This window comes from Neovison vison, chromosome 6 (assembly GCF_020171115.1).
Source record: "Neovison vison isolate M4711 chromosome 6, ASM_NN_V1, whole genome shotgun sequence".
Classification (NCBI taxonomy): Eukaryota; Metazoa; Chordata; class Mammalia; order Carnivora; family Mustelidae; genus Neogale; species Neogale vison.
The window spans coordinates 197,780,294-197,889,994 of NC_058096.1; the positions used below are offsets into that span (position 1 = coordinate 197,780,294).

The following is a 109,701-nucleotide window of genomic DNA, read 5'->3' on the forward strand; positions in this document are numbered from 1 at the left end:
GAGGGAAGAATTTAGATAGGCAGAGAAGGTGGGAGGATGGTTCTAGCAAAAGCTGAAGCAGAGCAGAGGCTGAGAAACAGCTGGAAAACCTACATCCTTACTACCACCAGTCACTGAACCAACCCTCACACCTTTGGATACATTTTCGTATTATTTGTGCCAGTTTGGGTCAGCATTTTCCTTGCAACTGAAAATATCCTACTGATACATTGTCATTAAGCTGCATTGTAAACATGAATTCTTAAATCCAGCTAAAGGGTTGGGGCACCCTACTGGCTCAGTCAGTAGAGCATGCTAACTCTGGATCTTCAGGTCATGAGTTCAAGCCCCCTGTTGGGTATAGAGCTGACTTTGAAAATAACAATAAGTAAATCAAATAAAGGGATGACATCCTTAAAGAGTTTTCAGAAGGATCTTAAGTTTACGTTTAAATGAATTAGAATGTTCTGCTGTGGCTGATTTAATTAACAAAGATAGGAACTAGAAGTTTTTTGTTTGTTTTTTTTTAAAGATTTTATTTATTTGACAGTCAGAGATGACAAGCAGGCAGAGAGAGAGGAGGAAGCAGGCTCCCTGCTGAGCAGAGAGCGGATGATGATGGTGGGGGGGCTAGATCCCAGGACCCTGGGACCATGACTTGAACTGAAGGCAGGGGCTTTAACCCACTGAACCACCCCGGCGCCCCAGAAACTAGAAGTTGAGTGCCTATAAGTATTATGTACACTTTCAATATCCCAGAGGTAGTTTTATTATTACTCTTTTTTAATGGGCATTTTGTGGAGACCCAGAGAGGTATGCAAACCAGCTAAGGTCACACAAATAGCAAGTGTCTGAGCCAGGATTTAAAAGACAGGTCTGATTTAAAAGCCAGGTCTGACTTGCCAAAACCCTACAGGGCATCTCATGCTGAGTGAGTTTGGATGGGAGCTAGGAAGTCAAAACAAAGGAAGAGTTGAAGGAGTCTCAGTAAGCAAACAAACAAATTTAAGCAGAACTAGATGGGGTTTCTTTCTCTCTCTCTCTCTCTCTCTCTCTCTCGCTCTCTTTTTCTCTTTCTTTCTTTCTCTTTTTTTATTTTTAAAATATTTTATTTATTTATTTGACAGAGATCACAAGTAGGCAGAGAGGCAGGCAGAGAGAGAAGAGGAAGCAGGCTCCCCACGGAGCAGAGAGCCCGAGGCGTGGCTCTATCCCAGGACCCTGGAACCACTACCAGAGCCGAAGGCAGAGGCTTTAACCCACTGAGCCACCCAGCGCCCCTTTTTTTCTTTTTTTAAAGTAAAGTCCTCCCCCAGCATGGGGCTCGAACTCACAACCCCAAGATCAGGAGTAACATGTTCTACCAACTGAGCCAGCCAGGTGCCTCTGAAAGCTTTTTCATATCTTTTAGATAAGACAGGGCTGCCAGCAACCTCTCACTTTTTCTGCCACATCTGAACCAGACACAAAAGTATTTGAAAATGCAAAACTGTTTATGAGATGTATAATTCAAACAAGTGTTACTGAGCTGGAGTAACTGCTAGGTGCTGTTTTATAGTCCTACTGAGAGAAGAGCTGGAATATGGTATAAACTCTATGAAAAGAGTTTTCAAATACCACACTGGACTTACAGGTCTGACATTTTTTCGAAGGCATCTAAGATGCACTGCTTATAAATAAGGATTTGGACTCCAGTGTCAGAAGACCCAGATTCAAATCCCAGGGTTTTTGTTGTTGTTGTTGTTTAAAGATTTTATTTATTTATTTGACAGAGAGAGACAGAGAGTGAAGGAGGGAACACAAGCAGGGTGAGTTGGAGAGGGAGAAGCAGGCTTTCTGCTGAACAAGGAGTCTGACGTGGAGCTCCATCCCAGGGACCCTGGGATTATGACCTGAGTGGAAGGCAGACACCTAACGACTGAACCACCCAGGCACCCCTCAAATACCAGTTTTCCTACTACTTGCCATGTAACCTTGAGCAAATTTCTTTTGCTTCTCGCTGAGCTTCAGTTCTCTCATCTTTAAAATGGAAATAATAATAGTACTTAGTTCAGGGATGCCTGGTGGCTCAGTGGGTTAAGTGTCTGCCTTTGGTTTAGGTAATGATCTCAAGGTCCTGGGATGGAGCGCACGGTCACCCCCTCCCTCAGCTTCTCTCTCTCTGCCCCTCTCCCTCCCCACTCATGTGCACTCTCCTCTTCTAAATAAATAAATTTTTAAAATAGTACATAGTTCAAAAGGCAAGTATGCTGATTATATCAGATAATGCTGGGTTCAGAACTTACTCTACAGAGGTTAGAGAATATTACTTTTTGTCATTTTACTACTCCTCTTGAAAAAATAAATGCCCTAATCTCTCCTGTACAAACACAGAGCTGGAGCAAAGGGAGAGCTGGCTACCCGCCTGGATTATGCAGGAGGGTGTTAATCCACACTGTTGGTTCTTCCTGTATCTTCCTTTCTCCCTTCCTCTTATACAAGAAGGGAGCTGATTCCAGGAATACTGACTGAAGTCTGGAAGCCTGTGGAAGGCAGTGCAGCCAGCCACAGCCTCAGAAGGATTCCTGGGGCCCAATAATGTCAAGAAGGGAGCAGAGGACCCTGGAGCCACAGGGGCCAGGTGGACGGGGCAACAGATCCCTCCACCCACCATGGGACTGAAGACCCAGAGCCAGAGTCATCCCAGCCCCTCACCTTAGCCTCCCTCAAACCCTCGGCACAGTGTGACACTTAGTATGTGTTGCAGAGGAATGGGGAGGACATGCCCAGGGAAGACTGTAATCAGAGGTTTTATACCAGCTAAAAAAGGGGGAGGCCTGCACTGAAGGGAGTTCTAGGAAAGAAAGCCTTATTGCTTGTCCGCCTGAGCGGTAGACTGAGAGTCACATGAGCTACAGCAAGAAGACTTCGGAGTTGCTTGTTCCCAGGACTTTGGGGTAGACACAAGGTCCTCAGACTCCAGCAAAGAATAGAAAAGAACGCAAACCTGTAATCGCCACTACCAACCTAGCATCTGTCGGGTGGCCTGGTGGTGGCAGCTGTCCAGAGGCCTGTGGTCTGGGTTTGAGCACAAACAAGGAAGCAAATGAGGGAGGGGAGGAACAAATAAACACACCTGGCAGAAAACTACCATTATTCATGGCCTTTCCCACCCAGTTCTTATCAAATCCCAAGATTTGGGTTTGCAGCTTGGGTTTAGCAATTAAAGCTGTTATGTTGCAACACCTTTCTGGTTTAAAGTGGTGAAGGCATAAGGCCTGTGAATTTGTGGATTTGATACCACGTCTTCTGTGCAAACAGGTGACTCACTCTGCCCCTCCAAGGCAGGAGGGGTGGGGTGGGGTGGGGAGCCAGCTCTGGTTTCACTATTAGCCCCCCAAGCCTGCTGCGAATGTCAGTTCTTCCCCAGAAGCAAACTGAGCCACCAAATCTCTTTAAATCAGTGCTGACAGCCTAACCTGAGTTTATGAAGCTGCAGGCCACAGAAGAGGCCCTCAGCTCCAGAGCTGCACTGTGTGGGGTGAGCGCCTCTGACTCAAATGAACCAGAGCCTAGCTTCCCCTGTTTTCATCACCTTAACATTTACATTCAGAGAGCCTAGGGAAATGGATCTTTGAGACAGAATATTAACCTTTGCTATAGCAAAGTCTTGGTTGTCTTTAAGCCTCTAACAAAAAATGGTACTCCTTATATCCATTCTAGCCTCGAGTCTACTGGAAAGGTCAGAACATGGGAGGAGCTCTGAGAGCAGGGAAATCTCAGGAAAGCTTAGAGCTTACAGGGACTGTAGTGACCATCTAAAGTCCACTCCGGTACCTTATGCATGAGCAATCTCAAGCTGGGGAGAGGGGCATGGTTTACAGAACTTTTTGCAAAGTCACATTACTGGATGGTCAATGAACCATGACTGGAAATCATGTTACCTGACTATTCATTCACTATAATGAACATCTGTTGGTTACTACACTTGACCCTTGAGCAGTGCATGGGTTAGGGGCACTGCTTCCCATACAGTGGACAATCTGAGTGTGACTTTTGACTCCCCCCAAACTTAACTACTAATAGCCTACTGTTGACAGAAGCCTTACTGGTAACAGAAAGCCAATCAACACATTATGTTATATAAATACATATATATATATATATATATATATATATATATATATAAAACATAAATATACTGTATTCTTATAATAAAGTAGGCTACAGAAAAGAAAATGTTAAGAAAATCATAAGAGAAGATACATTTATAGTCTTGTACTCTTTTTTTTTTTCTTTAAAGATTTTATTTATTTATTTGACAGACAGAGATCACAAGTAGGCAAAGAGGCAGGCAGAGGGACAGGGAAGCATGCTCCCTGTTGAGCAGAGAGCCCGATGCGGGGCTCGATCCCAGGACCGTGGGATCATGACCTGAACCGAAGGCAGAGGCTTTAACCCACTGAGCCACCCAGGCGCCCCTCCTGTACTCTTTATAGAAAAAAAAAACAATCCATGTATATGTGAAATTGAACCTGTACATGCGGTTCATGTTGTTCAAGGGTCAACTGTATTTGTTGTGTGAGTCACAGATGGAATAGGCCTCGACTTCCCCTATGGAAGTCAGAGAGGCCACAAATCCCTCTCCCACTTCCTGGAAGCAGGAAGATAACCCAAGCTCACTCTCACCCAGTCCTATGATAATGTCCAACTTGCCTATGGCCACCATTTTGGTTCTGCCCTAAGAACAGACTACTCTGAGCAGAGCCATATACCCTAATGATAAATTTACCTGGTGATCAGTTCACTCATTGACCAATTTGCATTATGAACAGTTTATCTAAAATTCAAGCCTCTTTTGAGTATTTTTGCATTTATCTGGCTGCCATGTTTTGGGTTGTTGGGGGGGGCACTTTTTTGGCATTTTTACGGATTTAAAAACTTAATTTCCTCTAAGGGTTTTTTCCCCCTGCTAAATTTTGCATTTTTGTGTGTGTGTGTGAGAGAGAGATGAGAGCTCTACACCCAATGTGGGGCTTGAACTCATGACCCCAAGATCAAGAGTGCATACTCTTACCAACTGAGCCAGCCAGGCACTTTGTAAATCTTGTATTTCTGATTAAGTATTTAAGAAATGTGTCACCTTTTATAAACAATAAAGCCATTCACTGTTGTGGGAGTCTTTTAATAGTATATGAACCTTTCAACAACTGTAAGGGACTTATTTACAAGTGGGTATAGACTCTTCGAAGTTGTGTGCTCACAGTAAGAGAGCCTTACTGAATCTGATATTCAAGGTATTAAATTCAGAATAATCCTGTTTGTTTGTTTTTTTAAAAGATTTTATTTATTTGACACACAGAGAGATAAATAACAAGTAGGCAGAGAGGCAGGCAGAGAGAGGGGGGAAGCAGGCTTCCTGCTGAGCAGAGAGCCTGATGTGGGGCTCCATCCCAGGACCCTGGGATCATGACCTGAGCCGAAGGCAGAGGCTTTAACCTACTGAGCCACCCAGGCGCCCCTCAATAACATTTTGTATAACAAAACTGTGGAATGTAAAATGGTACAGCACTCTGGAAAATGATTTGGCAGTTTCTAGAAAACTAAGCACACACTTATCCTACAACCCAGCAGTTGCAGTCCTGGGCATTTATCCCAGAGGAATGAAAACTTATGTTCACACAAAAACCTGTACATGATTGTACATAGTAGCTTTATTTGTCATAGCCCCAAACTGGAAACAGCTAAAATGTCCTACAGTAGGTGAATGATTAAACCAACTATGGTACACCCATACTGCGTGCAATAATATTTAACTGCAAAAAGAACAAACTACTGATACAGGCAATAACTTGAATGGATCTCAGGGGCATTGTGCTTAAGTAAAACAAAACAAAACAAAAAAAAAAAACTTCCAATCTACTGCTGTGACTCCATTTATATAAAATTCTCAAAATGACAAAACTTTAGAAAAGGAGACCTGATTAGTAGTTACCAGGGGCAGGGAAGGGTGGGCATGTGACTATAACGGGGTAGTACCAGGGAGATCTCTGCAGTGACACAAGAGTTCTGGTGGTTACTCAACTCTGCACACTTGATAAAACAAGCATATGCACACATCTTACCAATGTCAGGTCCTGGGTTTGATACTGTGTTATAGTTCCCAGAGCCGTAACCATTGAGCGAAACTTGATGAAGGGTTCAAGGATCTCTCTGTACTATCTTTGCAACTTCCTGTGAATATATAATTATTTCAAAATAGAAAGTTTTTAAAAAAGAAAAGAAAATTATGGTTGAAAGCATCACCTGATTTCTCAAATTTCCCTTCTACACTGGTCTGAAAAAGATTCTAGTCCAGTGGAAGGATGCTTATGCCTCTCATATGGAGAAGTCTTCTTTATGCCTTTTACAGCTTCATAATATTCCATTTCATGTCTGTACCATATATATTTTCTCATCTAAGCCCTGAATGTTTATTTCCATCTTTTGCCATTGTAAATTGTCATTATTCTAAATATCCATGTATCACCTTATACATAAATTTCATCCATTTCTTTTATGACTATGTTTGTAATACAAAGTCTTTGAAGTGGCAAAACTGGTTTTCTTTTCTTTTTTCTTTTTTCTTTTTTTTTTAAGATTTTGTTTATTTACTTAGAGACTAAGAGAGACAGAATGAGAGGGGAAAGGGTCAGAGGGAGAAGCAGACTCCCTGTTGAGCAGGGAGCCCGATGTGGGACTCGATGCTGTGACTCTGGGATCATGACCTGAGCAGAAGGCAGTCGCTTAACCAACTGAGCCACTCAGGTGCCCCCAAAACTGGTTTTCTTAACAATTATACTGTATTGCTATATTATTCTGTTTTTTAAGCAACACATAAATTGTTTTCAAGAAGCTTCATTTCTGAAAAGAGATCTTTATGCACGTGCATTCTTAATGGCAAAAGTTTTTAGTCTACTTCAAGTTGTACATATTCAACATTAAAAAAAGATAAAAGCAGGGGTGCCTGGGTGGCTCAATGGGTTAAGCCTCTGCCTTCAGCTCAGGTCATGATCTCAGGGTCCTGGGATCGAGCCCCACATCGGGCTCTCTGCTCAGCGGGGAGCCTGTTTCACCCTCTCTCTCTGCCTGTTGCTCTGCCTGCTTGTGATCTCTCTCTGTCAAATAAATAAATAAAATCTTTTTTTTTTTTAAGATAAAAGCAGTAACAGCTAAAAATTAAAAACAAAATAACAAACAAACAAAAAAAGGAAAGACTGTTACATTCATTCCTTTACCATGAGGGGAGTACTATAGCACTTTTTAAATCAAAGCAACAATTAGAACAGAGCCAGGATAATTCTACGGTAAATACCTAGAAAGATACTGCAACTAATAATTGTTCTTTCATTACCTGGAACTGAGCTGTTACATTCAGTCAGCAGTAAACTTTCTGAGCAGTAACCTTTCTGAGCAGTAAACTTTCTGAGCAGTAACCTTTCTGAGCAGTAAATAAATAAATAAATAAATAAAACATTTCTATTTTATTAACTTAAGCTCGTTATTTATCTATTGGTATTGATTTAAATACATTCTTAAATTTTTAAAAAATAGTCTTTTATTAGGGGTAGAGAGAGTGAGCACAAGTGGGAGGAAGGGCAGAGGGGGGAGGCAAAGTGGGCTCTCTCTGAGCAAGGAGCCCTCTGGAAGGACCCGATCGCAGGACCCAGGGATCACAACCTAAGCTGAAGGCAGACGCTTAACTGACAGAGCCACCCAGCCGCCCCTTAAATAGATTTTTTTTTTTAATTTTTTTTTTTTTTTTAAGATTTTATTTTATTTATTTGAGAGAGAGAGACAGTGAGAGAGAGCATGAGCGAGGAGAAGGTCAGAGGGAGAAGCAGACTCCCCATGGAGCCGGGAGCCTGATGTGGGACTCGATCCCGGGACTCCAGGATCACGCCCTGAGCCGGAGGCAGTCGTTTAACCAACTGCGCCACCCAGGCGTCCCCTTAAATAGATTTTTTAAAAGAATTTAAGTAATCTCTACACCGATGGGTGGCTTGACCCAACAACCTCCAGATCAAGAGTCTCATGCTCTAGGGACTGAACCAGTCAAGCACCCCGACTTAAATGCAGTTTTAAAGTTATACACTCACTATTATAATACAGTTCATTTTTACAGAGATCCAGAGAAAATGTGAAATTCTGTCTACCTAAAAATAACAACTACACATAGAATAAAACTGGGGTTATTAATTCAGAGACATCTTCCAACACAGTATTATAAATAGGTGCTAACGTATTGAACAAAATGGCTTTCCTTCAGCCAAAAAAACATCTTTTTAATCTAGTCAAGTAATCAGCCTCAAAATGTTTAGGATACTACACAGCTCCTGGAAATGGGGCGCCGTATCCATCCTTTAAAAGTTCACGGTACAGCGTGTGGGTGAAGCTTTCTGGGCAACCTTTCTCTCTTTCAGCCTTTGCTGCGGCGAAGCCAAAATGTGGGCTCATAGTCTGAGTTTTGCAACCCACAGAAAATGTGGCTAAGGCCGGAAAACAGACGTATTTACACTTTTGGAGGCCCCACGTTTCACGAGTCACATGGCTGGCCTGACACAGTGGCTTCCGCGCCTTCTGCGGCTTGCTACGGCCACTCAAGGGGAGCGGGCGCCCTCTAGGGCTGAGCCTGGGTACTGAAATAGTCACCGCCACCTGGGGAAGGGACTGGGGGAATTCACCTGGATGGCTTTTCCTCAACAGCTCTGCTTCTAGAACTTACAGAAACTAAATTCTATCAGCAGTACCAGAAATAATCCTATGGACCGATGCGTGTGCGTACGAGCGCGTGCATGTGTACACACCCACCCATAATATCCCCTTTAGAACCCCTAAAAAGAAGCAGGAAACCACTAAGGGTGCTTGCCCCTGGGTTGGGGGTGGGGGGCGACATCGCAAGAGAGACAGGGACAGGTGGGACACTCACTTTCCCTTCCCCCCCAAATTTATCATGAAAAACTTTCAAACATACAGAACAGGTGAAAGAATACTGCAATGAATTTCCACATACTCACCACTTAGATGCCACAGCTCTTGTCACCTGTCACATTTGCTTTAGCTCTATATTTATTTGCCTGAAATATAGGATTAAAGACCCACATGAAAAATCATCTCTTTCACAGACAACATAATTGCCTATGTGGGCAATCCTATGGAACCTACAAAAAAGCTTCCAGAAATAATAAATGAATTTAGCAAGGTTGCAGATTTTTTTTTTTAAGATTTTATTTATTTATTTGACAGAGCGATCATAAGTAGGCAGAGAGGCAGGCAGAGAGAGAGGGGAAGCAGGCTCCCTGCTAAGCAGAGAGCCCGATTTGGGGCTCGATCCCAGGACCCTGGGATCATGACCTGAGCCGAAGGCAGAGGCTTTAACCCACTGAGCCACCCAGGCACCTCAGCAAGGTTGCAGATTAAATGTCCAACCCCTGGAAACCACTATATTTTGATATATTAGCAGTAAAAAACTGGAAACTGAAAAAGGTTTACACATCATTTACAATGCTAAAAAGGACAGAAATACTTAGACATAAATCTAATAAAATATGAAAGTTGAAAACTACAATAGTCCAATGAAAGAAATCAAAGAAAACAAAGGAAAGGGAGAGACATGCTGTGAAAGTGGTTGGAAGACAGTATAGTTAGGATATAGTTCATCCCAAAATGTTCTAGTTTCCTATTTCAATCGAAATTCTATTTTTTTTGTAGATAGAGATAAGCTGATTATAAAAACAATTTTGAAAAGAGTAATGTTGGAAGACTTATACTACTTGACACAGCTAAAGTAATTAAGGCAGTACAATATTGAAGGGATAAACATAGAGATCAATGGAACAGAACAGGCAGTCCAACTATAGACCCACACAAAACAGTCAATTAAGGTGCAAAGGTAACTCAATGGAGAAAAGACGGTCTTTTTACCACATAATGTTGAAACAAATGGACACCATCTAAAAAAAAAGAAAATTCAGAAAAAAAAAAAAGAAAAAAAAAGAAAATTCAGGACCTAAACCTCACACATTAAATACAAATTAACTCCAGGCACCTGGGTGGCTCAGTGGGTTAAGTCTCTGCCTTCAGCTTAGGTCATGATCCCAGGGTCCTAGGATCGAGCCCCCCATCGGGCTCTCTGCTCGGCTTCCCCACTCTCTCTGTGTGCCTCTCTCTACTTATGACCTCTGTCTGTCAAGTAAATAAAACCTTAAAAAAATACAAATTAACTCAAAATGGATTATAGATCTAAATGTAAAACTATAAAACTTTAGAAGGAAACATCAAAGAAAACCTTTGCAATCTGGTGTTAGGCAAAGAGTTCTGAGATAAGATACCAAAATGTGACCCATAAAAGACAAATTTGGGGAACTGAATTTCATTAAATTTTAAGCCTTTTTCTCTACAAAAGACACTGTTAAGAAAATGAAAAGATAGGGACGCCTGGGTGGCTCAGTTGGTTAAGCAGCTGCCTTCGGCTCAGGTCATGATCCCAGCGTCCTGGGATCGAGTCCCACATCGGGCTCCTTGCTCGGCAGGGAGCCTGCTTCTCCCTCTGCCTGCCTTTCTGCCTGCCTGTGCTCACTCTCTCTCCCTCTCTCTCTGACAAATAAATAAATAAAATCTTTAAAAAAAAAAAAAAGAAAATGAAAAGATACATATATCTCAACTGTGAGAAACTTTCAAATGACCTAATAAAAAATGGGCAAGGGATTTAAACAGGTATTTCACCAAAGATGACATAGAAGTGGCCAATGAGTTGTTGAAGAGATGTTCAACATCATTAGCCATTAGGAAATGCAAATTAAAACCACGGTGATAATGGGGCGCTAGGTGGCTCAGTTGGTTAAGCAACTGCCTTTGGCTCAGGTCATGATCCTGGAGTCCCGGGATTGAATCCCGCATCAGGCTCCTAGCTCCATTGGGAGTCAGCTTCTCCCTCTGACCTTCTCCTCTCTCATGCTCTCTCTCACTGTCTCTCTCTCTCAAATAAGTAAATAAAATCTTGGGGCACCTGGATGGCTCAGTGGGTTAAGCCTCTGCCTTCGGCTCCGGTCATGATCCCAGCGTCCTGGAATGGAGCCCTGCATCAGGCTCTCTGCTTGGCAGGGAGCCTGCTTCCCTTCCTCTCTCTCTCTCTGCCTACCTGTGATCTCTGTCAAATAAATAAATAAAATCTTAAAATAAATAAATAAAATCTTTTTTTAAAAGCACCATGATGATATTACTAAACACCTAACAGAATGGCAAAAAAGCAAAAAGAACAAACAAATGATACTACCAAATGTTGGAGAGGATATGGAGCAGCTGGAACTCTCATACACTGGTGGTGAGAATAAAAAATGGTACAGCCACTCTAGAAAGCAGTTTGACACTTTCTTAGAAGTTAAATACATGCGGGGTGCCTGGGTGGCTCAGTGGGTTAAAGTCTCTGCCTTCGGCTCAGGTCATGATCTCAGGGTCCTGGGATCGAGCCCCACATTGGGCTCTTTGCCACCCCCCCACCCCCGCCTGCCTCTCTGCCTACCTGTGATCTCTTCTGTCAAAAAAAAAAAAAAAAAGTTACATACATGCACCATATGACACAGCAATCCCAATCCCACACCATAGAGAAATACAAACATACATTTACATAAAACTCTGTAAAATCTTTTTTTGCATTTGCTCTATTCAGCATTGCCAGAAACTGGGAACAATTCAAATGTCCCTCAACAAGCAAATGGATAAACCAATTGTGGTACATGCATACAGTTGAGTACTACTCAGCAAGAACAAACAATGAACTACTGATACACATGACAACTTGGATGAATCTCAAAGGTATTATGTGAGTGAAAGAAGTCAGACTCCAAAGTTATATACTGTATGATTTCATTTATATAACATTCTGGAAAAGGCAGTAGTATGGCAATAAACACAGATTAGTGGGGATGGGAGCAAGGAGTGGGCTTTGTGAGAACAGAAGGAGGGAGTTTTGGGGATCATAGGACTGTTCTGTATCCTCACTGTGGTTGTCAGCTTCAAAACTCTTCAAGCTGGACACACACACACTCAGAACTTTACTGTATGCTCACTTAAAAATATATTTTCAAAAAGCTAATCTTCGTGTAAACAAAGAGAGATCCAGACATACATGCTTATACACAAATGGTCCTTCTTGTAAATACACAGAAGAAATGAGTCATAGTGGCTTGCGAAGTGGGGAGAGGAAGCAAGGTAACGAAGGTTGGGGGAGGGGAGGGCAATTACTTTTTAACTTTTTTTTTTATATATTTTTTTAAGATTTTATTCATTCATCCGACAGACAGAGAACACAAGTAGGCAGAGAGTCAGGCAGAGATAGAGAGGGAAGTAGGCTCCCTGCTGAGCAGGGAGCCCAATGTGGGGCTCAATCCCAGGACCCTGAGATCATGACCCAAGCCTAAGGCAGAGGCTTAACCCACTGAGTCACCCAGGTGCCCCACTTTTTAACCTTCTGTACTTGAATTTTTTTTTCCTATAATGAAAAAAATCTCCTACTCAAAAATATTTTTGGAATTAAAAATAAAATATAAAACATAAAGGCAAATTAATATATGAAAAAGAAATATGTAAAAATAATAAATCATATTTTGATTATAATTAAAAATCTTCCTTTCATTTTTAGATCTGTTAAGCTATTACATATTATCCCTTCCAAGCATTTTTCTATGCATACATACTTCTAGATAAAATTCGGATTATATTTCAAACTATTTTTATTCTGCTTTTTTTCCTTTAATATTATTTCATAAATACTTTTGCATATTAATTAATTCTTTAAAAATAGAATTTCAAGTATTATGTAATATTTCAACATCTGGATATATCCTAATTTATCTAAGTATTTTCCCGGATATTTAAATAGTTGAAAAATTGTCCTACTATATGAATATTTTCACATAAATTAATCAGAAGCAACGAAGATTTAAGAGGATAAATCCTTACAAGTAGAAGAGCTAGGCCAAAGGAATATGTATATATTATAAAATATAAACACATTTATTTATATGGATGAACATATTTATTTGAAGGTTGTTTTTTTTTTTTAAACGTCCAACACTTTTTTTTTTTTAAGATTTTATTTATTTATTTGACAGAGAGAGATCACAAGCAGGCAGAGAGGCAGGCAGAGAGAGAGAGGAGGAAGCAGGCTCCCTGCTGAGCAGAGAGCCCGATGCGGGCCTCGATCCCAGGACCCCGAGATCATGACCTGAGCCGAAGGCAGCGGCTTAACCCACTGAGCCACCCAGGCGCCCTATTTGAAGGTTCTTAAGGATCGATTAACAAAATGCTTTCCAGAAACACTGGAACAATTAATACTGTGTATGAGTGTCCATTTCCCTGAACCCTTATAAATATGGATAAACTTTGTCAAATCTTTAATAATTTGAAGGACCAAAAAATGGGGTCTCATTGATGTTTTAAATTCTATCCCTTTGGGTATGAGTGAAGTCAGACATAATTCATGTGGGTTTTTTTTTTTACATAATTCATGTTTTTTTTTTTTAAAGATTTTATTTTATTTATTTGAGAGAGAGAGAGAGACAGTGAGAGAGAGCATGAGCGAGGAGAAGGTCAGAGAGCGAAGCAGACTCCCCATGGAGCTGGGAGCCTGATGTGGGACTCGATCCCGGTACTCCAGGATCACGCCCTGAGCCGGAGGCAGTCGTCCAACCAACTGCGCCACCCAGGCGTCCCACATAATTCATGTTTGCTCTCGTTTCTACTACTTTGTGAAAGTGTCCTCTTCATGCTCTTTGCCCATTTTCTATTGGGATTTTAGTGTTTTCTCCTTACTCCTTAGGAATTCTTTATGTATTAAGTATTTATATAAAGTTATTGCCATGTCTGTGACAAAGATTTCCCAGTATATTATTTGGCCTGTAATTTTATGAATTGTGTATATTAATTAACAATAAATTGAAGAAAAATATTCTCAGTATTTAAAAAAATACTATATAAAAGGTATAAAAAGAAAAGTAAGTGGTGCCTGGGTGGCTCAGTGGATTAAGCCTCTGCCTTCAGCTCAGGTCATGATCTCAGGGCCCTGGGATCAAGTCCCCGCATCAGGCTCTCTTCTCATCAGGGAGCCTGCTTCCCCCCTCTCTCTGTCTGCCTCTCTGCCTACTTGTGATCTCTCTCTCTGTCAAATAAATAAATAAAATATTTTTTTAAAAAAGGGGCGCCTGGGTGGCTCAGTGGGTTAAAGCTTCTGCCTTTGGCTCAGGTCATGATCCCAGGGTCCTGGGATCAAGCCCCAAGTTGGGCTCTCTGCTCGGTGGGGAGCCTGCTTCCTTCTCTCTCTCTGCCTGCCTCTCTGCCTACTTATGATCTCTGTAAAATAAATAAAATATTTTTTAAAATAAATAAATAAAAAATAAAAAATTTTAAAAATTAAAAAAAAAAGAAAAGTAAAACATTCCTTGATCTCTATTAGTCAAATTCTACCCCTCAACTGTTTAGTCTCTCTTCACAATTTCTTATGAATTCTTTCAAAACTTTTTTTATGAGTAAATATTTTTATTCCTGTATTTTATTACACAAATGGGATTCCATTTTTCTATTTATTTGACACAGAGAGAGAGCCTAAGCAGGAGGACAGGCAGAAACAGGCTCCCAGCAGAGCAGGGGAAGCCCAATGAGGGACTCCATCCCAGGACCCTGGGATCATGACCTGAGCCTAAGGCAGTCACTTAACCAACTGAGACATTCAAGTGCCCAGGATTCCATTTTTTTTCAGTTCATATCTCACCTTGTTTGGAGATTGTTTCCAATAAGTACATATGGTATATATGTATAGATCTGTACATGTAGGTCTGCTTCATTCTCCCACTTTTATTAACAGAAGAGTGATATTCCATGGAAGAGATGTAACATGCTTCATTAAACCAGTTCCCAACTGATGGATATGCGAATGCTTCTAGTTTTTCCCTATTCCTACTTTTTAAAAATTTCCTTATCCAATATTCATTTGTATGAATTTGGTACAGGGTTTCTCACTTTTTTAACCTGTGAGGAAAGATAAGATCACTTTCATAAAAATGTATTTATAATGTATCATAGAAACCAGAGGCATTGGGTGCCTGGGTGGCTCAGTTGGTTGGGCAGCTGCCTTCGGCTCAGGTCATGATTCTGGAGTCCCAGGATTGAGTCCCACATCGGGCTCCCTGCTGAGCGGGGAGTCTGCTTCTCCCGATGACCTCTCCCCTCTCATGCTCTCTCTCTCTCATTCTCTCTCTCTCAAATAAATAAATAAAATCTTAAAAAAAAAAAAAAGAAAGAAACCAGAGGCATTGTTGTTGATAAAATAAGAATAATCACTAATAAGCCACCTGTCCCTGAATACAAAGCATGTCTTCTCTGCTTCGTCCTGAGGGAACAAAAGGAGACATTCATTCACTGAGGCTTTTCGTGTGAAGTTTAAATTCTGCTGTGGTCACTTTCTTAAAAGAGGTTGACAGACATTAAGCACATGGAAAGGTGCCCAACATTGTTGATAATCAAGGAAACAAAAATTAAAACATGAGATATAAACCCATACCCAACAGGATAGCAAAATCTTAAAAACTGATATCATCATATGTTGGTAAAGATTTGGAGCACCTTAGTTAAGAGGCTGCCTTAGGCTCTAGTCATGATCCTGGACTCCGGAGATCAAGCCCTGAATCCAGCTCACTGCTCAGCAGGGAGTCTCCTCCCTCTACCCCTCACCCCACTCTCCTGCTTTCTCTCAAATAAATAAACACAAATCTTAAAAAATATATATTTGGAGTAACTGAAATGTGCTCATCTTGGTGGAAGGAATATAAAATAGTACCACCACTTTGGAGAATTATTTGGCATTTCTTTCTTTTTTCCTTTTTTTAAAAGATTTTATTTATTTATTTGCAGGGAGAGATCACAAGTAGGCAGAGAGGCAGGCAGAGGGGGAGGGGGAAGAAGGCTCCCTGCAGAGCGGAGAGCCCGATGTGGGGCTCTATCCCAGGACCCTGAGATCATGTATGACCTGAGCCGAAGGCAGAGGCCTAACCCACTGAGCCACCCAGGACCCCCATTATTTGGCATTTCTTGTAAAACTGAACATATACCTGCTCTATCTATGACCCAGAATTTCACTCCAAGAGAAACAGAAATATAGGCCTCATAATGACTTTAATATGTATATTCATAGCAGCTTTATCCATAATAGCCTCAAACTGGGAACAGCCTAGGTGTCCATCAATGAAATAGGTAAGCAAAAACACAAAGGAGTGAACTGCAGTCAAGCTGATTCTAAAATTTATATTATAGGGTAAAAAATTAAAATAACCAAAATGATTTTGAAAAAGAAAAATGTAATAGGAATCACACTACCTGATTTTAGGCATTACAATATAGCTATAGCTATCAAGACAGTATGGTACTAGAGGAGGGACAGAGATACAGAACAATGGCACAGGATAGACTCCAGAAATACACCTACACAAGTTTGGCCAAATGATTTTTGACAAATATGCAAAAACGATTCAATCGAAAAAGTAGTTCTCTCAACAAATGGTATTGGAATAATTGGACATACTTGAGAAAAAAAAACAAAGATGTCAACCTAAACCTAAATATTATACAAAAATTAAAATAGATCATAGATCTAAATGGAAAACATAAAACCATAGTAATTTTATAAAAAAAGAAAAAAAATCTTTGTATGCTGGTGTTAGATAAAAATTTCTCATATATGATACCAATAAAAGCATAATCCATAAAAGAAAAAAGTTGAAAAATTGGACTTCATCAAAATTAAAAACTCTTGCCTGTGAAGTATCTTTACAGGATGAAAAGACAACCCATAAACTGAAGAACATGTTTGCCTATCACGTATCTGACAAAAGACTTGTATACAGAATCCATAAACAGTGCTCTGAAGACAACGGTAAGAAAATAATCTCATTATGCAAAAATCAATCAATGAAATAGATCACATAAACAGAATGAAGGGGGGAAAACTTCCTGGATACAGAAAAAGTATATGCCAAAATTCAACACCCTTTCATGTTAAAAACATTTGTCGGGCTAGAAATAGAAAGAAACCACCTCAACATAATAAAGCCCATATATGAAAAACCTATAGTTAACATCAGCTAGCTCAATGGTGAAAAACTGAAAATTTTTCCTCTAAGATCAGGAAGCAGACGAAGATGCCTGCATTTTTTTTTTTTAAAGATTTTATTTATTTATTTGACAGAGAGAAATCACAAGTAGACAGAGAGGCAGGCGGAGAGAGAGAGGGAAGCAGGCTCCCCGCTGAGCAGAGAGCCCGATGTGGGACTCCATCCCAGGACTCTGAGATCATGACCTGAGCCCAAGGCAGCAGCTTAACCCACTGAGCCACCCAGGTGCCCAAGATGCCTGCTTTTGATACTTCTACTCAATATAGTATTGGAAGCTCTAGTCAGAGCAATTAGGCAAGAAAAATAAAATAAAATCCAAACTGGAAAGGAATACACAAAATTATTTCTTTTTACAGATGGCATGAACTTATACATGGAAAATCCCAAAGGGGCACCTGGGTGACTCAGTGGGTTAAGCCTCTGCCTTCGGCTCAGGTCATGATCTCAGGGTCCTGGGGTTCAGTCCCACATTGGGCTCCCTGCTCAGTGGGGAGCCTGATCCCAAAGATTACACACACACACACACACACACACACACACACACACCTGTTAGAATAAACAAATTCAGCAAGGATATGAAATCAGCACTCAAAAATCAGGTCCATTTCTATACACTGACAATGGATAAGATGAAAAGGAGATTAAGAAAAGCATTCCACTCATAATAGCATCCAAAAGAACAGAATAATTAGGAATTAACTTAACCAAGGAGGCTAAAGACTTAAACACTGAAAACTATAAGACACTGCTAAAGGAAACTGAAGAAGACACAAATACATAAAAGATACCCTGTGTTCATAGACTGGAAGGCTTTATATTGTTAAGATGTCAACACCACCCAAAGCAGTCTACAGATCTAGTGCAATCTCTATCAAAATCCTAATGATAGTGCTTACAGAAAGAGTAAAACCCATCCTAAAGTTCACATGGAATCTCAAAGAACCTCAAGTAGACAAAATAATCTTGAAAAAGAATAACAAAGCTGGAGGACTCAACTTCTGATTTCAAAACTTACTACCAAGCTATAGTAATCAAAACAGTGTGGTACTGGGGCGCCTGGGTGGGTCAGTCAGTGGGGCGTCTAACCCTTGGTTTTGGCTCCAGTTATGATCTCAGGGTCCTGGGATTGAGCCCTGCATCGGGCTCCCCACTTAGCAGGGAATCTGCTTATTCTTTTCCCTTTGCTGCTCCTCCTCCTCTCTCTCTGTCAAATAAATATATAAAATCTTAAAAAACAAAACAAAACAACAAACCTGTGTGGTACTGACATAAATATAGGCATGGAAACCAAAAAATAAACTAGAAAGGTCAAAAGAAAACTCTCCCGTATATGGTCAAATAATTTTCAACAAGGGTACCATGACAGTCAACATGGAAAGGACAGCGTTTTCAACAAATGGTATTGGGAAAACTGGATATCTACATGCAAAAGAATGAAACTGGGCTCAACTTTATATGGAATACAAAAATTAACTCAAAATGGGTCAAAGACCTAAACATAAGAGCTAATAATATAAAACTCCTAGAAGAAAATATAGGAGAAACGCTTCACGATATTGAATTTAGGAATGATTTCTTAGATATGTTAAATCAGAAACAAATGGAGGAGGGGCAAGTGGCTGGCTCAGTCAGAAGAGCTTGCAGTTCTTGATCTCAGGGGGTTCATGAGTTCCAACGCCATGCTGAGTGTAAAGATTATTTAAAAAAAAAATTAGTAAACTACTGATACACTCAACATGGATGAATCTCAAAAACACTTTGCTGAGCCAGATACAAGAGTACACGTCTTATAATTGCCTTTATTTCAGGGGTGCCTGGGTGGCTCAGTGGGTTAAGCTGCTGCCTTCGGCTCAGGTCATGATCTCAGGGTCCTGGGATCGGGTCCTGGGATCGGGTCCTGGGATCGGGTCCTGGGATCGGTCCCGCATCAGGCTCTCTGCTCAGCAGGGAGCCTGCTTCCTCCTCTCTCTCTCTGCCTGCCTCTCTGCCTACTTGTAATCTCTGTCTGTTAAATAAATAAGATATATTTTTTTAAAATTGCCTTTATTTCAAGTTCGAGAACAGGCAAATTAAGTTACAATGATGGAAATTAGATCTGTGGTTCCCTGTGCAGTGATGGGTGGGGAATGACTGGGAGGAAACATGGAGGGAACTTTCTGAGGTGGTAGGAATGTGCATTTCACTGTGTTTAAATTACGTCTGAAAAGGGAGGGTGAGTGAAAAATCCCTCTTAATAAATCTCTTTTGAAATGCCCAAGCCATCAATAAACAAACAAACAAATAAATAAATAATTTGGTCAAGCCCATAGAAGGTTGAAAATTTTGGATGAAGGACTTTCTGAGGACTGACAACCCAAAGTAACTTGAGGACAACTGGAGGTAACAGAAATCACCTGAGAGGGTTCCTGTGAGAATTAAAGGAGCTGTAAAGCACTTACCACAATGCTTGGCACACAGTAGGCGCTTAATGCATCAGTGAAAGCTCTGGTTCGCATTCCAGGGAACAGACTGAGCGCGGTCCCGTGAAGACCGGACTCGCTCATAAGGTGATTAAGTTCCCTGTCACTAGAGAGTGCGCAAGCGACACCTGGTGCCCTGAGGGTTTCAGTGCCCTCAAAAGGCTGACCTAACAGCCTCAAGTTATGTTCCTTAGAGTCTGACTTTCCGTCTCCGTGCTTCAAGCACCACCACTTATGAAAGTGTCCCCAACACGCAACCCGCATTGCAGCAACCTCCCGCTCCCAAGGAAGTTAGCTGGAGTCCACCCCAGAAACAGCCTTGGAAACACCCAACGCGCCACCTCAGCCCCGCCCCTCGGCCCCTCGCCCCTGAGGGGATGGGCAGAGCACGCAGGCGCCGCGCCCTGCCATTGGCTCGAGCTGGCGGGGGAGGCGGGGCCTGACTAGACTGCGGTCCTGCTGTGTTGTCATTCGGCGACGGCTAGAGGACACAGTCAAGATGGCGGCAGTGTCTGGCCTGATGCGGAGACCCCTTGAACAGGTACACAGCGGCACGCGTGCCTGCGCGCGATTCCTGCCCACCTTGCGTCTCCTCTCAGCGTCTTCTCTCTCCCCGCCAGGTCTCCGGGCTGCTGAGGAGGCGCTTCCACCGGACGACGCCGGCGGCGCTGCAGGTAAGTGGCGTGGACGCCCGCCGGGGCAGGGAGGGGGCCGTCCATCTCCGGGCGGAGGCCGGGGACGCGCCTGCGCCATGGGGAGAGGGACAGCAGCCGGCCCTGGAGTCTACGGATTCCGACGTCCAGCCTGGGATTCCTCGTGCTCCTTCTGGGACCCAGCACCGGACACACCAGCATATCATCCTCGCCAGGCTCATTGGGAATCTGTGGGGCGGTCTGACTACACTAGACATGACGCTTCTTCCCTCACCCTCCTTTTAAATCTTTACTGTACTAAAATACATAAAACCAATGTTACCATTTTGAAGTGTATATTCAGCGGCACTAAGTCCAATTACTACGTTGTGAGACCGTCACCACCATCCGTCTTCAGAACTTTGTCACCATCACAATCAGAAACTCTACCCCTTAAACAGGGAACTTCCCATATCCCCCAGCTCCTGGTAACCTCTATTGCACTTTCTGTGCCTGTGAATTTCTCTATTCTAGGTACGTCCTGTAAGTGCAATCCTACATTGTTCTCTTAGGTCTGCTTTATTTCACTTTGCATGGTTGTTTTCAAGGGTCACGTATGTTATAGCATGTGTCAGAATTTCATTTTTTTAAAAGATTTTATTTATTTGACAGATCACAAGTAGGCAGGGAGGCAGTCAGAGAGAGAGAGGCAGGCTCCCCGCTGAGCAGAGAGCCCCATTCCGGGCTCCATCCCAGGACCCTGAGATCATGACCCCAGCCAAAGGCAGAGGCTTAACCCACTGAACCACCCAGGCGCCCTTCATTTCTTTTTTTAAGGCTAATATTCTATCTTATGCATATACCACATCTTGTTCATCCATTCATCTGTTGATGGACATTTGGGTGTTTTCACCTTTTGGATTTGTTTTCACCTTTTGGATTTGCTGAGAACATTGGTGTACAAGTATCTGAGTCCCTGCTTTTATTTCTTTTGAGCATCCATCTAGAATTGGAATTGTTGGATCATAGTAATTCTGTGTTCAACTCTTTGAGGAATTTCCCACCCTCCCCCTTTTTTTTTTATTAGAGGATTCTACCAATCTGTTTAGTAAAATAACTTATAGATTCTGAAGGTAGTGTTTGGAAGTGCCTGGTACCTAGTGAGTGCTCAAAACATAGTTTTATATGGGCCTCCTTAACAGTTCTCCGTCCCACGCTATACCAAGTGTGGAAATAAACAACCCAGTATAATTTCTACTTAGGAAACTACTTAGGAGCTGGTCTGGCCAGTAGACAAATTTTGTTAAGCTTAGATACACATCAAGAAAAGCGTTCGGGGGGTGCCTGGGTGGCTCAGTGGGTTAAGCCGCTGCCTTCAGCTCAGGTCATGATCTCAGGGTCCTGGGATCGAGTCCCGCATCAGGCTCTCTGCTCAGCAGGGGGCCTGCTTCCCTCTCTCTCTCTCTGCCTGCCTCTCCATCTACTTGTGATTTCTCTCTGTCAAATAAGTAAATAAAATCTTAAAAAAAAAAAAAAAAAAGTGTTCGGGGGGTGCCTGGGTGGCTCAGTGGGTTAAAGCCTCTGCCTTTGGCTCAGGTCATGATCCCCAGGGTCCTGGGATTGAGCCCCACATCAGGCTCTCTGCTCAGCAGGAAGCCTGCTTCCCCCCCCCCACCCCGCCCTCTCTGCCTCTCTGCATACTTGTGGTCTCTGTCTGTCAAATAAATAAATAAATAAAATCTTAAAAAAAAAAAAAAGTTCAGTAAACTCACTAGTGAGGCTGTATGATAAAAATGTTACTTTCCGAATTCTTTGAACTTTTTTTTTTTTTTAAGATTTTTTTTATTTATTTGACAGGGAGAGATCACAAGTAGACAGAGAGGCAGGCAGAGAGCCCGATGTGGGACTCGATCCCAGGACCCCGAGATCATGACCTGAGCCGAAGGCAGCGGCTTAACCCACTGAGCCACCCAGGCGCCCTTTTTTTTTTTTTTTTTAAAGATTTTGAATTCTTTGAACTTTTAAAGAGAAGCCTGTTCTAGCAATAGTTTTTATATTATGTGCTGTAGGCAACCTAGGTAATTATAAAAGGAAAGAACCTCAATAGTATCTGAGATAATTCTGCAGTAATCCTTGTTGATTGTTTTCCCCATACCTGTGACAGGTGACAGTTCGTGATGCTATAAACCAAGGTATGGATGAGGAGCTGGAAAGAGATGAGAAGGTATTTCTGCTTGGGGAAGAAGTTGCCCAGTATGATGGGGCATATAAGGTAACCCAAAATACAATAAAGCAATATAAACTGAGGTGGCTTTTGGCCCTCATAGACACTTAAAAGTAATGAGATCATCATGTAATTTTAGGTTAGTCGAGGCCTGTGGAAGAAATATGGAGATAAGAGGATCATAGACACTCCCATATCTGAAGTAAGTCTTCCATCAGGAAGCAGACCTTTCAGGGGCATGTTAAAGTGTACACTGTTCTGATTTTTATGCATTTTCACTTGTGTTTATATTTTACTTATAGATGGGCTTTGCTGGAATTGCCGTGGGTGCAGCTATGGTATGTAATCCTCTTTATGAATCTCATCCAAAGATACTTCTTTTAACACGACCTTTTAAAAATATTGTTTGAATTTTGAAGTGGTTGCCACTTTTTATCACTTTCGTTTTTCAAAGATCTTTGTTTCTGATTTGACAGGCTGGGTTGAGGCCCATTTGTGAATTTATGACCTTCAATTTCTCTATGCAAGCCATTGACCAGGTTATAAACTCAGCTGCCAAGACCTACTACATGTCGGGGGGCCTTCAGCCTGTGCCCATAGTTTTCAGGGGGCCCAATGGCGCCTCAGCAGGAGTGGCTGCCCAGCACTCACAGTGCTTTGCTGCCTGGTATGGGCACTGCCCAGGCCTAAAGGTGGTCAGCCCCTGGAATTCAGAGGATGCAAAAGGACTTATTAAATCAGCCATTCGGGATAATAATCCAGGTCAGTAGAATGACCCTTGGGTCTCTTTTGAACTTTAAAGAACTAAGTCGCAATCTTTGCCTGGAGGGAAGCCGTTAAAGCTTCTAGTTAGGCTTAGATACATCATATAAAATGTCAATGATTTAGAGATATGGTAAAGACCGATTTCAAAAAGGTCGTTTTGTTTTTGCTTTTTTGACTGTAAAGGGGCCTGCTAGGTACCTACAACGCTGATTTAACTACAATAGATAAAATTAGGATTGACCAGAATATAAATGCCGGTACCTAAACCATCCTCTCAAGGCTACTAGACACAATAGTTGTGAGGCTTCCTACTGTCACAGTGAAACTTTTTTGCAAAATGAGTCATAGTGTTGTATATACATTTGGTCATGTAGTTACTTCTGTTAAATATTTATATTTTTCAGTGGTGGTGCTAGAAAATGAACTGATGTATGGAGTTCCTTTTGAATTACCCTCAGAAGCTCAGTCAAAAGATTTTCTGATTCCCATTGGAAAAGCCAAAATAGAAAGGCAAGGTAAGAGCACTTAGTACATCTTAAATATTATTTGTAATCTAGCCCCTATATTTATGTTGGTCAAATTCTTTTTTTGTTTTTTTAGAGGTGGGGGAAGGTCAGCAGTGGCAGGTGAGAGATAGGGGGAGAATCTTAAGCAGGCTCTATGCCCATCCCAGAGCTTGACTAGCGCTTAATCTCATTACCCTAAGATCATGACTTAAGCTTAAATCAACAGTTGGACGCTTAACTGACTGAGCCTGCCAGGCGCACCTGGTCAAATTCATTCTTGAAGTTACTTGCCTTTTACTTTGATTAGGAAATTATAGGATGAGATCAAGTTAAGAAATGTGTCATGTTTTGCTTATACATTTATGCTTACTAATTCTCAGTCCAGTAGATTTGTATTTCATCTCTAGGAAGGCTGCCACGTTCCTCACCTCCCTGGAATGGAGTTGAGTTGAAGATTTTACAAATGAGCAAGAGCCACAGTGGCTGTGGGGCAGTACAGCATCTTTGGTTTCAACCTGGCCTCTGATCTGTGACCACTTTGTTTCAGGGACACACATAACCGTAGTTGCCCATTCAAGACCTGTGGGCCACTGCTTAGAAGCTGCAACAGTGCTATCCAAAGAGGGAATTGAATGTGAGGTATGTGGACATTCACTTCTGGAAAAATCAGAAAGTTTCCTTTTAAAATTAAGACCCAGAAATAGGAGTTTGAATTCTTTAACAGGTTAACTGAGTGTAAAATCTTGCTTTGCAAATACCTAGCTTTTTACTGTGTAGGTTCTAGATCTGTTACAGTAGTACCTGCTTTCTCAAGTTGGGATCCAGCCTTGGAGCTGGAGTTCAGGAGAGGGGCAGACTTGGAAATCAGGGTCTAACTCCTTCACGTCCAGGACCTGCCACTTGCTGGTTACACTTGGGCAAGATCTGTACTCTTATTCTCAGCCACATCAGCTGTAAACTGAGGAGAATACACTTACTGTCCCCTCGGGGGGTTGTGGGAATCACACATAGTATAGCACCTGGTGTACAGTGAGCAGTCAGTTGGTAGTTATTGGTTGTTTTGACAAGAAGTAAGTTAGCAAAGGAGGATAAGTGAATTCTTAACAGAACCACTTGTGGTAGAGATAAAGATTTTCATTTTAATTACAATTTCCCATTTTACATTTTGTTCTTGGATAGGCAGATTCGATCTTCCTAGACCCGGAGATTAACAGGAAGTAAGAGAGGGAGTGGTATTATAGGGATGAGACTACATTTGTGGTGCAGTGGCTCAACAAATCATACCTATGTTGTCTGTTTAGGTGATAAATATGCGAACCATCAGACCAATGGACATTGAAACAATAGAAGCCAGTGTCATGAAGACCAATCATCTTGTAACTGTGGAAGGAGGCTGGCCACAGTTTGGAGTAGGAGCTGAAGTTTGTGCCAGGATCATGGAAGGTATTTCAGAGAAACTGGTTCTAGAATACTCAAACTGTAATAAATAGTGTGTACCTTGATACTGGACAGAGATTAGAAGCTAGGCCAACAGTCTTAACTTGTCACCTTGGCATTTTTCATTTGGGTCAATGGGTGTTTTTGGTGGGGGAGGGGTAAATGTTTTTTAAAAAGCCAGAAACAGTCCTGATAATGAGTATTCCTTTAGATTTTCTCTCTTTCGGAGAGCCATACCTCCTATGGGAAGGTGGTGGTGCTCAGTGGCTTTTCTTGCCTCTCAGTGAGCCTCCTTCTCTCCTAGGCCCTGCATTCAATTTCCTGGATGCTCCTGCAGTTCGTGTCACTGGTGCTGACGTCCCCATGCCTTATGCAAAGATTCTAGAAGACAACTCTATACCTCAGGTTAAAGACATCATATTTGCAATAAAGAAAACATTAAATATTTAGTTTGGACTTGAATTTCAAGTCGTTGGGATTTACTTAAAATACTTGCTGTCTACTTCACCTGGATTGTACTGTAAGACCTTATGATTCATAAAGTTATCTCTAAAGCAACAACACGTGTGTTTTTGTACTTGGAAGAATTTAAATGTGCTTGTATGTGGAAAAAACTCCTCTCCTGCCCTAGACTCTATGAGGTTTTTTTCTGGTCTGTTACAATCACCACATTCTTTGAATAAGGCTAATGTAAAATTTTAACCTCTCTTAAGGACAAGGTATGAATGTGGCAGAGTTTTGCAGAAAGATGTATCCAAAAAGGACAACTTGTATGTAAAGGTAAAAGCTATCATCTACATTTGCTGTTAAAATTGTTTTGATAAGGAATAAAAGAATTCCTAATATGACTAATTGTAATTTTATATTCTTGAAGTAATAAACATGGGGTGGGTGGAGGTCTTAAAATTCTGCTAAGAATTTCTGTTAAGAAATGAGTGACACTAATCACCTAAACTGCCATCACATTTGTAACAGGAACTTGTCCACAGACTCTTCAAATGCCCAATTGTAATAGGGTTCCCCTCCAAATAAACCAAAATTCATGTCAAGTATTTCTCCCGTTGCCAAAAAAGACAATCTACCATATGCTGTCCTCTGTCCTCTTTAGAAGTTGAGACAGAAAACACAATTAGTTATAGAAGCATACAAAGGGTGCCTAATTTAAATAGCAAGACAGGATTGTTAGCTTTTAGTAATTAAGAGGGAAAATGTGACAAAAAGAGACATCAGGTAGGTAAGAAGGAAACCAGAAATACTGTATGGATCTATATTTTTTTTATAAAAGTTCCCATAAAAAATCCCCACTTCAAATGCCTAGCCAAGCTATAGACACGTTTTCTTGACATGGTTTATTTTAATAAAAAATACAGCTGAACATTTATCACAGATTAAATGAAACTATACTATACACAATGACATTCTCTCTGCATAGTAACCAACACTGATGTGTGTACTTGAATTTTTAAATGGATTACTGATAATCCTTTAAAGTGCAATTTATTTAAGGGTTTAAACAAATCATAGGATAAAGGATCTAATAAATGAGTAACATTAGAAAGATGATGTATTTGGATAAATCTTTCAAAAATCAGAACTGATTTCTGTGGATGCCAAATTTACTTGTGTTGTAATAATAGCCCCCTCCCCCTACAAACCACAAATTGACTTTATTGCTGAGGATTAAGGAGATCCTCTAATCTGGAAAGCGCTTTTCCTGATCTTAACATTTTCTGCCTGTCCAATATACTCTAACTAAAAGGAACTATGAGTCGAGTGGTTGCTTTCACAGCCCTGAGTTCTATAACCACAATGGTATTCCTGTTAGAACCTAGAGAGGGTTCCGGACTTGACTTGCCTGTCTATCCGCATGGAAAAGGAAGAACTCAGTTGCTTCTCTCACTCCACGACATAACTAGGCTTCAGACTACAGTGTTAATAATGTCTAAGATGAAATAAGGTAGCAAAAATGGGAGTTGTCTAAGAAATAACCAGAAAATGCTTTATAGAGAAAAGAGAGGAACGTTTCTGGGAGCTGTGTGATGGGAGAGGAGGGATTGCAACACAAAGGTCATTCACTGCTGTGACTGGACGTGGTCATTGCTTTTGTGTCCCTTTCCTTCAGTGGGTGAAAAGGCTGACTCCAATATGCTGCTGCCCCCGAAAGATGCCCATTAGAGGATGAACCAGACTCCTTTAAAATGGCAATAAAGGAGCAAAATAAATATTTCTTAAGGCAGAAATGCCAGCCTGACTTTATTCTACTTGAATATTCCCCTCTTGAGAAGCTTCTTGTATGAGCATCTGCAAGACAGCAAGTGGCTGTCCTGGCTCATTCATCCAGAAAGAGAGTACTTCAGGGGCTGGAGGTGGGAGGAAAAAACAAAGAACTTTTCCCTCCAAATGTAAACACGAAGCTTTAGCCGATCTTAGGAGCACTATGATCACAGGTTTCGGCTTTCCTCAAAGTTCCCTTTTGGAAATTCTGGATGGAGCTGAGTAAGGCCCCGCGGCTCACACCATTCACAGCCTGGGGCAGGAGCTGTGTAGGCACCTCTGTGCTCGCAGGAAGCAAGGGAGCTGCTGCTGGTGGAGGCGGAGGCGGAGGTGGAGGAGGTGGAGGTAATGCAGACATCCCTGGGTGGAGGGCAGAGAAAGGGGAGAGTCAGTATCATCTCTCCCAACGCCCCCCACACACATGCTACTGCTCAGTCCTAGGTAGAAGGGACTTCGATGAGCCTGCCAATGTTTTCCCGCAGAGGGACCAAGATACCCAATACTGTGTGTGTTTTTTTTTTTTTAATGCTGAACAAGAAAACTAGAAGCATCAAAGGGGAATTAATTAAAGGTTGCCATTTCCCCCAGGTAATAAGTCATCTAAGACTGAATATCACAGATGATATGAAACTCTACACAGTGACATTCTCCCTGCATAGGTGAGGCTCTAACTCCATTTCCAAATTGTAGCAGTGGTCCCCAAAGAAGAGTTCCATCGGCTGCTTCAGGCAGGTCCAGGGCACCTACTGAGCCAGTAAGACAGACATTTGTATGCACAGAGTTGGGCTACCTGAGTATCAATCACTGACAAAGGATGAACATTTCTTTAGCTGCCCCAACACACACAATATTTGAAGGATGTGATTTAACAGAAAATGACAAGCCACTCAGGATGCTAGGCAAAGAACAATGCCTGCTGGGTTTGAGGGTTCCCCAGGGGAGTGTGTCTTGAATAAACATTTTCTATTAGGCTGCATTAAAGAAATATAAAATGCTAGTAACTGTTAGCAGCGCAAAGCAGGGGGCAGAAGGCTCTCTCCCTGAAAACAGTCTTCTCAAGGAGGAGTCTTCCTCGGAATCTTCCTTCCACGGGGCTTCACCCCAGAACAGAACGGAGCTGCAATAACCCTATACCTTCGCTGAGCATCAGGAGAGACTCCGCCCGAGTGGACAAGGAGAAGGGAACTGGACACATATCTAAAGCTTCCCTTAGCTTCCAGGCATGCCAACATGTGGCAGTTACAGTTTTGAATCAATGAATGAGTTACTCTCCTAGGACAAAATAAAAGCTGAATACAGCCAAAGACCTGCTTTAAAGAACTTGCTGGTGCGGCAGAGTTACGTGTCCTGTCACCTGGGAATCCTGCAGCTCTCGGTGACTCCCCTGTCTGTTTCTGGCCTTAGTCTCAGCCCCTCCTACACAGCAACACATCCTGTTAGGTGTCCCTCCCCTCTAACCTGCTGCCAAGCTGTGCTGGTAACAAGTAAACATACCCTTCACCACCTGAGTTTCTATGGATAAGAGGTTCAGGATCACCAAGTACTTAGCTAAGAGCATCCTTTTCACCGAGCGTGACACATAACAGTCCAAAGTCTTGTATTTCATGGAAGACCACTTACCTTCATCTCTTACTCAAACCTAAGCCAGCTGCAATTAAAGAATCACACAGACACATACATTCATGCTCTGCAATCTTAGAATTCTCAAACGGTGAAAATACAGCAATATGAATAAACACTAAATACAGACAAATGAACAAAATGTAATTCTCACTGGTACTACATAGGAACAACCAATGAATGAAGTCCTAGTATGTTCTCTGCCAGGATGACTTGGGGAAAAATGTTCGCAGCTGTGTGTTACAGGGTTACAAAGATAAAAAGGACTTTAAACCCACAATGTTTGCTGAGGTGAGAAGAGCAGGGAGAATAAGCATGCGAGGAAAGGGTTTTGGAGAGTGGCCAGTGAAATCCCAGGAGGAAGGGGGTGTCTCTGAAGGCTCTTGGGACTCAACAGCAGCACCAACAGTGCCCCAAGGAGCCAGCAGGTGCAGAAGCCCCACAGTGCCACCCACTGGCCAGCATCTGGGTTTGACATTCAGCGCCTGCCTTGTATCAGAAGGGGCTCCAGAATTTTCGGAGAGAAGAGGCACTGCAGGTTCCAAGAGGGAAGACAGGCTCTGGGCTGCAATAGCACTGGTTTTGTGCTAAAGGCACAGAAGAGCCATCCAGAGACCTGCTACCCCTCCAGCCTGGGACTCTGGGAGGCTAGCTAGAGTGGGTCTCAGCTGCTGGACCTGGATCTAGGTTGCCTCTTGGCACAGAATAAATCTGCTTGGCCCTCATGAGGAGCCCAACGTCAACTCTGGCTGCATTACCAGTCACTCAAAATTAAAAGTGCAAATTGACTATCTCAGAGTATGGGAGTTGGGGGTGATATTTAGTACCTGGATCTGTATTTTTCCACATAAGGTTTGAAATTGTTATGGCTTTAAATGAATCTCCTTGAATAAGTAGGTAGCATAAATAAATAGACGGTCACAAGTGTCAAAGAGTAACCTGTGCTTATAAAGCAAATGAGACGTTGGAGGTCTGTGCCAAAAGAGAGGCTGTTCATCCAAGGGTAAGGAACAAAGTAACCCTGGCATCTGTCCCCAGGAGGCTGGACCGGACCCAAAGGGCCTAACTGTCCCACGAGGCCCACTTTCCTTACTGGGCCCGAGACAATGAGGGCCGATATTCAGGTGTACAACCAGGGCAAGGCCAGACCTCATCTTGCCATCTCAGAACACTCTGGAAGTGGGGAGGAAGTCCCACGGTCAGAAGACCAGGAGTAGAAGAAGCAAGAACAGACCCAGGGACTCAGCCACTGACTGCAGGCCCAACACCAAGATTTTTTTGCCTTTTCTTTTTATCTTCTCTATAGTCCACAAGCTTCCTTTAAAGTTTGTCGGGGCTTAAGGAGCTTAAGCTACGGGGTGCCTGGGTGGCTCAGTGGGTTGAGCCGCTGCCTTCGGCTCAGGTCATGATCTCTGCTTCCTCCTCTCTCTCTGCCTGCCTCTCTGCCTACTTGTGACCTCTCTCTGTCAAATAAATAAAATCTTAAAAAAAAAAAAAAAAAAAGGAGCTTAAGCTACAACTCGTTCTAACAGTTGGCAATACTGATAGGGGTCAAATTCAGAACTGGCTATGTGGCCTGAGGCAGGCCTGACGGCCACTGACCCCTCCCTGACTCCTCCCCACCAACAGGTACCCAACAGCCCTTAGCCCCAGGCCACAGACAAGACCAGACAGATTCTGTGTTACATTCGTTGTTAATTAGAATTTAAATTAAAAATTTAAAGGGGAGGAAGGATGGTTGCTAACTGAATTCACCCAGCTTTGAAAAATACTGGCTTCCAAACCCAGGATGAGGGATGCTCCGAAACAGTTCTCTTCCATCCTACCTACTCCTAGTCAAAAATCCCAAAGCCAGCTACTCTATCCTCCCCAGAATCTCATTCACCAAACTACTGAGAACCTGGCAATCCAGAGCCTCAGTTAGATCTAGGGTGGAAAGCCTTGCCAGAAAGACCCTCACCAGCCTTGGGGAAAGACTGTCTGGGGACTGCCCTTTCTTTGGGGCCAGTTTTAGCAGTGGGCCATCTACAAGTCTCTGCAGGTCTGTCTTTGTGGTCCGCGAATAGAAGCGGGGAGACCACAGGGTCACCAGACCAACGCCAGACCTGCTAGCCACCCTCGAGAGGGAGCAGAGAGCAGTGACCCCGGAAGCAGACCACGCTCCCAGCTCTTGGCAACTGCCTTTGTATTTTTCCTCAGGTAGATGAGAAGGCTGCACTCATGTCCCAACGCAAGAATTAGTAGGGATGCTCTAGAGAACTGTTTTTCCCTACTGTCCGTTATAAAAGCCGGTGAACTGTCTTCCTAAAATCAAGAACTCAGCCGGCTAACACTCTTTCCCTGCATCAGAGTAACAGGGAACCAATATTTTTGCTGCACCAACACTGTGGGATCCCGCTTTCCAAAATGAAAATATAACAAAATGCCATGCGGTTGATTTGCAGGTTTTGAGCTGTGTTTTAAAACTACAATCAGAGTGGAAATGAAGATTTTGAAGGTCATGGTGAAAATGAAATGAATGTAGATGAAGTAATTTGGGTGCTTTTTAAAGATGCTGTATTTCGTTTAGATGTTCAGATAAAGAAATCGTCCCAAATCTGCTTTCCCATTTGTTCATCACTTCTGTGATCTCCACACACTGGGCCCCATTTCACATCCAGAAACAGAGCATCTTTAAAGTTAGAGAAATCAGTATAGCTTACTTTACCGAAAATTCACGTTCAAAATGGTGCATGCTCTACTGAAAACAGCAAAGAGAGAGAAAGAGAGAGAGAGAGGGGACACACGTCATTATTCAGATTTCAGTGTCTGTTAAGCAAATAGTAAGAGACAGCAAAATATTAGTCTGCACCACATGTTGATTCTTCTCGCTGCCAAGCTAAGACCCACTTCACCGCAAAATGCACTGGTTTGTAAACAAGACGGTGACTATTTTAGAACATGGAAAATAGGCTCAGACAGTAATCCGCGAGTCAACATGCTAACAGAGTTGCCAGAGAATCGCTTTCCTCTTCATACTTTTTTTCTGTGTCCCCGCCCCCAGAGCCATTTAGATGGGATTTTTTTGAAAGATTTTATTTATTTATTTGACAGAGAGAGATCACAAGTAGGCAGAGAGGCAGGCAGAGAGAAAGGGGGAAGCAGACTCCCTGCCAAGCAGAGAGCCCGATGTGGGGCTCGATCCCAGGACCCTGAGACCATGACCCGAGCCGAAGGCAGAAGCTTAACCCACTGAGCCACCCAGGTGCCCCTAGATGGGATTTTTATGTTTATAAGCACAACACTCACTTCAGAAGACCTGTGAAGATTTTAATCCCCGCCCCCCACCAAAGTGGAGTGAGTACAGGAAGTGCAATTAGTTCTACTGCTAAATAAGGACAGCTAATCAAGAAGGGAGAAAAACTAGAACTCATCACTTTTCCTCAGATCTTCTATAATCTAAAATGGAGACCTGCCTTTTTAAAGCTGGGAAGAGCCTGAGCACAGGGTAGGTGGAAGGCAGAGTTCCTGGGCAGGGGCAAGTCACACCTCCCCCAAGGACACCTTCTACAGGCTGAATTTGGGCAGGGAGTGACATTTGCTTACTTGTGGCTATAAAACTATTAAAGAGAAAACAATCCAGGCAAACATGGCTCTTGTCTTCCTTTTAACTGACTAGATTCCAGGGTAAATGTGAAGGATAATGCTCTTCCTGACAGAATCCCAGAGTTCCTGATGAACGGGGAGAATCGCTTTGTCTGCAGAGGGGCTGGGCAGGATGAACACTCCCCAGAGACAGCTCTGGGAGGATGCTGGGGACACATTGCCCTGTGCCACCTCTACCCACACCAGCCTTACCCCCTTGGGCGTGGAGGTGGGGAAGGAGGGCTAAAAGAGGGCAGAAGAGCAGAGCCAACACACTCTTCAGAGAAACACTGAAGGCCGACCTGCTCATCCCAAAGATGGCAACTGCTTTGTGTGTGTGTGGAGGTTTCGAGAAAAAGAAGCAATTCTTATGGCCGGAGACACGGATTCTGAGCCAAGAATGGGTTTCAGACTTTCACCTGGCCAGACAGAGTCTGGAAATTCCCAACATTCTAAATAAATATATCTCTTTTTTGTGTCTTATTTATTCTCAACCATCCTTCCTATTATTCAAGCTTTCAGTCACTCTGTGCCCATAAGGCTCTGTTTTCCCTCGTCAGCTCTCTAGATTTGAAACTTCCCTCTCTCCCACTCATTCTGACACACTGAGTTTTCTATGAATTGCCAGCTTTCTCTCCAAAATGACTTCCTTTAAATTATTAGCTGCAAGCAAAAGGGCTAGAGTTCTCTTGCGGGTCATTCATGGCTTCCACTTTATAGCACATCGCCGCTTATAAAGCTTTGTGGTGTACCTAATCAAAACCAGGAATTCGGGATGCCTGGGTGGCTCAGTTGGTTAAGCAGCTGCCTTCGGCTCAGGTCATGATCCCAGCGTCCTGGGATCGAGTCCCACATCGGGCTTCTTGCTCGGCAGGGAGCCTGCTTCTCCCTCTGCCTCTGCCTGCCATTCTGTCTGCCTGTGCTCACTCTCTCCCCCTCTCTCTCTCTGATAAATAAATAAAATCTTTAAAAAAAAAACAACCAGGAATTCTTTTAGAAGTCAGCTTCAGAGAATGGAAATTACTTGTCCAAGGTCTCAGCTGTAAAGTGGCAGAGCTAGGACTCTGGCCCAGAGTGCTCCAACTCTACCTTCAGGGCTCTTTTCAGGCCACAGAGCAGTGTTCAACAGCACACACCCCTACCGTGCACCTGAGAGAACAGGCACTCGATCAAAACCAACCAGGTAGGGGCGCCTGGGTGGCTCAGGTCATGATCCCAGGGTGCTGGGATCGAGCCCCACATCGGGCTCTCTGCTCAGCAGGGAGCTTGCTTCCTCCTCTCTCTCTGCCTACTAGTGATCTCTGTCTGTCATATAAATAAATAAAATCTTAAAAAAAAAAAAAAAAACCAACCCAGAAAATGTTCAAGGTCGGAACCAAGTTTGGATCCTGGCTCTAGCATCCCCCACTTGACCTTGGTCAAAATCCCTTAACCTCGCTAGGGCCTCCGTTTTCTTTGCCTTTAAAATGGAGCTTTAGTAGGAACTACTCTCACTGGAAAGGAAGGTATTCATGGGGATTATATCAAACCATGACTTTAAATTACATAGAACAGTGCCTTGCACAAAGTAAATGCCTAAAATATGTTAGATATGCTTATTAAAAACAACAATAGTTGAGGGTCTCTTCTCTGTTAGCTTTCCCAAAACACACACACACAATAGCAAGACAACAGGCCTATCTACTCCCAAAGAGAGTGCCAGGGTGTATCTGTGTATGTGCGTGTGTGTGTGTGTGTGTGTGTGTGTATAAACTGGGACCTTCTAAACTACTCAGTTCTAGGAATACAAAGTGTAAACACAAGTTGGTGATATTTACCATGAAATAAGTCAGGACAAAGAGTTTTAAAGCTCTTGAAAGAGTGACTTTCCAGAGGCAGGAACTATAACCTTCAGCAGAAAAGAAAGGAATGGTCTCACTGAAAATATAAGAATCGAAGCAGAAGTTTTAGAGAATCTCACTCCTCCCAAAGGAATGAACAGCAGACCTAGGGAAATGGCATTTCTTCCATCAATCTGGTAAGGACCTCAGGAAGAGGAGCCATGGCAGGAAGGGCGGTAAGGAATGGGGGAGGCCCCAGCCCTTACCTGCTTGCTGGAGAGAGCTCATGAGAGGCAGACCGCTTAGCTTATAATCATATGTCCTTCTGCCCCATACTAAAAGTCACGGAGCCTAAGACCACCGTCAGCTACCACGAACGTGCTTAAGGCTGACATTTTTCGGGAGGAAGACAATGTGGCCAACGGAACTTGCCTAAGTTGATCTCTTGCTGAGCAAACAGGATCCCCAGTGGATTTACAGTATGCTTGATTAGAAGGGACAATGAGACAGTCTCCCCTTAATTCTGACCTTTTTGCCTTTGACAGAGGAGGGAGCCAACACCCAGACATGTAAAGTGATTCATCAAGGTCTCCTGATAAGGAACAGTGTAGTGAGGGCTTGTGTATGCCAGGTGCTGTTCTAACCCCACACACATGGAATGTGCTGGATCCTCATAAAAACTCCTGTAGGCAGGCACTGTTACTATCCTCACTGACAAATGAGAAAGCAGAAGCAAAAGGGAGGCCAACTGTCTTGCCCAAGGTCCCAGAACTAGCAAGTGTTCACCCTCAAGTTTAGGTTCCCTGGCCCAAAACATAGTTCCCAAGGGCTCCCAGATTGAGTTGAGAAGCTACCTTGAGCAGGAATTGTGAGTTGAATACTATCCTTGAAAGTGAAGATTTTTCCTTCCTTTATTGAGAAAACTACCTTTTATCATAAAGGTAGAAGACACTATTCTTCACTTAGTTCCCAGATAAACATGCCTTTTTTTTTTAATGATAAACTTGACCTAGAAATAAAGACATAAATTGGAGTAAATGTGATTCCAGCAACAAGATGGGCAGCGTGCAGAGAAGCAGTGAGAAAGATGAGCCCACTGAGAAGCTTGGCCTCCTGTCCTAGAAGGAGGATCAGTCTAGGCAGGGACTGACCAGCCAGAAGATGCCACCCGTAGGCTGGGTGTCTGCTCTCACCCAGCAGAGGCCTTGAAGGCAGGGCAAGCCCAGGCAAACCAGCAACAAGGATTTACCGAGCAGCAAATGGGCACAGCAGCACCAAGCCACTATCTGTGGCTCCCTTCTGCCTTGCACAGAACAGAAGCTGGTGCACTAGTTTTTCAGGTAGAGATTCTCTACTGAAAGAGGGGAAATACTGGGAGTAGAAAAATTACCAGAGTTGGACCCCAAGGAAAGCACTTGTTTAATAATGTCTATTTCTTGGAGTTCTTGAGAGGCACTGGAAAAAGGACTCCACACGAACTAGGGCCCTATTCATCCCTGTAACGCAGGACCAACCATGGTGTCCAGCACGTTGCAAGCTCTCATTCAACGCATCCTGAGTAACTGAATGAATAAACTCACCGTTGCTGGGTTGACAAGCGAATGCTTATCATTTTTAAGAGATGCATTACAGTAAGTGCCCAGCAGAGGTCAGAGTAGAGTCTTCAGGGCCGAGACCGTTCAGCAACAAATCATGAGAGGAGATAAAGGAAAGAAGCCAATAATTGCTGGGAACCTACCACCTCTGCCAGGCTTTGTGCTTGGGTCTTCACATGTTTTCCCGCTCAATCCTTACAACTCCCTTTCAGAACAGGTCCGATCAAATTCACAGTAAAGCCCCCTGCCGCTCCCACCCACCTCAACGTTTTTCCAACATTGCCTCCAATTACAAAAGATCCCTTCTTCTCTCATTCTAAAAATGTCCTCATCTCACGTAAACCTGCTACAGTATGAGACAGCTCGAATTCAAAACACAGGTAAAATCAGAGGGTTCACGAAAAAATCCAAATAGATTGATAATTCCCCAAGGCATTTAAAAATGAGAACTGGAAGTTAACTTCCCACAACCACTCTAATGCATACAGTAGGTGCTCTGTATAACTAAAGAGACATCTTGTGCATTAAAGAAGCATTTATGGATTCTCACTCTTCAATCAATTTCCTTCAAATGTCTAAGTGGTGTGAAATTAATATCCTTTCTTCCATTAAATGGCTGAACATGATCTGGGCAGTGGAGTTCCAGAAATTTCTGACTAGTCTATACAAGTCACCCCTACATAAGAGAGAGAAGACTGTATTCTTTCTTGAACAGTATTTGGGGGCTTTCTTGTAAAAGCTGCTCATAAAGTCGGCCAGGGAAAAAAATATCATTCCCATAAACCAGGAACTTGGATTCTCAAAACGGGTCCTGGCCCAGAACGCTCGGCAGCAAGCCACCAGGAACCATCCTCAGTCAGCAAGAGGAGATACCACCAGCCAGAAGTAAGCTGTGCAAACTATTCCCTTTACACTTGCTTGTCATTTTCTCAGGAAGGTCAGTTAGAAGATTTGAGAGCAGATGGGTAAAGTTCTTGATAGCTCCTGGGTGCTGCCTTAGGCCTTGATGAATATGGAACTGTCAACTCATAAATCAACCCCAGGCAGTGACCCTCCCTCCAGAGAGCTGCAGCAACTCTTCCAAGCAGAGCTGACAAGCTCTGAAAGGCAGAACCAGCTCCTCTGATGTTGAGAGCATCTGGTTCCCTTAAGAAGTGAAAAGAAATACTGGTCCACCAGTGTGTTTTTCTGAGGCATGCAAAATGGTCAGAAAAGAGATACTAATTCAAAAAAGAAAGAGGGAAAGAATTAGAGACTATTCTTATAAATATTCCTCAAGACCAATTCTTCCCATGTTTTTTTTCTTTTTTCATTTAAAAAAATTAATGTTTTATTTTTGAGAGCAGTTTTGGGTTTATAGAAAGTTGACCTGATAGTTACAGAAGTTCCCTACGGTTCCCCTCTTTTAAAAACCACTGATTTTTTTTGCTGTTTCTACAGTTCTGCCTCTTATAGAATATTATATAGCTGAAATCATAGAATATACAGTCTTTTCAGATTGGCTTCTTTCACTTAGCAATATGCCAGTTTTAACTCATTTCTTTTTAATGTTAATAATATTCCACCGTATGGATGTACCACAGTTTACTTACTGGAGGACATCTTGGTGGCTTCCAGCTTTTAGTGATTAGGAGCAAAGCTTCTATAAGCATTTGTGTGTAAGTTTCTGTGTGAACGTGAGTTTCAAGCTCATTAGGATAAAGACCTAGGAGCAGGCATGCTGGATCCTATGATAGTTCTGTGTTTAGTTTTAGAAATGAACCGCCGATTCTTCCAGAGTGGCCATGCTGTTTCGTGTTCTCAGCCGCGCCGAGTGACAGCCCCTGTTGCTCCACAACCTCACTGGTTTGGGGAATTGGGGCCATCCCATCAATGTTTTTTTTTTTTTCAAACCAAACTCATGGTAATCTGATTGAATTCGCAAGGGCAAAACAAAGGCCAGTTATAGCACGAATAGTCATCAGGAAAGCAGAAGCTGGGTGGTTCTATCGCTCCCACACCTGGGCATTTCACCAGTGCTGCTTGGTGACAAAACGACCTTGTGCCTGGGCTCCCCAAGGGGAGAGCTCTGGCAGGACAAGGTACCCCAGCAGCAGCACAACTGTTTCGATTGGCTCAGATCGGCTCAGCACGTACCAGGGCAAGATCTGATCTGAGGAGCCCAGCATGAGGCCTTTTAGCACGAGAGCAGGCTGGAGGTAGAGGGTGCCTGCTGCCTCTGAAACCAAATACTCCACTCCTCATGAAGTGGGACTTGGGACAGAGAGACTCTCAGCTCTCCCAGTGTGCACTCCCCAGGGGTTCCCTGGAGAAGGCTGACCCCTGCAATGCTTGTGCCTGGGCCAGAAGGCAAAGGGCCCCACTCCTCCTCCTGTTGGGTGAGAGGAGGGTGGCAGGGACTGTGGCTTCATCACTCACCTGCTGTAGAGGGTGGAGTCGGTGACGACGGGGATGTGAGAGGTGAGCTGGCCCCAGATCCTGCTAAGAGAAAACACAGACAAACCCTCCTGGGGACCAAAGACAGACATCTAGAATCTGGCCTGAGCGGGGTATCCACTGTTGTCTGAGGATCTGCACTTGGCTGAGTGGGTGGGTCTTATGGTAAAAGGTGGGGAGGGACAGAGAATTCAGAGCCTGGACCCAGTGACCACAGGGTTTCCCCCAGGGTGCAGGGTATGCTTCGTCCCCAGGCCACTAAGGGCTCCCTGCCACCCGCTGCCTTCTATGCCCTGCCTGGGTTGAAACAAACTCTGAGCTGTCGACAGCTTGTGCAACTGGCTCCTGACACAGCCTCTGCCCCTGCATAATGAATGACAAACGACAGTGGCCACAAGTGGTACAGGGGACAAAGTCATCCAGGGGAGGCCACTCTAGAGGAAGCAAGAATTCTCCACAGCATCCAACTGGCAGTGCTCTCTGCAGAAGTTCCATTTAATCAGCAGCTACGTTCAACTAGATAGGGTCAGCCTGTTTGGTTTGTGGATCTCCCAGGCCTCTTCTTAGATGAAATCCAGTAAGAACCCTTTTTTTCCATTAAAACAGCCTGCATATTCCCATATTCTCAGCATCCCCCCTTTGCTCAGGAGTCCCCAGAGAACATCCTGCTAGCCTGACACGAAAGCAGCCCAACGAGCAGAGAGGTTCCTACATAAGCCTTTCTGTGGCCACGGGAAGCCCCCTCCCCACCACAGAGGTCCTCTGGAGTGAGTGACCGAAGCTCCAGGGAGGGCCTCAATCAGGCCTCTGAGAAGCCTCCAACCATCACCTCACCCACCACCCACAGGACAGGCTGGGCACAGCACCGACACTGGGCGTGAGGAGAAACGTCCCAGTTAAACCACATCTCCCTCAAGTGGAGTGAGTAGCTTTTCCCTGTTCGCAATATTCTCTCACCTCCCTATAAACAGGAGAGGTGTTTTACTGAAAAATGAGGTAAAACCCAACACATCCTGTGTTTCCACTGCTTTCCAGTGCTGACGGAGATATGTAAAGGGGAGAAGATGGCATTTGTGATTCCAGTGGGGTCTGGAGATGATCTGTCCATTTCCACCAATGGCTACATGGCTTTCCTGAATTTCTTGAGGGCGTGGCGGGGTCCTGGGAGTCTGTGGAGTCTCATCCGGGTGCATGGGGCCCGGAGCCTTGCAGGCAGGCAGGGTCTCAGGAAGGTGGAAAACACTGAGCCAGGCTTTCTCTGCCTTCTAAGGAATGAGCCACTGGACAGAATCTGTCCAACATGCTGGGTGGAGACATGAGTCTCAGCCTAACGCTGATGATGACTGGCCCATATCCATTTCATCAACTGTGGAGAAAGGAGACCTCCAACTCTGGAACTGCCCACTGGCCAGAGCAGCGACTATCCCTGAGGAGCCGGCCTTGGTCTTCACTGGGGGCCTCCCCCACTTCTCTCCCTTCTGCAGCTCAAGTCTGCAGGCAGTGGTGTCAGCACATTCCCGCCTCTTCCTGAAGTCCACGACCCTCCCCCACAGCCCCGCTCCCGACTTCCAGCCCCTCCGGCACCGCCTGCTACCTCTGGCTGCAGCCGGTCCAGGACTTGCATCCTGTGTGCCCTGGCAGGCATCTCTTCACTGACTGTGCGGGGAAGACCCGAGCAGGCACGAGCTATGAACACCCTCCATGTCCTCCCTTCCTTCCACTTTTAAATGCTTCTGCCTCTTCATCCAGTTCTCCTGGCTCCTGCCTCCCAGGAAGAGATGGATGGGCTTCCTCTTCGGTGAGGCTGACAGCTGGGCTCCTGATCCTAACCTCTTGGCCTTCTGGCCTCCGGGTCGCTCTCTCTTGCACATCTCAGCTTCTCCCTCTCTGCTCAGCCCTTCTCCCATCTCAAAGTATACGCAGATATCCCTCAACCTAAAAAAACTTCCCCTCTCCTTGGCCCTCCAGGCTAAGCTGAAGCTGTGCAGGTTCGAATGAAGCCATGCCCTCTCTATGTGGAACTCTACCTCACAGATTCATAAGGTGGAAGAAAAAAAAAGATTCGTAGGATGCATAAGGTGGAAAAACTGAAGTCCCCAAAGGATCTTTCAATCTGGCCCTCATTTCCGAAGATGGAGATACTAAGGTCCACAGCCACCGGGGCTGGGCGAGGGGCAGCCAGGAGCGGGTGAGAGGACCATGCTCTGTGCCACCCCAGCCCTTCTGGAATGATACTCTTTGCCACCCCCGCCACCACACCCACACACTGTTCAGTGCTTTCCTCAACCCACGTATAAGGGCACTTCCTCCTACCCTGTAGGGACCAGAGTAGGGGGCAAGACTCAGGGTCGTTTCTATTCGAGAAGGTTCTACTAACAAACAGGAGGCCTCGTGTTGTTAGTTGGGTTGGTTTTTCATCCATGCCTCAAGCCCATCTTTGATCAAGTCTCACCATTAGTGCAGAGGCCGGGTTACCCCATAACCTCTGAGGATTCTTCAGCACATGAGTCCTGTGAGCCCGTGAATGCTGTCACAATTCTTTACTAGGGGCAGGGTTCTCTTGTTCCCTACACTGCTCAGTGTCTGGCCACTAGAAGCCAAAAACTCTTGACTCCTCATCCTGACCCTTGGGCCCGGAGGCCCCACCACAATCTATAACCAGTTACCTGAATTATTGGAGTTGCTGTATTTTGCTGAATGCTCTTCACTGTTCTCAACAGCAGATCGTTTTGACTTCTTTAAAAATAAGAGAGAGAGATGGAGGGCAGCAAAGGATAAACACACTGAAGCCGAGAGTTAAAACACAAATATTTTCCAGGCACACAGTGAAACTAGCTACATACGAGGTCATATTTGGCCTCATAACTTAATACGTTAAGAAGCCACGAGCCACAACCAAAAAGGGGAATAAAACCAAGAACGCTGAGTTTCCTATCTCAGGCCAGTCATTCTCCTCCATTACGTTAGGCTGTAATCATCCCAGCAAGCCAGGAAACTATACAGTCCATTTCTCCACTGATATTATGTGGTTCTTTTTTAAAAGCTGCATCAGTCATCTGGAAATAGTTTTAGCTTTCAAGGAGATATAGCACAGAATCTTGTCATTAACTAAATGTGCACTATTAACCTACAGCTTTCTTCACATGTAGCCAAGAATTCGCAAAGAGGGGGTGCCTGGGTGGCTCAGTTGGTTAAGCATCTGCCTTCGGCTCAGGTCATGATCTCAGCGTCCTGGGATCAAGCCTGGGCCAAGGGAGCCTGCTTCTCCCTCTCCCCGGCTCATGCTTTCTCTCTTTCTCTCATAAATAAAAAAAAATCTTAAAAAAAAAAAAAAAAGAATTCACAGAGAATCCAGAGACACCACGCTTACCTTTCGAGCTAAAATCTTTCTCTTCTTCCTTTCTTCTTCAGATCCATGGTGAGACTGAGCTCTTGTCAGTCTTCGATGCTGGTGAATCTTTGACAGACCACAATTCATCCCAAATGTAAGTGTATCCTACATCAGTGAAAATCTCTAACATGTTTTGCCAAATCAAGTTATTTTGGATGAAAATTTTGTCCTTTCTCAGCCTGTTGCCTCCAAGCCTGGATCTGGATGTCTGAGAGAAGAGTCTGCCAGAAGCTGAAGACCTTTCTCCCTTCCCCCTGTTCCTTACTGCCCTTTGCTCCTCTATGGAAGACAAGTGTGGCTCCTAGCACCTTCAGAGCAAGGACCACGTCTGCCCCCCACCTCTACCCTGCCTGCCCCAATCATAAAGGAAGACCATGTGTTATGGATGTGCTTGTCTCCCCCCACAGGCTCAGCACCTTGAGGGTAGGACTATGAAGTAATTGGCTACCTCACAGCATTGAGCATGCAGCCTGGTTCAGAGCAAGGATGCAGGAAATGTTTATGGAATGAACAACCAGTCAAAGGTAAGTCACTGTGAATACGGCGGCAAAGGATGGGGACACTAAAAGATCAAAAGCCATTAAGGAGCTAGTAACATGTACCTGTTTCTGTTCTTCAATTAGTCTTTTCTCTATACATTCTTTGGCGATTCTCAATGCCTCTTTTAACTTTGTGGGGATCTGAAAGAAGAGAAAGTACATAATCCACTGAATAAAATGGTCAGAGATTTTCTTAAGCCCTGGTTTTAATACAGGACTTAATTGGTTGGTTATCACGAAGGAGGGAGTCTGCAATAGAGCCAGGGGATGCCTGAGTGGCTCAGTGGGTTAAAGCCTCTGCCTTTGACTCAGGTCATCAACTCAGGGTCCTGGAATCGAGCCCCGCATTGGGCTTTCTGCTCAGCCGGGAGCCTGCTTCCCTTCCTCTCACTCTGCCTGCCTCTCTGCCTATTTGTGATCTCTGTCTGTCAAATAAATAAATAAAATCTTAAAAAAAAAAACAAAACCAGTCACAGGTACCCACTTGAATATTATCCATCCCCATCATGCTCACCGCAGTACCATTTTTTAGTAATGAATATATGAAACATGTAAATAAACATGACATGTTCCAAGTAACTCAAATAACTCAAGGGGCCCCAAATGGCAAAACAATCTTGAAACAGAAGATCAAAATCGGAGGCATCACACTTCTCGATTTCAAAATATATTACAAAATTACAATAATCAAAATAATGTCCTATTGGCATACAGACAGATACATGGACCAAGAGGACAGAATAGAGAGCCTAGAAATAAAACTCTCATGTGGTAGAAGGTGAAATGATATTTGAGCAGGGTGCCAAAAATACATGGTGAGAATGGACAGTGTCTTCAATAAACAGTGCTAGGAAAATGGAATGTGAAAGAATGAAGCTGGACCCTCACCTTATGCCATGTGCAAAAATTAACTCAAAACTGGATAGAAAAAAAAAAAAACTGGACAGAAGTCCTGAAACTATAAAACTCCTAGAACACAACAGAAGCTTTAAGATACTGGATCTAACAATGATTTTGGATAAAACCCCAAAAGCACAGGCAAAAAAAGCAAAAACAGACAAAGAGAACTTTTTGGAAACTTCTGCATATCAAAGGAAATGATCAATAGAGTAAAAAGGAACCTATGGTACGGGAGGAAATAATTGGGAATCATATATTTAACAAGGGGTAAGAGCCAAAATATACAAAGAACTCTTATAACCTGACAAAAGGAAATAGATAACCTGATGGGGAAAAAAATAGATGATACCAGAATAAAGCTTGAAAAAAAAAAGATTAGAAAATCTAAGAGGAAAATAAAACAAAAAACAGGCAAAGGACCTGAAGAGACATTTCCTCAAAGAAGATGTAACAATGGGCAACAAGTGTATGAAAAGATTAATCAACATCTCTCATTAGAGGAATGTAAATCGAAACCATGCTGAGATACCACCTCACACACATTAGGATGGTCATTATTGCAAAAGCAGAAAATAACAAGTGTTGGCGAGGACAGGGAGAAATTGGAGCCCTCGTGCACTGACAGTGGGACCATAAAATGGTGTGGCTACTGTGGAAGACACCAGAAAGTTTCTCAAAAGGCTAAAAATAGAAATACCACATGATCCGGCAATCTCACTTCTGGGTACATATCCCAAAGACTGGAAAGCAGGGTGATGAAGAGATACGTGCACACCCAAGTTCACTGCATTATTCACAACAGCTGAGAGGTGAAAAAAGCTCAAATGTCCATCGATAGAGGAATGGATAAACAAAATGTGGTATGTGCATACAGTGGAATAGTATTCAGCCTTCAAAAAGAAAAGAGAAGAAAAGAAATCCTGGGGAACCTGAATGGCTCAGTGGGTTAAGTGTCTGCTTTCGGTTTGGGTCATGATCCCCGGTCCTGGGATAGAGCCCCACATCAGGCTTCCTGCTCAGCAGGGAACTTGCTTCTCCCTCTCTCTTTGCTCTCTCCCTCTCTCTCAAATAAATAAATAAAATCTTAGAAAAAAAAAAAGAACATCTTGTCACATGAACACAGAGGACATTACACTGAGTGAAATGAGCCAGTCACAAAAGAACAAATACTGTAAGCTTCCGGGTATATAAGCCATCTGAAAGAGTCAAAGTTATGGAAGCAGAAAGAAGTGTATTTGCCAAGGGCTGGGGGTGGGTTAACGGGGAGCTGTCTGATGGGTCTTGAGTTTCAGTTACTGATATAAAAACGTTCTAGGAGTATGTTACACAACAAATGTGAACACAGTTAACACTGCTAAAGTGTATACTTAAAAATGGTTAAGAGGGGGGCGCCTGGGTGGCTCAGTGGGTTAAGCCTCTGCCTTTGGCTCAGGTCATGGTCTCAGGGTCCTGGGATCGAGCCCCATGTGGGGCTCTCTGCTCAGCAGGGAGCCTGCTTGCCCCCCCTCTCTGCCTGCCTCTCTGCCTACTTGTGATCTCTCTCTGTCAAATAAATAAATAAAACCTTTTTAAAAAAATGGTTAATAGGATAACTTTTATGTTTTTTTATCATAATGAAAATAAAAAATATATACACCTTATTGGAACACACACAAACCAATTAATTGTCATATTTTATAACTTCAGAGAAATTTTCTCTGTGAAAGATTTATTTTCTGTATTTCATAAGCTTAAGCTTTTTCCTGCTGGAAGGTATTCTTTTTTTTTGAGAGCTCGAGGGTGGAGCAGAGGGAGAGAGAGAATCCTAGGCAGGCTACAGCACAGAGCCCTATGGGGCTTGATCCCACAACCCTGAGATGATGAGCTGAGCCGAAATCAAGAATTGGATGCTCAATGGACTGAGCCTCGCAGGCGCCCTCTGCCAGAAAATACTCTTCCGGAAGATACTCTTCTAGTCTGGTACCTGGTATGCTTCTGACCTCTTGTTTCTTCAGGCCTGGGAAACAGACAGCTGGAACATGTTGAACTTTTTGTCTCTATTCTTCTTCTTCCTCTTCTTTTTTTTAAGATTTTATTTATTTGACAGACAGAGATCACAAGTAGGCAGAGAGGCAGGCAGAGAGAGAGGAGGAAGCAGGCTCCTTGCTGAGCAGAGAGCCCGATTTGGGGCTCGATCCCAGGACCCTGGGTTCATGACCTGAGCCGAAGGCAGAGGCTTGAACCCACTGAGCCATCCAGGCGCCCCTGTCTCTATTATTCTTTTAAAAATTAAAATTTAAAAAACTTTGAATAGGTAATATGGTTCAAAATTCAAAGATATGAAAGGATACATACACAGTAATGAGTCTGCCAATGTGTTCTCCTTCATGGAGGCAACAAATGTCACCAGTTTCTTGTGTATCTTTCCAGAAAGAATGTACATACACAAGAAATTAACCTTGATTTTTAAATCACATTGTCATTGTTGCACAGACTCTCTGGTTCAGAGAAAGAACAAGGTCTAGTAATAATTCCTAGGCTGGACAGGGTTGGGGAGAGCATATTTATTTACAAGGCCAAATGTATTTCCTGGGGAGTTTCAGTGAAGAAGAGATGGATTTAAATGTTTTTCTTTCCTACTTCAGATTCAAACAAGCTATTTTTGTCAAACTCCTCTGACTGGCAAAACAGGACAAAGGAAAATGTTTTCCTCTCCCGTACAATCTTCTGACCCCACCTTGTTTTTGTTTTTCCTAAACGGAATTTCATCATAATAATATCACACGTTCTTCTGGAATATGGAGAGGAGGAAGAATCCCCCTTCATCCTACTGCCCAGAACAGAACTGACCTTGAGCCCTAAGGAGAGCCAGTCCTGCCCACCGACGCTGCCCAGGTGCCCATGTCTCTATTATCTCAGTTGACCAAGAACAATAAACAGGTGTTACTCACCAGTTGTACACACTGAGTAAACATCAACTCAAAGACCAGGCCCATAGATGAGAGATCTCAAATAAGGGTTGTTTTGCTCCCTTCCCTCTCTAGGGAACATTTGCCGATTTTTGGAGACATTTTTTATCATCACAATGCCTGGGGTGGAAGGGAAGTGCTGTTTGCATCTAGTGGGTACAGGCCAGGGAAGTTGCTTAATGTCCGACAATGCACAAGACCGCCCCCACAACAAACAACTATCTGATCCAAAATGTCAAATGTCGTGTATGATGGGACACCTGGGTGGCTTAGTCAGTTAAGCATCTGCCTTTGGCTCACATCACGATCCCAGAGTTCTAGGGTCAAGCTCCCCATGGGGCTTCCTGCTTAGTGGGGACTCTGCTTTTCCCTCTCCCTGCTGTTCTCCCTGCTTGTGCTTTCTCTCTGACAAATAAATAAAATCTTTAAAAAAATGTCATGTTTGAGAAAAGCAGCCATAGATAAATGGCTAGTATAAAAAAAGCGAAGTAAGGCATCATCCTGAGTTTTTTTGGGTTCTAAAACCCCTACTCGTCCCATGATACCACATGACACTGCCACTTCCCAGGATTTTCCTTGCTGACTTTCTGCTAGACAAGGTATTCTTTTTACACATTGTATTTTTATCTTGCTTGTCTTTCCACCTTAGCCCAAATAGTCGTTTTCCATGCTACTACAATGTCTTTAAAAATTTTACTTTCATTAGATATAAAACATTTTGTCAAACAGATACACCATAAATTCTTAAATTAGTCCCTCATTTTAGAATATTTAGATTGTTTTCAAGTACTCACTTTGGCAGCACAGATACTAGAATGTTTTCAAATTTTCACTATTATAAACTCTGTACCTAAACTTCCATTATAAAATTAATAAGCCACATTCATTACAACATAGAAGATATAGTCGATATTTTAATGACTTTGTGTGGTGACAGATGGTAACTACAGTTATTGTTGGGATCATTTCATAATACATAAAAAATATCAAATCACTTTGATGTACACAAACTAAGAGGATATTGCACGTTATCTGTATGTCAATTAAAAGAAATACTGTATCTTCTCTTGTTTGATTAAAAAAAGCACTAACTTGACACACAGATGGCCAACGTCTAATGAGAAGATGCTCAACATCACTAATCACGGAAATGCAAATCAAAACCACAGGAGGTATCACCTAACATCTGTTGCAACAGCTAGTATCACGAAGACAAGATAACTGCTGGCGAGGATGTGGAGAAAAAAGAAACCTTTATACTATAGGTGGAGATGTAAATAGGGAAAATAGTATGAAGGCTCCCCAAAAAATTAAAAATAGAACTACCAAATGATCCAGCAATTCCACTCTGGCTATTTATCTGAAGGATATGAAAACACTGAATCAAAAAGATAAGCACTGGGGTGCCTGGGTGGCTCAGTGGGTTAAAGACTCTGCCTTTGGCTCAGGTCATGATCCCAGGGTCCTGGGATCAAGCCCCCGCATCAGGCTCTCTGCTCAGCAGGGAGCCTGCTTCCTCCTCTCTCTGCCTACTGTGATCTCTGTCTGTCAAATAAATAAATAAAATATTTAAAAAAAAGAGATATGTACTTCCATGTTCACTGCAGCATTATTTATACCACGACATGGAAACAATGGTTGTCTAAGTGTCTATCAGTCGATGAATAGATTAAGAAAATGTGGGTATACACAATGGAATATTACTTGGCCATAAAAAAGGAAGTCTTGGGACACCTGGGTGGCTCAGTCGGTTAGGCAGCTGCCTTCCGCTCGGGTCTTGGTCCCCGGGTCCTGGGATCAAGTCCCACATCGGGCTCCCTGCTCAGTGTGCAGTCTGCTTCTCCCTCTCCTTCTGCCTCTCCCCCTGTTCCTGCTCACTTGCACTCTCTCTCAAATAAATAAATAAAATCTTTAAAAAAAAAAAAAGGATATCCTTCCATTTGCAACAACATGAATGGAGCTTGGGGGCATTATGCTAAGTGAAATAAGTTAGAGAGAGAAAGACGAATACCATATGATCTCATTTATATGTGGGCTCTAAAACCAAAACCAAACCTGAACTCATAGAGAACACACTGTTCACAGAGAACAGAATGGTGGTTGCCAGGTCAGGAGGGTGGGGCAGATAAAACAGGTGGAGGGGGCAAAAGGTACAAACTTCCAGTCCCAAAATAAGTTAAGTCATAGGGACATAATGTACAGCATGGTGACTATTAAGATACTATATTGTATACTTTAAAGTTGCTAAGAAAGTAAATCTTTTTTTTTTTTTAAGAAAGTAAATCTTAAAAATTCTCACCACAAGAAGTAAAGAATTTTAACTATATATAGTGACAGATGTTAACTAGACTTACTGTGGAGATGACTTCATAATGTACACGAATATCAAGTCATTATGTTGTTGGACATCTCAGACTAACATAATGTGGCATGTCAATTCTACTTCAATAATTTTTTTAAAAGCACTAAGTTTCAACATCAACTTATATATGTCACAAACCAAAAAAAAAATGGTATGATTTGCTTTACCTTAAACTGTGGCTTTTCAGAAGTGGTTAGTAAAACATCACTGAATAATCTGTTAAGAAAAGAAATAAACAAAATCTTTCTTAAGCCAGATGTCCTCTCAGAACAGGATCAAAACAGGATGAGACATCTTTAGGCCATGAGGTTCCCACGTCCCCCAGCCCTGGCCCAGTCCACCATTTCATGCTGATCGACACACTCAAAGTTTACAGGCCACCCAATGTGACCACAGAAAAAGCTCAGCACCTCCTCACTGCCCCCCAGTATCAGAGGTGGTACCAAGGAGAGACTGGGTCAGCCCCGTACTGAAGACTATTTCCCCACATGGCAGGGCAACGGTCCTCTTATGCTATAGAATAAAGTAATAAACACTTTTAAAACTTAGTTTTGTAAATTATTATATTATTATATTGCAAATAATTATGCAGTAGATATTTCTAAACAGAATAACCAAATTTCCCCCTTTTTTATTAAACCCAAGAAAAGGATAAAATTTATTCTGTGGGGGGCACAGTCAGTTAAGTGTCTGACTCTTGGTTTCAGCTCAGGTCATGATCTCCGGGTCGTGAGATTAAGCCCTATACGGGGCTCCATGCTCAGTGTGGAGTCTGCTTAAGATGCTCTCTCTCTCTGTCTCCCTTGTCCTCTGCCCCTCCCCCCTGCTCTCACGCTATCTCTCTCTTAAATAAATAAATCTTTTAAAAAAATTATTCTAGAGCTCAGTAAAATAAAAATGTTAAGTAGAAAGACACTGTTCTGATTGGAATCTAACAAGAAAATAATTTTCTTCTAAGAAGTATTTCTTATATTCTCTTTAAAAAAAAAAAACAAAAACCTGGGGTGCCTGGGTGGCTCAGTGGGTTAAAGCCTCTGCCTTCAGCTCAGGTCATGATCTCAGGGTCCTGGGATCAAGCCCTGTATCAGGGTCTCTGCTGAGCAGAGACCCTGCTTCCCCCTCTCTCTCTGCCTGCCTCTCTGCCACTTGTGATCTCTCTCTGTCAAATAAATAAATAAAATCTTAAAACAACAACAAACCAGGGGGCTCTGGGTGGCTCAGTTGTTAAGCATCTGCCTTCAGTTCAGATCATGATCCCAGGGTCCTAGCATTAAGCCCCACATCAAGCTCTCTGCACAGCGGGAAGCCTGTTTCTCCCTCTCCCATTCCCCCTGCTTGTTTTCCCTCTCTCTGTCAAATAAATAAACTAAATAAATAAATAAAATCCTTTTTTAAAAAAAGGCAGCTTTTAGAGTATATCAATTCTCTCTTCCAAAATTATGTGACTAGAAACAACAGCATGAGGAATTCTGAGCTACTTCGGCTAAGAAAGTTTGGGGAATTTACATGGCTGCTTGGGCAGTGCCCCCATGGCTCTGCAGGAGCCTTGCCTTGAGGAGTCCCCTTTTTAAAAAACAGGATATACTTCACAAGTAGAAATGATACGGTTAACTTTTCCCCACAATGCTCCCTGGGCAGCTCTGGCAGTAGAGACAGAACTCTCCCCATCAAGGGCACAGGCCCATTTACTTCCAGAAAACGCATTTTAACTGAACAGAGTTCACGACTCTTCAAGTATTCTTCTCAAGACTGAAGGCCGCAGGGTAGAAAGAACTCAGTGAGGAAAAAACAATGTGGCTTCCCTTTAGACTTGGATGGCTGGGAGGAGAATGGAAGAGGTTTGGACCATGGGGGCTACAAACGCAAACCCAAGTACATCAGCATGAATCCGGGTTGTTCCCCAACTACAAAGGCTTTTTATTTTATTTATTTTTTATTATTTTTTAAAGATTTTATTTATTTATTTGAGAGACAGAGATCACAAGTAGGCAGAGAGGAAGGCAAACAGAGAGGCAGAAGCAGGTTCGCTGCTGAGCAGAGAGCTCAATGCAAGGCTGGATTCCAGGACCCTGGGATCATGACCTGAGCTGAAGGCAGAGGCTTTAACCCACTGAGCCACCCTGGCACCCCAAAGGCATTTTCTTTTAAAGTGAGTTTGTGCGAAAATTGTTTCCTTTTCCTAATTGGGTCTATTCTTCCATATTCACACTGTTATTAAAGGTGGCTGCTTGGGAGAGGAACACACCAGTGTCAGCTGAACTTTAAAAGGTCATATCCATGGGCAGGGGCAGGTCGGGGGAGGCGTCAGGGGTTGGGGCAGCTCCCACACTCTCTAACGGCATGGAGCTCCTCTGAGCTCTGGCCTTACGCATTCAAGCTAAGCCCTGCCCTGCTTCCCCGCATCACTGTTTCCTGAGAACATCTGCTATGTGGCAAGCTGGCACAGATGACGCACTGGGTGTGCCGCGGATATGTGCCACTCACAAAATAGATGCTGAATCAATAGTCATCATGACTAACAGTCGCGAAGCACTACACCAGGAATCGCTTCATTCACTCCTCCCAACGATCCTCTCTGATGGGGCCCACTACCAGTCCTATTTCCCAGACGGGCAGCCTCAGCTTCCAGATGCAGAAAAGCTGCCCCAGGTCACCCTCCCCACCCATTAGTGGGGAGGCTGGGTGCACCCCCAGCTCTGTCTGACCTCAGACACACCCTTCTCAGCCAGGCTGCTGCGCTCTCCAAGAAGGGACAGAAAGCACAGCTACAGGCAAGGCCCTGCAGCACTATTTCGATGGTCCTGATGAACTAGTCATAACCTAGTCTAAGGGAGAATAACCCAGTCTAAGAGAGAACGTCTTCTGCGCTCCAAGCCCGTAACACAATGCCTGGTACAAGTTAAATGTGTAACCCATGCTACCCAGGGAGCAGAGGAACAAAGGTGCATGGGGGGGGGCCAGAAACCCGCTGCCCTCCTCCTGGAGGGCACAACCAGCCACAGCTGAGGGCCAGCTGGTGCGCGGAACAGGGCCCCGAAGGACAGTGCTCCAGCGGGCTGTCCGTCAGAATGTTCTAAGTGGGGGTGGGCGGGGGGGCACATGTACACACACATGATGCTAACATCGACAGGGAGAGACACACGTGAAGATGCGGACATCAAGGGACAGCGATCAGACCACGGCAGCGGACAGCTCATGATATCATGCTGCAAGCGACCGACAACAAGCATGTCCCTTCGACTCCGCAAGGACCACACCTGAGTCTACTATGGCGCCAGGCCCCTGGCTTCGTGGTCCAGCGTTCTACACAGTTAGGAAGGTGACAAACAAGGCGTGTGATTGACTTACGGCATCTGTAAGAGCCGGGAGACGGCAGGCATACCGTTTTTACAGGCTTCACAAGACAGCGTGGACTCCAACACGGCCACTTGAAATGAACAGATACACATTTTAGTTCCACAGAACATGCTGGCAAATCCGCTTGGTGATGAAAAGTTTGACACCACTTTGCAACAACTGTCTGCAGGCTGATCAGGACGGTGTCAAAACTCTTCACGCACAGACAGATGGCATACATGGGGGAGGGGAATGTTGGCAACACCATGTTACCGATGGCTCAAAATAAATGGTTCAGAAACCACATGCTGATAGAAAGCTAAATATATTTTCAAAGATAATTGGAGGAAGGATTCCAGATATCATTCATAGAAGTGTTTGCTCTCTTCAAAGAAGAGTAAACACTGCACAGAAAATTCTGAACTTGGAAAACATTTTGCTGCTTGCTTTCTTTTTAATCAAAACTGGCACACAAAATGCCAATTGTTGACGTCTCACCATCCAACACCTTGGATGATGTAAACAAAAACAGCCAGATTTTTCTACTCACAGGTCACTGTTCAGTTTCAGCTGTTCACACTCAACACAGGCCCAGTAGTCTTGGGGCCTGTACTCTTGAACCACTAATTTGACACAAAACTAGCATTTGGTGGGGGGTTAACTTGCACATCTCATAGGCTCAGTGGTCCAAGAGCTACCCTTCCCTCCCCTCTTGGTATTGCTCTAACAGTGAGTTCTGGGCAGGCTATAGATGGGATGAAAAGGTCCCTGGATAAGTCTGCATCAGTCCCCATGTCCCGCTCCCAAAAGCGTCTCCCACCTGTCCTCTGGCCCTCCTCAGTCCCCTAAGTAAGGCTGGAAGAACGCCAGGATCCAATCTGCCAGGTGTCTATATTGCTGCCTCCCTTTCCCTGCTCTCGGCCTGCCAGCCTTTTATCTACCAGATGTCCAGCCCGCGGCTCTCTTGTCCCTTGCAAGTCCCACTCCAGCCTTGGTCTGGCCCTTGACACCTGTCCCAGTTGAAAGGCTGGCTTCAATTTGCCTGCTCCTAGCTTCTGCTTCTATATCAGACTTGATCTGGGCAGATTTCTCTTTACAACCTCCTGGTTCCAAAATTTGAATGCAGTTACAGTATGTTTCCTGAGGTTTTAGATAGCCCGACAAATGGACAAACCATCTGAATTTTTAGTGAGGTTAATTTAAATAAATCACTCAGACCTGGTTTACTTTTATAAACTGGATTTGGCTGGCTATGGAACATGGCAACTTCCTCTGGGTCCTTCCTGGACTTTGGAAAGGGGGTAAGTAGCTCTGTGGACTACCGGGGCCCATAAGACTCTTTCAAAGCCCGTACTGACCCACAGCCATAGATGGTGCAGGAGGGAAGGAATCTACAGGCACTGAGTCTGGTGGTCTTCCATAAGTCATTTCATACAGTAAGTGGCCAAAGCAGTGGACGTCCACGCTTTCCAATGTCTGTGGAAGACAAGAGAGCAGGGTGGTTATCTTTCAGTTTGGCTTTGTGAATCCCAATGTTCCTTCCCTAGGCTTTCACCAAGAAAAACATGGCCCAGGGGCAACCCCACTCATTACTGGTAGTGAAAACACAACTCCAAGGCCTTTTGCAAAAGCTCACAGGGCACTGCTCTGACCCAAGGTCCTGGTCCTACTCCCCATTATTTTCCAGTCCATGATTCTATGTCCCTCCTTATCTCATCTACCATTTCAACGAGGCACTTAAAGATAGAGCGATACTCTGTGAGAGAACAGAGTCAATAGGCATGGCCTACCCTGCATATTTCTTACATGGGCAGATCATGGGTCCTGCCAGGGGGATCATTTATACCAAAAAATTAATTTTCTGTTTTCGTTACTTCTAGCAACTTACGTTGATTTTCCTGAATTGTGAGAAATAGGATCGGTAGAAGGAAGGAAGGCCTAATAAGGAATTTTCAAGGTCTAGCAGCCGGCAAGTGTCACCATCGAGCATCACATTGGAAGCGTGAAGATGCCCATAAGGGAATCCCTTGTCATGTAGAAACTTCAGTACCTATTAAAAAAAATATGTAAAGGTTACATTCCCCCCCAACTCATTCAGTTATGAGACAGGTTAAACTTCGTTTTTTAAGTCACTATATTTTGAAACAAAACTGGTTACTGAGGAGATTCCTAAAGAAAAACGCCCTCTTCATCCATTTCTTTGGAAAAGGGGGTGATGCTGAATGCTTTCCAGCTATGAGACCCAACTCCAAGCTCCCTCATTTCCAAAGAACAGAGATGCAGCTTCTGTTAACCCAAAGCTTAGGGTTAACAGCTTTAATGTTCGACTTCCAGCACTTTCCAATCTCAACAGGCCAGCTCCTTGCAGGCCAAAGTCTTGATCCTCCCGCACAGATGAGTAAGGCTAACATGGCAGGGCATCAGCCAGTAAGTTGTTCAGGAAAAGGGGTTGAGCGAAAAATATCCCTAGTCCAATCTCTTCTCAGAGTATATTGTGCTGGGGTGCCTGGGTGGCTCAGTTGTTAGGCATCTGCCTTTGGCTCAGGTCATGACCCCAGGGTCCCGGGCTCAAGCCCCACATCAGGCTCCCTGCTCAGCAGGGAGTTTGCTTTTCCCTCTCCCACTCCCCCTGCTTGTGTTTCCTCTCTCGCTGTGTCTCTCTCTGCTTCTCCCTCTCTCACTCCCCCTGCTTGTATTTCCTCTCTTGCTGTGTCTCTCTGTCAAAAAAAATAAATTAAATCTTAAAAAAAAAAACATATATATATTAGGTTGTTTATTAAGAGGAACACATGACAGGCTCCCACAGAAAGAAGCAAACCTTTCAGCTGCCATTTATTAAACAGAGGCTCACCTACAAAGGGAGATGCCTGAAGATACACCCATAACAACCTCATGAACTAGAGCAGTGCTAGCCAAAGGGGGTACCCAGGACAATCTACTGAGGACTGGAAGAAAATATGATTTCTCTATTTGCTTGTTTTTAATCTCCTTCTTTCTGGGGCTCCTGGGTGGTTCAGTTGCTTATGTGTCTGCTCTTGATTTCAGCTTGGGTCTTGATCTCAGGGTCATGAGAGCCTGTGTTGGAGCTACTTTAAAAAAAACTCCTTCTTTCCTAACTTAACTTATAATACACAACATATATTAGTAGTAGTGCATACATATAAGTTATTATTGGGGGGGTTATGCTTAAACTGTTTTCACTGATAAGGTCAGATAATCCAAGAAGCCTGGAGAACAAGGCTCTAGAGAGTGATATGGGAAAGGCTTTTTATGCTAGTTTCACTTCTGCAGGGGAGCCAGATGGTTATGTATTGATATAACAAAATCAACAATCCTGGCACAAAGATAAAGATCAACCAAAACGAACACAAAAGTTGATATCTGCACAGTGAGGTTCTTAAAAATCAGACACTAAATTCTAATAGCTAAGCTTTTGGACTTTTTTAGATCTGAATTGGCTGCCTTAGTCTCAAATACTTGCTTTTGGGGATAAAACAGGACAATGCCATCTGTTTATAAGCAATCCCAAGAACTTTCCCAAAGGAATACGGTAATCTGAGTGAAATCCCTATGCAACCTAAGCAAATATTAAATACCTCTTACCTCTAATATTTGCCGTCCATATGTTTTTATTTGCTGGAGTTCAAGGCCCTGAATCTTCTTAGGGTTGCAGTACTTCTTTAGGAATGGGTCTTTTGGTTTTGCCTTTGGAAAAGCACAAAGAGCATGTAAGAGAACAGTAGTAGGTCTGAATACCACACGTAGCCTCCTGGAACAAGCAGGGCTCTAAGCAGCTAGGGGGTGCCAGATGAGGTCAGCTCACAGGATGTGGGTTTTTAAAGTACAAGAGTCTGTACAGTTGATAGAAAGAGGCTGACCTGAGTTGCATCCCTTCTCTTGTCCAGTGAAGATGGGCCCAGTCTTGGCCTTAGCAGACCCCAGAGTCTTATTTTCCAACTTTACTGAGATAGTTCAGTATTGCTCCTTAAGTGAAAGACACTTGAGAGAGCAGTCTACAATGTCATGTACATAAGCATTACCTATTCAACCTTCTTTCATTTGGGGAAAGGAATGCTCTTTAACCAGATGGGGTAGTTTTACTGCTAAAATCAAAATAAATTCCAAATCAAATCAAAATTAAAATAAAACCTTCAGGGCCTAAATTCTGGAACCTGAGGGATCAAGAATCTCTGATAGGTTCTGAAGGGACTTGAGAACTTCTTTATGACCATGAACTTGCACCACAAGTACCTTGTAGATCAGGTCCTTCAAAGTTCCTTTTTCATTAAACATCCTAATAAGCAATGCAGAGGATTCATTAGCTGTGGCAAAGGTGACCCGATAGATATAAGGGTGCTGCCAAAACAAAAAAGAAATTCACATTTATTTGCATCAGCATCTGGGTCCTTTGAGATCAAGAATCTGGTTACGTAGACTTCAGTACCATCACAGCACTTTAGTTGCATATAAACGTGGGGATGTTCCCTGAACATATGGCTTTTTCTTATCCGATGATCAACAAGATCTACAAAAATGAGAGAAGGAACCTAAACTATACAGACAAAGGGACATGGACAGCTGGCACGGCGAGCTCGCCACGTGAAGGTATGTGCCTGGGGATACACATGCTCGGAGCTCAGGCAGAGGTCCGGGGGATAATGGCTTTAATATTCTGCCTCTGTACACTGGTAGAGAATACAGCCAAACCCTAGCACAGTCAAGTGAGGACCAGGACAAACGTGTCTTCTTACAGCGCTGCGTAACATTTCACACTGCTGTTTGGGGCCAAGCCAGGGAGCGTAAAAGCCAGAAAACAAGCAAAAAAGCCACATCTTTTGGCATCCTGGCCCTTAGCCAAAGCAGCTAGCGCGAATCTTCCCATCCATCTTCTGCAGGGTGCAGTGTGATGACTCACGGGGTCTTCCTGAGAAGGGGCCACTGACGTCAACCAAGTGGGGTGGAGAGTAAGACTAATTATTTAATGACTGGAAGTCCTCATATGACCTGGAATTTTGGTTGCATGAACCAACTGGCTTCAAACAGGTGTTACATGTCCATTTGCTCAAACGAGCACCATTATAATTTAAACCCATAGGAGCTGAGCTGTGCAAAGGTTTGGAAGGGTTCGGACTGAGTGGGCTGGGGGATGGAAGGTTATGCCCAGGAAAATATAGTCCTTGATCATGAAGTTTCTTCTGACTATCACATCAAAATGATTATTATTGATCCTGTAACAGCTGTATTAAAATATAATTCTTCTATATATGAATATATATGATATTAACATATAACATATATTCATATATATTCATATCTATATAATTCATATACCATTATAATTCACCTATTTGTAGTATACAATTCAATGGTTTTCAGTATATTCCGAGCTATATAAACTACCAATCTAACTTTAGAACACTTTCATCACCCCAAAAAGGAACCCAGTGAATAAAATAAAAATCGTTGAGTCCATACTGATATAAACAGACCAAGAAGAGAGAATAGGAAGCTCATCCTTACAGTATGCCAACTGATAAACCTAAGAGGAATGATGGTGTTGGAAAATCTCAATGAAGCTAAAGCTAGTAGGGCTTCGGTAAGAACAGGATATTTATACAGTCTCAAAATATCTCCCTTATTAATTCTCATTATTTATTTGATGAAGATAATTAAGGATGGGTACAAATATTTAGCCTGAATTGTTCACTGTGGCTTTTTTCCCTTTTAAATAAGAAGAAAAAACTGGAAGTGGTCCAAATGTCTCACAGAAGATTAGTTGAATAAATGAAGGTAAGGCCAACGATAGTCTATGCAACCAGTAATAATGATGTTATACCATATTTATTCCATAAAAGATGTGCATGATATACCATTAACCAAAAAATCAGGTTTTAAAACAGTGTATGTGTAATTTTTCAAAAAAAATAACCATATAAAGTTCTGGACATTTTGGTTTGCTTGGGACTGCAGGTGAGTTTTCTTTTCTTATTTTTGCTTATCCATATTTTCTAACTTTTCTACAATTAATATGCACCACTTATCTGTGCCACCTTCTTTTTTTAAAAGCACAACCTTTAAAGGAAATTTGGAATTGAATGCTGACAGCCTGTGGCACACAACTAATCACACACAAAGACCATGGCATTTTTCTTGGCTACACTGCACACCTCATTAGAAGCTTGGTTTTGCTAGCTTGACAAGACACTCTATCTTCAAAAATGAACCTGCCTACCCAACTAGATAGGTCAGCATAATTGTGCTCAAGAATGACTCATTCTAGGGTCCTACATCCTCATGCGGACCACAGATAAAGAACATCAATATTAACTTGCTTTTCTGGCCAGATTAGTCTTTTCCTGAAGACATTCTGCATATATTCTGAAATACAGTGATGTATTTTCTTTCCAGTAACAGCCTTGGATCAGAACTGTACATTAGCATAAATAATGCCTGGCACTCCTAAAGGCCAACTAGCTGGCCTGTGAGAATAGTGATTCAGACAGCAAAAGGGCTCTTTGTGCCTTCCCTCACCCAGCTTATCTAAATCCAAACTAGTTCTGTTTTCTCAGACTAGAAACAGATCTTTCTTTCTTTCTTTTTTTTAAGATTTATTATTTATTTGACAGAGATCTCAAGTAGGCAGAGAGGCAGGCAGAGAGAAAGGAGGAAGCAGGCTCCCCGCTGAGCAGAGAGCCTGATGCGGGGCTTGATCCCAGCACCATGGGATCACGACCTGAGCCGAAGGCAGAGGCTTTAACCCACTGAGCCACCCAGGCGCCCTTAGAGCTTTCAATTCCACTGATACAAACATCCTTACTGAGAACAAAGTGGGTACTTTCTTACTTGGATATTTGCTTAAAACAATTGTCAAGTTTCATGGGTTGTGCCGATGTCATGAATGCCATTTAAATGGCCTCTGGGGGTGCCTGGGTGACTCAGTCAGTGAGGTGTCTGCCTTTGGCTCAGGTGTTGATCCCAGGTCCTGGGATCGAGCCCCATATGGGGCTCCCTGCTTAGTGGGGAGGCTGTTGTTCCCTCACCTTCTGGCTGCCGCTCCCCCTAATTGTGCTCTCTCTCTCAGTCAAATAAATAAATAAAATCTTAAAAAAAAAAAAAAAAGAAATTGGTCTCTGAGCTACAGGAGCAGCCCTGAGCAATTTTAGCGTGAACTGAAATCCACTATACCTCTCCACACTGTTAAGCCTACAGAGCATTTCTAGCTTTTCTGTTCAGGGTCACCTACAAGAAAACACTCTGGGGCGCCTGGGTGGCTCAGTGGGTTAAGCCGCTGCCTTCGGCTCAGGTCATGATCTCAGGGTCCTGGGATCGAGTCCCACATCGGGCTCTCTGCTCAGCAGGGAGCCTGCTTCCTCCTCTCTCTCTCTGCCTGCCTCTCTGCCTACTTGTGATCTCTCTCTGTCAAATAAATAAATAAAATCTTAAAAAAAAAAAAAAAACACTCTGAATATGTCAGCAGCACCTAGAAAAACAGAAGGGCTTGGGGTGCCTGGCTGGCTGAGTCAGTAGAGCATGAGACTCTTGATGTCGGGCTTGTGCATTTGGGCCTTATACTGGCTGTAGAGATTATTTAAAAATAAAAGACTAAAAAAAGAGAGAAAGAATAGAAGGGCTCGTACTCACCGAACAGGAAGGCAGAAGTTTGATTAGACACTGAAAATCTTTATCTGACAGAAACTTGTCAGGACCAAGATCAGCCTGGAAACATGGGGGAAAATATCAGGGTGCTGCCTTAAGTTACCAAAAGAAAAATTCCTTGTAAAACTTTCCCTTTATTTCATTTGTCCAAATATGACTATAAACCAAAGGTGCAAGGCACACAAAGTCGGGTGATGGGCATTAAGGAGGCCACTTGTTATCATGACTACTGGGTGTTCCGTATAAGTGATTTGTCACTGAATGCCAATGTTGCACCATATGTTAACTGCCTAAAATTAAAAAAAAAAACAAAACAAAAACAAAAGCAAAAAGATTTTTTTAAAAAACCAAAAAACTATGCTTTTATCAAATTCCATTAGCCAAACCACTAGAGCTCCCGAAGCAAGAGAGAACATAAAGCAATGTGTATTTTTTCTTTAAAACAAACTGCAAAATTTCCAATCCTAAAGAGGTTCCAGAACTATTTTAAGCTGTTCTGTTTCTTTTCAGATGTTTACTAATTAATCAAATACAATCACATGGATATAACCAAGTGAATAAGCAAAGTGACTCAAAATTACTCTCTTTTGATGTAGGACTGAAGAGGCCTTTACAACATCACTCAGAAGAACAGTGCAATTTCTTAATTATCCTTTTTCAATATCTGCTTTTATAAACCCATCTCAAGTACATGAAAGCAAAAAACCAGCTCACCCAGCTTAACACTAGCCGTTCCTTTGGCTGATTTTTAATCTTCATCAAGAAATATTTCTTTCTTATCCTCCAACCTGCATAAAAGCAGAGATGCAGTCATAGCAAATAATTTTTATACCAACAGAAAAAAGTTTCACCAACTAAGTCATTTTAAAAATCAAGGTTGGCAATCTTACCTGCTGCAATACTGGCACCAGTAAAACCACCACTTGGTAATGTTGACATGGGAAAGATGGTATTTAAGAAAAACAAAACAAAACCCCAAAGCAAAAAAAAACCCACAGAAAACACCAAAACAATTGCAAACGAAGAAACTATTCATGGGCACAGGAAAATGGGCATTTCACTTAAGGTGTAGTAAGAAAGAGAGATGAAGAATGATGGACAGCTCTGAAAATACACATTATTACCCCCCAAGTCTCCAGGTGGCACATTACCCAAGATTCATTAAGTATACAAGTTACGGACTGCGTCTTCAAGCAGTAGGAAGGCAAAAAGAAAAAGAAATCACCTGCATGGAAGAGCTTTCTTGGGCTACAGATAGGAAAGCGTGACAAAGAGTCCAGTTCTGTGATCTGTTTGAACAGACCAGGCACGTGCCAGTTTCTCACCTATGTCTTTCAACGGTTCTACCACCTCCCACTTTGGCTCTGATCGGAAGAACATGGAAACTTGCTGTAAGGCAATCTCTGCAAAGACATTTTAGAAACTCATCAGTCCAACCTATCAGCAAAGTAACACATGCTTAAGATGTTATTCTTGCAAATGAAATCTTGATAAGTCTAGGACCTTCTTAAAAAGCTTAATTACAAGAAGAAAAAAAACAAAAGAAGCCAGAGAATGTAGGATTCTAGATTGGATCCTGGAACAGAAAAAGGGCAGTAGTGGAAAAACAAGTGAAATTTGAATAAAATCTGTAGTTAATAGTAACACACCAAAGTTGACTTCTTAGTTTTGATAAATATGCCATGGTTAGTTACAATGTTAACATTAGGGGAAATTTGGTGAGCGATGGTATAGGGAACCTATTGGTACTATCATTGCTGTTTTTCTGTAAGTCTAAAATAATTCCAAAGTAAAAGGTTTATTAAGAAGAGTAATTACTGGGGCGCCTGAGTGGCTTAGTGGGTTAAGCCTCTGCCTCCAGCTCAGGTCATGATCTCAGGGTCCTGGGATCGAGCCCCATGTAGGACTCTCTGCTCAGCAGGGAGCCTGCTTCTTCTCTCTCTGCCTGCCTCTGTGCCTACTCGTGATCTTTGTCTGTCAAATAAATAAAATAAAATCTTAAAAAAAAGGAAGAGTAATTACTAATGATGTGAAAAAAATACATGTATATTTTTTTTAAACTGAAAGATCTAAAATATGTAAATAAATTAGGTGGCCTGAGCCAAGAATTCAATATATGCGTCAGGCCACAGCCCAAGCACAAAACTCAAAATGTGTTCTGAGGTCAGCTCAGAACAGTATTTATGCTGCTCTAACTGATATTTATCCTGTCTTCATTCCTCATGGAATTAAAGCTTTCACCAACAAAGAAGCGATTAGCCTTAAATATATATTGGAAATAAAAGCCAGTGTTTTAGAAAAACATCTATGTACAGCAACAACACAGTTCTATTGTGGGACGTTACCATAGCCCTGTTTACTGGAAAAAAATTCATCCCCCTTTTTGTATTCATTTATCATAAGAACGTTTCCCCTTTTTAAGAAGACAATGAGAAGAGGAAGTTCTTTAAAGTTCACTGCATTAAGAAATTATCAGAATAACTGTGCTTTTACATTTCCTGCAAAAAGAGACATCTGTAATTTGCTATTTTCCCTCAAAACAATGGAAAAAGGAAGCCATTCTAGATGCCTAAGAGCAAACAGCAATACTGCAAATTCATTGTGGGATTTCACCTCCGCCTAGCATCGGCGTGCTATTCCAGGCCGACCGGTGAGGAATGGGAGATTCGGCAGAAATGCTCTCCCTATGTCAGACTGACCTCGTCTGGAATTACCATGGCTAGTGCTTGGCAGGCAATGTGATTTTGATATATTTTACAGTACATTATGAGTTAAGACATTCAGGGAAGAAAATAATCTACTAACTAGTGGTTTACTGACTCGACACGTAAATTGTGGATGCCGTCCACCCAGAAGAAAACCTGAGATGACCAGATACAAAACTGACTCTATTTACATTTGTTCTAACTACCCCAAAGGGACAAACCACTTGGAGGGATCAGGTGTCGCAGAAGCATATAAAATGTTCCTAATCAATGCTGGAAACTCTGTTGAGTTAATGTTGACATAAGGTTGATATAAAATATTTTTAGCTTTTCCAAAACAACTTGAACAAAAATAAGCATTAAAAAAACTTGAACATAAACAGCTTAAAAAGGGGGGCGCCTGGGTGGCTCAGTGGTTAAGCCGCTGCCTTCGGCTCAGGTCATGATCTCAGGGTCCTGGGATCGAGCCCCGCATCGGGCTCTCTGCTCAGCAGGGAGCCTGCTTCCTCCTCTCTCTCTGCCTGCCTCTCTGCCTACTGGTGATCTCTCTCTGTCAAATAAATAAATAAAATCTTTAAAAAAAAAACAGCTTAAAAAGGCATCATTTTCAGTTAAGATCATATCAACTTTGGGAAGGATCATGAAAAATAATTTTCTAAATACAGTACAATGTCATTCTAAGAGAGTGTAAAGGACAGTTGGTTCATAACTCAAGTGACTCATAATTCCCCACAAAATCACTATTTGACAACATTTATTGTATTCTACTAGGTATCATACATTGTTCTAGGAATGGGGAGATGGCTGTCAACAAACGGAACATGCTAGATTTGTTACTGATAAACTGAGGACTGGGAAATAGCTTTTTTTTTTTTTACCTTGGGGAATCGGGAAATTGTAGAAAGGACATTTTCTTTCCCATGAACTATGATTTATTGTCAAGTAAATCCCATGACGAGCATATTTCCAACATGAATCCCCTCCTTCCCGAGCTTCAGGCCACACACTTCAATCCTAAGCATTTGCTCCTCTGCTTAGAAGCATTTACCACATCCACCTCTTTACAAGATCAAGGCCAAATTTCTAAACCAAGTGCTACCCCAGATCTGGCTTTACCTTGACTTTCTGTCTTTACCCCTCCACACAAGTGGAGCAATGCCTAGATTTACCTGCCTTGACCCCTGAAGCCAGGCCCAACCGCACCCCTCCACATTTTCCGTTCCTGTCTACCGATCCCGCAAGGCTCAGCCCAAAGCTGCCACTCCGCGAGCCAGCTCTCTCCCAACCCTCCATCCTCTACACTCCCAGAGCTCTGTGTGTCCTTCTCCCATGGGATTCACCCAAGGTCTGTCCTGTGTTAGGGCTACTCTCTTCCACTAGACTGTGAATTCTGTCTGTGAAGGCTACATCTTAATCTGGGTAAAATCCCACAAAGCCATGGAAATATTCTGTCCTCTCCTGGAGCACTGGCCCTTGCTCTTGGCGTGACTAACTTCTACATATCCTTAAATCTCCATGTAGGCATCAACTCTTCTGGAAGCCTTCTGCCACCTTCAAAACCCCTACTCCCACCCTCAAGTTGCTGGGTCATGTCTACTCAGCCATAGCCTTCACCTGTCAATCCCCCTGCAGAACAGGGGTGGGGGTAGGGGGCTACGCTTTCCTTAATACTCTATCTGCAGCAACTGACACAGAGCAGACACTCAATAAATACTGGACGCAGCAAGAACCAAAGGTTCAGTACATGTTCAATGGATGTGGACACTCTCTTCCACTAGAACATGAAATCCATGAAAAGAAAGTCATCTGCCCTCTATTTCCTTAATACTGACAGACACATGGGGAAAAACTGCATGCTCAGGAAAATGCTGAGAAACAACATTTCCAGACAGGAAATGCAGAGTGAGGCCTTCAGGCCCACCCTGTGCTTCCCGAAGAGCTCTGACTTGTCAGCTCACAACGTACCAGCTGCCCCCACTGTGTGCAGCCTCTGAGCTCCCAGGTCCCAGCCCCATCACCTTGACAAGAGAACAGACCCCAACCCTGCACCTGGTCGTCAGCTCTCCGATCTGCTCCAGCAGGTGGCGCCATAGAGGCTCACACAGCTGACTCGGGCCTACCACCTCTCAAGAGCGCCCTGCCCTGATTCTGAATATAATCCCCATTCCCGTCCCATCCCTCCCTCCCTCCCTCCTTGTATCCTTTTCTTTTTTTTTTTTTTTTAAAGATTTTATTTATTTATTGGAGAGAGAGAGAGACAGTGAGAGAGAGCACGAGCGAGGAGAAGGTCAGAGAGCGAAGCAGACTCCCCATGGAGCTGGGAGCCTGATGTGGGACTCGATCCCGGGACTCCAGGATCACGCCCTGAGCCGAAGGCAGTCGTCCAACCAACTGCGCCACCCAGGCGTCCCCCTCCTTGTATCCTTGAGCCCACTACTACCTGACCAACTCACAGGGTTCCTGGGGTTTCAGGACTAGAAGACAGCCTGTACACTCCCTGTCCACCCCCACTCCCTCTCCTCTTGTTTCTAGGCCGGGACCAGAGGTTCACAGAGGAAAAATGCTGCTGATGACAAAGCTGGGGCCCAGGAGCCAAACCTCCTCGTTTCTGGTCCAAGTGACTTCTGTATGGACATTAAAATCCCCTTTTCTGAGGGGTCTGAGGTCTGAAGTGGGAAGATGGCTATAGTGCGCCGACGCTTTTAAATGATAGAAGTACCCTGTCAATAAGATGAATAAGTGAGGTGTGTGGGGGTGGGGAATGTGTGCACGTGTGTTTTCTGATATGAGGCCCTCATGACTAGGAGACACCTGCTCTCCCTGTAACAAAAGTTGGCCCTCCATCAGACTTGGTAACACCAATGGGCAACTCCTAACTCCCCCACAGAGCGCCAGGGACCTCTATTTCCTTGGTCATCTGGAGAATACCAGGAAAATAAAGAAAAGATCAGAAATCCCAGGCTGGAGCCCCGGGAAGAGAGGAGGCAGCTGCTGATGCCCTGAAGCTCCTATTACCCACCCCTGGGGACGGGGCTGGCGTCACAGTCCCCCTCCAACCAGGCATCTTCAACCTCAGAGCAAGAGGCAGAAAAAGCGGCCTTGGTGACTTTGGTCACATGAGCACAGATCTCAGATTGTGCTGAAGTGGAGTAGGTAGTGACCACGGACCACTAGGCAACGGTAAGAGGTGGCGACCTTATCCATATGAAGGGGGCAGAGGCCTTGCCCAGAGAGGAGCCACAGGGTGGCGATACACAGAATGCCCTCAGGAACCAGAGGCCAAGCTTTGAGTTGCGGGAAGCCGGACAAGTCCGCCTGGTTTTTCGGGGATTTGGCTCAGTCAAGCTGGTGCAGAGGAGGCTGCCTGGGCTTCCCTTTCCTGAGGCTGCTAGTGAGTCAGCCTAGAGGCAAGGCAAGTTCTGATGTTTCATTCAAAGGGAGCAATCTCTGAATTACATATCAGCATTTCTCTGAAAACAGCATCCATCCCCTATTGTTTCATTACGGGGCTGTGTCCTCTAAATAGCAGCAGCTTCTTGAGCATTTGGATCCTGGTGGGAGCTCCTGGCAGCCTTCTTGGATCTCTGCCCACATCTGCTTTGGACTCTTGACTGTCTGCCATGCCAGGGGCGGGAGCAGGGGGACAGAAAAGATCAAGTACAACAGCAGCCTGTGAGGGGGTACAGCAGGAAATACAGGGATCAGATCATCTTCCAGGGGCAAAGCAGCATTTTAATTGGAAAACACTCAGACATTGTATACTTGCACAGTCCAACGCATGTGCAACCCTAGCAAGGTAAGGCCTTTCCTCTCAGGTGACCTCCTGCCTATGGAATGAAAGGGTTAGTTTGGGTATGCCTGTTCCAAAATCTCCCCTAGCTCTGACCCCACGTAACTTAGTGTTCGCCAAGCATGTCTTCCTTGCACCCGCGCCCCCACCAGCCAGGCCCATACCCGGCACAGGGCACAAGCAGAGCAGACGGGGAAGGTCTCCAGATCGGGCCGCATCAGCCTGTGCGCACTGCACCCTGAAGGAACACATGGCAGACACTCTTGGGAAATACAGGGACAGACCAATGGACGGGGGCTAGGTTAGGGCTGATCTGATAGCAGTCGGTCCCGACAGCTCGCCATCAAACGCTGTGGGGAACAACGGAGGTGAAGCATGGTGACTGCAGGCCACAAGAGATGCTACTCTGGAAGGAGTTACGCTCTCCTGGGAGCCCCTGGCCTGTGATATCTTTTCTCCTAGGTGAACCAAGAAACAACCGAGGGGAAGAATGACAGCCTTGTAGTAACGTAATGCTCCATTTTGTCACTTAGAGTAAATGTGAGTTTGAACAAAATTTTCCTTCACTTGGTTGCATTCTAGAAGGCATTTTTCTTACCTCTGCAGGTAATTCCATTAGAAGACAGGAGGTACATTCTATAGCGAGGCTTCTCAGCCTTTAGTGTGCACGCAAATCATGTGGGGACTTTGATAAACTCAGATCCTGACCCATAGGTTTGGGATGGGGCCTGAATTCAGCATTTTTGACAAGCTCCCAGTGATGCCGATGCTGTGGGTCAGAGGACCACACTGGGATGAGGAACAAGGTCCAGGGCTATGGTTTTCAAACTCTGGCCCCGTACTGCAATCTCTCGGGGAGCTTTCCAAACTACATGCCCCCCCCAATCCGCCATAATTTTCATTTAATTGGCATGAGTACCTGGGCATCAGAATTTTCTAAAGCTCTCTTGCCCTTCCTTGAGAGGGGACAAGCAGTCCCCTAGTTCCCTCTCTCTGAAACAGGTATAAAAGCGCCTTCCTCTAATTACTTCATAAGTAGTGTTTCAAGGACCTGAAATGTAACGTGTACACAACCTATTCTCTCAGCAAGGAAATCAGCTTATTAAAAACACCCAGAGTTCCACTAAGACTTTAAGCATGGCTCAGCTTTAACAAATCAGTCGAATTCTAGTCACTGGTTCAGTTCTATGACGGTTTCCATTGGTCTCTTCAAGGCCACCCCAGGGAACACTGAATGTTTAATCACTCATTCTGCTGACAAGAGACTTAGGTCATTGACGCTAGCTTTGTGTGTAACTGGCACCCTTTCCACCTCAGTCCCCTGACTGATCCAGGGAAGGTCTGGAGAAAACTAGCTCCTCCTCAGGCTTTGCCTTGGGGGTAAAAGGGAAGACACAGAAAGGACCCTTTGGAACCACTTGGTATAAAGAAATACCCAGAAAAACCAGACATACTGTATGTTGTAAATACAGAAACAAACCCAAATAAAAATCAAATTAAGAGTATGGTACAGATTATGGTGGATTATTTACTTTCTTTTCTGTCAGGGAAGATAAGAAAGACAAGACTAAGTATAGGACCCAATAACTTCTCTTTCATATTCTTCTGTGCAAACATCATAAACATTTTAGAAGTAATTATCTTCTTCTTACACTCTTACAGTAAATTACAATTGGGTAAAGTATTAATAAGCAGATAATGCCCTATAACAAATATATACACAGCCCCATTTGGAAATAACCCCCACATGTCACCAGCAAAGAACAGTGTCTCTACAGTTATGCAACCATACCTCAGAGATCGCTTTGCTTACCAGTGTAGTTTGCAGAGTAGTTGTTTGGGTCTAAAAACTTCTTAACCAGCTCGCAATTAGACAAGATATGATTTGTGGTGATAACGTTGAGATAGTTCTGCAGACCTTTCTGTCTCTCAGCTATGAATTCACGGTCCATGTTACCAATCAATTTTTTGGGAGGAAGAGGTAGACTGAGGCCTGCAATCTTTAATTAGAAGAGAAAAAGTATTATACTCCTGTCATCCCCACAGAAGATATAATATTAGAATCCTGAGCCACTACATTTCATTGAGATGCATACTGATTTCAGTGCTATGATAAAAATGTGAAAAAACTACCACTCAGAATTCATAAAATGCTATATAAAGCACAGCAACTTTAAAATGTCATTTTTAAAAAAGATTTTATTTATTTATTTGACAGAGAAAGACACAGCGAGAGAAGGAACATGAGCAGAGGGAGAAGCAGGCTTCCTACTGAGCAGGGAGGGAGCCCAACATGGGGTTCAATCCGAGGACCCTGGGATCATGACCTAAGCCGAAGGCAGAGGCTTAGCCCACTGAGCAACCCAGGAGCCCTCAAATTTAATTTTTTTTAAAGTTTTTCTATAAAACTTATATATGAACATAATTTCAAAGAGTCTTTTTATTATTAGCAGCCCTGCGACACTCCCCCCCGCCCCACCGCCAACACCTCTGCCAACAGGTGACCAAGCCATTATCCATTCCCCAGAGACAGCCACATTGAATTCTCTCAACCTATCTTTTTGGCACAGGGTTCATTATGAATTGATTTTCACTGTTAGGTATTAATCTATTAATTTCCCATTCTAGATTAAGTTCTCTTTCACAATCATCTTCTCACCCCACATGCAACCTATTCCTAATCCCTCCAGTATAGTTATAATTTTATTTAGTGCAATATTCCTGTTTATATTAGGTGATCTGCATCACAGAGCCAGAAAGCCATGCTTACAATTCCTTTTTATCAACTGGTCTTTTTTGTTTGTTTTAGTTTTCTGTTCAACTCCAAACTCTCCATCTAAGCATTTTCTCAACATATTCAGACACAAAGATGCATCAGTTTCATCTTCTTGAGGACTGCCTGTTCCAACCAGGACTGGTGGTCCCTCCCCCTGCAGGCTGGCATCCTGGCAAATCACTCTAGGGATGCTCTTGCCTGTCTCCTGCTGAACCCCCCCTTCTAGATCCATACATTCCTTTTTTGTAGAAGAATCCCTGATTTTTAGTGAGGATACCCTCTGCCAGCTTCCTAAAAAGAGAGCCAGGGAGATCAATTTTTTTTTGAAAAGTTGCATGTGTGAATGTCTTTATTCTACCCTCACACTTGAATAATAGAGAATTTTGATGTAGAATTCTAAGTTGGAAATATCTTCCCTCCCGAATCTTTAAGAACGACTATATTGTCTTCTAGCTTCTGGTGCTATTAGCAGTAGATTTTTGCTTCCATTTTTGTTCCATGCCCCCACTCCACCTCCTATAAGCTTCTAGGGTCTTCTCCTTGACCCCAGTTTGTGAATTCCATGGGCCTCTCTGCAGATATATTTTCACCCTCTGCGTTGTGTACTGAGCCCTTTCTATCTGGAAACAAACATCCTTCTGTTCTTTGGTATTTTCTGGTATTAGGTCATTATTTCTTCCCCTCTGTACTCTTTGCTTTCTTTTCCTGGAACTCTTATTCCAGTGTTCGGTCTTCTGGACTGGTCCTCTATTCTCACCTTTTCTCTCCTATTTTCCACCTTTATTAGACCATTATTTTTTTCCTACTGAAAAATTCTTCAGGAATAGTTCCTTTATCATTCAGCTCTTCTAAAGAGGTTTCATTTCTTTCTTTCTTTCTTTTTTTTTTTTTAAAGATTTCACTTATTTATTTGACAGACAGAGCTAGATCACAAATAGGCAGAGAGGCAGGCAGAGAGAAAGGTGGAAGCAGGCTCCCTGCTGAGCAGAGAGCCCGATGTGGGGCTCGGTCCCAGGACCCTGGGATCATGACCTGAGCCGAAGGCAGAGGCTTAACCCACTGAGCCACCTAGGCACCCCAGAGATTTCACTTCTATTATCCTTTTTTTATTTCTGATTACTCTTTCTTTTCTTTAATAGCATCCTGAATGTAATGCAATTTCTTATCTCTCTGAGATCATAAAATATAATTTTTCTGAAGAGCCTGAGATGTTCCTCTTAATGCATATATTTTGCTTCCTGAAGGTTCTTTTCTTTTTTTCCTGTTTGTTTTCACTGTTATCTTTTATGTTAAAAGTGTTCCTGAGGGGTGCCTGGGTGGCTCGGTGGGTTAAAGCCTCTGCCTTCGGCTCAGGTCATGATCCCAGGGTCCTGGGATCGAGCCCCGCATCGGGCTCTCTGCTCAGGTGGGAGCCTGCTTCCTCCTCTCTCTCTGTCTGCCTCTCTGCTTACTTATGATCTCTGTCTATCAAATAAGTAAATAAAATCTTAAAAAAAATTTTTTTTCTAAGTGTTCCTGAGAGCTAGGGTGGCTCAGTCGGTTACACATCAGCCTTTGGCTCAGGTCACGATCCCAGGGTTCTGGCACTGAGTCCCACATCAGGCTCTCTGCTTAGCAGGAAACCTGCTTCTCCCTCTGCCCCTCCCCCTGCTCATACTCTTTCTCTCTGTATCAAAAATAAATAAATTAAAAATCTTTTAAAAAATAAAAGATAAATAAGTGTTCCTTAGGGGGCAGCTGAGTGGCTCAGTTTATTAAATGCCTGCCTTTGGCTCAGGTCATGATCTCAAGGTCCTGGGTTCAAGTCCCACATCAGGCTCCGGGCTCAGCAGGGAACTTGCTTCACCCTCCGCCTGTTGCTCCCCCTGCTTGTGCACACTCATGCCCTCTCTCTGACAAATAAATAAAATCTTTTTTTAAAAAAAGTATCAGATTGGTATCTTAATTTAATGAGCAAAATTACTTTCAAAGAGCAGTTGTACTCTATACTTATGCTTAGATTAGAATAGCCCAAGTGAGACATGCATATTGATTGATGGGAAGGTCTCTAGAGAAGGGCATCTTTAATTCAGGAAAGGATGTAATCTAAACCACCCATGTGGGCAAACCTAACTTAGCTGTTCTACTCTATATCTGTCAAACAGTGAAGACCTTGAACTCAACATTGGACAGGACGAAAAGGTTGGCTGACAATTCTAAATTGCCTATTTCTCCAACATAATTATGAAAATGTGTCAGAGCATACTTAGAATGAATTTTCTATCACGGCATAACTCACTGCCAGATAAGACATGAATTTCAAGTCATTTTCCTCATTCATACAATTAGGCTTTACCAAATAGCAGTTTCTTTATTAACTAAATAAAAAGCATACTTAAGAAGAAAGCACATCACTCAGCTAGCACACATCCAAGTGAATCACTTTATTATTATTTTCTTGTTGTTGTTCCAGAGCATTGAGTAATATAGAGTAATCAAAGGTACTACTAAAAACACAACTGATATTTCTTTTAAAAGTTCTTTTACTGCGGGGCGCCTGGGTGGCTCAGTGGGTTAAAGCCTCTGCCTTCAGCTCAGGTCATGATCCCAGGGTCCTGGGATAGAGCCCGTATCGGGCTCTCTGCTCAGCAGGGAGCCTGCTTCCTCCTCTCTCTCTGACTGCCTCTCTGCCTACTTGTGATCTCTGTCAAATAAATAAATAAAATCTTTAAAAAAAAAAAAAAGTTATTTTACTGGGGTGCCTGGGTAGCTCAGTTAAGCATCTGCCTTGGGCTTGGGTCATGATCCCAGGGTCCTGGGATCAAGCCCTGCTCACCAGGCTCCCTGCTCAGCTGGGAGTCAGCTCCCTACCCTACCATCCCTACCCCCCCACCACCTTGCATGCACTCTTGCTCTTTATAAATAAATTCTTTATTTTATTTTATTTTTTTAAGATTTACTTATTTATTTCAGAGAGAGAGAACACACAGAGGGGGAGGGAGAGGGAGAAGGGAGTGGGGCTGAGCAGGGAGCCTGACACAGGACTCTATCCCAGAACCTGGAATCTGAGCCCAATGCAGACATTTAACCGTCAGCCTCCCAGGTACCACTAAATAAAATCTTAAAACAAAACAAACAAACAAACAAACAAACAAAACCTAAAAAATAAAAATTATTTTCTTAAGTTGCAGAATACAATCTCATTTGTGTGTATGCATGCATATATGTGTGTGTTTAAGCCCATGGACATGGTTATATATGCACAAAAAAAATGTCTAAAAGGACTCACACTACCTCCTTGAGAACAGTTAACTCTGGGAGTGGGTTGGCCAATAAATTTTTCGATGGGCATCTGGGTGGCTCAGTTGGTTAGGGGTCTGCATTTGGCTCAAGCTGTGATCGCAGAGTCCTGGGATCAAGTCCCACATGAGGCTCCCTGCTCAGGGGGGAACCGGCTTCTCCCTCTGCCTGCCTCTCCCTCCCTCTCTCTGACAAATAGATCGATAAAATCTTTTAAATATAAATAAAATTTCTATACTATGAAATGTTTACATTTCTCATTTACCATTTTTAATTAAAAAGGAAAGAAAAATTCATGCTTATCAAACTGACCACATACACAGCAAGGATTCTTAAAAATTACCATGAAAAAGCACAGTTGGTTAAGTATACAACTCTTGTGGGGTGGGGTGGCACACCTGGGGGTCTCAGTCAGTTAAGTGACTTCGGCTCAGGTCACGATCTCGGGGTCTGGGATCAAGCCCTGAGTCAGGCTCTCTGTTCAGCTGGGGGTCTGCTTGTCCCTCTTCCTCTTCCTCTGTCCCTTCCCCTTCCCTTGTGCTCTCTCTCTCTCTCTCAAGTAAATAAATAAATAAATAAAGTCTTAAAAGTGTCCTGTGATCGAGCTCCGCATCAGACTCTGCTCAGGACAGCTCCTTGAGATTCTCTTTCCCTCTCCCTCTGTCCCTCCTCCCCATGCTCTGTCTCTCTCTCTCTCTCAAATAAATAAATCTTAAATATATATATGTATAATTATTTTTCATATATATTTATATGTATGTGTGTATATTACATATGTTTATGTATTTATATATATATGTGTGTGTGTGTGTGTGTGTATACACGTGTACCAGTATCAGCCTGTTTGCCTGCACTTCCCGCCTGACAGCACACCCAGATGAAATCCACATGACTCAGAACGGAGAGTTGAGGCACCTGAGTGGCTCAGTGGGTTAAGGCCTCTGCCTTCGGCTTGGGTCAAGATCCCAGGGTCCTGGGATCAAGCCCTGAATCAGGCTTTCTGCTCAGCAGGGAGCCTACCTCTCCCTCTCTCTCTCTCTCTCTCTGCCTGCCTCTCTGCCTACTTGTGATCTCTGTCAAATAAATAAACAAAATCTTTTTTAAAAAAATTAACAGAATGGAGAGTCACATCTATATCATCAGATTCAAACCCCAACAGGGCTATTTCTCATTCATGGTGAGGATATGAAAATGAGTTTGATAAGGAATTTGTTTTGAACTTTGTGGCCTTCAAGCTTCCATCAATCTATATGTTCAGGCTTCATTTCACTTTAGGAAAATATACTAATCTGCCCAGACATCCCAGCAGCTCATCCCATCACCTGATCCAAATCATCAGATGAAACAAAGTATTCTTTGCCAACAGCTGCAATTATAGTATCTCTGCTATGTTTACTACGCTGGTCAGCTGGACAGACTGGAGGTTGTTTCCTGCTCTGCCTGAAGATCTCACAATTAATATTTCTACAAGCATTACTAGTATGTAATATGTGTGTTACTTTAAAAGCTTGCCTTTTAAAAAAGACTAGCATTCGAGAGATACTTACTCTTTCAGCTTTCTCCCAGAATTTCTAAAATGTTTGCCAATTATAGAACATAAAGTCTAGAAGTCCAATGACTCATTCGGAGGGAGGGAAAGAGAGTATTAGTACAGAGAGCAATCAAGTCTCGGGCAATGATTTCCTAGACACCTCCACACTGATGGCTTCAAACCATGACAGCTCACCATCCCATTTATTTATTTATTTAAAAGATTTTATTTATTTATTTGACAGAGATCACAAGCAGGCAGAGAAGTAGGCAGAGAGAGGGGGAAGCAGACTCCCTGCAGAGCAGAGAGCCTGATGCGGGGCTCCATCCTAGGACCCTGGGATCATGACCTGAGCCGAAGGCAGAGGCTTAACCCACTGAGCCACCCAGGCACCCCTCACCATCCCATTTTTGAGAGCTTTCCTCTTTAACATGTCCTATGGATTCCCTTGAGTTCCCTGTGTATGGGGAAGGGAATAAAGAAGTCAGTGGAGAAGTCCCCAAAGACGCATCCATTTTACCTGCAGAGTGATAAGACGAAGGGGAATAATTGCCAAAGTGAGGTCTAGATCCCATAATCTGACCCGCTCATAGAGGCCTCTAAAGTACATGACAAACTATACTGTAGTTTCAAGAAAACTAGTTCTGTCTGGAGGAGGAACCTTCAAAGGATTTAATCATTATCTTCTTCTTTTTTTTTTTAAGATTATTTATTTATTTATTTGACATACACACACACAGAGATCACAAATAGGCAGAAGTAGGCAGAGAGGCAGGCAGAGAGAGAGGGAGAAGCAGCATCCCTGCTGAGCAGGAGCCCGATGTGGGGCTCGATCCCAGGACCCTAGGATCATGACCTGAGCTGAAGGCAGAGGCTTAACCCACTGAGCCACCCAGGTGCCCCAAGGATTTAATCTTTTAATCCTTCATTTTCATGATCAGATCTCAGTGGTCTACAAATTGCCTTCAACCATATAACAATGAGTATTCTAGGGAGTTCTAAGTTTTCAGTGAACCCTTAATTTGTTCCAATATCCCCACAGTGTACCACAGAGTCTCTCCTATATCAACAGTGGGCAATGAAATTCAAATCACAAAGCATCCGTGCTACAACAGAGAAGTCACCTGGTACAACCCCTTGTTTCAGATGGGGAAAGTGAGGATGGAGAGGGAAAATAAATGACCCAAGGTCTCCCCGCTGAAAGGGGCAGGGTCTGGGCTCCTTCCCAACATCAGCATTCCTAGCTCATTTCCCATCATTTCAGCTCCTGGTCCTCTCTTTTGTTTTGCTGTATGTGGTCTCCCTGGATGGTTACTCATTTCATGTTGCCTTTAAAATAAGTTAGTGATTCAGGGACGCCTGAGTTTTCAGTCAGTTGGGCAACGGACTCTTGGTTTTGGCTCAGGTCATGACTTCAGGGTCGTGGGATTAGCAACCCCCCTGCCGGCTCTGGCAGGCTCCGCCAGCTCAGCAGGGAGTCTGCTTGTCCCCCTCTCTCTGCCTCCCGCCCACTCACATGCACTCTCTCTCCCGCTCTAAAGTAAATAAATAAATCTTTAAAATAAGGTAGTGATTCTTCTTTAAGACAAAATATGCTCATTATATAAAGTTATGAAAACGCACCTACCTTAGCTTTGCTTATTTGGCTTATATCTGCTTGTTTATAGAGAACTTGGGAAGTACGAAACACTCTAAAGAGCCAGGAAAAAAACCCTAAAACCCACAGTCCTGCCACCTGGAGATTACCATTGTTAACAGTTTGGCATATCTCCCTCCAATCTTTCTTTCTAAACATTTCATGTAATTCTATTATATTGCATGTATAATTTTACATTCTGCTTTTTTTTTCCCCACTTTGGCATCTCCCCTACTGGAGACAGACAACTCTGCGTATGTGTATTATATTTCTCTTTCTTCAGCAGGAACTCATTTATCCATCAGAAAGGGTAATCAGACACTAAAAAGCATGGTCACAGTTTTATTCTGTGGTTTTTAGAGTCTTTTTGGTCTGTTTTATGGAGTTTGTTTTGAAATTATTTTCTTGCCAAAAAGCTGTATGTACTTTCTTCTGTTTGTTTACTTGGATCTAGAAAAACCTCCCACTGAAATGATGTCTGGCCATATCCTGCCCAGCATAAGCCAACATCAATACACGTGGATATTTGCATCTGAAATAAAATGCACAGTGAAAGTGCCTATTTTCAAAGGGAAAATTATACTGAAGCAAAAATAAAATTCTATTATATTAAAAAGGCCATAACGGAATAGTCATAGAGATCCAACCTTACATCCCCTAAGCAAAAACAAATAGGGAAAAAAACCCTCTCCCCCCGACCGACCCATTCTTGGGGGCTAGGCCTACAATTTCAATTTCAGAGCCCTTCCTCCCATGAGTCCACCTCAGTCCCGGCTGAATGACACTGTATGAAGATCAGTGGGCAAAGGTTCTCTTGTGCATCAAGATGAAAACACGTAGTAGGCTCAATGTCAACTCCCAAATGCCACTGCGGAAATGCTGCCTGGGAACGTCTGGAGAGACTTGTGGAGAAAATCCACTGCTGGAATGAACTACACATCGGTGCCTTATCCACATCATCAGAGACCCAGCTTTTGTCTAAGTGGAAAGAATATGCTATGAAAATCCATAAATGAAACCAATTAAACCCATCAATAAGGAGAATTTGATCTCTCCCAATATTTTATCTGAAGATTTAAATTGGTCATACTACAATTAAAATTTAAAGAGACACAATTTGTCAAATGCACGACCATCTGTCAATTACATAAAGGTCTACAGACACTCAGGCCAATTCTATCAGAGACCAAGTTAGGCATTTCTGTGTTCAGCAGGGTTGTAAATAATGTTGTAGTTTGGACTCTACATATGCTGTTTTCCAAAGCCTGATCAATAACCATGGCGTTTTGAAGGAAAGGAAGCATGTGCTCGCTCTCAGCCAGAAGTCCTCCTGACCTTCGTGGACAGGACCAGAGGTCACTCAGACTAGGTAATAAGTGATGACAAGCTCATCAATGAAGGGAGAGCAGTGCTTCACCTCCCGGCTGAACTGGTCATAAGCCAAGCACACCTGCTCAGGGTTTACGTTATCAGTCATCTGAGATATGACCCAGGCCCAGTAGTCTGCAATCGCCCATGGCACTTGAAGACCAATCTGCTGAATGGGGATGTGGGTGCGACTGCCATAACTTACTATGGTGCTAACGCTCCTCTAAGACCCTTCCATCATGACCAGCACAGCTATTTCCAGAGAAGATTCTGCAGCTCATCCCTCTTTCCATTGCGGCCACCAAGTTAGGAACATTTAAATCAAAGGGAGTTAGCAATAGGTATTTAAGAGGAAAAAAGTTACACTGAAAAAGGCTATCTCTAGCTCTTGCTGAGTATTGATCTGCAAGGCTGACTATGCAGTCTAGCTCAGCGGTGAGAGTCTGAGACAGTCCCAGCTCTAAGTGAATGACTCCAGCAACCCTGCCAGTCATTCCTTATCTGTGCAGAAGAGAGGACACACAGCATCCCATGACTGTGGTAAGGATATCATCTCGCACACAGGGACTCACTTGCCTGTGACTATTGTAAATCAGATGTTTATTTCCCAAAGTTTATTTTTAGAGCCACACATCATCTGTTTAAAGTAGAAGTCTATATCCTCCACCAGGAAGATCTGCTAGTTTTTTGTTCTTGATACTGCCCTTTCCAACCAGTTTCTAGGACACCCCAAGCAATGACCATGTGTCATTAGTGTTTTCAAGTATTTACCTGCAAGCTGTTGTTCAGCAAATCAAAGTCGCTGTATCTCCTAACGATCTGTAAGACAAGAGAGCGGTGTTTTCATTCGGTCAAGACCACCTCTTTCATTTCCTTATTTAATATTTATTGGCATTCTAGGGCTGAGGCACTTGAACTAAAGGTAGTAGGGCTTACACCAGGTGCTTAACTTGCTTAACTGACAGGCCCAGAACACAGACTTATCAGTGCCCAGAGCTAGTTAGGCCCATGGGAAACCAGTTAACACCAGTCAAACACACAAGATGCCAATAGGTAAAAAAGAATGATGATGTATTTGTTTTTAGGGTGAATAGCCCTTTAAATATCTTTCTCATTAACCAGGCACCTGGAAAGATGAATTAATGATTTATGTCCCCACCCAAAAAAGTTTTACTGAACATGAAATCGTTCCAAGAACATGAAATCAAAGTAAAAGGAAGTGAACAGCTTTGAGGCCCTTTCATCCTTGCCCTGGATAAAACTTCCCCCAGTTGAGAACCCACCATTCTAGAGATAGGACTGTACCTGCAGGCAGAGAGGCCACACCTTTCCCAATTCCCTGTGTTTCCCCTCTTGGTAGACAGTCCACTTTCCACTGTCTATACATTCTTTCTTAGTTATGCTGATGGCACTGATTAGGCCAGAGTCAAATTCCACTAGCTCTTCAGGCTCTGGGCAAGGAAATTATTTTGCTTTTGAATGATTTGACTGCAACGTGTGTTGAGGACTCCCAAATAATAGTGAGCAGAATTACCTACCAATATTCTAGGACTCTGCCCTCGGAGAATCTCCCCCAGTAGGTCCACAGTGGGACCCAAGAGTCCACGTTTTGGGGAAGTATCCCCAGGATTCTAATGCCTTGTATCTGGAAAACTACCCCAAGGGTTGATTTCCCTGGTAGGACAATGTTCTTGCCCTGCTTGTCAAATACAAGAGTTAAAATAGAAAGCCATCCCTCATAAGTACAAAGGAGCGAAAGGTACACAGCGGTGAATCATGGCAAATACACAGATTCCAACCCTATTCTGTCGCTGATTTGTGTGTGACCATTTCCTAGTTAGTAACCCTTGAATGTAAAACAAGGAGCACCAATCACGCATAAGTATTTTTAAAGGGTTGAGTGAATTAATGTGCCTGAATCAGTGCCTGACAACAAATGTTCAAGAGATGTTAAATAGTGTAACTATTCACGCAGAAAGCAGTTTGAGGGCGCTAGGTGGCTCAGCTGGTTAAGCCACTGCCTTCAGCTCAGGTCATGATCCTGGAGTCCCAGGATCGAGTCCTGCATCAGGATCCCAGCTCTGCAGGGAGTGTCCTTCTCCCTCTGACCTTCTCCCCCCTCGTGCTCTCTCTCTCCCTCAAATAAACAAATAATAATAATTTTTTAAAAAACCAGTTTGAGGGACACCTGGGTGACTCAGTGGGTTAAGCCGCTGCCTTCGGCTCAGGTCATGATCTCAGGGTTTTGGGATCGAGTCTCGCATCGGGCTCTCTGCTCAGCGGGGAGCCTGCTTCCTCCTCTCTCTCTCTCTGCCTGCCTCTATGCCTACTTGTGATCTCTCTCTGCCAAATAAATAAAACCTTTAAAAAAAAAAAAAACAGTTTGAAAATTCAGGCAAAGAGAAGACCAAGTGTGGACCACTGTGGTCCAAGACTGCTTAGGGTAAGAGCTAAGATTCAGGCCTGAAGGACAAGGTACATACGCTGCTTTGCGGTGTGTGGGGGGGGGTAATTATAATTACAAAAGCAAGAAAAAATGGCCCCTAGAGAGAAGTCACCCACCCTCTGCAAGTCAGCCGACATAGGAAGGACTTCTGGATCTAAGTAGGCAGTTTTTACTCTCCTTCCACTACGGAAGAGCAGAGACCCTCGGGCTATACGGCAAGTCCATGGGGAGTCCATGAAATGCACAGGCTCTGAGCTGTACAATGTCCAGGGTCCCCTCTAGCCTTTCCATCCAACGGACCTCACTCTAACGGGCCCCACCTACACATGGCTGCAGGGGAGAAGTATGAATTACTAAGAACAAAACAAGTAATCTACCTACTATCTATCTTACTCTAGGTCAAACTAGACAACAAATTCCTAGATACTCTCTGTGGTAACATCATATACAAATTAAACCAAACAAATGGAAACAGAAAACCCTTTGGATATAAATCTTAAAGCTGGAAGGTTTATATTTAAAAGAAGCAGGATTCATATTTATGCATGTTTTGGTTTTCCCACAGTTTTGGATAACCTGAGTCAGACTTTTATTTAAACAGTTAAACATTTTTCTAGGGACAAAAAAAAAAAAAAAAAATGCCTACCTGCCAACTGTTTTCTGCTGAAATTCCTCTTTGCACCCGAATGATATACTCCTAAAAAAAGAGAGGGGAAAGAAAGAGGCTGTTATAAGACACCCAAATCAGAGAATCAAAATTAATTGAAAATATCAGATAAAGTAGACTTCAGAGCAAAGAAAAGTACTAGAGAAAGAGGATATTGCATCAAGATAAAGCAGTAATCAACCAGCAAGACACAGCAATCTTAAATGTGTATATACCAAACACCAAAGATGTAAAATACAGGAGGCAAAAACTGATGGAACTGAAAGAAGAAATGGGCAAATTCATGGTTATGGATGGAGACTTCCACACCCTTCTTTCAGTGATTAATAGAACTATTAGATAGGAAGGACACAGAAGAACTCAACAATACATCAACCAACATTTTTTTTTAGATTTTTTATTTATTTATTTGACAGAGAGTAAGATCATAAGTAGGCAGAGAGGCAGAGAGAGAGGAGGAAGCAGGCTCCCTGCTGAGCAGAGAGCCTGATGTGGGGCTTGATCCCAGGACCCTGGGATCATGACCTGAGCCAAAGGCAGAGGCTTTAACCCACTGAGCCACCCAGGTGCCCCTCAACCAACATTTTTAATGAGGATTTGTGGACACTCCAGCCAGAACACTCCAGCAGAATACATTCCTTTCAAGTGGACATACAGATGGCAATAAGCACAGAAAAAGATGTTCAACATTACTAGTCATCTGGAAAACGCATACAAAGACCGCAATGAAATATTATTGCACACCTGCCACAATGACTAAAACAAACAAAAAATAATACCAAATGCTGGCTAAGTCACAGAGAAACTGGATCACACATATACTGCCAGTGGGCATGTAAAACGGCACCCTTACTCTGGAATACGGTTTAGCAGTTTCTTTTTTTTTTTAAGATTTTATTTATTTATTTGACAGACAGAGATCACAAGTAGGCAGAGAGGGAGGCAGAGAGAAAGAGGAGGAAGCAGGCTCCCTGCTAAGCAGAGAGCCCAATGTGGGGCTGATCCTAGGACCCTGGGATCATGACCTGAGCCGAAGGCAGAGGCTTTAATCCACTGAGCCACCCAGGCGCCCCGGTTTAGCAGTTTCTTAAAAGATTAAACATGCAACTATTATGTGACCCAGCAATTGTACTCCTGGGCATTACCCCAGAGAAATGAGCATTTATGATCACACAAAACTTGTACAGGAATGTTCTGTTCCAATGTTGGTAGCAGCTTCATTAGTAACAGTCCAAAATTAGAAACCAGCCAGATGTCCATCAACAGGTGAGTGGTTAAACTCTGCTGCATCCGTATCACACAGCAATACTCAGTTACAAAGAGGAATAAACTACTGGTTCACGTAACAACTTGGATGAATCTCCAGGGTTATGCTGGGTGAAAAAGTTGGTCCCAAAAGATTATAAACTGTATGACTCCATTTATATATCATTCATGAGATGACAACATGATAGATACGGAGAACAAATTAGTGTTGTAGGAGTTAAGGCTGGATTGGTAGGGTGTGGGGGGTAGGGATGCAGGTGTGGCTACAGAAAGCCAAAGTGAGGGGCTATGCTTTCAATGTTTGTGTCCCTCCCCCGCAAATTCATGCTGAATACGAACCCCAAAGATAATGGTATTAGGAGGCAGGACCTGTGAGAAGTTCTTAGGTCATGGGAGTGAAACCCTCATGAATGTGTTTAGTGCCAAGTAAAGGAGGCTCCAAAAGGATCCCTTGCCCCTTCCACCAAGAGGATACTTTGAGAAAGTACCAGTGATGAACGAGGAAGAGGACTCTCCCCAGAAGGCAACCACGCTGGCCCCCTGATCTCGGACTTTCAGCATCTGGAACTGTGAAAAATAAGTTTCTGTAGTGCATCAGCCATCCACACCTGCCTGAGGGATGCTTGGATTGATGGGAATGTTCTGGATCTAGACTGTATCAAAGTCAATGTGCTGACTGTGATACTGAACCACAGTTTCACAAGACAGTACCACTGAAACTAACTGGATGATGGACATATGGGATCTCTCTGTGTTATTTCTTACAACAGCATGTAAATCTGTAATTACCTAAAATAAAAAGTTTAAACTTAGGTATTCAAACAAGGAGTGGTAGCAATTGGAAGACTAAGATCCACGATTTTGGGTGTTCAGAGTTTGCATTCTATATGCATCTCCAGCTAGAGAAGGCCCGGATTAGGGAAGCAAGTGAAAGGGTAGAATAGAGAGGCAGTGATGGCATTTTCCAAAGAAACCAAATCCAGTGATCAAACCTGCCTGATCATTAACATCTCTCTGCTCCTGAGGAGGAGGGAGAGGAGAGGGTATTAAAAATACATATTCTTGGGACGTCTGGGTTGCTCAGTGGTTAAGCGGCTGCCTTAGGCTCAGGTCATGATCCCAGGGTCCTTCTCCCTCTGCCTGCAGCTTCCCCTGCTTATGCTCTTTCTCTCCCTCTGACAAATAAAATCTTAAAAAAAAAACAAAACACATTCTCAGGCTTTGCACCAGAAATGCTGAATTAGAATCTCTGAGATATAACCCTAGGAATTACATGTGTTAACAGCCTCCCCACGTAATTTTTTTTTTTTTTTTTTTAAGATTTAAAAGGCAGAGGCTTAACGACTGAGCCACCCAGGCGCCCCTCCCCACATAATTCTTATGAAGACAGTAAGCAGGAAACACAGACCTAGTCCAGCCTTCTGTCTATATACAGGGGGATTCATGATGAAGGTATAGATTAAATCATTTAAGAATGTTGACATTCTTTCCTCAAAGGCTAAAAATTGTTTTAATCTCCTTGGATGGTATGATTTAGGCATTCCCGACAATCACTACTCAACAAATGCTTATCAACAAGGTATTCAACAAATCCTTTCTACTGAATTCTCATTTAAGTAGATGATTTAAAAAAACAAAGCCAAATAAGCACTGTTAACCTGGTGACTGAATTTTAAAATAGATGTTACTGCGCTCTCTTTCATTTCCACTCCGTGTATTTAAGAAAAGTGTATAAAGTTCTCAAAGCAGGAATTCCCGCCTTCTCAGGAATATGTTAAGGATGGCAGTTCAACAATATCCACTCAATTATGAATGAATCAGCTTTGTACCTGGCAGCCATGCTGAGTTGGGTTCATATGGGGGTATAAAATAAATTAAAATAAAATAAATAAAATAATAAATATAAATACATATAATTTAATAAATATAATTATAAAAATAAAAATATATATGCACATTTTAAAAAAGATTTTATCTATCTATTGGACAGAGAGACAGCAAGTGAGGGAACGCAGGGGGAGTGGGAGAGGGAGAAGCAGGATTCCCACTGAGCAAGAAGCCCAACACAGGGCTCAATCCCAGGACCCCGGGAACATGACCTGAGCAGAAGGCAGAAGGCAGATGCTTAATGACTGAGCCACCCAGGCATCCCATATAATAAATCTATTAAGACTGATTCGTGTAGTGTGGCAAATCTCTTAAGCAATATGCTAATGCAATTATTTCTAAATCCATACAGATAAAATGCTGAAAACTTCTGACATTCTTAAATTCGGGGGATCAATTCTTTATGGTGGAAATTTTCTTTTTTCCAGACTAATTTTCTGGGCTTTTACATTCTCAGAGTCAAGCTGAAATTAGCATATATCATGGAGTACTTCCAAACAACCACACATTGAAAAGACAAGCTCTTCTGATGTCTAAAATTGAGGGAAAATGTTGATTCTCAAAAACCACTTCTAGCATCTATTATTTCACTACGATTTATCAGAGGAATAATATTAATTTAATTCAATTTTTTAAAAGATTTTATTTACTTATTTGCTAGAGAAACAGCAAGAGAGAAAACACAAGTAGGGAGATTGATTGGGAGAGGGAGAAGCAGGCTTCCTGCTGAGCAGGGAGCCCAACATGGGGCTCGATCCCAGGACCCTGGGATCATAACCTGAGCCAAAGGCAGACACTTAACGACTGAGCTGCCTGGTGCCCCTCGAATAATATTAATTTTAAAAATTCCAGTTCAGTGTTGGGCACTTTGTAGGTACTGAGTAAAAACACAGTTGTCGCGCTTTACATATGTTGAGTTTAAAGTTCAGACCTGTGCTTTACAAAGACATTGCTGCCAACTGTAAATATCCACTAACGCACCCATAATGTTCCAGTCCCTGTACTTCATTCATGCTGGGGTGTAAGTCTGAACAGAAAGGTAGTCTGATTCCATTCCTTCCTTTGTAGACACACAATTTAGATTAAAAAACAAAAACTTGTCTATAAACACAGGACTCTTGATCTCAAAGCCGTGAGCTTGAGACCCAGATTGAGGGCAGAGTTTACTTAATAAGATTTAGAACTTCCTGAACACACATTTGTGCCAGAATAGGTTATGTCTACACTATTTGGTCAACTGGCAAACATCTTCTCACTTTACTCCTTTCTATATGCTCTTTGCCCTTTATTCCTCTCCCCTCCCGGCAACTGACAGTAACATTATGTGCTTTATTCTTCCATGAGCCTTTACCGTTGTCTATACTCCAGGATCGCAGGACTATCAGGCTAATAATTCTCACTAAGGTATTCCTGAAGTCTCTTCATTGATACCCTATAAAGTTGTCTATTATTGTGATTATGATTATTACACTGTCTTAAAAAAGACCCTGTCTATAAAAAGCAGCACACAATAATGACTGGGAAAAGCATGTGACAGAGGGAAGCAGTAACTACAAGATAATGCCTGGGTCATGTTGTCAGACGGTGATAGCCAAAATGGCATTGCCATTAATGTCTGTGCCAAGACATTCTTTAAATTTAGGCCAGTGATTTCAAAAGAGGGTGATTCTGACCCAAGTGACATTTAGCAATGTCTGGAGACATCACTGGTTTTCACAAGGGATGAGGGAGCTACTGGCATCCAGTAGATAGAGGTCAGGGGTGCTGCAAAACACCTACTACAATGGACAGCACAGCCCACCCACCCCCTCAACGAAGGACTACCTGGCACCGAATGTCCTTGGTGCTAAGGCTGAGACAGCCAGGTTCAGGCGCATCATTAAACCAGTCATCTCCATCCATGGAGGCTTGGCTTACAGGGTGGTGCTGGGGGCTACCTCTGTCATCATCTGTAGTTGGCCATAGCCTACTAGTATCTCATATACAACACCACTTGTGTCCACCTAGACTTACTTAGTTACTGGTGGCCTGAAAGTACCACCATTGTGTAAAAACACATCAGGGACCCATTAAGGCTTCACTGTGGCCCCCAAGTCCCATATGCCATCTGGTAACAGATACAGAAAGACACTGGAGAATATAAGGTGATTTTGCTTGAAAATATTTCCTTTAAGTAAACTCCACCCCCAACATGGGGCTCGAACTCACAACCCCAAGATCAAGAGTTCCTCTACTGATTGACCCAGCCGAGTGTCCCTGCTCAGAAATATTTTTACTCCAGTTCAATAAGGCAAGTTAGTCCCTTATTATAAAATGTTTGATTTTTAAAATTTTGCTTGATACCTCCATCCACTTGACCAAAAGGAGATATTTTCACCTCAAATTTCCAATCTGCAAACTAAACACAGCACTGCTGTCCACTGCTGGCAACCAGGCTGTAGCTCTTACTAAAGCAGAGAGAAGAGTGCCCTGGGGACTAGTAGAAACCCAACATTGAAGTCATACCTCCTCCTCCTGCACTGCGGTCAGCAGCCCAGAATCCTCCAGCAAATCTTTCCCATCTTATCTGTCATCTCTAATGAGGAATGGAAACTGCCGTGTATATCAAAGAGACAATAAACCACCAAGGCCCATCAGGCAATGAAGGGCTCTGTAGTGCAGCCCTGAGTCTCACAGATCTACACCTGTCCCCAAACCCTGCCATCTGCTGCCACTTCCCCAACAGGCCTTCTCCTTGCTCCCCCCAGGACACCATGCCCTCCATCTCAATGGGGCAGGGTGGCCATCCTGTCAAGCCCTAGCATTTTGGCTAGTTTGTGTGGTCTGGTGCAGAAGTTCTTCAAACTGGAAAGGCACCAGGACCATGGAATTTCTGACTTAAGTGACGTTAGAGAGAAGCGAGCACCGATCCTGTGCCTGGAACTTTGCTAAGCCCTTTACTCTGCACTTCTTTCCAATTCTCACAGCTGCCGAGAGGTTAGATCTCAGCTCCGCTGAGGGAACTGTCTAAGGTCACATAACTAGGAAGCCGCTGAGTGGGAAATGCAACCTCAGTAGCAGATTCCCAAGACCCTCCCACCTGCCAGGCTGGCAGCCCTAGGTGACCTGGGGAGCCCTGAGCTCTTTCTGCAGCCCTGAAAGATGAGAGTCTTCATTAGTGGGTGCAACTCAAGTGGTCTATTTCTTTTCTTTCTTTTCTTAAGATTCTATTTATTTATTTGACAGACAGAGTTCACAAGCAGACAGAGAGGCAGGCAGAGAGAGAGAGAGAGAGAAGCAGGCTCCCCGCTGAGCAGAGAGCCCGATGATCCCAGGACTCTGGAATCATGACCTGAGATGAAGGCAGAGGCTTTAACCCACTGAGCCACCCAGGCACCCAAGTGGTCCATTTCTAATGATGGTGACCCACTGACTCCAGTACTGGGGGGGAGGGGGCTGTAATTTCCACAGCTGTTGATTAATGTTCCCAACACAGGCCGTTTTCCAAGAAAGCATCCTCATTGGCATTTTGTTTCCTAAGTTTTCAGAAACACAGTTAAGATTTCCCTGCACAACAGCCGACATTCAAAGATGCCTTGGTTCGATGAAATTTTAGGAACAAAATGAGAAGGAAAACTTATTTTGAATCTGTCTGGCCCCAAATTACCTTAATGAGGCTACAAACACTGATCACTCTGGGAAAAAAATGTGTTAAAGGAACTAAAACCCAAACTTAAGCAAACCTTCAAACCAGATTAACCCACATAATTCTTCCTTCTCTTCTGGCACAGATGAGACTCAAAGTACAGAGAGATGAAGGCAGCTTTTTGGAGGTACTTCACCTGTCTGTGTTCCCACATCACCATCTCTAAAGCAGAGGGGCCCAATGCCGCTGCATTCGATAATCACCTAGAGAACTAAAATAAAAATAAAAGGATACTAAAGGTTTGACCCTCCCTCCCAGAGATTCTGATTTAACTTGTCTGGCTGAAACACCACATTAGTAGGTCCTAAAAGTTCCCCAGGTGATTCTAACGTGCAGCCAGGGGCGAGAACCATGGTTCTAAAACCTCTTAAAAAGGAAGCAGCTTTCCACTATAAAAATAAAAACCCTCTCAAGAGAGGAAGGAAACAAATGAGCCAAGCCCCCACCAAACCTCAGAGCCTCCTCCATCCCCACCCTTGCCTCTCCTGCCGATGGGAACCATTACCCTCATTTTGCAGCTGGGATCTCTGAAAAGGCAAATACGTTGACTAGAAAGAAAGTGATAGCTTGAGGTGGAAGGCCCGGTCTCCAGCACCTACTAGTCCACCACTTCCCAAACCCACTTCCTCCTGGCACTTTCCCTTCATAGGAAGGCCTGCAAAGAACGCTGAGCATGGATGAACTTGCTGGCCATCCAACATCATCCTACTTCCCTGCTCAGGAACGTTCCAGGGTTCCCAATGGCCAGAGACTAAAACCCAACGCTTAGCCTAGCTTCCATGTTTGGCTCTCACCCACCCGAAGTGTCCTAACTCTTCCTCCGCCTCAAACCCGCCTCTGTTCAGTCAGATTCTGTGTGTCCTAAACATCCCCTACCGATTCCTCTCTTTCTCTGTTCTACCGAGTCAACACCTGGCAAGGTCAGCTGTTTAATCATGTCACTGTCCTATGTCTACCTATGTCCGGGGAGAGAAGGGACTCTCTCCAACTGAATTAAGTTCTTCAAGGGCTAGAATCAACGTATTTCTTTGTATTGCAAACAGCACCCAGCATGAGGTCAGGCCCACAGTAGCAAATACTCGTTGGTGGGAATTAATTAACTGACTGATTGCTTCTTTGGAAAGGAGGAAGCATGTTGCTTTTTCATGCACACCTACATACAGGAAAAAAGTCAAACAGCATGCTCAAGAAAATCTCATTGGGTGTGGGGACATGGGTGAAATAGATGAAGGGGATTAAGATGTACAAACTTCCAGTTATAAAATAAATAGGCCACGCGACTGGATGGCTCAGTCAGTTAAGCACCTGCCTTTGGCTCAGGTCATGCTCCCAGGGTCCTGAGAGAGAGCCCCACATCAGGCTCTCTGCTTAGTGGGGAGTCTGCTTCTCTCTCTACCTCTACTCCTTAATCCCCTTCTCATGCTCTCAGAGTTGTAAGTCAACTCTACTTAAATAATAAAACAGAATTTTTTTTTTTTTTTAAAGAAAGTCTCCATGGATCTTCCAAGCCCTGATTTATCATCCCTTTATAAACCTAATATTCAAACCCATGGTATCACACAGCACAAGGGCCACAGCTCACAGGTATTGGGCAACAGCATTCTGAAGGACAACAAAGTCTCGAAGGAAATTCTCAGTTGCAGGACTTCTGCTCAGCTCAAAGCAACCTGCCCGGCTGCTTACAATTCTTAATATTTCACCTAGAATTAATGATGACTCCTTGCTCTGCTAAATATTCATTACTATTGCTGTTTCATTTGTAGATTTTCAGTGCTGAAATGTACCAGTGCTTTATTCCCATTGCTGTGCACTCCAATAATGTGCAAAACCTGCCCCCAAACCAATGAAAGCTTTTTTTTTTTAAGATTTTATTCATTTGACAGAGATCACAAGTAGGCGGGGGGGGGGGGCGAAGCAGGCTCCCCAGCCGGATGCGGGACTCAATCCCAGGACCCTGGGATCATGACCCGAGCCGAAGGCGGAGGCTTTAACCCACTGAGCCACCCAGATGCCCCAGCATTCGTGTTTTAAAAGGCATTTGAAGGGGGGGGCACCTGGGTGGCTCAGTCAGTAAAATGTCTGCCTTCAGCTCGGGTCATGATCTTGGGGTCCTGGGATCAAGTCTTGCATCAGACTTCCTGCTCAGCAGGGAGTCTGTTTCTCCCTCTTCCTCTGCCCCTCCCCACTTGTGTGCAGATGCGCTCTCTCAAATAAATAAAGAAATTAAATATTGGGCAGGTGAGTGAAGCCAACTGTATCTCCTTTTCGACCAAGTGAAATAAGTCTCATTTAAAATCTAACTGAATCATAGAACTGTGTGCTTCACCTTCATGCAAAGCAAGTTCTCCAATTTCTACTCTGTGTTCCCAGAAGGGGCAAGAAACACGTTCATAAATGTGCTTTGATGCCTGCAGTGAGATGCCACCACCTTACTGAGCAAGCTTCTTCCCTCTCCAGGCCTTTTGAAGTCCAAGCTCTCCTCTGCGGGACAGTCTCCTGCCCTGCCGGGGGAGCTGGTCTCCCTGCCTGACTTCAAAGACTGCCGATGTTCAGCTAGGAGCAACACTGCAAAGCAGCGCTCAAAAATCCTCTTGGCCACAGACATGACTAGAGAATGAACATGGCATTTTAAACAGCAGTTTCTGTGGCATTCTGTGGTACAAGGACCCTTAAATGACGCCAAAACAAATCACATAATTTGCTAAGATGGGACATGAATCCCATCTTACGTCAAAGCAAAGGGGGAAAAACCCTCAAAAATCTTGGGCTCAATTAAATAGTAATTAAAAACGAAATATGACCTCCAATAATCCTCAAGTTTCTTGGGCCAGTGCCCTAAAAGTGTAGAAACAGATGCAGTGAACATAACCTCCGAGAACCACTATTTAGCTGGCTGACAAGAAAACTCCGATCTGGTCGGAAATAATGATATTCATGGGGGCTCTGGTATCTGACAGCTAGTAACGACCTGGGTACCAGCAAAGAAGGAAGTGTTCCTCCTCCTGGGGCCACTTCTCTGCCTTCCCCGCTCTGTGCCATGGCCCCAAAGCCTTCTGGAGGCTGATGTGCTGATGGGCCACAGTGCGCGCGCCTCCCCCATGCCTCCACTGCCAAGTCCCCAAGGGGAGAGGACCTGGTTTTCCAGTCACAGAGACTCAGTTCAAACCCCAGCTGGCACTTACTAGTTTTGAGACCTAACTTTGCTGAGCCTCTGAGCCTCAGTTTATCTGCAAAAGCATACCTTTCCAGCAGGATGGCAGTAAATATTAGAGGAACCCATATACTTAACAGTACCCAGCCCAGAGGCCAGCTCCATAACTTAGTTTTCTTTCCTGCTAAGACAAAGCAAACACAAGGTGTGTACAGATGAATACCCCAGGGCCCCAATCAGCAAGCTCAGGAGATGGCCACAGCACTGTCAGGAGTACCAAGGGAAAAACAAAAAGCAGCCATTCTCTCTGAACACAGGAAATAACCGTATCAGTCTGATTTCTGACAGCAGGCACCACTACGCCAGCTTCTCTTGTCCCAGCTTCTACGCTTACATTTATTTGTTTTTCCTACCTATTTGTTTTTAAGATTTTATTTTTAACAGGTACCTGGGTGACTCAGTCTGCCTTTGGCTCAGGTCTGATCCTGAGGTCCTGGAATGGAGCCCTCCTTATGGCTCCCTTCTCAGCAGGGAGCCTGCTTCTCCCTCTCCCTCTCCTGGCCACTCCCCCTGCTTGTGCGCTCACTCGAGCGCGCTCTCTCTCTCTCTGTCAAAATAAATAAATAAAATCTTTAAAAAAAAAAAAATGATTTTATTTTTAAGTAATCTCTATACCCAATGTGGGGCTCAAACTCATAACCCGGAGATCAAGAATCACACGCTCCACCAACCAAGCCAGCCTGGAATCCTGTCGATATTCACTTTTAAGGAAGCTAAGTAAAAAGCCTCACCCTAACAAGAGCCGGATATCAACAGTAAGAGAAAGGTTATGTTGTTTATGGTATGACCATGTAGTGAAAGACTATGCAAGCCTTTAGAATGGTGTATTATAGGAATTTTTCATGACACAGGACAATGTGGATGCTATAATGTCAAATATTCTAAAGGGTTAAAAAAACTGATAACATTGATAAGAAGAGGGAACTACAACAGATATTAACAGTAGTTATCTCTGAGGTGAAATTATGTGTGGTCTAAATTCTCCTGGCTATTTTTTTTTTTTTTTGCATATTTTTTAGGTTATCTGCAATGAGCCTATTTTACTTTCCTAATCAGGAAAAACAATTTTTCCAAAAGTTCCTTGGTTTGCTACACATGTAATTTTAAACATGCTACTTTCAAACGAATCCTGAGTGATAAGAACTGAGATTATCGGAACTCAGAGAAGAGCACATTACCTTATCCATGATGAATGCAAGCTATCATCTTTCTTCCCTTGGTAAGTGAACTTTCAGTCATTTTATGACTCACCAGTACCTTTACTGTGCTGGGGAGATTGGAAAAACAGAAGATGAAAGCCAAACAAATTAACGCTCCTATTAGTTTCAGCGGTGGTAAAATATTTGGTGGGAAAGGCGCTTGAAACTATGGGGAAGTCAAGCTCGGGAAGTCCCTAGTGGTTTCAAAGGAGTAGAACCGCTCAGCATCACGAAGGATGAGGGAGGGCTGACTGCACACAAATTTATTCTGCCTCGCCTAAAAGCATCCCGGTGTCCTCCTGAGACGCTAGTTCCAATCATAACCGTGTAGTGACTCTACAAGCCGGATGGCCATAGGCCTCTTCAGAGCTGAAGGGGGAAACGGCTACGTTGGTGGAGCATTTACTCTTCGGTTCTTCAGCTTATCCCAACTCCCCACAGTGCTGGGAGGTACGTGTCACTATCTCTTTCACAAGAACCCCACCTCTCAGAGGGCAGGATGCCTTAAACGAGGGCACTCAGCTAGGAAGTCAGGAGAACGGACTCCATGCCATTCTGACCCAGGGCACAGCACTTCCGACCCTGCGTGGCCTGAGGCGGGACGCTTCCACATCACACACCCCTCATTTTGCAGGAGAGCTCAGAGAAACAGGCAGAACCAGTCGCTCAAGTGAGGAAGGAGCCCAGAGTGAGGGCACATTGCGGACCACAGGAACCCAGGCCTGGGGGACAGGAGTTGAAACAGCTGCATAGCTCTCCACACCTCCCAGCCCGGGATCCCAGCTTGAGGACCTCTGCGCTCCGCGAGCTGCCTCCTCCTGCACGTTCGCAAACTATGGGCTGGATGTAACCGGGCACCGTAGAGAAGCTGTGTACAAATGTGAAAAGTCTTTTCTCTTCCCAATATTAAATAAGCACCCCCCGAACACGAGGCAGGTTCCAAAGAGCAGAGAGGAACATTTTTAGATGTCCTGAAGCAAGTATCAGGTTCTGGAGTGAGCGCCCAGCAATGTGAATGGTGGTTAACTTCAGCTGTCCCAGAAGGCAACAGGGCCTTTGACTGGGCCGTTCTGTTTCCACACTAAGCTCCTGTTCACCTCCAACAACAGCTGCACATCCTCCCTGTGCTTTACTATCAGAAATCATTTAGGCTCTTGGTCTCAGTGGTCACTGCAGGGCGGTCATGTCCTGTGCTCCCATTCAGGTCTTCTCACTCCGTTCAGCAATCTGGAGAGAGTCCTGACCTAAGGCTGTGAGGCCCAACAGAGTGGCCACTGACTGGGGGACTGCAGTTTAAGTTTTATTTAATTTTATTAAATTTAAGTAGTCTAAGTGGCTAACTGTAGCCACTGGACAGTAGAGTTATGAACTGTTTGCAGACATACACATGAGATATTTATGAAAACATAAGCACAGTAAACATAGTGTGTTATGACTTGCTTTTCTCGCCCCACTTAATATAAGACAAATCTCGAGGCACCTGGGTGGCTCAGTGGGTTAAGCCTCTGCCTTTGGCTCAGGTCATCTCAGGGTCCTGGGATCGAGCCCCGCATCGGACTCTCTGCTCAGTGGGGAGCCTGCTTCCCCTGCCCCCGGTCCTGCCTGCCTCTCTGCCTACTTGTGATCTCTGTCAAATAAATAAATAAATCTTTAAAAATATATATATAAGACAAATCTCTTTCCATATTAGCAACCATACATCTCGATATTATTTTTAATGTCTGCATCTGGCCTGTCCAAAATAGTAGCCACAAGCAGGATGTAGCTATCGTGATCTGAAATGTGGCTAGTTCCAACTGCAGTATGTTGTAATTGTACAATGCACACCAGATTTCAAAAACTTTATAGGACATAACATAAAACATATTAATAGTTTTTATATTGCTTATCCACTGAAATATTCTGGATATATTGGGTTAGGAATAGATCACCTAAATTCATTTCACCTTTCCTTTTTACTTTTCTAATGTGGATACAAGAAAACTTACAATTACATGCATGATCTGGACAGCACTGCCCTACAGCCTCCACAGCACGTAATGAACTAACTCCAGGCCTCTGCAGCCAGGGTGGGAGAAGGGAGAAAATGGCAACCCAAATCACTGTCTGGTTCAGTGACTCAGGGGAGGACCCCTAACTCAGCCTCGTCTAAGCCCAGGCTTCATGGAGACATCAAACAGGTCCACGGCTCTGTGTGCCCTGATAACAGATCAGGCTGGGGATGGCTCAAGGTCCACTGGCCTACAGACCATTCTGCAGCCCCCAGCCCCATGGCCTGGAACAAGTTACTTACCCTCTCTAGACCTCATTTTCTTCCAACAGAAAAATGGAGATAATAGCTCAATCCAGAGTTGTCATGAGAATCAGGTAAGAATCTAAAAAAGTCTGAGCAATTGCTTTTTTAAAGTTAAATATATGCTCACCATATGACTAAGCCATTCCATTCCTAGATACCTGCCCAGGAGAAATGAAAGTCTGTCCACACAAAGACTGGTACCCAATGTTCATAGAAGCTCTATTCCCAACAGCTGCAAAGTGGAAACAAGCCAAATGTCCACCAGCTAATGAATGCATAACAAAAGGTGAAATATTACCCAGCAATAAAAAGAAACATGCGACAACATGAAAGAATCTCAGAGCTTTACACTAAGTGAAAGAAGCCGGATGCAAACCATTATATCTTAAAAGATGCCATTTATATATACGACATTCTAGAAAAGGTGAAATGACAGTAACGGGAAGCAGGCCAGTAGTTGCCAGGGATCAGAGGAAGGATCCTGACTGCAAAGAGGCCTCAAGGAAATATCTGGAGTGATGAAAATGTTACAGTGGTTACATGGGCGCCTGCATTTGTCCAACTTAGGAAGTGAGATAAGTAATATAGAGAACTTAGCACAGGGCTGGGCCCTAGCTGTTATCATGGCAAGTGCCACTGCCTCTTCAGTACTGCCTGAACTTTCTAGAACCAGACTCAGACTCACGATCTTCCTGGGTAAACCAGTACTGCTCACTTACCCTGGACCGTTTCTCTATTCTATTCTCTATTCTTTTCTGGTGCCTTCGTTTCCCTTGTGGCCTCTACCTAGCCTCTGTTGCGTTCCTGCCTCTCTCCAGTCCTTCTCTCCCCACTGCCACTGACCTGATGTGGCCTTTCTAACCCATCGCTTCACTACCACCCTGAACTCTCTTCTCCCCTCCCTTCACGCTTTGCACCGACCCCTACTCACCAGCAGCAAAATAAGCTTCCTAAAAACCACTTCCACATGCTACATAACGTGCTCACGTCCCTCACTACTGTTCAGATCCCTGAGCCTGGCCTCCAAGGGACCCCAGAGCTGACCCAATCTCCCCTTCCCATCTTCTACTTCCCATCAGAATCCTCCATGACAGATCCTTTTGGAATGAACAAACAAAGGCAGGGACCGCATGGGTCTTGCTCTGATGTGCTCCCCAAGTGTGCAGCATGGTGCCAGGAACAAAGGACACGCTCACAGCAGCATGGCTGAATTAACTAAAGTCTGCAAATGCAACCCAGCTTCAGAGAACACAGCTAGTCATTCCTTAATATTTTAAACTGAGATCCCGGGGCGCCTGGGTGGCTCAGTGGTTTAAGCCGCTGCCTTCGGTTCAGGTCATGATCTCGGGGTCCTGGGATCGAGTCCCACATCGGGCTCTCTGCTCAGCAGGGACTTCCTCCTCTCTCTCTCTGCCTACTTGTGATCGCTCTCTCTGTCAAATAAATAAACAAAAAATCTTAAAAAAAAAAAAAAAATTTAAAAAAATAAATAAACTGAGATCCTTATGGGGTGGGTTAGTAACAGTTTAGAAGAGGATGAACAGCTACAGTCTCAGGAAGGATTTATGTATTAAAGGTTACAAGGCTTCTGTTTACATTTCTAATTTTTAAAAAATACATCAATAAAATAATTATTTAAATATTTTCTCCCTTTGGGACCCCTGGACGGCTCAACTGGTTAAACATCTGCCTTCAGCTGACATCATGATCCCAGGGTCCTGGAGTCAAGTTCCTCACTGGGTTCCCTGCTCAGAGGGGAGCCTGCTTCTCCCTCTGCTACCGCTCCCCTGGCTTGTGAGCTCTCTCACTGTCTCTCTGAAAAATAAATAAAATCTTTAAAAAAAATTTTTTTTTCCTCCCTTTAGCCCAGAACAGACTAAGAGCCTCCAAGTGAACTCACAGGAAACATGGGGCCAGTCACAGAAATCAGATGAGTGTGTTCATGGTTTATTTGGTTTATCACAGTTTGGGCCTCTACATAGCTTTTCAACTCTTTTTTTTTGAAAGATTTTATTTGTTTATCTGACAGAGAGAGACACAGTGAGAGAGGGAACATAAGCAGGAGGAGTGGGAGAAGAAGAGGCAGGCTTTCCATTGAGCAAGGAGCCCGTTTTGGGGCTCAATCCCAGGACCCTGGGATCATGACCTGAGCCAAAGGCAGAAGCTTAATGAAGCACCCAGGCGCCTGCTTTTTAATTGCGTTTGCTCTGCGTCATACATGGTTTCATTTATACCCATTAATGGACCATGACTAAAGACAGGCTTTTATTAGGAATGCCAATGGTAAAATATGAGTTAAGTGAGAAGTCAGTGAGAAATACGAGAAGTGAGAACCATAATAAAATTGGTAATTCTGCAAAATGTCCGAAGATGCACATTATCAGAGCCTTAAGCTGTGTTCATCTTCTCACAATTCTCACTGCCTCTTGTATTTCAAAAAACAATGTAATTCAGATCCCAAACATTAATATAATTTTCAATAATGTACTGATCTGAATAAAATATTTTTTTAATTCAAAATCACTTCCAGAGGGGGTTTTTTATAACTCAGTAGTACGATGAAAGGAGTCTGCAAGTTCAAAAGCCTGGGGAATGCTAATTTAGAACCTGTTCTCTGAGAAGCTGTTGAGGTCAAAGCCCCAGGAAGGACCTGGGGGGCTGGAGCCACTCCCACTGTCCCCTCAGCGCTCCCAGGCAGGCGGGCACTTTCAACACCTTTGGTTCAGACTTCGGCCACCTCTACCAGGAAAGAAGCTCCCTGCTTCCTGCATCTTTTTATCTTAATACACCGCCCAGTGCCCCGTTCACAGGAGACTCCTCATAGGTGCTTGCTAAGGTTCCCAAACCATAGAGTCTTTCCGACAAGGAAGAAGTTCTGCGCTTCACAGAGTGAAAGACACCCAAAAAGTCTGTGCGCACAGCCTGCCTAGGGGAAAGGAAGTCAGCGGGGCTCCACAGAACAGAAGTGCCAGTCTCAGGAAGCAGTGTTCTGAAGAGGTCAGCTGCCCCCCAGCCCGCCCCCTCACAAGTAAGGGTTGGCACGGTCTACTCGGCAGGGGCAAGAACAGAGCACAGCGCTTTCTATTTCTCACCCCACTGCCACAGGAAAATGTGTGTACACCGATGTTGGGGACGCACAAAAGCTTCAAGGTAGGGCGCCTGGGTGGCTCAGTGGGTTAAGCCGCTGCCTTCCGCTCAGGTCATGATCTCAGGGTCCTGGGATCGAGCCCCACATTGGGCTCTCTGCTCAGCAGGGAGCCTGCTTCCCTCTCTCTCTCTCTGCCTGCCTCTCTGGCTACTTGTAATTTCTCTCTGTCAAATAAATAAATAAAATCTTAAAAAAAAAAAAAGCTTCGAGGTAAAGAGCTGAAATGGGCATTTGCCAGGCAACTCCCCCGCCCCAAGGCCCAGCCTCTGGGAGCCTATCTGCCAGTTCCGTGGCCGAGGCCGTGGCCGGCCCATTTGCCTCTTCCACCTCTTCCGCCGCCTCTGAATGCCAACAGCTGGCTCTGCTGCCAGGCAGGGGACCCAGGCTGCATCCCCTGAGCCTTGCTATCAAAACAGGTTCCTTCAGAGCGAAAAAGAAAAAGGTGGTAGGGGAGTTGCTCTTTGACAGATCACTGGTCTCTTTTTTGCCATTTGGTAGTAAAGCGGTCACAGCTGACAGCAAAACAAACTTTTAAATAAATAATTCTCCTTTTTCTGCTAAACATACCTGAGCGCCCAGCAAGTACCAGTACCTGAGAAGTTAGTTACCAGTGTTCTGGCAAATACAGAGGTAATAAACTACATCAAAACAGCTGATACTTATGTGCCGATCTCTGCTTAGAACGTTCCACGTGTGATCTCAGTTAATCCTCACAGCAGCTCTAACATACTCTTATCATCTGCACTTTACAAAGAAACAGAGATTAAACCGTTTGTCCAAGGTCACTAAGGTTATTGTCCCTCTGCTCCTCCCTTACCCAAATAGAAAACAAAGTAGTAAGAAATAACAGGTATGGAGGCACCTGGATGGCATAATCCGTTAAGCACTGACTCTTGGTTTGGGCTCAGGTCATGATCCCAGAGCCCTGGGATCGAGTCCCACAACGGGCTCCCGGTTCCACGGACAGCCTGCTTCTCCCTCTGACCTTCTCCCCTCTCATGCTCTCTCTCAAATAAATAAATAAAATCTTAAAAAAAAAAAAAAAAAAGAAAAGAAAAGAAAGAAAGAAAGAACAGGTATGTAAAATGCTTGCATGTTTGGAACCAGTAAGGCTCAATGGGAGTTTCACAGGAAGGAAAAGCATATCCAGCTCTGCAGGGGGACCTGGGTGGCTCAGTGGGTAAGCATCTGCCTTTGGTTCAGGTCATCATCCCAGGATGTGGCACAGAGCTTTGTTTCGGGCTCCCTGCTCAGTGGGGAGTCTGCTTCTTCCTCTCCCTCTGCCTCTTCCCCTGTTTGTGCTCTCTCTGTCTCTCTCTCAAGTGAATAAATAAAATCTTTTTAAAAAAATAAAGAAAAGCATATCGAGCTTGGTAAGGTAGTTGTCCCCAGGAAGGGTTCCCTGAGTTGTAGCTCAGATAACGGCAATCATACAACAAATCCATTTACTCAACAAACAGGACCGAGTCTTACTATTATACGCTAGGGAATGTGCTAGTTTGAAATGGAATCAAAGTAACAATACACAGACATGAAAGGCTGGATTTGGAGTGGGGGATAAACTCAGAGAGAAAGACATGGACAGAGGCAGAACAAGCCGCCCACAGGCACCACCCAAATGCCCCTTGCTCTCTGAGTGGCGGGAAGGGGCAGAAGTGAGTCCTGCATGCTCAGAGCTCCCGGAGTCAGGCCTGCTCACCACCGCACCCCCAGCACCGACCGCAGTGGCCGTCGGAGAGCCACAGCCAGAACCTGAGAAGCAGCACGGAGTGGAGAGCAGCAGGCTGTTAGTGAATGTGGTATGCACAGGGGGACACACGGGGATGTCTGGAGCACAGCGATGTGTCAACCAGCCCTTCCCTGTGCTCTGGGGGCGGACAGTGAGAGTGCTCAGTGTGGTGTGAGCAGGCCCTCTTCAGGCTCCATTTCCCCCTGCAGGACTAAAGTGCACCTGTCCCCGCCCACCAGTCCCCGGTCACCGGGCGAAGGGCAGGCTGGAAGGCGGGCATGCGGAACAACACTGCCTTCCCTTTGCACCTCGGAAACAGCTGCGGCATCGTAGACCCAGGTTTGTCCCTTACCAACGCTCTTGTCACTCCCTCCTCCCGCCACCCCAAACCAGCCTCAACTGAACTGCGGAGAGATGACCAGTTTCTGAGGAGCCACACAGAAGCAGTGTGGCAGCCTGGTTGAAATGTCATAAAGAGTAAGGTGGCCAGGGCGCCAACACCCTGCTGTCCCACACAGAGGCCCGTGCCTTCCGCTGGGCTCCTGTACCAAGTCATCTCAGCACCTACGCCTCAATGCCCCCAGCAAGGTGCAACCCAGAGTAACTCCCTCCCACTGACAGGACAGAATTCATCTACTGTTCCAAAGCCACAGCTTCCTGAAAGCAGGGTTCATACGGCAGCAAGACAAACTGTTTAGATACGAGCTACTTCAACCTTGCGGTTCGAAAAACCTTCTCCAGCAGTGATTCTTAACCTAAGATTCAATGCCAAAGAGCAGGCTTCAGGCCAGGGAGGATCTGGGAGGTTATCTTAACATGTGTATGAGCATTTACAGAGAATCTGTCCCTCTGAAAAGATTGTGAAAGGAGGTAAAGAACTTGTGCTAAGAATGTGTCTCGAGGGCGCCTGGGTGGCTCAGTGGGTTAAGCCACTGCCTTCGGCTCAGGTCATGATCTCAGGGTCCTGGGATCGAGTCCTGCATCGGACTCTCTGCTCAGCGAGGAGCCTGCTTCCCTTCCTCTCTCTCTCTGCCTGCCTCTCTGCCTACTTGTGAAATCTCTCTCTCTCTCTCTAATTAATTAATTAATTAATTTAAAAAAAAAAAACCATCTGTGTTTGACAGGTAAAGACTCTGACTGACTTGTCTACACCTCAGGAAACGGAAGACCTCAGAATCCCACAGAACAAAAGCTCAATGAAAGCAGGAGCTATCTAGCATACCACCAGATCTCCAGCATGTGTTTGGCACACAGTAGGTACACAACACATTTTTCTCAAATTAATGAGAGCTGTTGAATAAATAAACTGTGTAAGAATAGTTTCCAAAAATCAAAGGTTCAAAGAGAGAACAATTTTCAGTAAAGATCTCAACATGTAATATTATCTTTCCAGATTTAAAAAAAATTGTGTTATGCCTCAAATACCACTAAAATTATCTTTTGTTTCTCAAGAACAAAATGCATCAAATGCAGAGTAAATAGGCCTTGAATCAGATGAGCCCCACAAAAGAGTATTTTAAAAGGAGCAAATGGAGATGAAGCATTAGCACACTATAGCACACTGACCAGCAAAAACCTGATATGCATATTTGATAAAAACCCTCTCCAAAACTATCGGTTTCCTCTGGTTTCTGTTTCAGCTAGGTAAGCACTTTTTCAGTCTATTGATTTTTAGAAGTTTTCCCTTTCACATCACCAAGAACATCTCTATTTCTCTTGTCTTCTCTTCAGTAGCCCCAACTTTCCCACAATTCACCTGTATGGCTTTTTATTCAAATTCCTTTTGTTTGGAAAATCCTTCCCTTTCCTCCCACCGGAGCTGAAAGCATCCTCCCTAACTATAGTCCCTTTGGATTTTATGGAAGTTTCATTTCCTTGCAGCAGAGGCCTGGTCTATTTCCTGAAGCCAAATTCATTGTGCTCCATAAAAGTGAAAATAAAATCATCAAACCACAGTCAGGAACAGAATCATCTACCAATCTGTACCCTCTCTGCCAGTTTCTCATGCAAATATGCCTTTCTCGCAGTGACCTTGTGTTCCCTCCATCCTGGCATCTGTATTTTCCAACCCACAGAATGTTTCCCTCCCAAGTCCATAAATTTTAAATCCTATGTAACCTAAAATTTTCTGCTGTAAATTCTCTTTCCCATAGCTAAACAACCTTGGTAAAGGGAAGGAACCATGGACAGAAATTAGCTATTTACGATAATAACACTTTACCATGTTTAATGCTTTGGATGTTATTTCACCAGGAAGTAAAGAGATGGAAGAAAAAAGAAACGCCCTTTAGGAATACTTCATAAAGACTGTTGCGTCTGATCTTTGTAACAACCTTGGAAGGCAGGCAGAGTACGCATTTATTACCCTCTTTACAACATCAAAATACACATCAAAAAGTTAACCTTCTTATGACTTGCCCAACCAATGTCCAGAGACTAGCAAGTGTCTGCCCAAAACTATATTAACATCTTGCCTCTTCCAACTCAAAGGCTGTCCACTATATACTCTCTCTCTATGTTTCTATCCTACAGCCAAGGAGAATATCCATTTTTCAGCATTTCAGAGGGAGGACTGCCCTGACTTTTGGGACACCGTCTCCCTTCAGCTGACAAATAGGAAAGTCACCTTCAGTTTTCCCAATAGAAAACAATGCTCTTTTCTTTCATATGCCACCATTAACAACTACTTCTTTCCAAAATAATTTCCAACAGTTCCTGTTTTAAAGGGACTTACTCATAAGGGGCTAATAAGCCAGAAAGTCTGCATCAGCATATGATTTTCTCAATAAAGTTCAGGGCTGATGCAACATTTCCCACTCTCCAATTCTACAGCTAAAATGACAAGAACATAGAACAGTCAAAAATTGCGCAAGACAATGCTACAGTGTTTTTTACTCCACCACATCTGCCTCTAAGGGTCTCCTGTGAGTCACTATCTTTTGTGATCAGTCATCATTATAGGGACTCCCATTCTCTACTCTAATTATTTTATTTCTTAAAGAAAAGCTCAGCAGTAGAAATGGAATCTTATTACATCTTTCACTACCTTTCTGAAGCACTGACCCCCTTAACTTAGCACCTTAGAAGCCACATTGTTCCAATTTTCACCATTAAAACACTGTTTTACACAAAACAAAAAAGAGGCAAAGTAAGGTTGCAATTCATTTGTTTATTCATTCAACAAACACATATGAAATCCTATCAGACACCAGGATTTGGGACCCAAAATTAAGCACCTGTCCCTCCTCTCATAGTCTGGTAGAGAAGAAAACTAAAGACGTGATTACGGAATAAACTGATCTAGGTCAAGGTGGAAGTGAGCACAGGGCTTGGGGCAGTGGCCATCATGGAATGCTTCCTGGAAGAAGTGATCTGTGAGTACTTATAAGCATCTCTTTACTTTCAACACAAAATAAATCTAAAAGACTCAACTCTTCTTCTCGGAAGTTTGTACAATTTACGTGCCAAAAGCCAAGTCAAAAATCTAATTTAATATCAGAATTTATTCTTGACTACCTGCCCTAAATTTCAACCTTTAACCCATACTCCCACAGGTATACATTACAAAGGGTAAAAATTCTGTCCAACACAGTGCCTTCTCCCCAGTCTGTAAAAGAGGATTAAAGATAAATGAGAAAATGAAATGCATTTTTAAAATGTATAATCATCTTCCTAACTGGAAATGAACACTTTGAACAATCCAAACCCTACAAAGCACAGCTATTGGAAGAGGAAACTGAGGTTCAAAAAAGTCCCACTTTAATACAACAGAATAAAAGATCTCTTTGAAGTCACCAGAACAGCTTGAACAAAAAGAGAGACAGAAGGCTATTGTGGGGCTTTAGCCTCCAGATGATGAACCCTAAACACACTGCAATGGTAAACAAACAAGCCTCAGAGCTGGAATCTGATTTGGTGACCTGACAAAACAGTACAATTTAAGGAATCTCTCTCTCCCCATTCATTATTTCTCAAACAAAGTCCTACTGGCTGACAGCTCCTGTTTTTCTGCTGGTTTCTAGGTTTATTGCTTGTAAATTATAATGCACAGTGTTCTTTAAAAAAAAAAAAAAAGGTACAGGCAAATGAAAACAATCCTGGTTTTAAAGACCCATAAAAGACAGTATATGTAACAAATGAACTCTGTCTGTGTTTACTATGAGGACCTATTACTCCTTTATGCTACTCTGGTGGATTTTAAACTCAAATGAATGCTACCACTGCCCACTAAAGAGCAGGTTAGAGGAGGGAAGGAGCACACTCATACACCTGCCTCAGCAGGACCCCAGACTGCCTCCCTCACCACTTCCTGCGCCTAGGCCAAGCAACTGCCCACCAACTGGGGCGGCAGACACCAGCCATTTACATTCTGCTATCCCAAGAAGTAGGCTCTAAAGTCACACTTCGATTCGGCCAGGCACATCCACATCGCCGCCACTCAGCTACCCAGCTGAAGGGAGGAAAACTCGCGGCCCCAGAGAGAAGGCTGGCGGCGGGCAGAAGTGGAGGAGGGGGTCCCGGCTGTTCCCTTGACTCCGCCTGGCCAAGGTGGGCCCGGGAATCCTACAACTCGGAGCGGCACCACCGAGCCCCTCCTCCTGCTTGGCCCAGAGGGCTGAGATCCCCACCCCCGGCCCCTGCAGACCTGAGTTCACCTGGGCCCCGGGGCCCCTGACCCAGAGCCACTGTCACGGAACTACCCTCCCGCCCTGGGCCGCCGACCCCCGGCCCTGCTGTCCGGCCGGGAGACCCTGCCCAACCCGCGCCGGGCCGCCCGAAGCCCTCTCCCCGCCCGGGGCCGCCCCGCGCCGCCCGACCGACCGGCGGGCCGCGCACCGTGTGGGACTGCAGGCTCTGGCTCGCCTCGATGGCTGCTGTCAGCGGCACCGTGTCGTCCAGCAGCACCTTGCCGGCTGGCGGCTTCTCCATGAAGGCCATCCCCGGACGCCCGTCCGCCACCGCCTCGACACCAAGAGCAGGAACCAGGCGCGCCGACTCCCGCCGCCCGCCCGGCTTCGCCGCCGCCGCCGCCGCCGCCGCTGTCAACACGCGCCGCCCCGCGCGCCGCCGCCACCCGCCGCGCCCGCGGGGTCCTAGCGCCGGCGTCTCACCGCCCTCGCTGTCAACACTGGCCGCCCTTCCCGCCGCCGCCTCCCCCGGGGTCCTAGCGCGATACTACCGCGGTCGCCGCTTCCCTGGACCCGCGTTTCCAAGCTCCTCGCAGCCGCCCGCAGACCCGATACCCTCAGCATCCAGCCTCAGACCTGGGACACTCCACCCCAAGACACCACGTCCAGAGATCCTCAGATCCGAAGACATGGCGTCCTGAGCCCTGTGATCCAGGAAATCTCCGGCTCAAAGATTGCCAAACCAAGCCTCGCAACGTTGGGCTTTTCACTTTAGGCCCTCGAAGCCTGGACTAACAGACTTGAGAGTTTTACAGCTGGACCTTTCCCACCCAGACCTCCCAGGCCCAAGGAGCCTAACAGCCAGAAAAGGGACCTTCAGGATGAGACTCTCAGTCCGAGCCCTGCAGACCCAGAAACTTTCTAAAACAAGCCCCTAAGATTCAGGTTTTACTAAACCTTGATCCTAGCTTTTCAGACCCAAGAACCTAAGAGCTAGGTCCTCAGAATTGAACCCCACAATTGGTGCCTTCGGACCCAGAACCCTCAGACCCATGTTCTTGGAACTGGGGATCCTAAAAGCCGGGCCTCAGTCCAGGACTCCAACCTCCACCCTTGGCCCCAGCCACAAAAGCCTTGTCAAAAAGAAAACCTTAGACCCAAAATGGAGTCACTTGTGCTAGGCCACATGACCAAACCAGAACTTACTATCTAACCTAAATGTGGTTTCAAACTCTCCCAGAAATGTAATTTTAACAGTCAGTCAGGAATTTAATGGCCGGCCCCAGTGAGGTAATCTGACCCACAGACTCTCTATCCCACCCCCCACCCCCAAAAGGGAAGATGAGGTAATTTGCATGGTAAGACCCCCTGCCCTTTCCTCTAACGAAAAGTGACCTTGCCTGAAATAATTCTTTCTTTTGCTAATAACTTCCTTGCCCCACCCTCCTTCCTATTTAAAAAAAAAAAAAAAAAAAAAAAAACCTTCCTTTTTGTACAGCACCTCAGAGGTCCTTTCTGCTTGCTAGATGGGATCCTGCCTTAGTCATGAATCATTTAATAATGCCTATTAGATCTTCAGACTTAGTTGGCTGAATTCTTTTAAAAGCCTTCACCCCTAGAAACTCTCAACCAAGATCCTGCAGACTTGGGATCTTCTGTCCCACTGTACTGGCTCCAAGAACCTCAACCCCAGAGCCCCAGAGCTTGGAGATCAACTTCCCAGCACCACGTTTGCCCTTCACAGTCTTTCTGAAACCAAGGTCACAATACTGGCACTCCGCCTGCCACCCAGTCCTCTCCCCCCACCCCACCCCTGGAATCCCACCCACACCAATCTTTCCAAGGGCTGCCTCCCAGGACAGTGGAGTTAGACTTGGAATCAGAGGACCAGGATCACTGGGGCTCCGGTATTTACCAACTGTGTGACCTTGAATAAGTTACCCAACTCTCTGAGCCCCAACTCCCTATCTGCAAAATGGAGATACTACTACCTGTATGGAAAGGTTAGGATGTGGAATGCAGTAGGACAGGAAGGGGCTTAGCACATTTTTGCTTAATATTTGTTAACTACCTTCCCCTACAGTTCACAGAATGGAGAGTTTCTCTTAAATTTGTCTCCCCTAGATTTTTGCATTTTAGACAAGAGAATAAAGTTTCGGGGCACCTGGGTGGCTCAATTATTAAACGTCTGCCTTCTGCTCAGGTCATGATCTTAGGGTCCTGGGATGGAGCCCCGCATCAGGCTCCCTGCTCAGTGGAAAACCTGCTTCTCCCTCTCCCCCTTCCCCTGCCTGTGTTCCCTCTCTTGCTGTCTCTCTCTCTCTGTCAAATAAATAAAATATTTTTTAAAAAGAGAGAATAAAATTTCTTGGTAACTGCCCCCCCCCGCCACCATTAGACATGACACCAAAGGCCTAGACAGTATCCAAAGAATACCCTCTCCAAATCTTGAGCTTACAGCGATTGTTGGGCAAGTAGCCACAACAGATCGACATGTGAAAAGGGAAACAAGGAACTTCATGATTCAGTCCTGATACAATCAGAATTCCAGTACTCAGTTTTGTCTCCGTGTGTTTAAAAGCAACAGTCTACTAAAACACAACCATATATCATTTAGGGATCATTGAACTTTTTCTTCTTTTTTAATTTTAATTTTTTATTTTCATTTTCTTGAGGGTGAGGGGCAGGAACAGAGGAAGAAGAAGAGGGAGAATCTTAAGCAGGCTCCCTGCCCAGCACTGAGCCTGCCATGGGGCCCAATCTCACAACCTTGAAGATCACGACCTGAGACAGAATCAAGAGTTGGTCGCTCAACCAACCAAGCCATCCAGGTGCCCCTCCACTTTTTACTTCCATTTCTTTAAAGCAAATTGATTATTTCATTGCCACAATCACAGAAACCAAAATTCTGCTTGAATCACAATTCCTTTCATAATGTGGACCGACCAAGATAAGGCTCTTCTCAAATACTGCTGGTGGGAGTATAAATTGGTCCACCTTTCTGAAAGGCATTTATTCAAGAATAATTTTCAGAGTATTTACCACGTAATAATTACCTTACCCAGTGCTAGGAGCTGGGGTTTGACAATACATATCAAGGACTTTGAAAATGTTCTCACCCAGTAATCACACATTTGGAAGGGTAGCCTAAAGAAATAATAGAGATCAGTGCAAATAAATAGCATGCAATGATGAATATCTAACAGTAGGGAATTGGACAAATCATGGGACAATCATAAGTAGAATATTTTGCAGTGATTAAAAATCAGATTATCAAAAGATATTTAATGATGTTGAGAAATGCTCTTGATGTAAGAATGAGTGGGAAAAAGCAGTATGTGCACTTGTAGGATCCCAAGTTTTTAACATGTTTATATAGAAAAATAAGGGAAAACACCAAAATATCAATTGAGGGTCTCTAGGAAGGAATGCCTTCCATTTTTATGCTTTTCTGCATTTTCCAAAATGTCTCTAATGAAGATATTTACTTGCATGATTATGAGAAAAATAATATACAATCGAGTTGCGAAGTTATAAAATAACAGCCTTGTCTAAGTATTCCTCACTGGGGAAAAGAAACTGAAAGCAAGAAATCGGATATAGGATGGAATGAAGCCAGAGACTAACTCTCCATCAGACTTTCCCTTTCTCTGGAAATTCTCACCTGAAGTAGGCCCTCAGAACAAGTGCTACAGTGAGCCTTATCATTTCATTTTCATCTGCCCAAATCAGTGCCTTATCAGTGATCCCCTGAGGATCCTGAATTTAACTGGCTCCTAAATCTTCTGGAGACCAGGCCCCAAAACTTGTGACAGCTTTTGAAGTGGCTCCTGTTGAATGTGGAGAAACCCTCCCCAGGCCAGAGCTGATCTAAATCCAATCAGCTTTGCTTCCAGCCTCAGACCCAGCAAAGCAAGTGAGTTATGTATACCTTGGTTTTTGCCACATACACAACTACTCAGGCTAGCAGGGAAAAAAAAAATGTACATCCCTATATGTTGCCAAATGTGTAGATGGCCCACAGGTTGTTTAACACTTGGCATTTGGCCAGGCTGAAGATAATGAGGAAGCTTTAGTGAGGTTGCTTCCAGACCTGGCAACTGTTCTACAAAGCAAATCACAGAAGCTTGTGAAAAATTCAGTGCTTCCTAAACAGCATTGCCTCCCAACTCAAAATTCTTTTCTTTCTTTCTCTCTCTTTCTTTCTTCCTTCCTTTCTTTCTTTCTTTTTTTTAAAGAATTTATTTAGTTATTTGACAGAGAAAGAGCAGGAGAGCACAAGCAGGGGGAGTGGCAGAGGGAGAGGGAAAAACCTGCTCCCTGCTGAGCAGAAAGCCTGATGTGGGGCTCAGTCCCAGGACCCTGGGATCATGATCTGAGCTGAAAGCAGTTGCTTAACCAACTGAGCCATCCAGGCGCCCCTATTTTATTTCTTTAAATATTCATAATCTGGATAGAAAACAATAAAATTTGATCACTCACATTTTATCATTTTTCTTTCCCTTTGATGTTTGCTATCTTATCACAGAGGAATTTTGCCCAGGGTTTGAAAGAAGGTCATACACAGCTAAAAGCCACCCTAGAAACTGATTGTGGCCTAGAAATTGACTGTTTGTGGGGCCTCCTATTAATCCTGTTCTATTTATGTAGTGTCGACATCAGTCTTGGGTTCTCTTAGGATTTTGAACTTAAATAGTTTCTTGTAGTTGATTTTGGTCCAACCCAACATTTCTCTGAAGATGTTGAGAATTCTTGTCTCTGCTGTGCTTATAATTCAAATGAAGGCAAGCCAAGAACAAAGTAAGTAAAACATCTGGGATCCGGGAGATCCTGCAACCCAAGAGTCATTTCACAGCACTCCCATTCTGCTCAGATACAGCCAGGTAATAAATTATGCCAACACATGAGGCATTCAGAGGGGCCCAGCGGTTCAGAATGACAGACAAACCTTGCTAGAGTATGTTTTAATATAAAAACTTAATAGATATAATTTAATAGCAATTTTCTTCGGGAGTAAATTGGTCTCTGAATCATACTCGAAGAACATAAAAGAAAAATGACTAATAATTCAGCACCAAATGAAGGCCTGTGGTTACCTAAGAGGTACCGGTGTGCATAGAGCAATTTCTTCTTTTTCTAGATGAATACGCAAGTCAGGTCCACAAGATGAATGGAGGCTGTGCTGAGGCTTTCTTCCTGCTGTTACTCAAGATTTGCTGCTCAGAAAAAGAAATGAGTGGCATCTCACCAATATGGAAATATTTCTAATAGAATATAAAAATCTGTTAAGCAATTTTCCAGTACATTAGGCTGAAATTGCTAAAGATGGGTATATCTTTCTGTAGCAATCAAACATGACATAAATTGCAGTCTTACAATGCCCCTATGTGGAAAGTGCTAGTACAATTTGGCCTGCTGTTTTAGTCGGTACTTTCATACTCACTTCCACCTGTGACCTCGTACCATCAGGGCTGCCTCTCAGTGGTCCCCGAGAGAATTTCCCAATTTGAGGGTCACCCCTGCTTTTATCAGAAGAGCCACATTGTTTTTGGCATCTCCCACAGGGCTCAACGTGAAAACAACCATCAGGCAGTTTCCCTTAGAGCCAGCTTTCACCAAGCATGATGAGTAGCTTGAGCATCTCTGAGTAAAAATAAGAAGTCATCATTGACAGAGAAGTATCCCTTCTTGCCTACTTCTCTAGTCCAACCTTGTACTGATTTACGGAGCTCAAAGGAGACCAGGGCATTCAGGGACCATTTTAAAAATGAAAACGGCCATATTGAGAAGCTACTTTTGAATTACACAGTATCAGTGACCAGCCAGGCCTGACATTCCCCCTTTCCCCACCAAACTTGGCCTACACATAACCTTTCACCTTTAGAATAACCCTTTTGATGATTCTGCTCTAAAGACAAGTTATCACTGAAGGTCAACTGAGAAAAAGGGTAGGTGATGGTTACGGGTAGAAGCCATCAAGTAATAGTATACAGGAAAATGCTGCAACTGTAGCATGAAGTGAGATCTAGCACATTTTGAATATAAAGAGAATTCTATAGAATCGTGGTTCCAAATACTGTAATGCCACATGACGCAATACTATTACAGAAGCTGACAGTGCGCCAGTAATGGGAACGTTATGAGACCCACAGGGAGAAGGACCAAAGAAATGCTTTGGCACCAGAAAGGTCCCCATTTGCATCCCTGCTCTACCACATACTGGCTGTACAGTCTTGGGCAAGTCACACAGCATCAGTCTGTTTCCTTGCCTATAAAATGGGACATTAAGTTTAATTCATAAAGTTTTCAGAGACTAGAGTTAATGTAGAAAACTGGCTCAGTGAGACGCCTGGCTGGCTCAGTTGATGGAACCTGTGGCTCTTGATCTCGGGGTTGTAAGTTTGAGCCCCACGTTGGGTGTACAGATTACTTAAAAATAAAATCTTAGGGTCACTGGGGTGACTCAGTTGGTTAAGTGTCTGACACTTGGTTTCAGCTTCAGTTCAGATCATGATCTCAGGGTTAGGAGATCGAGCCCCGTGTCAGGCTCTGTGCTCAGTGTGCAGCCTTTTTGAGATTCTCTCTTCCTCTGCCCCCACTCTACTCACACTTTTTTTTTTTTAAAGATTTTATTTATTTATTTGTCAGAGAGAGAGAGGGAGAGAGAGCAAGCACAGGCAGACAGAGAGGCAGGCAGAGGCAGAGGGAGAAGCAGGCTCCCTGCCGAGCAAGGAGCCCGATGTGGGATTCGATCCCAGGACGCTGGGATCA

General features: G+C 43.8%; 2 protein-coding genes across 2 annotated transcripts; one reads left to right on the forward strand and one right to left on the reverse strand.

Moving 5' to 3' along the window:
• Positions 1 to 20,063: 20,063 nt before the first annotated feature.
• PDHB (pyruvate dehydrogenase E1 subunit beta) lies at positions 20,064 to 26,030 on the forward strand. The gene is made up of 10 exons (XM_044253302.1): positions 20,064 to 20,159; positions 20,239 to 20,292; positions 22,415 to 22,522; positions 22,614 to 22,676; positions 22,777 to 22,812; positions 22,951 to 23,236; positions 23,644 to 23,754; positions 24,293 to 24,384; positions 25,047 to 25,188; positions 25,487 to 26,030. The coding sequence occupies exons 1-10, from the start codon at positions 20,118 to 20,120 to the stop codon at positions 25,630 to 25,632; spliced, it is 1,080 nt and encodes a 359-aa protein (XP_044109237.1). The 5' UTR covers positions 20,064 to 20,117; the 3' UTR covers positions 25,633 to 26,030.
• A 485-nt stretch (positions 26,031 to 26,515) lies between these two features.
• On the reverse strand, positions 26,516 to 103,312 carry PXK (PX domain containing serine/threonine kinase like). The gene is given in 19 exon segments (XM_044253301.1): positions 26,516 to 27,633; positions 27,635 to 27,816; positions 38,534 to 38,596; positions 41,218 to 41,287; positions 41,922 to 42,008; positions 42,545 to 42,622; positions 48,859 to 48,907; positions 52,040 to 52,118; positions 53,386 to 53,503; positions 53,916 to 54,077; positions 55,631 to 55,732; positions 56,279 to 56,383; positions 59,669 to 59,743; positions 60,398 to 60,471; positions 61,009 to 61,086; positions 67,992 to 68,178; positions 77,540 to 77,587; positions 79,861 to 79,911; positions 103,139 to 103,312. Coding segments are annotated over 19 exon segments (1,908 nt in total). The 5' UTR covers positions 103,241 to 103,312; the 3' UTR covers positions 26,516 to 27,435.
• Positions 103,313 to 109,701: the final 6,389 nt, after the last annotated feature.

Coding starts and splice junctions, on each gene's coding strand:
- PDHB (XM_044253302.1), top strand. CDS start 20,118: ATGGCGGCAGTGTCTGGCCTGATGCGGAGACCCCTTGAACAG. Junction 22,523..22,613: donor AGTATGATGGGGCATATAAG/GTAACCCAAAAT, acceptor ATGTAATTTTAG/GTTAGTCGAGGCCTGTGGAA. Junction 24,385..25,046: donor AAGAGGGAATTGAATGTGAG/GTATGTGGACAT, acceptor TTGTCTGTTTAG/GTGATAAATATGCGAACCAT.